At 42.9% G+C, this 101,060-nt stretch overlaps 1 protein-coding gene across 2 annotated transcripts; it reads right to left on the bottom strand.

The window, feature by feature from the left end:
- Positions 1–13,726: 13,726 nt before the first annotated feature.
- On the bottom strand, positions 13,727–100,775 carry ccdc12 (coiled-coil domain containing 12). 2 transcript variants are annotated; one of them, XM_048529942.2, is made up of 8 exons: positions 100,660–100,766; positions 40,664–40,786; positions 39,815–39,894; positions 26,666–26,745; positions 19,101–19,162; positions 15,880–15,914; positions 15,679–15,755; positions 13,727–14,035 (listed from the first exon to the last, which is right to left on the bottom strand). In XM_048529942.2, the coding sequence occupies exons 1-8, from the start codon at positions 100,741–100,743 to the stop codon at positions 13,956–13,958; spliced, it is 621 nt and encodes a 206-aa protein (XP_048385899.1). In that variant the 5' UTR covers positions 100,744–100,766; the 3' UTR covers positions 13,727–13,955. The 2 variants fall into 2 exon arrangements, with proteins under 2 accessions (XP_048385899.1, XP_048385900.1); XM_048529943.2 differs by lacking the exon at positions 40,664–40,786 and having other exon boundaries at positions 100,660–100,775.
- Between the last annotated feature and the right edge of the window lie 285 nt (positions 100,776–101,060).

Here is a 101,060-nt window from a genome sequence, read left to right as displayed (position 1 = left end):
TGTTAGTTTGAGAGAGAGAGAGAGAGAGAGAGAGAGAGAGAGAGAGAGAGAGAGAGAGAGAGAGAGAGAGACAGGGAGGATGTGTTAGTTTGAGAGAGAGAGAGAGAGAGAGAGAGAGAGAGAGAGAGAGAGAGAGAGACAGGGAGGATGGGTGTGTGTGTTGGGGTTAGACAGTGGAGAAGAAGCGGGGTTAGGGCCTGTGTCTGAGGGGGTTGACGTAAGAGGATGGAGGAAGGTGAGGTGAGGACAAGGAGGCAGAAGGGTCTAGTTCTTGAACCGTGACAAGTGGGGCCCAGACGCAGGCAGAGCCGAGGTATCACTGTTCCGGCCCTCTGCAACGACACTGTTTCAAGGTCGCGGAGGTCCAGCTCTCTCTGTCTCGCTCACTCACCCTCATCCCCGACACCGGCATGGCCGCCGACATCCTTCCTCCAGAGCTGCTGATGACGTAGAGGGGTCATCACCTGGGTAACGACATCAGATTGACCAATCGGGGTTCGTCCATTCCACGTCATAGACACGTGACCAGAATGTGTGTCGAGGCGAACGTCACAGCCAGGCTGTACCTGTGGCTGTCCGAAAGCCTTTAACTTCAAGATAATAAAATGTGAGGCTGGATGAACACAGCAGGCCAAGCAGCATCTCAGGAGCACAAAAGCTGACGTTTCGGGTCTAGACCCTTCATCAGAGAGGGGGATGGGGGGAGGGAACTGGAATAAATAGGGAGAGAGGGGGAGGCGGACCGAAGATGGAGAGTAAAGAAGATAGGTGGAGAGGGTGTAGGTGGGGAGGTAGGGAGGGGAGAGGTCAGTCCAGGGAAGATGGACAGGTCAAGGAGGTGGGATGAGGTTAGTAGGTAGCTGGGGGTGCGGCTTGGGGTGGGAGGAAGGGATGGGTGAGAGGAAGAACCGGTTAGGGAGGCAGAGACAGGTTGGACTGGTTTTGGGATGCAGTGGGTCGGGGGGGAAGAGCTGGGCTGGTTGTGTGGTGCAGTGGGGGGAGGGGATGAACTGGGCTGGTTTAGGGATGCAGTAGGGGAAGGGGAGATTTTGAAACTGGTGAAGTCCACATTGATACCATTGGGCTGCAGGGTTCCCAAGCGGAATATGAGTTGCTGTTCCTGCAACCTTCGGGTGGCATCATTGTGGCACTGCAGGAGGCCCATGATGGACATGTCATCTAGAGAATGGGAGGGGGAGTGGAAATGGTTTGCGACTGGGAGGTGCAGTTGTTTGTTGCGAGCTGAGCGGAGGTGTTCTGCAAAGCGGTCCCCAAGCCTCCGCTTGGTTTCCCCAATGTAGAGGAAGCCTTCAACTTCAAAGAGCCTTACCTGTTCCATCTGCACTAACACAACAGTTTTAATCCAAATAAACTGTCCCGTGGAAATAAGCAATAGGTTCAACAATACACTACGTTCACGAGGGACGGTGGAACGTGTATCCATTGTAGTTTGGAAGAATGCAATGTGATTTTGTTGAAATGATGAGAGCCTGTGTGAACGTGACAAGGTGGATACTGAGAACAAATCTACCCTTGAGGGGGGATTCGAGATCTCTGGGCAACGTCGTTTCAAATTAAAAATAAAGATGTTTGCCGTTTCAAACAGATGGGAATATGCTTTTCCTCAGCCAATAATTACATTTTAGAGTTCTTCACGTTTTGTCAGCAACAAGAGTGGCAAACTTGAGAGCATAGATCAGTACTTGGGACTACGATGTTATGGCCATTCCGGAAACTTGGATAACACAGGGGCATGAATGGTTGTTGGATGTTCCCGGGTATAGATGTTTCAAAATGTGAGATTTATCAAAACACCCGTGCTCACACTCACAGAACTACTGGAGACAAAGTCATGGAAACAAGTTCTTTTATTGCGAGTCTGCAGAGTCGGGTGCCCCCGGAGAACCGGAGAGACCCTGATACAGAGTTCACGTCGGGGACATACGTACAACATTCATTCCCTATCAGAGCGCAGGTCCCCCCTTTCTCAGCGAGTATAAAATCCAAGGCCATTCAGTTTTGGAGGGCCACTAATCTGAGGGCTATCATTTCGGTAGTGAGGGCCCGCACCTGGGTCTGCGTCTCGCTTAGAGCTATGGCCGTGCCATTGGCCAATTCTCCCAAGGAAGCAGCCAACTGTTGAATTTCTACCCCTGCCCGAGCCGTCCCATAAGGAGGTAAGAGGGTCCTGAACAAGCGGTCAGTCTCCGTCACCTTTCTGGGTTTGCGCCTCTTCTTCCCCCGTTCCTTTCTAGGCCATGGGACTTGTTTCGGGATGTGTACATGAGGGATTAGGTAGTCTAGGGAACAACAACCACGCCACTCCTTCTGTTCAGGTGGCAAGGTCCGCTCTGTGCCGGATCCCTGGTCTCCCTGATGTTCATGTTGTTCCCCTGGCAGGAATGGATATGCTCTGGTGTCACATCCCAATATGTCCCGTTTAATGGTATGGGCAGGCTATATTCGTGGGCCACTTGGTGCAGTTTACAGGTTGAGTTCCCCACTGGGAACGGGGCGCTCACATTCCAGTTACAGAAACACGTTGAATTAACCTGTCCCCGAGGTGGCCTAACTCTGAGACCGTCAATTGCCCCTTGGGTCCGTGGGGCCGATCGGGGAAACCATCCCTTGAAACTGTAATTCCCCTTGCTCCCTTTCCACCTACCCCAACACGGCCACCAATTCCCGTAACTAGAATTCCATTTACCCCTGCCCGACTCCCACGTATCGCTTACAGAGGTGTTGAACTGCAGCACCTCGCCTACTTCCTCCCTAATCATAGGCAGAATGGTAAGAGGGATTCCGGACTCCCCATGATGTGGGATGGCCGCACATACCCAACAATTGGTCTGTCCCTTCTGTCTAGCATAGTTCGCACAGAATGTAGTAAAATAATTAAACCCGCTTCCGCAAACCGCAAGGTACAGTATAGTAAACAGACTGTGATATACAATTTTGAACGGGTTACTGTCCTTCATCGTCCTTTTTGCTTAATCCATAATGTCAACGGATTGTCCCCCACTCGGACTTCCCACTCTTCCTCGATTGATGGGTCCACTGGTCCCTTTACTCGCGCCACGTGCATCCACCCTTTTTCTTTTGTTCGCATCGCTGTTTCCGTTGTCAGCAACACTAGATATGGGCCAGACCACTGCGGCCGTAACTTCTCTTTCCACGATTGACAAGGACCCAATCTTCTGCCTTTATTGGGTGGATGGGGAAATCCAAAGGAGGGCTCTGTGCCAGCAAGCCTTTGGTTTTAAGCTCTGTAAGTGAACGAGAGACTGCCAGTAAATAGTTCCTTAGAAACACATCATTACTTTCAAAGGTGAGGACCCCTTCCTCCCCTCCTAGATAGGGGAGTCCAAACAACATTTCATACGGCGACACCCCTATATCCTTCCGGGGAGCAGTGCGTATTCTGAGCAGAGCTAGCGGTAAACACTGAGTCCAGGGGAGTTTTGTTTCCTCTACCAGCTTCCTTATTTGTGCCTTTAAGGTGGCGTTCATTCGCTCTACCGTTCCTGAACGTTGTGGGTGCCAGGGGGTGTGCAACTTCCAGGTAATCCCCAATGTACCACAAATCAATTTATGCACCTTTGCCGCAAAGTGTGTTCCCCTATCTGAATCAATGGATTCTACTATTCCGTACCAAGGGATTATCTGTTCTAAGAGAATCTTAGCCACCACCTGGGCGGTCGCAGTAGTGACAGGGAAGGCCTCTACCTATCGGGTATAGTGGTCTACTATCACCAGTATATAGCCCCACCTCTGGGCTCTAGGGAGTTCAGTGAAGTCCATCTGTATTCGTTGAAATGGTCGTACTGCTAATGGCTGTCCCCCTTTTGGTGGTGCCCTCATCACCTTTTTATTCACTTTCTGGCAGACTAGACATCCCCACACCGCTTGTTTCGCCAAGGTATATATGCCGGAACATGCGTAAGTTTGTAAAAGGGTGTCACATAACGCCTGGGTTTCCCAATGGGACTGGGAGTACAATTCGTGCAGCAGTCGCCTGGTTACCTCCTGGTTTAGTATTTGTCTACCAGCCGGAAGCCACCACTTCCCGTCCGCTGTTTGTCTGGCTCCCAGCTCCTTTTTCATCCGCTCCTTATCAGAGTCTGAGAATAGCAGTACCTTCTTTACCCCTTCCCCCAACGGGATCAGGGACATCATTCACACTGTCGCGGATTGGGCAGCCTTTCGGGCGTTCTCGTCGGCCATTCGGTTCACTCTGGCCTCCAGTGAATTTCCCTTTTGATGTCCTGGAACATGTACTACCGCTATTCTTTCAGGTTTCTTGAGCGCGTCCAAGGTCTTTTTAATCAATTGTTCATGGGCCAGCTCCCTCCCCCTTGTCGTTATCATCCCCCGCTCTTTCCAGATTTTGCCAAATGTATGCACTACTCCAAATGCATACTTTGAATCAGTGTAGATCATGCCTTCCCGGTTGTCCAACAACTCCAATGCTCTCATCAGGGCGTACAATTCACAGGACTGTGCCGACCAGTTCCCGGGTAGGCACCCCGATTCTACTGCAGTTCCCGCAATCCCATCGATTATCGCGTATCCGCTGTACCTCTTTCCTTCCATGCAGTATGATGATCCGTCTATGAACCATTTACACCCTCCCGTGAGGGGTTCATCCTCCAGATCGTTTCGGCTCGTAGTTTGTAAGTCAATGATGTCGCAACAGTTATGTTCCCAGTCTCCCGACTCTTTGTCTGCCGCTGGCGGGTATAAAAATTGTGAGGGGTTCGCGTTTTTATCCGTGACTACGGTCAAGTCGTCCTTTTCCATCAAGATTGTTTCGTATTTTAATATTCTCGAATCTGTCAGCCACCTATGGGATTTCTGGGTCAGGATTGTCCTGACTGTGTGGGGAGTACATACTAATAGATTTCCACCGAAGGTGAGCTTCCGACTTTCCTCAACCAAGATGGCCGTGGCTGCTATCGCCTGGACACACACGGGCCAGCCTCGGGACATTGGATCTAGTACTTTCGAGAGGAAGGCCATCGGTTGTTTCTGCCCCCCTCGTGTTGGAGTCAACACCCCCAAGGCCACTCCATCATCAACATTCACAAATAAGTAAAAAGGCTTGTTAACTGAGGGCAGAGCCAGTACTGGAGCACTCACCAAGCTGTCCTTTAAGTGGCCGAATTTTTGCTGTTCCTCAGTACTCCAGGCTAACTCCGGCTCTTCGCTAGCTAGTTTGTCATAGAGGAACTTGACCCGCCAGGCATATTCATTTATCCAGAGCCGACAATATCCAACAAGTCCCAGGAACTTCCTTATTTCCCTCCGGTTGCTAGGCAGGGATAAGCCGACAATTCCTGCGATCCTCTCTGGGCTTATTCTCTTTTTCCCGTGGCTAATCAGGTGTCCCAGGTATTTCACTTCTTGGGCGACAAATTGGAGCTTACTTTTGGACACCCGCAGACCCTTTGTCCCGTGGAACTTTAGTAAATGTACAGTGGATTCCTGGACGCTGTCCTGTTCTTCCCCGGAGAGTAAGAGATTGTCTACATACTCTATCAGTTGGGTTCCCAGGGCCCCAGAGTATGTTTCCAGTACTTGTTCCAGTACCTGCCCAAACAGGTTAGGTGATTCCGTAAATCCTTGTGGAAGAACACCCCACCGATATTGCTGCTTCCTTCCAGTGCGGGGATCCTCCCACTCAAAGGCGAACAGATCCCAGCTTTCTTCAGCCGGGGGCAGCTCCAAAAGGCATCTTTTAAGTCGACTACACTGAACCAGGCATTCTCTGGGGGTATCCGGTTCAGAATAGTAAAGGGGTTCGGGACTACTTGATGTTGGGTCTGAACTATCTTAGTTAGTTCCCGCAGGTCCTGAACAAGACGGAACGTCCCATCCGGCTTCCGCACAGGTAACACTGGGGTGTTGAAGGGGGACATACATCCTTCCAGCATTCCATCCCGCAGAAGACCCTCAATAACCAGCTGGAGCCCCTTTCACCCTTCAAGAGAGATGGGGTACTGGGCCATATCCTTCCTTCAGGGTTATTCGGAGGGGAGGTATCTGTAAACCCCCTCTGTTGCCCTCTCCAGACCAGACCTGGTCCCCGATCTCTCGTTCGTCTTCCTCCCTCAGGGTACATAACTGAGCCACAATATGTCCTCCAACAGGAACAGTCCCAACCCCCAGGTGTATTTGTAAATCTCTCCCCATAAGGTCTACCCCTGCCTGTGGGACTAGGATCAGGTCCTAAGTGACTTCCTGGTCTTGGTATGTCACTTGCACGTTCTCAATTATGACTGTTTCAATTATTTTCCCGCCTACTCCACATACTTTCACTTTATTTTCTCCCAACGATGTTCCGCGTGAAGTATGGATCACGCTCGACCTTTCAGCTCCAGAGACCACCATAAATACCATCTCCTCTCCTTGGGGTCCTATCTTTAAATTTACCAGGGGCTCCCCTCTACCGCCCACGGACCCCGTAGTGGGCGGGGACCCCCGACCCCCCCAATCGTCCTCCTCCGTCAACGCCTAAGACCGGGTCCCTTTCCGCAGTTTGGGCATTATCTTTTAAAGTGTCCCTTTTTGTTACAATAGTAACACCTAGAGGGTCCTGTCCTCCAGCCTTGCTCTCTCTCTCTTCTATCACTCCGTCCTCTCCCTCCTTCCCTCCGTTCACCCTCCACCTTGCCACACTCTTCTTGTCTCAGGGCCTCCCGCCCTCTCTATCTTTCCCATTTCTTCCCGACGGCATGCTCTACTGCCTGCATCATCATCTTAGCCTTTCCCTTTTGCTTCTCGTCCTCCCGCCTCTCATAAACCTTCTGGGCCTCCTTGAGTAATTGATCAAGCGAATTTTCGTTCCAGTCTTCCAATTTTTCCAACTTCCATTTAATATCCGGCCAGGATTTGGTAACGAAATTTGCCCGCAGCAGTTGTTGTCCCGGCTCAGAGTTTGGGTCTACGCCCGAGTATTGTTGTATATTTTTCCGTAGTCTCTGTAAGAAGACAGCCAGAGCTTCCTCTTTCATCTGTCTACGCTCGAAGGCTCGCTCGAAGTTCTGACCCTTCGGTACCGCATCTTTTATCCCTTTTACTATGAGCTCTCGAAGATCCTGCATATTTCGCCTCCCCTCTTCCTGTTGCTTATCCCAATTGGGTCGCGCCACGGGGAACTTCGCCTCGGGTAATACCCAAGGTGCCCCTGCTGGGGCGGGTGGTCCCTTTCCCATATCCTCATTCCAGCTTGCCAGATCATCTGCCTTTCCTCCAAGGTGAACAGGGTCCCCATTATAGCTTGCATCTCGTCCCAGGTGTAAATATTAGGCCCCAGAAACTGACCAAATTGTTCAGCCAACCCTAAGGAGTCCTCTAAAAGATTCTTCATCTCCTTCTTAAAATTCCTGACTTCTATGCTAGTGAGGGGAACGTTTACGAATCCCAAGTCGCCGTTTCCCACCGGGACCTCTCGGAGTGGATTCATTGCGATTGTGATAGGGTTCTGGGTGCCTTCCATTAACAGTTCCACTTCAGTTCTCCTTATCCTCTTCCGTCCCCTGCCTTCTTTCCGAAGCCTCTCATCAGGAAGGTCTTCCGAGACGTTCCCTTTTGACTGATGATCCCCATCCTCCCTTAAGTCGTATTCCCCCTCATTGCTAGGTACGTTCGGGTCTACGTCCCCCGCCGCTTCCACACCCGCAGCCCCCGGACCGTGATGCCTGGTAAGGTAGAGGCAGGTGATCAAGGGCGTTCCACGTGGGAGCGCGCGAGTTCTCCTCTTTGTTTTCATTCATTTTAAATAACTTTGCTGTCGGTATCCAACACCTTGCATAGTCCTGCTCCTCCGGATTCGGAGGACTCCTTTGACTCACAAAGACATTCAAGTTCTGACACACCCAATCCTCGTCAGACCCCAAAGCATGGCCACCATACTGAGGGTCCGCGGATCGGGGTTTTCGGCCATTCAAAATAACAGTATTTTATCATAACTTCCTTACTTTTTCCCTTCGTCCGCCTCGTGTCCCAATTCCTTAGCTGCCGCCCTAACGGACTATCAGGCGGGATCACGGGGCGCTCTCCCTTAAAGTCCTTCTCTTCCTTCCCCCCTCGGGGCTTCGTGCACGCGTTTCCCATGTCTATTTCCTCCCTGGTACCAGTACCCTGAAGTCTTCGCCGACTTCCCACAGCCCTCAACCCACGGACTATCGGGTGAGCAGCCCCAGACGCACCTTGTCCTTCCCGCGCCTGTTTCCCCTGGGTCTTGTTACCCAGACCCTGCCGACCGCTCTTTGGCAGACATTCCCCCGATCGCCTGAGTACTACTTAATAGTCTTTTTTTCTTACCCCGGTCCTGTGCACAAGAATTGCTCGATCGCAGCGCGCTACCGATGTCCTACCACCACTTGTTTCCACAGTCTCCTGTCCTGATATCACTCGCTCAGACTGCCCAACATCAGGCCAAGACTTCAGGGACCACTGAACTCAGCCGGGTGCACATTCCCCTCTTCCTAGACCCGCCGTCGGACGTCTCGGAGTGGCGATCCCGGACGAGCCCCCAAATTTGTGAGATTTATCAAAACACCCGTGCTCACAATCACAGAACTACTGGAGACAAAGTCATGGAAACAAGTTCTTTTATTGCGAGTCTGCAGAGTCGGGTGCCCCCGGAGAACCGGAGAGACCCTGATACAGAGTTTGCAGTCTTCTTTTATACATCCCATTCATTACGTATTCAGGCGCCAATGTTTGTATTCCCTCGGGCCTCCCGAAGTGGGCGTCGCCATCTGTAGTTCAGCTCTGGCTTTTACTATTCTCTACTACGCATGTTCCATAGCTGCCTGTGGCCACATACTCATCACCTTTTCACCTACTTAGCCCCAAGTGTTTCCTGGATCCAGTTTTAGCTGGTTCTTAATCGCTCCTTAGTGTTATCTTCTGCTCACTCAAGCTGATCCCCTATACTGTGCACTGCCACCTCACCACTTCTCCTTGTTGCTATCACATCTGTGACTAAATTCCTGTCCAAGTGTTAACTGTTGTGCCTAAGTTCATGTACTAGTGTTAACTGTAGTTTAACCACTGTCCTGTAGCACTCCATTTCTCTCAATTAGAAACAGGGAGGGAGGTAAAAGAGGCGGGGGAGTAGCATTGCTCACCAGGTATGGTATCACAGCTGCAGAAAGGGAGTTCGTGTCGGAGGGTATCTCCACTGAGTCAGTGTGGATGGAAGTCATAAACAGTAAACGAGCAGTCACTTTACTGTGAGTTTTCTATAGAGCTCCCGAGGAACAGGTGGAAGATAGACTTTGGAAAGGTATAGAAGCAATAGGGTTGTCATCATGTGGGACTTCAACTTACCTAAGTATAGACCGGAACCTCCTACGTGCAAAGAGTTTGGATGGACCAGATTTTGATAGGTGTGTCCAGGAAGGATTTCTGACTCAAGATGTGGATAGGCTGATTAGAGGGGAGGCCATATTGAGTTTGGTGTTTGGAAATGAACCAGGTCAGGTGTCAGATCTCTCAGTGGGAGAGAATTTCAGTGATAGTGATTACAACTTCCTGACTTTTTACTATAGTCATGGAGAGGGAAATGAGTGGCCGGTACAGGAAAGTATTTAATTGGGGGAGGCGTAATTACAATACTTTTAGGCAAGAACTTAAGAGTACCAATTGGAATCGGATGTTCTCAGGGAAATGCATGATAGAAATGTGGAGGTTGTTTAGGGAGCAGTTGCTACAGGACTGAACATGTTTGTCCCACTGAGGCAAGGACAGGATGGTAGTGTTAAGAAATTGGTAAGGGGGGGCACGGTAGCTGTGGTTCGCATGACTGCCTCACAGCACCCGGGACCCAGATTCAGTTCTACCCTTAGGTGACTGGCTGTGTGGAGTTTGCACATTCTGCCTGTGAGTTTCCTCCCACAGTCCAAAGATGCGCAGTTTAAGTGGACTGGACATGCTAAATTGCCCAAGGTGTTCAGGGATGTGTAGAATAGGTGGGTCACAGGCAGACGGATCTGTGTGGACTTGTCAGGCCCAAGGGCCTGATTCCACACTGTAGGGATTGTACAATCTATGCGAGAATTAAAGGATATGGAGGTAGCAAGGAAAGTGGAACACAATCAAAATCAATTAAAGCTGCTCAAACAAGGAACTTAATAGCCTACTTTCTTCCCTAATTTTTCTGTTCTTGTAATTTTCATATCTGCATAATATGTTACATCATTTTCATTATTTTAAGTTTCTCAAGGTGTAGAATCAGAGCTAGCAGAACAGGGGCAAATCACCTCGTTCCAGTCCCTCATCTTCTCCATATCACCACGTACATGTTTCCTTTTCAGATAATAACACAATTCCCTCTTGAATGTCTTAACTGAACCCACTTCCAGCACAGTGGCAGATAAGGCATTTGGTCACCATTACTTCCACTTCCTTCTTTGCAACATGCCATTTAGGAAGGCCAATGGAATTTAGCCATTACCGCAAACAGATTTCAGTACAGGAGGAATCAAGTGTTGCTTCAAATCCACAGGAACCTGATTAGATTGCACCTACAGTATTTGGTGCAGTTTTCATCTCAGGTAAGATCTTATTGCCGTAGAGGAATGCAATGAAAGTTTACCAGATTTGTTCCTGAGATGGCAGCAATCTCCATTGAAGAGAAATGGGCAAAATAGGCCATTATCCTTTACAGTTTTAAAGAATGAAAGGTGATCTCATGGAAACGTCTAAAATAGTTAAAGGAATGGACAAGCCGATACAGACAAGTTGCTTTCGCTGGTTGGGGAATCCTGAACCAAGGGTACATTTTTTTTCAGAAATGAATTTAGTACCAAGACAGGGAGAATTCCCAGAGGGTGGCAAATCTTTGGTGTTCTCTACGCCAAAACCTGAGAAATGTTCAGTCTTTGAGTACATTTAGAGGTTAATACGTATTTCATTAACCATGGTGTACGAGTTATGGGAGTAGCGTGGGTAAAAGGTGTTCGGTGTTTGGTCAGCCACGATTGGATTAAATGGCAGAGCAGGCTCAATTGCGTTCTCTGGCTCTCATTCCTTCCACCGGTAGGAAATGTAGAAATTTTTCTTCCTGCATATAGTGACCTGACCCTTCCATGGTTTTGATTACCTCTATCAAATCTCATTTGACCCTTTTTAATCCAAGGAAAACAATCCCATCTGTGTTTCAGTTATGAAGACAGATTGGCAAAAACAAAAGCTCAGCAGGTCTGGCAGCATCTGTGGAGAGAAATCAGAGTTAATGTTTCAGGTCGAGTGACCCTTCCTCAGAACTTCACCTATTCCTGATTTCCAGCATCCACAATTCTTCTGGTCTTCGTAACTGAAAAACAAGTTCGTGAAACTTTTCTGCACTCTGATACTTTCATATTCCTCCTAAAGTGTAATGCTCAGAGATGGACACATTGCTGTTTGAGGCTGAACCAGCATTTTATTCAGGTTTAACTTCCTCGCTTTTGTACTCCGGCACCTATTTAGAAAAAAGCAGCCCATGACATCACAGGCTTTTTTTAAAGCCACTTACCTATCAATAATCAGCCTAATAGCCATTGCTCTGCCTTTTGCACAACTTTGATTCCTACTACCAACTCACTTAAAATGAGTTGGGACTTTCCTCAGAAAAACTAGGGGCCATAAATATAAAATAGTTTAATGAATAAACCCAACAGTTCAATAAGACGTTTCTTGGTGTAGTTTGAAATTTGAAACTCAGCTACAAGAATAGGCAGCATGGTATTTCAGTCATTAGCACTACGACCTGATAGTGCCAGAAACCCATTGTTCAGCCATTCTCACATTCCAATCACTTAATCTGCACTATCAGCACCCTTTTGACCCCAGCATTCCATGCTCTATTGCATAAATGCTGCCCCCTTCACAATTTACGTCAGCTCTGATCAGGTCATCTAGCTTGTTTTCTCTCCCCAGACACTGCCTGACCTGCTGTTATTTCCAGCATTTTTTGTTTTTAATAGAGTTCCAGCATCTGCAGTATTTTGCTTGTACTCATTTAGTATATTTGTCAATCCTTTATCATCTATGAGATTTAATTTTTACCTCTGAAGAGTGCTAGCCTAACATTCCAATAGAATCTCGTTGACCCCAGGTGTATAGGTCGTTATCAGTATTAGTGGACTGCCAGGGGCCTCTGCAAATCAGGTTGTTTGGGTCATCTTGATTTCACCAGTCAGATGAGTCCGGTGGTCATAGCTATTAATTGGAGCCTGACAAATCAGGCTTGAATCAGATAATGCACTTTCAGTAGTACTAGTTGAGATTATCTGACCAGTTACTCCAAATGGCAATGTGATTTATTTCACTGTAACTCAGTAGTTTTGTTTTGTAGATAATAAAATGTGAGGCTGGATGAACACAGCAGGCCAAGCAGCATCTCAGGAGCACAAAAGCTTTGGTGCTCCAGAGATGATGCTTGGCCGAGCTTTTGTGCTCCTGAGATGCTGCTTGGCCTGCTGTGTTCATCCAGCCTCACATTTTATCTTGGAATTCTCCAGCATCTGCAGTTCCCATTATCTCTGATAGTTTTGTTTTGTAGTTTGTTTTATTATAAATTGGTACATTTCATATAAAATATACAGAAAAGGCTGTCCAAAACAATGCAGAGCAGAAAGAATAACCAGTTAACAAGGGGGTTGTAAAAATCTGTTGCATGAAATCTCAACTCGAAGTGGTGACATCAGTCAGTGACAGAGACGGACATGCCCCACTCAAACAGATGGAGATATGGATACATCCCTTATACAAAGGTAGGAAGGCAGACACTTACAAGCCAACATGGAAGAACACAAACACCTACACATGAAAAAGATCTACAATCTTCATCGATATCCAGAAAGGGATACACTATACTGACACATGCCGGACTGAAACTCCAGAAGAAATTCTTTTTAAAACAAAAGCTGCAGATATGAACTCTATCAGAAATATTCAGAGACAGTAGGAACTGCTGATGCTGGAAATATTCACTTTCCTTTCCTCATTTAGATATTGCACAGCATCTCTATAACATTCAGCAAATTATGTATTTTTTTGTTTGTTTGCAGATTGAGAATTTTTCGAAGCTACAAAGTTTGTTCGTGAGCTCAAGTCGTGAGTCTGTAGCTACGTACGTAAATTCCATTCTATAATTTCAATGGGTTTTAATGTTACACGCTTCAACTCTCAGATCCTGAAGGTTCTCTAAAACCTCACGGCTCCCTTCTCCTAAACTCTCCAATTAACATCAATTTGATTAGATTTCCTGCAGGATCAACTGAGCTCATAAGTGTCCATGATCATAAGGAGATATGTAAATTATACTGCAAGTGTAGGAAAGCTTTTCCTCTTAAACCAACATTAATAATGGAAAAACTGGAGCAAACACAGGAAAAGAACTCAGGACTCCAAAGTGAACAGTTGTTTGTGGATAAGTACATAGTGTTCGAGACAGATTGCACTGGCTGCTGTTTCCAGCTGTGGTTAGCAAAACACGAAGAATCATCCAAACTCCGAAATAGGTCTAGAGGAGAGGCTAAAGGGTTGACTTCTCCTGTCAGATGGACTGATCAGCAAGAAAAACAACTCACTCTTTGACCTAGAAAGTAAGAAACTGAGTGATGCAGGGAATGGGAGATATTAGTAAATGGTACACAAAAAGTAAATCTTGGGCCATATCAAAATAAACTGTAACAATAGGAGAAGTAAATTTAGACCTGATTTCAGTAAGTTCTTCATGCAGCAACAAGTTTAATTGAGTTTCAGGTCAGCTGGTTGAGCGTGGACAATCATTGTAGGAACAATTGCAGAATCTTCTTGGGGGGAAAAAAAAAGGCTGAACAATCTCTTTCCTCTTCAGTGTGATCACTCTGAGTACAGTGACAGTGTTCTCATTCCATGAAGTCAGCTGCTGTGCGTTTGGTCTCCCCCACACCTCCACTGTCATATGAAAATCTGAATCACTCAGAGTCATAATCCTCCTGCTTCAGAGCTCCAACTGCAGATGCCAGATCATCTTCATTACCTTTTAACTTCTCACCTGTAGGATGGAAAACAACTAACATCATTTCAACATTGATAATGGGAACTGCAGATGCTGGAGAATCCAAGATAATAAAGTGTGAAGCTGGATGAACACAGCAGGCTAAGCAGCATCTCAGGAGCACAAAAGCTGACGTTTCAGGCCTAGACCCTTCATCAGAGATGAAGAAGGGTCTAGGCCCGAAACGTCAGCTTTTGTGCTCCTGAGATGCTGCCGGGCCTGCTGTGTTCATCTAGCTTCACACTTTATTATCATTTCAACATGGTTATTTCCAAACTTTCAAATAGGCTTTCTTCCTTTGCCCTTACTAAACTATCATCTGCTAGTTGGTGTTTGTGCTCAGGACTTGATGCTCACTGCTTCTATAAGCACACCTGAAAAAAATCATGTAATATAAATAAAAGCCGATACATATACTCGATTAGTCATACATGTAAGCGACAATGTGATGGAGAAGACAGCAAGTGTGGGAGTACAAGAACAAGAAAAACAGGCAAGAGAGATGAGACATTGAGAGAAAAGTGAAGTAAGAGACAGAGCGTAAGACAGAGATTGGGTGCCAAAGAGATGCATTTTGTGATAGTAGGTTAGGCATTGACAGGATCTTGTGTGGTTGTGTCACCTCCTATCAACAGTGGGACAAGACCACTGCTTGCCAAGTATGGCAGCGCACCGCTTAATTTAGATTAGATTAGATTAGATTCCCTACAGTGTGGAAACAGGGCTTTCAGCCCAACAAGTCCACACCACCCTTTGGAGCATCCCACCCAAATCCCATCCCCCTATAACCCACACACCCCTGAACACTACAGGCAATTTAGCATGGCCAATCCACTTAGCCTGCACATCTTTGGACTGTGGGAGGAAACTGGAGCACCCGGAGGAAACCCACGCAGACACGGGGAGAAGGTGCAGACTCCACACAGACAGTTGCCCGAGGCTGGAATCGAACCCAGGTCCCTGGTGCAGTGAGGTTGCAGTGCTAACCACTGAGCCACCGTGCCGCCCACTTGATCAACATTTGGTTTATTTTCTGATCTTTTTCTTCCTCTTCTGATAATGATGCTTGTTGAGCATGTAGGATGTTGGCCTGCAGGTTAATCAGTAGACTAACTTTATGGCCACAGCAGACATTGCTCCTGATCTCAGTCACTGATCAGCAACAATCTTTTCAAATGGCAGAGCAGGTTCAAGGGGTTAAATGGCCTACAGCTGATCCTAATTCATGTTTGTATTTGAACCTTTCTTACACCTGTGCATGCAAGTAGGCACAAGGCAGAATGGTGGAAATTGCAATGAAAAATGATACTATTTAGCCCATCACAGCAAAGCTGGGGACACATTCTACCATTATTTTGTTCTGTGCTAATACACTTATCCTTTCACACATACTTTTAATTAACATGCAAATTCACCATAACCTCTACCATAGTAACCATTTTTAAAAAAGCATTCAAGACAGTAAGAACGGTCAGTTAAGGAATTAGTTTTCAATTGTCAACTTTGGCCTAGTAGTAGTATTCCTTCCACTTGACCTAAACCAAATTCAATGAATTGCCTCAAAAATTCTGGTAACTGTTTTGTGACCGCCAATGCTTCCAATGAGCGCAATGAAACTTGATAATTCATTAATTACTCACGGATTAGTTCTGCTATTGCTCTCTGTGTCCTCTTCTCCAATTTTTCCAGTTTCTTAGCTACATCCCTCTTCAGATCCCTGCATAAGAAAACCCATCAAATTGCAAAACGTATCATAAACTAAAACAGATTAACTTGTACACAAATTAGACACATTTGTTTCAAAAATAACATTTTGAGAGATACAAAAATCAGACACATACCAGTCTGGCTTCCTGGGAGCAAGGTTCACCAAGTCCTATAAAATTGAAATTTAAAAAATTGGCATTTTAACAACAGTTTGAGAATGGGAATTCAATTCCTGCAGTTTTTCCAAAATCATATCAAAAGTCAGGACAGGCTGTCACTGCCTTTCCAACTTCAGGAGATGGGTTCAATTCCAGTCCAGAACTGCATAATGCCTACTGGCTGTACGAACAGTGAAATAAGAACCAGCAGTCTCACTCAGAGAGGCAGGAAAATGGTTGAAATTGGTCAAGAAATGTCACATGTTTGCAATTTGGAAACACTATTGCTTATTTAAGAATCACATTGAAATTCTCCATCTCATTCCAGATTTTGGCTGAGGAATGCAAAACAACAAAGTAGTGTGGAGCTTTCAGGTCTATGAGTGGAAGTCACATATCTACCAAGAAGTTGATACCCAACATCTTGATAAAATTATCCACTGTTGCTGCAATCCAAGTTAATCCAAGGGTCACTTTATCAGTTGATTCCTTGAAAGGTGTAGCAGAACAGAGGTGAAAATGGATTGAAGCGACTTGAAATTGGGACACATTACAGGAATCTCTAAGGGTCAGACAGAGATACTGATTCACATAACCTACCAAAGCATACCCTAGGAATTTAAAGGATGGTATTTGAGAGAAGAGACAACAAATACAGTAACAACATTTCCAAGGGACTTTCCTGAGCAGATATTCTATAAAATCGCCAGATCCATAATATTCTCAAGTACCAAAAAGATGGTGAGGAATCAACGAGGTACCAGGTTATTTAGATTGAGCAGTGAATAAGGTGGCACAATTCCCCTCTTGGGAATGGCAATCATAATATGGGTGAATATCTCATGCTGAATTTTAAGTGATGTGGTGTAATGTGAAATTCAGTTCTTAACTTTCACAAAGCCAGGTATGGAAGTAGGATCAGCTGAGCTGGATTAAGAAATGAGATTAATTTGATAAGCAATAGAAATAATTCATACTCTCCTGATACCTTTAAGAATAAAACCTCTACCAAAAAAGTCGTATAAATGTAGCTAGACATGTTGAAAATAAGATGAAAAGAAGCAGCTTACAATGTTACCATAAACAGTGGTTATGTTGAAGATTGGGAAGCCTTCATGAATTTATTTCTGACTGACTGTTTGCTGATTTTAGAGAGATGTTAGAACATGAGTAAACTAACAAGAAATACAAAAACAGATTTAACAGATTTGCAAACAGTTGGAAGTAAATCAGGCAGGAGAAATAATAACAGGGAATAAGGAAATATCACAAATTCCTGTTAATCTTCACAGTAGAAGACGCAAAGAACAAACTTGAAATTAGAAACCTTATAACTTAAGGAAATTAAATAATATTAGTGAAATAGAACTACTGGAGAAATTAACCTCACTAAAAGCTGATAAATCCTCTGGATCTTGATGCCTACATCATAGGATTGTAAAGAATATGGCTGTAAAGATGATCAACTCATCAGTTTTGATGTTCTACAGTTCTGTACATTCTCTAACAGATTTATGGTTTCAAGAATAACAGACGTAATCCCACTGTTCAAGAAAGGAGGCAGAGAGAAGGGAACTATTAACTACTTATTCTGACATCAGTAAAGGTGGAAAGTGATGGAATCTATTACTAGCTTTGAAATAATAGGGCATTTAAAACATAAAATCAGTTAGTCAGAGCCAAGATTAGAACATAAAACAGTACAACACAGCACAGCACAGTACAGGCCCTTCGGCCTGCGATGTTGTGCCAAACTTTGACCCTAATCCTAAGGTCTATCTAATCTCCACCCCCAACTTATACTATCATCTGTATGCCTGTTTAATAGCCACTTAAATGTCCCAATAAGGCAGATTCCACTACCCTCTCCCGCAATGCATTCCACACCTTGACCACTGAGTGAAGAACCTACCTCTGACATCTCCCCAATATCTATCTCTTTTCACTTTAAAGCTTTACCCCCTCGTAAAAGCTACCACCACCCTAGGAAAAAGTCTCTGGTTGCCCATTCTATCGACACCTCTGATCATTTTGTACACCCCTATCAAGTCACCTCTCATCCTTTCTTGTTTCAAAGAGAAAAGCTCTAGGTCTCTCAACCTTTCCTCCTAAGACCTTCGCTCCATTCCAGGCAACATGCTAGTAAATCTCCTCTGCACCTTTTCCAACACTTCCACCAAACTGTGATATAGATGGAAATAAAACATGGGGAAAGATCACAGGAAGCAAGATCTGGGGCATTAAAAAGGCATATGGTCAATTTAACATGACTTCTAAGTGACCACGGAAAGAAAGAAAAATGGAGCATTCATCATGTTAAGAGTCAGCCTCAGTACCTGGGGCCATTGGGGCAGAGGATTCATTCTCAAATGATAAGGCAAAATAGGGAAAAGCACACAATAGGCGAGTGGCTTGGAGGCAGGGACATATCAGCTGGACGAGGTTACAATGATTAAGGTTAGAAAATCTAAAGAGACTATCTTTATTAAACTGTTTTCACTTGATTTTTTTCACAAAAAATCTTTTCTTGGCAAGACTACTTATTTTCCATCTCAAGTTTTACCTGTGAAGAGAACTTCTATTTGAATGACTGTAATCCATTTCAGAAGGCACTCGCACAAAGTTACGTCATTCCAGAATTATGTTCAAGCAACAAAACAGAATTATGATAGATGTGCATGTGTGGTATGTGAAAGGAAATTTAAGTTGCTGGTGATTTATCCAACTGTTGGCCTTGATGGGGTTGCATATTTGGAAAACACTGCTGAAGCTCTCGTGGCCCAAGTTGAAAACATTGACTCATGAACCAGTGCAGTTCTAATATTACCTCTTCTTTGCAAAGTCAAACTTTTCGCAATGTAAGATTGCAGTGTGCGCGCCACACAGGGCATCACAGGAAGCCCAATTCTATTCTCACCTGACCACAGATACACACTGTGGAAACAAATGCATACTCATTGATGCTGCAGCAAATGCTGATAACAAGAACACTGAGAATAACTGGAGCATTCTACTTTACCAACTGAGATGAGCAGAGATTTGAATGCATCTGGGGGCCTTCGTTATGCAAATGGGTTATTCACCACACAACTATCAAATATTGTCTCCCCTGTTGTAAACTTTGCTAAGCTAGACTGTTCAATATCAGTTTGTAATTACAGTGGAAAAAAAAGCAGAGAACAAAAGGCATCACATACCACTTCTTCAATGATTGGCTCAGGCTTCCCTGCTTCGAGTTGATCCTTCACTTTATCCTCCACTGTTGGCACAAACATAGAATGAACACCCATGAACAGATAAGTCAGCTCATATGACACTGGGAAATAACACTGGGAAAGTCATACATTCATCTGCTTCAAGTTTCAACAAGACTCTTCCAAGATGTCAATTTTTTTTTCTTTATTCATTCACGGGATGAAGACATCACTGGCTAGGCAGCATTAATTCCTCCTCCCTAATTGCGCAGAGGGCAGTTAAGAGTCAACCACATTGCTATGGGTCTGGAGTCACATGTAGGCCAGACCAGGTCAGGATGGCAATTCCTTCCCTAAAGGGCATTCTGTGAACGTGACGGGTTTTTTCAAGCAATCAGCAATAGATGCATGGTCATCATTAGATTCTTAATTCCACATATTTATTGAATTCAAATTCCATGATCAGCCATGGCGGGATTCAAACCCGGGTCCCCAGAACATTTCCTGGATCTGTAGATTAACAGTCCGGTTATAATACCACTGGGCCATTGACATATTTTTAAACATGTCAATTCATCATTCCAAAGTCTTCAGCATCTTTTCTTATTAATTGAACACAGGATAGCACTGAAAGACTGTACTCATCAAGAAGGACCACGGTATTAAGCTTAGCCGCCCTTATGGGCCAGTGATCACCAAGATAAATGCTGTTTGGCTCCTCTACCCGTAGCTCAGGTACAAGATCAACTAACTCTACAGCATCAGGCAATGGACAAACCAGCGTTGCACAGCGCAGCAATGTATCAATCAGTGCGTTTACTCAAATGAACAAAGCCAGGTCGAGCCAGTCAAACTTAAATGTCATTCTTTAACAAAAAACAAGAAAGTGGCACAAGCTTGATTCTTTGCAGATAACACTCTCCTCCATGGCCAGGAGTCAGCCAAGAACGGTAGTGAAAACCTGACTATTTTTCACACCTCTTTTGGAAGAAGTCAGCCACTTGGCTGTTATTTTGCTCCAGGAATGCAGGAATCACTGGCAAAAGTGGAATTTATTGTCATCTCTGGTAGCCCTGGAAAATTGGTTAAGCTTTCTCCTCAACCATTTTAGATCTTTTGGCAATGAAGGCGGTTACAAGGTCCCCAGAAGTCTTATTGCAGCACACCTGGGTGTCTAGCACTCCATGTTTTGGGCATATCTTCCTCAGCTCCTTTCCCCCATTTTATCCAATCACCATTCTTCCTCACAATAACTGAACAGCCTGCTACAACACTGCCGAAACTAAGCTTGAAAAACCCACAGTAGTAGCCAACTCGATTTTAGTACTCCTCGTGGTCTTGGATTCATGCCTTCCAACTTGGCTCTGCTTAACGCTTTAGTCTATTTGTGGTAGCCAAACCATGGAAGCAGCATCAGACTACACATCTACAGAGGTTACATGACACATCTGCTTCAGAGGGATTAATCTTATTTGTAATGTGCTTCTTAAATCAGTCATGTTATTAAACATTGAAGTCAGGTGTCACTGCCTTATTACACACAGAATGGTTGGTTGAGAATTTAAGAATACTACGATTGAGATTAATCTCTTAAGACTTTAAGAATCTAATCAGACTGACCCTAGCCTCTGGGCCAGAAAGATTGGGTGCCAGGTGAATAGTTTGACCTGTTCCAGATGTGTTCAAACAGACTGACAAAAAGTCATTTTGCTCTTAATCAGAACAGTTCTATTTAACTCACTCCATCTACATAACAATCCACACAATTATGCATGGACTGTCTGGGATGGCAGCAGTGTAGGAGGGCTGCATGCGAGCTCTTGTCTGAAGCTCATCCTCTCCCATCTGCTTTCTTTCTTTCAATTTGGTGGCTTAGTCGGCTGCATTGAGGGCGGGTCATGTGTGGAGTGGTGGCAGCCTCCCCAGATGTAGCACCGACCAGCGACTGGAGGCAGCAGCAATGGCATCAAGGACGTCCTCCCAAATCTCGGAGCTAGTGGCGGCAGCAGCAGCAAAGCTCCCCCAGTGATCTGAGGCAATGATGGTGGCAGCAGAGATCACAACGGCAGTGCTAGCAAGATGGCATCTTGGAGGAAGGCAACCAGAGCAGGACTTTTGCTGCTGCTGCTGCTCCAGCCTGACCTGGCAGCGGTGTCAGGGACTCCCCCGGGTGTGGTCACAGTAGGCCCAGATCGGGAACTCCTACTATTGGCAAGGTGGCAGCGGCAGGGCCAGGAATTCCTGGCTGCAGGCAAGTGCAGGTAGAGTTGGAAAAGAGGGCCCAGCAGTGAAGAGATTGCATCTGAAGAGGGGCAACTCCTACAATGGTGGATCCAGCATAGACAGTAGATGGGCGGTGTAGGAGGGGTGGAGGCACACAGGTTTCATGTTGCCAGTGAGCCTACTCAGGACTCATGGTGGAACGAAGATAGACTCACTCTCTTATTACTCTTTTTATTCTTAAACTATTCAAAATGACTATATTGTGGCAACAGATGAAGGTTTTCACTGTATTTTATTGTATTATTCACTGTAACGTGCAAGTGACAACATATCAAATTTAAATTCAAACTTGTTGGGTTTTGAAACAGAACTGAATATTTTCAATTAAATTGACTCAGCTTTCATAATAATGCTAGTATTCCCTTTAATAAGCTATCTTTCAATTGAGCCAATGAATACACTTATTTTGGAATCATTTCATTCTTTCTCCACTCAACTGATATTTCAGAGGGGAAATTTTCAAGTATGTATCTGCCTCCATTTCTGGATCACTTTAACCATTTAAAAGAATGATATATAGTAAGAAGTTTTCCACTGCAGAGGAAAATATCCCCTGTCATGAAAATGATCATAATCCTGAAATACTTAGATATTAATGAACTTTTTCTTTAAAATACAGACAGAAGTCGTCAAAAGATGGCGAATAATATAAACACCGTGGCTATTCAAAATTCATGTGTTGAATACAGAGTATAAGAGGAGCCATGGAATATTGTCTGAATAATGTCAAAACAGCAACATCTCAAAGGAAGAGATATCATTCAAAAACTGAACTGTGATCTCCTGGCAGCTATATTCCAGACTGTTGACATGATATGTTGAATGAAAGGGGCAGCTCTGCATGAAAAACAAGTTTGTGTTTTACCCTTCAGGAATGCATAAGAAACAGAGTTAAAAACTAATTACAACCCTCGGCCAGTGGGCCAAGCTCGTCCTCACCCTGAACGATTTTTCTTTTAACACTTGTCATTTTCTTCAGCACATCAGCGTTGCCACGGATACAAGTATGGGCCCAATTTGCCTGTTTCTCTGTGTAGTACGTGGAATATTCCTTGTCCCAGTCCGATTCTGGGGCCCTACCCATAACACTTTCCCCAGTATGTTGGTGATATCATCAGTGCTGCCTCCCTCTCTCATCCAGAATTGGAAAGGTTATCAATTTCGCTTCGAATTTCCACCATACTCTCATCTTCACCTGGTCCATTAGACTCCTCCCTTCTCTACCTCGACAATCCTACAGACAGACTGGCCACGAGTATCCATTATAAACCCACCAATTCTCAGTTACCTGGACTATACACCCACACACCTTGCTTCCTGTAAAGACTCTATTCCATTCTCCCAGTTCCATCCCCATCACAAACGTTCCTATGATGCCAATTTCAACAAGGGAGCCTCTAAAGTGTCCACCTTCTTCTTCAACTGAGGATTCTCCAGCATTGTTGTCAACAAGACCCTCAACCAGGTATGACCCATCTCCCACACTTCTGCCCTCACCCCTTCCCTCCCGCAACAGCGATAGTCATTTCCCCACCTCCAGCAAGATGTCACCAGCAGACATATTCCCCTCACCCGTACACCTTCCACAGGGACTGCTCCCTCACAATACCCTGGCCCACTGCTCTTTCACTCTCAACACCCCCAGACAGCCTCAAAGCACCTTCTGTTGCAATTGCAGAAGGAGTAACACCGTCAGTTTACTTCCTCCCCCCTCAGTATCCAAGGGCCCAAACACATCTTCCAGGAGAAGCAGCGCTTTACCTGCATGTCACACAATCTAATATATTGTGTTCGCTGCTCACAAATGTAGCCTCCTCACAACACGGAAAGAAAGCATAGACTGGAGGACCACTTCAGAGAAAACTTGCATTCTGTTTGCAAAGAGGACCCTGAGCTTCCAGTTGCGTGTCACTTCAACACACCACCCTGTTCCCATGCCAACATCTCTATCAGGTTTGGTGCAGGACTCCAACGAAGCTCAGTGCAAGCTATAAGAACAGCACGTTATTTTCCACTTAGAGACCCCTGTGGCCTTCCTGACTCAGTATCAAGTTCCAAAACTTTAGGGCTCGAACTTTCCCATGTTTCTACCCCAACATCCACACACCAGGCCTTGTTATCATACAGTTTGCCATTAAACACAACCCATTGTTTGCCAATAACAGTCCCCATTGATAGTATTCACAGTTAGCCGATTGTTATCCACTCCTTTCTCCAACTGTCTTTGGGCTCTATTCATACCTATTGTTTATTTCCTACCTCTTACCCCCAGAAACTCAGAAGATCTGGCAGCTTATGGAGAAAAACAACAAAATTAACATTGGGGGTGTGTGTGCGCACGAGCACACATGTGTACATATATGTGCATGCGTATCTGTGCGTGTGTCTAATTTTATCATCTTTCCCTTTTTCGTAGCTAATAAACCTATTCACGAACCAAAAAGAACCTGGTTAAATTGGCTCCTTTTAAAACAAAGATATTTTGGCTGGGAAAAGGTATGCATGAGGAAGGGGTTCTTTTTAAATTAGTCTTGTTGCAACGAACCAAGGCAGGCTTTGTATTAAAAGAAATTAACGTCAGTTCATCCCTTCTCACCTAGGACCATAACACTTTGGGGGGGGGGGCTAACTAATTCAGAATCATAATGAATTAAGGACCATCATAATTCCTTGACAACATTATCAAACTATTACATTTCTCTGAAACATATCAATTAATAATGTATGGCACATCCTTCATCAGAATTTCTTATTACTTCATCCAAAATAAGTGACAACTGGACAGTCAACCCTGCCCAAAAACACTTTAATGTTACATATTGGTGCAAAAGGTGGGCTACGGGTATAGTTTTTCAACTATGTGGTGTAAGGAAAAGAATTTTGGTCAGCAGTATTTATTTCAGCTGGGGTGGTAGGGGTTTGGAAAACACTGCCTGAGAAATCAGTCAAGGCAGAAGCATCCACTGAATTTAGAAAAAGTATCTGGATTTACATTTAAACTGCTGTAATCCACAAGCCAAGAACTAGAAAGTGAAACTCAATTGGAGCACTCTTTTCTGGCTGGTACAAACACAATGAGCCAAACTGCTCCCTTCTGCACCATTCATGACCTCATCACCTCAGGGGACCTCCCACCCACAGCCTCCAACCTCATTGTTCCCCAACCCCGCACGGCCCGTTTCTATCTCCTTCCCAAAATCCACAAACCTGCCTGCCCTGGTCGACCCATCGTCTCAGCCTGCTCCTGCCCCACCGAACTCATCTCCACCTATCTGGACTCCATTTTCTCCCCTTTGGTCCAGGAACTCCCCACCTATGTCCGTGACACCACCCACGCCCTCCACCTCCTCCAGGACTTCCAATTCCCTGGCCCCCAACATCTCATATTCACCATGGACGTCCAGTCCCTGTACACCTGCATTCCGCATGGAGATGGCCTCAAGGCCCTCCGCTTCTTCCTGTCCCGCAGGCCCGCTCCACCGACACTCTCATCCGCCTAGCTGAACTCGTCCTCACACTCAACAACTTCTCTTTTGACTCCTCCCACTTCCTACAGACTAAGGGGGTGGCCATGGGCACCCGCATGGGCCCCAGCTATGCCTGCCTCTTTGTAGGTTACGTGGAACAGTCCCTCTTCCGCACCTACACAGGCCCCAAACCCCACCTCTTCCTCCGGTACATTGATGACTGTATCGGCGCTGCCTCTTGCTCCCCAGAGGAGCTCGAACAGTTCATCCACTTCACCAACACCTTCCACCCCTACCTTCAGTTCACCTGGGCCGTCTCCAGCACATCCCTCACCTTCCTGGACCTCTCAGTCTCCATCTCAGGCAACCAGCTTGTAACTGATGTCCATTTCAAGCCCACCAACTCCCACAGCTACCTAGAATACACCTCCTCCCACCCACCCTCCTGCAAAAATTCCATCCCCTATTCCCAATTCCTCCGCCTCCGCCGCATCTGCTCCCACGATAAGACATTCCACTCCCGCACATCCCAGATGTCCAAGTTCTTTCAGGACCGCAACTTTCCCCCCACGGTGATTGAGAACGCCCTTGACCGCGTCTCCCGCATTTCCCGCGACACATCCCTCACACCCCGCCCCCGCCACAACCGCCCCAAGAGGATCCCCCTCGTTCTCACACACCACCCTACCAACCTCCGGATACAACGCATTATCCTCCAACACTTCCGCCATTTACAATCCGACCCCACCACCCAAGACATTTTTCCATCCCCTCCCCTGTCTGCTTTCCGGAGAGACCACTCTCTCCGTGACTCCCTTGTTCGCTCCACACTGCCCTCCAACCCCACCACACCCGGCACCTTCCCCTGCAACCGCAGGAAATGCTACACTTGTCCCCACACCTCCTCCCTCACCTCCATCCCAGGCCCCAAGATGACATTCCACATTAAGCAGAGGTTCACCTGCACATCTGCCAATGTGGTATACTGCATCCACTGTACCCGGTGCGGCTTCCTCTACATTGGGGAAACCAAGCGGAGGCTTGGGGACCGCTTTGCAGAACACCTCCGCTCAGTTCGCAACAAACAACTGCACCTCCCAGTCGCAAACCATTTCAACTCCCCCTCCCATTCTCTTGATGACATGTCCATCATGGGCCTCCTGCACTGCCACAATGATGCCACCCGAAGGTTGCAGGAACAGCAACTCATATTCCGCTTGGGAACCCTGCAGCCATATGGTATCAATGTGGACTTCACCAGTTTCAAAATCTCCCCTTCCCCTACTGCATCCCTAAACCAGCCCAGTGCATCCCCTCCCCCCACTGCACCACACAACCAGCCCAGCTCTTCCCCCCCAACCCACTGCATCCCAAAACCAGTCCAACCTGTCTCTGCCTCCCTAACCGGTTCTTCCTCTCACCCATCCCTTCCTCCCACCCCAAGCCGCACCCCCAGCTACCTACTAACCTCATCCCACCTCCTTGACCTGTCCGTCTTCCCTGGACTGACCTATCCCCTCCCTACCTCCCCACCTACACCCTCTCCACCTATCTTCTTTACTCTCCATCTTCGGTCCGCCTCCCCCTCTCTCCCTATTTATTCCAGTTCCCTCCCCCCATCCCCCTCTCTGATGAAGGGTCTAGGCCCGAAACGTCAGCTTTTGTGCTCCTGAGATGCTGCTTGGCCTGCTGTGTTCATCCAGCCTCACATTTTATTATCTTGGAATCTCCAGCATCTGCAGTTCCCATTATCTCTGCTCCCTTCTGCAGCTTTCATCTTTCCATGAGAGGTGCTTCAACAGCCACACATTTACTAACCTGAAGCTGGTTTGGCATTGGGCACCTGTCGTTGTTTCAGCTCCTTATCTTCTGGGACATAGTTGCGGAGTTTTAATTCTCTGGAGGAGAAAAAAATATTCAAAACAAAGATTTTTACAACTATTTTTCAAAAAAAATTAGCAGTCATAATTTTTTTTATTTCAGCTACCTGAATCAACGAAGGACAGTAAACACAAAGAAAGCTGGAGAAACTCCGGTCTGGCAGCATTTGTGGAAAAAGAAACAGACTAGAATGACTCTTCGTCAGAACTCTTCTTCCATCACCCAAGTTTTGGCCAGGACCTTTTCTGACTAAGTTCACTGACAAAGATAGGAATTCATTCAAAAGGAGGTGGGGCAGTACTCATGCTTTCCTGGTAGGAAATGTGGAGAGAAAAAAACTAAATGAGAAGGTAAAAGTAGCACAGAACAGTGACAGATGGAATAAACTTGCAAAACGGGGAAAACATATGGCCAAGTCAGGAAGAAATCAATTCTGAAGAATGAAACAGGATATATTTTGGGAAGGATGTAGCAATAGGCTGCATAGGGACTCCAATTCCATTCTCAAGTTTCCCTCTCAAGTTCTGACAATGCCACCTTCTTTACCAGTAATTCTCATGTGCTTCTCTTCAGAGCTCTTAATTATGTCCATTCAATTTCCTACAATTCTGTGCTCAACAATATTTCCCTTCTTACCCAGAACCATGGTTGGGGTTTAGTTGAACTCATTTCGCACCCTGACCAACTCCACATTCAACAGACCATGTTCCCCATTTCCACCTCCACTGGTACGATATCATTAAACACATCTTCTCCTCTCCTTCCTATATTCCAAGAGAACCATTGCCTCCATAATACCATGGTCCATTCCCCCATCACGTCCACTTTCCCAGAGAGATCCATCTCATGCAAGTGCAGACAATGCAACACTACATTTTCATCTCTGTAAGGCACATGTTTGAGTATGACTACATCAGGCTGTTGCTTGGCCACTCTGTGGGACAGTTCTCTCAATTCTGGCACAAGGCCTTAAATCTTGGAAAGGAGGAATTTTCAGGATTGGTCGGGCTGCATTTGCTGGTGATGACGACAGGTGGTCAATACAGTTTCATTCATTTCTTCAAACTTTGTTGCAATTTGATATGACACAATGGCTTGCAAGACCATTTGAGAGTCAACCACATTGCTGTGGCTCTGGAGTCACATGTCAGCCAGACAATGCAAGGATTGCAGACTTTCCTCCCAATTGAGAATAGGTATGTGGTTTTATATTTCTTCCTTGCATGACCAATTTTTTCCATCTTTAGCTTTTAGTTATCCATTACTGATTCCTTAGAAATTCCCAATTCTCTAGCCTATCATCAATTTTTACTACTTTGTATGCATTAGTTTCTGATTAGCTACTTTCCTTGTCCACTTTTGTCAATCCTGGGTGGTTCATCCTTCTCATAAAGTCCTCCTTTCTGACTAGGATAAATTTAGTCAAGCATTATGAAGCATCGGCTCAAATGTCTTTCACTGCTCATCTCCTGACCTTGCTCTTGGTCTATTTTCCTGGCCTATTTTAGTCAACACTTTTCTCAGACTACAATTATTGTCCCTAATTAAGTTGAGACCGCTGGTTTGAGTCCCAATTTGCTCTTCCTCAAAGTGAATTTGAAAGTCTACCATGTTGTGATAGTTACCTCTCTCAGGATCCTTAACTAGAAGGTATTTTGTTAATTCCACCTAATTACAATTACTAAATCTAAAATGGCCTGCTCCTGGATAAGAAGCACAACATACTGATCCAAGAAGCAATCCCTGATACACTCTATAAATTAGTCTTTTATGTTACCCTTGCCCAACTGATTTGTCTAGTCAATACACAGATTAAATTTACCTCTGGCAATTGTAGTGCCCTCCATTATTACCTGATTTATACTTGGGCCTGCAGTGAAACAACTGCTTGGAGGCCTGTACCCCATGGCTTCTTTCCCTTGCCATTCTTCACTTCCACGCACCCACCAACCCTTCCCCCCCCCCCACCCCCAACACACACACAGCCACATGCACACGTGTGCGCTGAGCTTTTCCAGCAACTTCTGTTTTTGTTTGATTTATAGCCTCCCAGTTCTTTTGCTTTTTATTTCCACCCAAACGGATTCAACATCATGGTCTGCTGCAGCTATATCACTACTCAAAATGGCACTAATACCTTCCTTTATGAACAAAGCTATCTCACTTCCTTTTCCTCTTTTCCTGGAACATTGAATACTCTTATATACCGAGTCCTCAGTTTTAATCACACCATAACAACATCTCTGTAATAGCTATCAAGTCATCTATATTTATTTCTATGCGTACCATAAACTCATCTATCTTGTTAGAAATTCCACATGCATTTAGATAAAACGTTTTAAGCTTTGACATTTTACTATTATTTCCTTCTGGTTCTAATTTCCAATGCACTCTTCTGCATGTATATCTAACAACTTCCTTGCATGCTCTGATCGCCATTTGTCTCTTCACTGCCCTGCATCATTGGTCGCTTGGTTTTTTCAAAAAAATGTATATATCCCTTCAATTGGACCCCTCCCATAGGAAACAAGTACGAATATAAACAGTTAGAATAGCAACCAGAAGTATGTCCTATGGGGGCGAGTAAACAATAAAATGTTGCAAAGAGCCAACAACATATGAGTGCATAAGGGGGAAGGAAGCGGAAAGGTGAGGGAAGAGAAACCCCATCATCCATACTGCAGTGGGATCCTGTACCAGTGTGGTCAGCTGAATGGGGATCTTTCATGAGTACTGTCACATGAGACACTGAGGCCTTTGGCTTTCATGCATGTCAGGAGGCCATCATCTTGGCCAGTTTCTATCATGTCAAACCAGTAAAATTAACCCAGAGTCTAAATGGGCTGTGTGAAAATGGCATACATGTGTAAAGGGACTCTCTTGTGGCAGTGATAATGTCCCTACTCCTGGGCCAGGAGGCAAACTAACAGCACTAAAGTATTTCTGTCACGCAAACACTTGAACATCACAGTAATAACAGGAACTGCAGATGCTGGAGAATCCAAGATAATAAAGTGTGAAGCTGGATGAACACAGCAGGCCAAGCAGCATCTCAGGAGCACCTCTGAAGGAGGGTCTAGGCCCGAAACGTCAGCTTTTGTGCTCCAGAGATGCTGCTTGGCCTGCTGTGTTCATCCAGCTTCACACTTTATTATCTTGAACATCACAGTGCACAGGTTCTGTCTCTCTCCTGCAGAATATTTACCACTTGAGGGCAGCAGATATGACATCAATGACTCCAAATGGCATTCTAGAAAATCTCTGAAATACGTGCAAGCAACTGAAAGTACAGGTTAGTATTCTAAATTTCTAGCACTGCAACTATGGTGATGCAGCCGATTTGCTAAAGTAATAAATGACACAATGGGATGGATTATGGGTATTACCAAAGATTTCTATCTGCTGTCAGAGGAGAAGCAGCTGCAAACAACATTCACACTGAGCAGTAACTGTAAAGGACAAATGGATACATAATAAATAACTGTCTAAAATTCACAAGCAAAGAAGAGGTTAAGAGGTGCTGATGCACACAAATGCTCAAGTTTCAAGAGGACAAATGACAGGCTGCAGTCAACAGATACAGTACAAAAGCATGCAAAGCTAAGGCCCCTGAGACAGGGGTAATGTCAGTTGCACTTTTTTTTGAGATGTTGGTGCAAGAGACTTTATTCACAAGGATGTGTCATAAAGATGAAAGCTAAATAGAAGAAAACATAGGTTGCTGAGAGATTTGCTCATAGGTAGTGACCTATCATACTCAAGGAATATCAAACAAATTAATGTTTTCTGGGGGAAATTTTGGCCAACAAAAATTAGCTGTGACAGGCACTGTGTAACGCAACAAACTTTCTTTTTAATAAATACAAAGCTAATTACAGACAGGTCAGTTCAAGGTAAGACAGATTGCAGAATGAAAAGACAGGTAGGCTAAATTGTTGGATAAATAGGTTGATCCATTAATCTCTGGATAATTACGTAGGTACATAAATACAGGTAAACAGTATAGCCCCAGTCTCTCTAGTAAGTCAGGCAGTGTAGGATAACAGATAATTTTTCAAGGTTAATGGCATTTTATCATATGTATGGATGAAAGATTTTTGACCTGTAACAGTCGCTTAGTTTTTCTCTCCACACTTGATGCCTGGTCTGTTCAGTTATCTCCAGCACTGTATCTTATCAGACTTCAGCTTGCATACTACTTGGCTTTTGTCTCACTAAGTATCTGGTTAGCAATGAAACCTGATCAGAAGGGAACCTTTTATTTTTAGATTAGGATTTATACTCGAGGCTAATATGGTTCATTGGATTTCTGTTACCCCAACTTTTAACAACTACAGTTTCATAATGCACCTTTCCAGAGCAACTATAAATCAGTTCTAAGCTCCAAGCTGTTCTGTAGGGGCCAGTCTTCCCAACTCTACAAAATGTCACAGCCTCAGTTGGGACACGTTCCAGGAAGAAGGGACTGCTGTTGCGATCACACCAGACATAAAAGATATACAGCACCATTTTGAACAACAGCATTTTTCTTGGCGTCCTGGTCAATCTATATCCATCAACTAACGCAAACTAAACTCATTTTCACAAAGATGATGATAGAAACTTATTATACACAAAAGAGTTCACAACAATACTTATTTTGACCTCAAGAGGCAAACACGGCCTTACTTTAACAGTTAGTTAAAGAAAAAATACAGTGGCTGATGGAAATCTGAAACAAATGCAGAGAATGCTGGAGAAATTCAGCAAATCTGGCTACCTCTGTGGAGAGAGAAGCAGTTAACTTTTGAGTCTAGTATGAATCTTCTTCAGAATCACATTGTGAGGAACAAATACAATGTACATATAAACCCCCACTTCACCTTAGAGGTGTGGAGTCTGTGGTCAGAGAGGAAGCCCCCTGCACTGATATGAAAAGGTGTCAAGGAAAGGGATGGACTATCTAGGTTGATAAAGGAACAGAGCAGGGTTTTGCGGAGGGATCAATCTCTTCAGGAGGATGAAAGATGATGAAGTGTACGCTGGAATATCAAGTTAAGTTTAAAATCAGTTTAGCCATGATCTTATTGAATGGAAGAGAAGACTCAAACAGCTGGGTGGCCCTGTTCATATATTCTTTGCATGCTGATGGAGCAATGTCTTTAAAGCAGTTAGCACTTGAGAAAGTTAACTAACATTACAAAATAAGCTCTGCCCAACAGGACATGACAGGCTGTTGTTCGTGTGAGGAACGAAGCATTGAATACCCATGTTCAAACTACTAGGTGTTATGCAGATAAACAGTACTGTGTAATTATTCTCAAGCCGACCTTAAAGACTCAAGATGCACCCATGTAACACTGATGTAATGCAACTAGCTAAATACCATGTAATAAACATACTCTGTTCAATAAGACTCTCTTTCTGAGAAAGACTTGATGTGGGCATCCTTCCCTAATGGCGTCAGCTATGTGGACTAATTACCAGTAAAAATGGCTGTAGCAATCTCCACAAACATCTCAAATGGCACCAGTGGACATTTTTGTTTATTAATTTGGGCTGTGGGGGCATTGCTGGCTGGCCATCATTTATTGCCTGTCTCTAGTTTCCCCCGAGAAGTTTGTGGTGAGCTGCGTTCTTGATTCGCTACAGTCCATACGTTGTACGGCGACTCAATGCCCGTAGGGAGGGAATTCTGAGATGTGATGAAACAACAGTGAAAAAACAGCAATACATTTTCAAGTTAAGATGGTGAGTGGCTTGGAGGAGAACTTGCAGACAGTGGTGTTCCAATGTATCTGCTGTCCTTGCACTTCTGTATGGAAGTAGTCATATGATTTTGTTGAATTTCTGCACTGCATGTTATAGATTGTACATACGGCTGCTATTGAGCTGTGGAGAAAGGAATGGATGCTTATGAATGCAGTACCAATCAGGCAGGCTGTGTCGTCCTCGATTGTGGAAAGCTTCAAGTGCCATCTTGGCAAGTATTCTATCACACTCCTGACTTGGGCCTTGTAGATGGAGGACAGGCTCTGGGGAGTCAGGAGGTGAATTAGACATGTAAGTATTCCTAGCCTCTGCTGTTGCAGCCACTGTATTTATATGGTCAGTCCAGCTGAGTTTCCAGTCAACAGGACTGTCAGGACGTTAAAAGTTAGGGATTCAGTGATGGTAACATCACTGAGTGGTGGTTAGATTATCTTTTATTGGAGATAGTCATTGCCTGGCATTTTTGTGGTACAAATGAAACTTGTCACTTGTCAGCCCAAGCCTGAATATTGTCCAGATCTTGTTGCACTTGAACACAGACTGCATCAGTATCTGAGGAGTGGCAAATGGTGCTGAACATGGTGAAATAATCTACAAACATCCCCAACCCTGACCTTATGATGAAGGGAAGGTCATTGATGAAACAGCTGAAAATGGTGGACCTCGGATACTTGGAACTCCAGTGGAGATGTCCTGCAGCTAAGGTGACTGACTGCCAACAACCGCAACCACCTTCCTACATGCCACGTACGACTCTAACCAGTGGAGAGTTTGTCCAATTCCCATTGATTCTAGTTTTGCGAGGGATCCTTGATCCCACACTTGGTTGAAAGTGGCCTCGATGTCAAGGGCTATCACTTTCACCACACCTCACCTATGGAATTCAGTGCTTTTTGCCCATGTTTGAACCAAGGCTCAAATGAAGTTAGGAACTAAGTGGACATGATCACAACATATACAATAGTGAACAGTGGCGCAGACAGTGCTAGTATAAACAAATCTTCACTTCTACAAAAGCCACAGCCATCCAAAAGGAAAAAAAAAATACAAATTCTAGAAAGAAAAGTGTTTCTTTAAATATTCAGCAGCTTGAAAGCAGAGTCCGTGATTTCCGTAAAAACAAGAGTCAGCAGTTAAAAATATAGAAGCATTAGTAGTATTAAGTCTGCCTGCAGCAGCTAACAGATAGATATGGTGAGAATACTGAAGCAACTGTGAAGACCATACAGGGTCTCACCAAAGGTTCAAGGGGACATATCCAGATCATAAAACTGGATAAAGTGGTTGATATTGTACATCTTAAGTAAGTGAAGTTCCTTAGAGAAAGGACAGAAATTCTTGCTTTGAAGAGAAAATTCCAAGCTGAGAGGCTGAAAGAGACTTAACAGTCTCATGTCAATAAATTAGCATTGTTAAAACTGTCTGGAAAGATTGGCAAAAAAGAAATTGGAGCAAGGTTACTCATTGAGGGAATCATTCAACTGGAAGTATAATTAGACTGATTAGAGTAAAAAATGTCCAAGCAACAAGAGTTTATTTTAAAAAATCATTTTGAATTAAGAATGAATTTTCGTTCTATGGCAATAAATTCTTAAATATGTTAAGCAGCACATTGTGTTCTTTCTCAATCAAAAACTGTGAGGCTTTCAGAAAAGCAGAAAGGACATGCATCTTAAAAAAGGGATGCTCTTTGGAGGATTGGTGGACTTCATGGGCCAAATGGCCCCTATCTGCACTGTACAGATTCTATGATTTGCTAAAGACCTCTTAATAATAAAGCTTTAATTAGAAAAAAACTATTTAAGAACTAAAAACCTAAAACCTCAATACGTAGTACAATTTAAATCACTAAACAACAAAAGCAGTTGCATTTATACATGATTAAAAACATTCCTCATGTTGTATTTCATGATCAGTACACCTTAAGAGAAATGCTCAGGATATAACCATCATAGCATTTGACCCAAGACTATAAGCACAGAACAGAATAGGCCTCATACACCATCTTGCTTCGATTTACTTGAAGCAGAACATTCTAATGGGCTCTGCTGCAGTTTAAGTTGAATTCAAAATTGGTATAAATTAGTGAGCTGTAATAAATATCTGTTGGATTTTTCAATACTAGATTACGCAGTTACATTATTATCCTGCAAGAAATCACCTGCTGCATTAGATAAAATAGCCCATAGATACAAATCAACATCACAGCTAGCAGCAGTGGCCATGTATTAAAATAAACATCATATCTCAGTGGCAGTTACTTAAAAAACCAATGACAGAGAATTAAACAACTCAGACAACCAGAGGCATCGGTTTCTGAGAGTATAGTCAGCTACTCAGAACGTTGGATAAAGTACTGCCCACCCAGAAGAAAAAGCCAGTTTCTTTTTAATTGAAATCTCTTTCAAGGTGTAAGAAATATCTAAGAGTCAAATTTACTTGAAAGGAAACACCTGAAGTTACAAATATAAGCCAAACTCAAGGGTACAAATACATACTAACAATGAATATTTTGTTCCTCTGTCATATTCAAAATAAAATCCAATAGCCTGCTGCTCCACTTTTTTTCCAAAAGCACTTAATTATCCAGTGCTCCAATAGGAAATATCGCTTCAAAATACCAGGAAACCATCTTCTACACTAACCTCTTTTATTCATATTGGTGCCAAAATTTTTTTTTTGAAAAGTCAAATGTGACATCATTCCATATTTAGCATGACTGCAGCATGCAATCAAAAAAGCTTCAACAGCAATCTTAAACTAAAATTCTACAATTCTCAAACATTTTAAAGGGACCAAGACAAATAAAGGAGCAGCAGCAATGAAAAACAAAGGGAAACAGAAACAAAAGAATGGAATGATAACACAGAAGCAATAAACAAATATTGCATTGCACTTTATTCTTTAAAAAAAATACATCCTGCAAAGAGAAATTGAAGATAAACAATTATGAATTGAGGAACCAGGGGCACATTTGCTGAATCATAATTATTCAAACAGTATATGCAGTTCTATTTTACCAAACAGGGGCAGATATATTTCTCAGCCTATACTCCTGTCTTCCCTCCACTACCTTTGGTCCCACCTCTGCCTTCGGTACAATTGGCCTCCACAACCTTCTGTGGCAAGGAGGTCCACAGATTGCAGAGTCATAGCACAGGTTCAACTTGTCCGTGCCGACCAGACAGCCCAATCTGAACTAATCTCATTTGCGAGCATTGGGGCCATATCCCTCTAAACCCTTCCTATTCATATACCCATCGAGATGCCTTTTAAATGTTATAATTGTACCAGCCTCCAACATAACTCTTTCACGCAGAGCGTGGTGCGTCTATGGAATGAGGTGTCTGAGGTTATTTCTCAGGTCCTTTTTAATTCTTTCCCCATGACCTTAAAACCTATGACCTCTACTTTTCGACACCCCATCCTACAAAAAAGACCTTGGCTATTTACCCTATCCATGCCCCTCATGATTTTATCAACCTCTATAAGGCCCTCTGATGCTCCAGGGAAAACAAAATCTCCGTCTGGTCACCCTCTCCCAATAACTCAAGACTTCCAGGCCCAGCAACATTCTTGTAAATCTTTTCTGCAACCTTTCAAGTTTAACAACATCCTACCTAGACTGATCAAAACTGTAGCAGTATTCCACAAAGTGCTGTACAGCCGTACCAAGTCATCTCAACTCCTATACAAATGAAGGCAAGCGTGCCAAACGCCTCCTTCGACCTGCGACTCCAGTTTCAAGGAACTATGCATCTGCATGGCTATATCTCTTTGTTCAGCAACTGCCCTCTCGCTGAAGAAATCCTTCCTCACCTCAGTTCTTCACTGAGGCGGTGTCCCCGGATCCAAGTGGTAATATGCCATCTGAGATCACCAGTTGACTAATGGGAATAAAACTGTAACCTGCTTGCATTTTGGTGCAGTGGTAGTGTCCAGACCTCCAGGCCAGAACACTCCAAATGGGTGTTTTCAGGTGAATTAAAATCTTCTGGGCTCTAGTGGCAAAGCAGCAGCGTCCTACCTTTGAGCCAGTAGGCCTACATTCAAAGTCCTACCTGCCACCAGAGGTTTGTGATAACATCTCTGAACAGGTTGCACAGAAAATATCTCGAGACAGCACAGCATGGCATAGGCAGAATATCACTCAAAGACTGCTGACAGGTACTAACAATCTGGCCTTACCTATGACTGATGACTTGACTGGATTAGAACTCTGCTGCATGAGGATGAAATATTTGGGTTCAATTTTTCATTATACATGAACTTCAGGGAATGTTTGATTTCTCGAATGACCATTACAAAGGATGTGTTCTGGCAGTGACGTTACTCTTCACTGATTGCCTCCCTTAGGGAATCTTTAATTTTGTCAAATCGTGAAAGAGAAAACATTTGCATTTCTGAAAGAAGCAATTTTCTCCTTGTAACATTATAATAAGGTAAACTCACTTGTGACCCTTACTTTCACACACATTCTTCATGAATAACACTATCTTTTGATCAGGTTCAATCATAGGTGGTCTGTGCTGTTTTGGTACTGCCTGTAACAAATGAATTGACTATTAAAAGGGTCTACTACTAATTCAAGGTGGCGGTGATGTCGAGGATGTCCAGTCATCAGATTTTGAAGATTCACTTGCTATTGAAAAACAACTGAATGATTTTCTGCACCCATGAAAGCAACAGTATCTTCTAGTCTCTCAGTCGTGAGGCACAGTCATAGATCAAAGTAATTCATGTCAAGCAGGAAAAGTTTATTCTTGGGTTTAGGAAACATTCTTCTGAGACCTACAAAGTTGTTGAATTGTTCTAAGTGTGATGATCGCTGGTATTTGACTTCTAAACTGGTTGTGGCTCATGGACATACTATACAGAAGGTGGAGCAATCATTGCCGGGCTTTGAGATAATCCAGAATACCAAGCGCGCATAACGTGATCACGACAGTTTTAAAAATTAGAGTTACCTGCTTAGTTCAGTTAATAACAATTGTAATGCAGGTGTCAAAAAGTTATGATTTGAAATCCATTCCAGGGCTTGAGCCTATGTCAGTTGACCCTCCACATTTCTGGAGAGGATTTTCTTCAAACAAGACATGAAGCCAAGATCCATTTGTCTGCTCTGTTTAATGTTAAAACAGCACTTTTCATAGATTAGAAGGTATTCTTGTATCCTAGTCAACGCTGTACACGCAAACAACATGATCAAAAACAGATGCACTGGTCAGCTATCTCCATTAATTTTTTGGTCCTGAATGTCTTGCATTACTGAGAAAATGTTCAAAGTACGTTGAACAGTTCTAACAAGATATGATTAAGCACATCTTAGTTTTTTGCTTCCAAACATTTTGGGATGCCCTGGGGTGGTGAATGGTGCAATAATAGGTGCAAGTTCTTCATGGTTTTATGTATGAATGAAAGTCAGCCAAAACCTACAGGGAAAAATTCAGGCGGCAAGAAACAATATCTTTTTTCAAAAGGTCCTTCTCCTGACTGAGGAACAGCACTTAAAAAAATCTTAGAACAGACAGTCTATTCACAAAAATCAAAGGCATTTAACAAAATTGCTTTAATAAAAAGCGTAATAGAGTTTTGATGAGAGACGTGGCTTTTAGAAACCAAAACACAGTCAGAAATCTCAAAACAGTGAAATATTAGAAGCAGCTGCAAGTCTCCAGGTATTGTTTACCTGGAACAAGTCAGCGCTTCAAATTCTACACATTTCTCAACAGTGATGATCCAACATGCCATTTCTGCCCTCCCAAAATAGATTTGAGGAAAAAGACAGCTCATTGTTTTAGGTGGAGACTCAGTAACTAACACCTTCACTAGTGTTTTATCCATCCATGCACGTAGGCAAGCTCTGAGTCATCAGGTTACAGTTTCAAGCCCCACCCAGCGAGCACAGATTCTATTCAGCACAGTGCTATGGGACAGCCACATCAGTGATACAGATTCTTCCAATGAGACTTTAAACTGAGGTCCTATTCGCCTGTTCAGATTTGGCATCATAGATCCCATGACACTATACCAAAGAGAGGGGAATACTCCCAGTGCGATGGACAATATTTGATGCATTTTTCTGAAGAAGGGTCCAAGGCCCGAAACGTCAGCCTTCCTACTCCTCTGATGTTGCTTGGCCTGCTGTGTTCATCCAGATCTTCACCGTGTTATCTCTAATATTCGACGTTCATTGCTCTTAGGAGACTCTGGTCATCCCAAAAAGGATTGTCGCATTTATACAACTATCACAGTGATTCAAAAATAGCTAACAATTCTCGGCAAGTGCAAACTTTTGAGAAGGTTCAGGGACGTTCATGAGGATGCGACATAATTTTTGCTTCCACAGATCCCATTGTATTAATATTTCAGATATACAAGCAGCCAGCTGGTAGGACAGAACTTGAGTATTGTTGAAAAAAGACATTTTGGCCAAGTTTTTCAGCTTGCACTGAATATGTAATTCACAAGAATACCAATTTAGGGAAAGAAACATTTCTGTTGGTTATGCTCATGTCCTGCATGTTGCTGATATTCTGTTTTAATTTCAGAGTTCTAATATTTTGAGTCTCACCTTAATTCCTTTCTTTGTACTTTTCCTCAAATTGTAATCCCTTTCAAAAAGTACTTAGAGTTAGGGTATAATTTTAAAATATCTTTTAATCTGTTTGAAACAAACCAAGAGTTTTAACTGCATTTAACTCACTTCAAACAGAATTTCAATTCCTTGACTCAGCAGAAATCCACGTTTAAGTGGCAGTTCCTACTCAGTGGCAACTCTTCGCTTATCCAAATGGCTCAGTTAACCCAACATGTCATTGAACCACACAGTGAAAGAAGGTTACAATCTTGCCCCAACATAGCTTTACTTTAATTCGTGGGAATGTTGGCTGTGCATTTATTATGCATCTGTACCTGCTCTTGGAGGTGGTGATGGTGGGTTGGCTTCTTGAACCGCTGTGGCCATTTGGCCATCTTTAAACTAGTAAACAGGTTAATTTTTAAACTGTTAAATTGTTGATAGTTATCCATTCCCTTAGTCTCCCCATCACTCCCAAAGGCTGTGACTCTTGTTCCATTGTGGCTGTGCAACCCAAAGCAGTTCTCTCACACAGTGGACATGAATGAAAAACAACAATAAGCAGCGCCATGTGACGAATAATTAAATACAAACAACAGTCTAATCTTTATGATGTGAAGATTCTCCACCTTCATGAGTCTAATAGTTCATACAAAGCCAACTGGCATCTGGAGAACTGCAACATCATACAAGTCAGTGTGAAAAGCAAAGTTGGGGTGAAAATAATGTTAAGAGAGTCAATACAATCTGCTCACCGATGCTTCACTTCCTCATCCGTATCCTCGTCTTCTTTGAGCTGTTTATTCTCTGGCTCTCCTTCATCTTGGTTTCGGTTCTATAGATCCAAATGTAAAAAGTAAACAGATTCACCTTGCCTGCATTCACTACTGTTCAAACATACAGTTATATCGCACAAAAACAGACCCTTTGGTTCAGTTCATCCATATCAACCAAGTTTCTCAAACTTAACTATTCGATTGTAGTTCATTCAATTCCCTGAATAGAACTTGCACTTAATATTAGGAGAAAAATGCAATATTTTGTACCAGGATTAATTTACGATTTCTAAATTACATGTTTGTTATCAGATAAGCATTTTAATCTATCTGAAATCTGTTCAGGCCAGTCTTTAAAATATAAATCATTGTCATTAGTGTCAGAGTTCAAACATGGCAAATGTGGTCTCACATGAAGAACAATGACGTGAATAACATGCCACAGGACACATTGTTGATGGTCCATACCATGGCAAAGATCAGCTGCTGCACAAGCAGAGAAGACAAAACTAGAAGGGTAAGAAAGGTGAATGACTAGCAATGTGTAGTTAAAACCAAGACTACGCATTAGTGTGCAACAAACTGCACTCAACTACTCCTGTCTAACTCTATTAGATGTCTGGCACTACTGTCGCCCTTACTTCACTCTGGCCTGTGTCTGGTCTCACACTGGTCTCTCTTTGATCTAAGCTCACCAAGCTCCTCTTCTCTAGTTTTCACTTTTTCCTGAAGAAGAGTCTAGGCCCAAAACGTCTGCCTTCTTGCTCCTCATCCTGCTTGGCCTGCTGTGTTCATCCAGCTCTACACCTTGTTATCTCTAGTACATACCTCTTTTTTGCTCTTCCACTTCTCCTCAAAATTGTTTGATCTTCCACTCCCTTCTTTCCATGCCATTTTTCTATCCGAGGTCAAGTGTCCCTCATTCTCCAGCTTCTGGTTACTTGCACCGTTCTTTACAGAATACATTATATATTACATGCAGTAAATTCTGCTGCTTGATCATGGGTTTCAATATTGTGTGCAAAGCCAGTACACATTAAGCAAAAGACTTATTTCTATCTAGTAGCTAACAATATTGGAAACATTCAACATTACATGATCTTAGATCCAAAAAATATGCATGACATCAGTGAAATAAATATATGGGGTGAAAGACTTTGGCTTTAAATGAAAGGCAGGGAGCAAAAGAAAATAGCATTTTCAAATCCTGGGAAAAGTATGTGGTGTCAATGTTAATGCAGAGACATGTACAGACTCTGGCGTGACACACTGAATATTATAATTCCTTTCCCTGAATGTATCACATAAACATTCAAAGGCATAATCCATTTATGCACAATGAATATTCTGGAGGTGCAGGAGCTGCCCGATTGGTTCTGACAGAACTGTGAACTCTGCCTTCATCTCCCTGACTAGCCCACGGGCATTCAAACGCAACTCAAATCTTCCAGATGCATACATATGTCCTAGCTTGTCTCCCATACCTGCCAAAACAAGTTCTACCTAAATGCATTGACAAAGTAAATTAGCTCCCACACACATTTTGAAAGACGTTTGAGCAAAGAGCCAAACTCTTGCACCTCAGCAGGTGTCAACCACTACCCACCCTGTTTCCATGTCAGGTACATTAATAGCAAAAATGACACAGTCATTTGCTACCCTCTCCAAATTTTGCATACAATCTGGGAAGTAATGTGAAACCCAAAGTTAACATATCAGAATCACAGAAGTGTACGGCGTAGAGGACAGCCATTCAGCAGGTCATGCCTGCAGAGGTTCATTAAACGAGCGTTATTACTTATACAAATCTCCTTTTTCCTCATAATCGTACACATCATTCTCATTCAGCTAATTATCCAATGCCCTCTTGAATGCCTCAATTGAACTACATAACAAACAGAAAACGAACTTAATATAACAGTCAACTCGAGACCAGCAATGGCAATGTGAAACTTTCAACTTTTATCCTCAACTTTGAAGAATACTAAGAAGACAATTGTACTGTCCTTCCAAATCAGGTTGAGTCTGCAGATATCAAGGTGGAGAGCTGGATGAACACAGCAGGCCAACCAGCATCAGAGGAGCAGGAAAGCTGATGTTTCGGGCCTAGACTCTTTTTCAGAGATGGGGGAGGGGAAGGGAATTCTGAAATAAACAGGGAGAGAGGTGGAAGCGGATAGAAGATGGATAGAGGAGACGGACAGGTCAAAGAGGTGGGGATGGAGCCGGTAAAGGTGAGTGCAGTTGGGGAGTTAGAGAGGACAGACAGTTCAAGGGGGCGGGATGAGGTTAGTAGGAAGGAGATGGGAGTGGGGCTTGAGGGGGGGGGGGGGAGGAGGGGATAGGCGGGAGGAAGAGTAGGTTAGGGAGGTGGGGGCGAGCTGGGCTGGTTTTGGGATGCGGTAGGGGGAGGGGAGATTTTGAAACTTGTGAAGTCCACATTGATACCATTGGGCTGCAGGGTTCCCAAGCAGAATGAGGTGCTGTTCCTGCAACCTTCGGGTGGCATTGCTATGGCATGGCAGGAGGCCCAGGAGTCTGCAGGCAGGTTTGTGAGCCATTCCAGTGTGAAGGTCAGTTGTCACTGATGTCAGGAGGCAGAGAATTGGAACAGCTAAATAAGAGTAATCCAAATGGTAAAACACACTGAAATCTCTGCAAAGTTCACAAGTCTGCAGCAAGGCTAGGGATTTAAAAAATCCTTTTACTCACACTGAATTTCAAACGTGAAATGGGCTTTCAGGGAGAGTCACTCAATGATCAGGTGAAAAATTCAACAAGAAACTTGTAAAAAACACGGACAGAATGGGAACTGAGGGTTCAAAGGATAGTTTGATTTTTTAGAAAAGGGGTGTTGAGGAAGGAAATAAGTGGGAAGTTAAATGGAGGTGTAAAAGAAATGTTCACTACAAATGTTCACAGCTGCACAGTGGTTAGCACTGCTGCCTCACAACACCAGGGACCTAAGTTTGATTCCACCTTCCGGCACCTGTGTGTGGAGTTTGCACGGTCTCCCCATGTCTGCATGGGCTTCCAGTTTCCTCCCACAGTTCAGAGATATGCAAGTTAAGTCGATTGACCATGGTAAATTGTCCACAGCACTCAAGGATGTGTAGATGGGTTACAAGGAAAGGATAATGGGTCCAGGTGGTGCTCTGCAAGTCGGTGTGGACCTGTTGGGCCCAAGGACCTGTTTCACTAGGGATTCTATGATCTAAGATCAAACACCCACAGGCAAAGGGTACAGTAACATAATGGTTATGGTATTAGATGATTAAATTCCATTATCAAAATTTGGTGCATGGAATGCTAATTAAGCAACCTTAGTCCTGAAAATGGTAGCAAATATCTTGAGTGCTGATGGAGCTGCACTCATCTAGGCAAATGAACCTATATTCCAGCATGAGCCACAGCTTTGAATGAAAGAATACTTCTATGGACTGACTATGCTAAATTGCCCATGGTGTCTAGCATGGGAGCTGCAAATGCTGGAGAATCTGAAATAACAAAGCATAGAGCTGGATGAACAAGGCAGGCCAAGCAGCATCAGAGGAGCAGAAAAGTTGATTTTCGGGCCTAGACCCTTCTGAAGGAGGTTCTAGGCCTGAAACATCAGCTTTTCTACACACCTGCTAAATTCATCCAGATCTACACTTTGTTATCTTGGTTAAGGGTAGGTCTGGGTGGGATGCTCTTCAGAAGACTGGTGTGGACCCAATGAGCTGAATGGCATGCTTCCACACTAAGGATTCTAGAGAATACTTGCTTCAGAAACCTTACATTATGCTCAACATAAAATGAATTATGAACCATGAAATGTTCAGTACAGAAATCCAAAATGACACAGACAAGTTGGTGGTTCAATGCAGCTCAGTGTGCATTTTTATAGGAACATAACTACATGAGAAAACACTATAAAACATGAGTTACAATTGTTGAGAGGGTGCAGGACCTGGGCATATACATGTACCTGCTTTCAAGGTGGAAGGATAGGTGGAAAGATATAATATTCTGGACATTGCGTATAAGAGCAAAGGGGTTATGCTGAACTTATATAAGATACTTGTTCAACCTTAGAGTCTTTTGTGTTGTTCTGGGCATTGCACTCTAGGAAGAACTTCAAAGCATGTAGAAAATGGCAAAGTGGCTCACAAGACTGTTTCCAGAGATGTTTCCTTCAAACATTAGGACAGATTGGAGGGGTTGGGACTGTTGTTCTTGGACAGAAGGCAAACAGGAGTTAGGAATAAAGTTTTCAAAACAACAAGAAATCTGAACACAACAGATAGAGACAAACTGTTTGAACTCATAAAAAGATCAAGAATAACAGGCACAAACGCAAAGTGCTTTGCCAAAGTAGCACATGTTATGCAAAATAAAACTTTTTCATGCAATGAATATTCAGGTCTCAAATGTACTGCCTAGAATTGGAGTGGAGGTTGGTTCAATTAAGGCATTCAAGACAGTATTAGATAATTATTTGGATAGAACAATAGATTAGAGCACAATGAAAAGGCAGAAGAACGGCAGTAAGTCATAATGCTCATTTAGAAAGCTGATGCAGAAACAATGGGCCGAATAGTCTTATTTGGAATTGTAACATTTCTATGATTCTGTGAATGCATTTTAAAGTCCAATAAATATTATATTTACTCAATGCTGAGATGGACAAATTTCTAACCAGAAGGCAAGTCAAGCGTTATGAGGAAAAGGAAAAGTGCAGATGAGAATAATCAGTTCAGACATGATTTCACTCAATGGCAGAGCAGACTTGATGGCCCAAAAGGCCTACTTCTCCCTCTACATCAAATGGTAGCTATTTTGCTCATGATAAGTGCTCACATTAGCTAACTTTTTTTGGCTGTCAGTTTAGGGAATAAATATTGGCCAAATTCCAGACAAACAGGGGTTTCTGCACTATTTCCAAACGTCAAGCAGAATGATTAATTCTGCTCTTCACTTGTATTACACTATAAAATAAACTTCAGTGCTACAAGACAGTCCATATACATCGAGAAAGACTCTCTAGAAACACAATTTTTATTTCCTTGAAATAGTGCCATATAGACCACTGGAAAAGATAATAACATAACATCTCCATCCTCAATACTGCAGTGACAATACCATCCAAGAGGCTGCACACTAGCGCTGGAGTGCAACTTAGACCAAATGAACGCGTTTCAAATCAAGTAATCTGAAAAACTTTCTCGGGAGGGACCAGTTAAAATAAACAGTGTAGATCGAAGACAATGATAGGAAATGGCTACATTCCTGGCAACATGTGAAATATAAATTGCACATTTACGAGGTAAATAGTGGAACAGTTCAATCTACTGAACATTACAGGAAACAATTTTTAAGACCGACTTTTCAGAACAAAATTAAATTGTACTAAAGGGACTTAATCGCTTTCATTACAGTGCAAGAGTAAACTGCACAAACTAAATACACACCCTGCTTGGTTGCAAAGTCCTCTTCATTACATCTGGATAACCTCTGCCAATATTGGGTGGTACATATTGCAGACTAGTCAAAATGAAAATTAATTCTCCAAATCACATCTTACAGGCAACATAGCAGAATCCTCCATCACCATCCTTATGTACATCTGCCCCACAGAAGGACAGTCTCAGGAGACTGGGAGCTCTCAGCATTAACTCTGAATTCCACAAGGTTTTATGGCATCTGGACAAATCTGGGCAAGGAAACCTCCAACTGATGAATCAGTACTTCTCCATATTGAACACCACTTATAAATACTGAGCACAATAATCACACAAAATACATTCTGGATCAGGGACATCAATACCCGTTATGAAGAGTGGATCAACAGTACTCATACTAAAAGAGATGAAGATCCAACTTGATATTGATATTTTCCTACATCCTCTTGTGTGGCATTACCACCTTTCTAAATACAAGAGGCTCAGAACAATCCAGCAGCTCACCCCTACTTTCGAAAAGACAAGGATGAATATCAAATGCTACTTTGCTAATAACGCTCTCAGCCAATGAATGAATTAAAAAATTAGTTGAAATTTTATTATCAGTATACAATGTTTGAGAGAATTTATTTTCTCTTTTTCTTTCATTCAAGGGGATATGGGCATGACAGAAGAGGCCAGCATCCATTGCTCATTCCTAACTATCTTGGAAAAGTTAGTAGAGTTGCCTTCTTGAGCTGCTGCACCAGTCAGTACCTCAAGGAGAAACTAATGTAACTCAGCATTGAAAAATTAATAACTAACAGATGCAAAGTTTGATTTATAGTTACGTAGGGGTGAGTAATCTCACACTTATAATAAAGGGAACTATAACTGTTCTCAATGATCCAAAATGGAGGAGGAGAAACAGACAGAATTCTCCTGCTTCTATTATTCAGCAAACTCCGCTGGCAATGACACATTTATGTTCACCAGCTAAGGGTTGGAATCAGTTTACTTTTGGTGGCGGTTGAACATTCATTGTCTCGACTCTTATTAAGAAGAATCACTAGTTGAGTGAGAGAGCTGCTACCACTTGCAGACAAATACAACAGCATTGGCTATCTCCAGTGAAAATGAAAGGGAAGATTAAATAACGTAAACATAACAAAAGAACCTACATGCCATCATGGCTTCTCCTTAAAACTTCAACTTGGCCAACATCCTAGAGAAGTTTCAGAATTGGGAACATATGTTCCAAAATAATGTCAACTGCAAATACTCCAACACTAACCTGTTCCCATGCTCGACTATATAAGTGTGGGATTGTCCCTTCACTGAAATGAGACTATTCTTGTGCTGTTGACAGCAATGCTTATTAAAAATGGAGTGTTTTTTTTAAAAACATGTACTGATATGATAATATTACTGGACAGAGCCTGATGCTTTCTAGACCACGTATTAATAGTTCCAGTATCAATGACTTTAGGAAAATACTGAGCCATCAATTATCTCCCACATGAACAATGAAGGGAATTTCCCAGCACCAGATGTAGTTGGTTCATGTTAGTATTTCATACCATGTCAACAGGCCTTGCACACAGTAATCAAACCATATTTCTCATGCGTGAAATTAATCAGGTAAACTAGCAATGAGTAATGTCCCATTCCACATTTGACATACCTGGCGGCGGTGTCAATTTAAAATGATCAGAGGTTGGAAGTAATTTAGCCATGTACTTTCCCACCCCTCTTTAGGGGGGCATAGATGTCACTGCCAATACTTGCATTCTAGCCCTTATGACAGATGTTACAAATCACCTTCTTGGCTTACTGCAGTTTGAGAGGGAGGGATTTGTGTTAGAAACAATTATGCTAAGCTTACATAGGGGTTATTACAAAATAACAAGGGTAGAATGGCTTGGAGTTGACTGGGAAAGGAGTTTAGTAGCAAAGGCATTTGAGAAACATTGGCAGACTATGTAAGAAAATAGTTCATGGCTCACAGCAAAAGATATTTCCCCAGTCCCCAACGCCTCACCTTTACCATCGACGTCCAGTCCCTAAACACCTGCAATTCCCACAGGCCCAACCAGTCCCCCTCCACCGACACCCTCATCCGTCTAGCCGAACTCATCCTCACCCTCAAGTTCTCTTTCAATTCCTCCCACTTCCTACAGACAAAGGGGATGGCCATGGGTACCCATTGGGCCCAAGCTATGCCTGCCTCTTACATTTTACATCGAACAATCCCTCTTCCGTACCTACACTGGCCCTAAACCCCACCTCTTCCTCCGTTACATTGATGACTGTATTGGCGCCGCCTTGTGCTCCCGCAAGGAGCTCGAACAGTTCATCCAATTCACCAACACCTTCCACCCCAACCTCAAGTTCACCTGGACCATCTCTACTACATCTCTCCTTCCTGGACCTCTGTCTCCATCTCCGGCAACCACCTAAAAATCAATATCCACTTCAAGCCCACCAACTCCCACAGCTATCTCACATACACCTCCTCCCACCCACCTTCCTGCAAAAAGTGCCATCCCCTATTCCCAATTCCTTCACCTCTGCCACATCTGCTCCCATACATCTCAGATGTCCTTGTTTTTCAAGGACTGGAACATCACGCACCACCCCTCCCCCCAGGTAGTCGAGAATGCCCCCGACTGTATCTCCAACAACTTATCTCTCACACCCTGTCCCCGAATAATAAAATAAACCGAAATCCCCCTCGTCCTCACGTACTAAACTCCGGATCCAACACATCATCCTCCGACACTTTCGCCATCTGCAATCGACACCACCACCGAAGACATTTTTCCCTCCCCACCCTAGTCTGCTTTCCGGAGGGACCAGTCTCTCTGTGACTCCCTTGTCCACTCTACACTCCCCTCCAACCCCACCACACCCAGCACTTTCCCCTGCAACCACAGGAAGTGCTACACCTGTCCCTACAATTCCCCCCCCTCACCCCCATTCCAGGCCCTCAGAAGACTTTGCACATCAAGCAGATGTTCACCTGCACACCTGCCAATGTGGTATACTGCATCCGCTGTTCCCGTTGTGGTCTCCTCTACATCGGGGAAACCAAGCAGAGGGTTGGGGGCTGCTTTGCAGAACACCTACGCTTGGTTTGCACTAAACAACTGCACCTCCCAGTCACAAACCATTTCAACTCCCCTTCCCATTCCGCAGACTACATGTCCATCCTGGGCATCCTGCAGTCCCACAACGATGCTGCCTGAAGGTTGCAGGAACAGGAACTCATATTCCGCTTGGGAACCCTGCAGCCTAATTGCATCAATGTAGACTTCACAAGCTTCAAAATCTCCCCTCCCTCTACTGCATCTCAAAACCAGCTCAGCCCGTCCCTGCCCCTCTAACCAGTCTTTCCACCTATCCCCTCGTCCCACCTCAAGCCCCACCCCCATCTCCTACTTACCAACATCATCCTGCCCCCTTGACCCTTCCATCCTCCCCACCTACACTCACCTTTACTGGCTCCATGCCTGCCTCTTTGACCAGTCTGTCTCCTCTCCACCTCCCCCCCCCCCCCGCTCCCTATTTATTTCAGAACCTCTTCCCCATCCCCCATTTCCGAAGTACGGTCTAGGCCCGAAATGTCAGCTTTCCTGTTCCTATGATGCTGCTTGGCCCAGTCAGTTCATCCAGCTCTACACCTTGTTATCTCATGTACCTGTCGAAATGTTTCTTAAATGACTAAACTGTTTTTTGCTTCCACTGCTACCTTTGGCAACCTGTTCCAGACACACACCACTCTAAAAAAATTGCTCCTCTGAACCCTTTTGTGTCTCTTCCCTCACCACAGGCTAAGATTCAACAGAGAGGAAGGGAGTGGGTGACAACCAGACAGACCAAAAGGACTAGACAGGCAATCCAAGCGTCTTCTCTGGCCATTCCTCTGTAAAATAGTTGTATCATTTTGGATACTGTTAAGCTGACGGCCTCTCAGGCAAAAGCAACAACACCCAAATTCATTCCACCATGTGGACTCAGCTGTACCGGCTAGGAGCAAAACATGTGGGAAAGTAATCGTTTTAGGGGATTCAATTTCAAGGGGAAATAGGCATTTCTGTGGCTGCAAATTGACTCCAGGATGATGCGTAGCCTTCTGTTACTGGAGTGAAGGATGTCTCAGAGAGGGTACAGGGCATTGTGGAAGGAAAGGATAAACGGCCAGTGTTCGCCATACACATTTGTACCAATGACATAGGTAACAAAATGAATGAGGTCCTAAAAGCAGGTTGTAGGAAGTAAGCTGAAAATTAGGATGTCAAAATTAGTAATAATCGGAACTGCAGATGCTGGAGAATCCAAGATAATAAAGTGAGAAGCTAGATGAACACAGCAGGCCAAGCAGCATCTCAGGAGTGCTCCTGAGATGCTGCTTGGCCTGCTGTGTTCATCCAGCTTCACACTTTATTACATCAAAATTAGTGATGTCAGCATTACAGGGATGTGCTAGTCAGAGTAGAAATAGCTGGAATCCAAAAAAAAACTGCCAAAGCTAGGAATCAGAAACAAAAACACAAATTACTGGAAAAACACAGCAGGCCCAGCAGCACTGCTGAAAGAGAAAACAGAGCCAACGGTCCCAGGCTCTGAAGGGTCACTGGTCCCAAAATGTCGATTCTGTCCTCCCTCCACAGATGCCGATGGACCAGCTGCAACAAACCACATACCGCCCCACCCCCAAGCAATCCCTGTAGACATAGCAAGATATATCACATGAATACATGGCTGAGATGGTGCAAGGGGGAACAGTTTGAGATTACTGTGGCAACAGGGCCAAGCCTGGGCTGGTGAAACTAGTACTGCTGGACAGGGTTTACCTGGCAGGACTGGCGCTGACACTCTGGTTGGGAAATCTTCAAATTAAGCTGACAAGGAGATGGGAATCCATGCAAGGAGTCACAGAAAAGGGAATCAGGGACAAGGACAAAAGAGGGCAAGAGGAATAAGAAAAGTGACAAGACAAGACAAAACAAAAGTCAATCACCAAGATCAGAAAGAGCCACAGTGAAACATATTTGGATAAGACAAGTAATGTTACAAATATAAACCTTGAAGCTTTGTGCCTTAATTCACAGAGCATTCATAATAAAATGGATAAGTTAATCTCACAAATCATGAAAACGGGTATGATAGAGTGGGATTATGGATAAAGAGAGTTGGGAAGAGAATTCATTATTTAGGAAGGAAGAGGGAAAAATTTTCCAAATTGACTTGCCGGGCAACTTATTCACACAGGGGGTGGTTAATATATGGAGCAAGCTACCAAAGAAAGTGGTAAAGGCAAGTACAATTACAACATTTAAAAGACATTTGGACCAGTACACGGATAGGAAAGGTTTAGAGGGACATTGGCCAAACGCAGGCAAACAGGACTAGTTCAATTTTGGAAACCTGATCAGCATGGATGAGTTGAACCGAAGGCTCTCCTTCAGTGTTGTATTACTATGACCGAAAAGGGAGAAAACAAACTGAGGTTCAACTTGCAAGTAATATACATTAAGAAAGTCTACAGGAATTTACAGAAAAGGGAATCCTTGAGCATGAATCATAAAAATGTACATACTAGTTCAGCAGGTAGTAAGGAAGCAAATGGAATGCTGGCCTTTATTTCAAAAAGAATGAAGCATAAATGTAGAAACGTTTGGCTAAAGCAAGGTAAGGCACTACACGTACAAGCAGAGAGATGTACAGCAAAGAAACAGGCCCTCTGGTCCAGCTTGTCCACGGCAATCAGATATCGTCAATAAATCTAGTCTCATTAGCCAGCATTTGGCCCATATCGCTAAACCCTTCCTCGTCATATAGCCATCCAGATGCCTTTTAAATGTTGTTACTGTACCAATCTCCACCACTTCCTTTGATAGCTCATTTCATACATGCACCACCCCCCAGCATGAAAAATTGCCCATTAGGATCCTTTTAAGCCCTTCCCCTCTCAGATTAAACCTATGTCCTCTCCTCTTTGACTCTCCCACCTCACGCAAAAGATCTTGTCTATTTACCCTATCCATGCCCCTCATGATTTTATAAACCTCTGAGGTTCACTCCTCAGCCTTCAATACTCTCAGAGAAAATAGCCGCAGCCTATTCAGCCTCTCCCTATAGCTCCCTTTTACCCTGGCAACATCCTTGTCAATTTTTCTGAACTCTTTCACATTTCACAACATCCTTCCTGCAGTAGGGTGACCAGAGTTGCACACAGTATCCCAAAAGTGACCAAACCAATGTCCTGTACAAAGGCAAGACAACCTCCCAACTCCTCTACTCAATGCACTGTCCAAAAAGGCCAGAATACCAAATGCTTTCTTCATTATTCTATCTACCTGTCAGACCACAGCTGGAATATGCTAAACAGTTTTGATTCCATTATGTAATGAAATATATAATTGTCTTGGAGGCAGTCTTAGAAGGTTATCTGAGCTAATAGCAGGATTGGAAAGACTGTTCTAGAGAAGAGATTATATCCAAGAGGGCCTGTACTAATTGGAATCTAGAAGATTAAGAAGCAAATTTATTGAAACAGATGAGATTGTTGGTGGATTTGACAGCAGAAAGATTGCTTCCCCTTGTGACATAGCCTAAGGCCAGAGGGCTGAATCTCAGAATTAAGGGTTGCACATTTGAGAAAGAGATGAGGAGGATTTTCTTCTCTCGGAGGGTTGTGAGTCTGTGAAATTCTTTGCTTCAAGAGGGTTGCCAAGACTGGACTGTTAAGTATATCCAAAGCTGAAATACAGGGACTTGTAATCAGCACATGAATCAAGGGTTATTGAGAAAACAGAAGAGTAGTTTTAAGGAATATCAGATGAGCCATGATCTCATTGAATGGTAGAATAGATTTGATGGGCTGAACTGCCTGAACACAAGACTTCTGCTCCTACGTCTTATGGGCTTATGCAGGCCATGAAACTGAGTCAGTGTTCCGGGATTTTGACACAGCGACGAGGATAAAAACCAACAGATCCAAGTCAGGGGGATCTATGACTTGGGAGGGAATTTGAAGGTATTGGTGTTCACAAGCACCTGTCAGTTTTTTTTTGAGCCAGAGATTACAGTTTTAGAGCAGTTATTGAAGGAGAATTGCCAAGTTTGTGGCAGTGCATTTTGCACATGGTATGCAGAGCTGCCACTGTGCAAAGTGACAGAGTGAATGTTTAATAGGATTGATGACTGCCAATCAAATTGCTTTCAGCTAAGTGAGAGAGCCAATGTAATGGACAACCACTGCTTCTCAGATTGCTTTTGATCAACTGATTGTGTTCAAGGATGAATTGTGTGAATTTGAAGATTAAATTGGTTAAATTTTTGCTCTTTGATCAGAATAACACCGCCCTCTCAATCCTCCCCAAAACAAATTTCACATTTTACAACTGATCCGTCACTGTCTCACTCTGGCAGGTGGTGATGTCCTTCAGATCCATACACTAGACCGAGGCCCAGTGTACCTCTTCAAATAGATTCAAAGACCACACAAGACTACGTGAAGAGAAATTTGGAGTCAACCCAATGATCTGGTCAACATTTCTCCCTCAGAAATAAACAAATAAACTGTTCATTGATCTCACTGCAGGATGTTGCTATGGCAAAATGGCTATTGCATTTTGTGATACGAAGGAACAAAGTTTGTGTGTTAAATATGAATTCGTAACAAATTATTCTAAGGTGTTGAGACGGGATTATAGGTTTACACAAACAGTTAAGTCTATTGCCATTATGAACGAGCTGTTAACACCAAAATGTCAAAACCTAGGGAAGATCTACCAACTTGTCCACCTAAAGGAAGTTTGCTTGGTTTTGCAATTGTCCAGATATTTGCTCTGCAGGTCAGTGAACGAGAACTAACTTCAACAAGTATACGTATAAATATACCATCCCCAGTGTCATTAAACCTTTTTGACCTCATTGTCACAATGTCTTAGACACCACCAACACCATCCCTGGGTATGCCCTGTCTCTCCCGCAGGATGGACTCGGCACAAGTGAAGACCAAGTGGTATACAGTCTGGAAGGAATTGCCCTGATGGTGCTCAACATTAACTCTGGAGCCCGTGAAATCTCATGGCTTCAGGTTAAACAAGGGCAAGGAAGCCTCCTGATTACCACATACCATCCTCCATTGTCTGATGAATTACTATTCCTCAGTACAAATGAAGTGCTCACAGTGGCAGGGGCATTAAATGTACTCTGGGTGCGAGAGGACTGAGCTGGTTGGGTCCTAATGAACACAGCTGATGGACTATTCAACCTCATTCTTACTCATCTACAGGCTTCAGATGCATCTGTCCAATAATCTCCATCATGTTGTGTGGCAATAACACCATGCCAAATGGGACAGACTGTAAACAGATCTAACAACTCAAGGTTGGGCATCCATTAGGCACTGTGGACCATTAACAGCAGCAGAATTGTACTCCAGCACAATCTGCAGCCTCTTGGCGAGGAGTATTCCCTCGTCAACGTTACCATCAAGCCAGGGGATCAACGGAAAGTGGAGGTGAGCATGCCAGGATCAGCACCAGGTATACTTGAAAATGAGGTATCAACCTGGTGATAAACAGGATTACTTTCTTGCCATACAGCATAAGCAGCATGTAAAGAAACTGCAAAGCAATCCCACAACCAGTCAGGTCTAAACTCTGCAGTCCTGCCACATCCTGTGGTGAATGATGGTGCACAATTAAAGGACTCATTGGAGGAGGAGGGAGGAGAATCCACAAATATTCGCAAATATAAGGCTGAAGCATGAGCAGCAATCCTCAGCCAAGTGGATGATCCATCTCAACCCTCTTCCAGCAGTGCCCAGCATTAGATACAAGTCTTCAGCAATTATGATTCACTCCATATAATATCAAGAGCTGGAGGCAGTGGATACTTTCAAATCTTATGGATTCTAACAAAATTCCGGCAATAGTACTGAAGACTTATGCTTGAGAACCTGCCGTCCCATAGTCTCCCAGGACAACCATGTGTTAATCCTGTACGCTAAAAGCAGGAGGATTCCAACCTGGCTCATCAACGCCCCATCAGTCAACTGTTGATCATCAGTAAAGTGATGGATGGTGTCATGAATAGTGCTATCAAGCAGCATCTGCTCAGCAATGTGCAGTTTTGAGTTCCTTCAGGGCTACTCGGCTCCTGACCTCATTACAGCCTTGGTTCAAATAGTAAAGGAGGAAGTTTTGGATATTTGAAAATTGCATTAAGATGGATAAGGCCAAATGGGATCTATCCCTTGGGAGAGGCTTAGGAAGAAATAGTTGGGACATGGGCAGATATCTTCACATCCTCCTGGATACAGGCAAGGATTCCAGACAACTGGATATTAGCTAATGTTGTTCTTTTCTTTAAGGAATGAGGTAGGGATAATCCAGGAAATTATCGGATAGCTAGTCTGACATCTGTGGTGGGGAAGCTCTTGGAGATGATAGAGGGACAGGATATACACACATTTGGAAGAAAATGGACATTTAGAGACAGGCAGCATGGTTTCATATGGGGTAGACCATGTCTCACCAACCTGATTGAATTTTTTGAAGAGGTGACAAAGATAATTGATGATGGAAGAACTGTGGATGTCGTTTATATGGACTTAAATAATGCATTTGATAAGGTCCCACGTGACACATTGGTACATAAACTAAAATCACATGGGATTTGAGGTAGGTTGGCAAGATTGATACAAACTGGCTTGGACATAGAAGACAGAGGGTAGCAGTGATAGGGTGGTTTTCAGAATGGAGACTGGTAACTAATCCACAGGGATCTGTCTTAGGTCCCTCTGTTGGTTGTAGTACATGTCAATGATCCGGAGGAAAACGTGGGTGCTCTGATTACTAAGTTTGCAGATGACATGAAGATTTGTGGCATTGCTGATAGTGCTGACAATTGTGAAAAGATACAACAGGATATAGATAGATCGGTGACTTGGGCACAGAAATGGTAGATGGGGTTTAATCCAGGCAAATGTGAGATGATGCCTTTTGGAAGATCACATTTAGGTGTGAATTATACTGTTAATGGCATAACCCTTAGGACTATTAACATTCAGATGGATCTCAGTGTGAAGGTCCACAGTTCCCCAGAAGTGGCCAAGGTGATTAAGGCGGCATATGGCACGCTTGCCTCCATTGGCCAGTGCACGGAGAACAAGAGTTATCAGGCTACATTTGGAGTCGTGTGTGCAGTCTTGGTCGCCACATTACCAGAAGGACGTGGAAACTTTGGAGAGTGCAGAGAAGGTTCACCAGGATGTTGCCTGGTCTGGAGGGCATTCACTATGAGGAAAGATTAAAAAGACTGGGACTGCTTTCACTGGAAAGACGGTGGCTGAGAGGAGACCAGATAGAGGTCAACAAAATTATGAGATGCATAGATAAGGTGGATAGTCAGAGGCTTTCTCCCCAAGGTTGAAGTTTCAAGGGGACACAGATTCAAGGCGAGAGCGCTAAAGTTTAAGGAGCTGTGCAAGGAAAGTTTTTCACGCAGAGAGGAGGAGGAGGAGCTGGGAATGCATTGCCAGACGTGGTGGTAGTGGAAGCAGGCACATTTAAGAGACATTTGGATGGTTACATGAACAGGGAGGAAATAGAGGGATACGGTCTGAATAAAGGCGGATGGTTTGCATTTTTTACTTTAGTCAGAGAATGATGATTGGCATGGGCTTGGAGGGCTAAAGGGCCCATTCCTGTGCTGTACTTCTCCACTATTCTTCTATTCTTTATGGGCAAAAGAGCTCACTTTCAGAAGTTAAGTGAGAGTGATTGCCCTTCACATTAAGACTGCATTCAATTGAGTACGGCATCAAGGAGCCCTAGAAAAACTGAAATCAATGCGAATCAGGGGTCAAACTCTCCCTTGGTTAGAGTCATACAGGGCACATAAGAGGAGAGTCATACAGGGCACATAAGAGGAGAGTCATACAGGGCACATAAGAGGAGAGTCATAGTTGTTGATCAGTCATATCAGGTCTAGGATATTTCTGCAGAAGATACTCAGGGTGGTGTCCTAGGCCCAAGTATCTTCAGCTGCTTTTTCAATGGCCTTCCCACCTAAGGTGATTTCCTAAGGTCAGAAATGAGGATCTTCACTGATGATTGCACAATGTTCAGCGCTATTTGCAACACTTCAGATATTGAGGAAACCCATGTTCAAATGCAACAAGGTCGGGAGAATATCCAAGCTTGGGCTGTCAAAACGCAAGTAACATGTGCGCTACACAAGTGCCAGGCAATGACCATCTTCACTAAGAAACATCTAATCATCACCCCTTGATATTCAGTGTTGTTACCATCAATAAACTCCCTCCATCAACATTCTGCGAGCAAAAGCTCAACTGGAATCACTAGATAAGCAACGTATGGGGACACAGTGGCTCAGTGGTTGGCACTGCTGCTTCACAGCGCCAGAGACCCGGGTTCAATTCCAGCCTCGGATGACTGTCAGCATGGGGTTTGCACATGCTCCCCATGTCTGCATAGGTTCTCCCCCCCCCCCCCCCCCGACAGTCCAAAGATGTACAGGTTAGGTGGATTGGCCATACTAAATTGCCATGGGTAAAGCAGGGTTTCAGGGCCTGGGATCCTATTTGGAGGGTTGGTGTAGACTTGATGGACCAAGTGGCCTGCTTTCACACTGTGGACATTCAATGATTCTATGTTATAAACACAGTGGCCACAAAAGCAAATCAGAGGCTAGGAATACTACAAGTTACTCAACTCCTGACTCCCCAAAGCTGTCCACCATCTGCATGGCACAAATCAGCAGTATGACAGAATATTCCCCGCTTTCCCGGACGGGTGCAAGTCCAGCAACACTCATGAAGCTCGACACCATCCAGTACAAAGCAGCCAGCCTAACTGGTACCACGCTCAAGCATCCGTCCACCTCTGATGCCAAGTAGCAGCAGTTTGTTCTATTCACAAGATGCAATGTGGAAATTCACCAAAGATCTGCAGGTAGCCCATTCCAAATCTATGACCACTTCGAAACAACTTGCCAAGGGGAACAGATAAATGGAATACCATCTCTTGCAAGCTCCCCTTCAAGCCACCCACCATCCTTACTTCAAAATACATTGCTGTTCCTTCAGTGTCACTAGGTCAAAGTTTTGGAATTCCCTCCAAAGGGTACTGTGCATTAGCCTATAGCACGTGCACTGCACCGGTTCAAGAAGGCAGCTTCATCATCACCTTCTCAAGGGCAACTAAGGACAGCTACTAAATGCTGGCCAGCCAGTGATACCCATGTCCCACAAGTTGAAAAAAACATGAGCCCAGAGTGCATTACTACCGGCTTGATAATTTTCTCTTCCCAAATACAAGGGTTTCAACAACTGATCTAACTCAAATCTACAGAATGGATGATAGAGAAGAAAAGGAGGTGAAAGAGAAACAAAATTAAAGATCGGAGGACAGTGGAGAAAAAAGGCAACCAAAAACAAAGGGAGACGTGGTAGTTACAGAAGGGAAAAGAAAATAAAGACAGAACACAAGCAATAAAAAGAGAAATCCACCTCCTCTGATTATTGAAGTGGTTTTCTATTCCAGTGTATTCTCAAGACTGTCTATTGCCCATGAGATGCTGGCAATTATTGTATCATGTATTATTCAGCAATCCCTGCTCAAGTGTAATTCAAACTGATGTTCGGAAAACTTCAACCAATTATAAAGCAAGTCTGCAAATGACCACATTCAATTGCATGCAGCAAGGGGGATTAGAAATTGGGAGTGGGAAAGGGGAAAAGGTATGGAATCTCACCTTGGATGAGGATACAAAGTTAAGATCATGAAACAAGCTGGGGAAGGTAGCAACATGTATTTGATAATTATAAACAGAAAGGTCCAAGGGGAAGGGGTGAGAAGTGGTTGTTGGGGGATAACTAACATTATTTAAAAATAAATAACACAGGTTCCGAAATAGAAACCTTAAATACTTAATGACTAATTATTAAGCCATTTATAGATTTTCTTCCAAGAGTAAACACTGCCAAGTACTTCGTCCTTCTTTTCGAAATGGTCATGATCAGCTCCTGTAATTCAGCAATGCATGGTAACCTGGTGTATGCTGATAGAGAGCCAATAAAGATCAAGCCAAGAAAAATAGAAGGGCAAAGATAAAGGTTAAGATTAGACAGGTAGGGTGCTCGGGAGTTGGTGGGATTGGGGGTGAGGGATGGTAGTGAACAGGAAGAGTCAATGACACAGACAATGCGTTTATGAACAGCTACAAAGATAAGGAGGGGCCTGTGTCAGTCTGTGTGTCCATTTACAAACAGGGATTAAGCTCATGGACTGTAGAAGCAAATAAACATGTCTGACATCAGTTAATAGTCCAATAATTTCACCATCAAAATTGATTTTGAACTCCTAAATTCGCAGATTGGACTTTGATATGGTTGATCAGAAACGGCCATATTCATTCAGGAGCACAACTTAAATGGTCATAGAATTAGTAACATTTATCTACAAATCTGGCAGTTACCAACAATTGTGTTTCCTTTTTTTAAAGTTTCTATTTCCTAAGTCAGAACAGTATTTGCCAACAATGGATGTAATCACAGCTGCCTCACCATCTGGAAATTGCCGTTGATGTATCATGTTTTTTCCTTCATTGTTCTGGCTCACATGATTTCAATCTTATCTGTCTTATGAAAAAATAATGCTGCAAATAATATAGCACACAGGATGAATGGCCACATAGGTAAGCTGTCAAAACAATCCGGGATTCTGCAGAATCACATTGCAGTAAGTGCATGCGTGTTCAAGGGGCAGGAGTGTGTTCTGGAGATTGCACTGAAGTAAATAAAAATTGAGAATTAGCAATGTGCACCCTGATGAAATTGCATTTATCCAATGCCTATAACAGGAGTTCAGGACATCCCAATCCCATTCCCATACTGTCACCCTCTCAGAGGCCACTGACTTTTGCTCACACTAAGTCAAGTACTTTCTGAAGCGTCTTAAGCAACACTAAATAAGCACCCTCACACAGAAATTCAATATATAACGAATAAATTTATTTTAGATGCCAATTTAGATTTACTTGAGGAATGTATATTGTACATGCAATTTGACTTCCGTCCTACACAAAATGCTGAGTTCTTAATGCCTCCCTAACACAGATACAGGTAATAAACATCCAGGGGATCGGTTAGCTCAGTTGGCTGAACGGCTGGTTTTCAATGCAGAATGCAGCCAATAGCTTGAGTTCAATTCCTGCACTGGCCACAGTTATCAGGAAGGTTACTCTTTCTCAATCTCTCTCATCTCAGGTGCAGTGGCCCTCAGGTTAAACCACCACTTCTAATGAGAGACCAGCCCTGTGGACTCTGACAACCTTACCTCTATCCCATGAACACATGAGAAAACGAATCACATGTAGCAGTTGGATGTGTGGAACAGTGTGCCAGGAGAGAACTGAGGTGAATATTACTGACTAATTCACATTCATGCCAGGATTGAGGACATAACCAAGAATGACAGTCTAGTTCATCCAGAGTCACAGCAACATTGTGATGGAAAAGTCTAGTTTCCTCACCTGGGAAGCAGATACTATCAACACACATAAACCTAGGGAGTGCATCTCCTTTCGAAGTTATGTTAAGATGTGATGAATTTCTACAGCAAGGTTACGCACAGTTGCTTATTTATTTTATGAGAAAAGAGATACACATATATACAAAAAAAATTGTGCACATACATGTCTTCAACAAAATGTTTTCCATTCTTACCACATATCCCACCTCTCAACTCTCTGCCTATGAGGCATTTTCACTTCTAGGTCTCTACTCTGTAGCTGGAGTGTTTGTCGAAGGGGAGACCTGTTGCACAATGACTATAACATTGCAGTAGACCTGACTGTCACCGTTGGTTGAGATAAGGGACCACAGGAAAACTTAGAAATTCAGTTAACTCGGCTATATACTGATTTGACAAAAGTTAGCATCAGAAAATCATGCGAAGTTATTCAAAGATTCTTTCTGCAACATCAAATGATTTGTGCTGACCTTACTGTGACATTACTGGATCCATTTATGACTAACCTACTTTTTACTTGCAACAATTTGAACAGTTCCTCCACAAGCAGTGAAAAGTCACCGTATTCTAAGGGCAGTTAAAAATGCCTTCTCAGCCAATCAACAGTTTAAAAATATACATTTGTAAAAGGTCAGCCAAATAACAACATTTTGTAAAAGAGGATCAAGTATTGCTGAAAAAGATATTCCGTTGCCGTTTTCATCTTTCACTTATCAGGTCATTGGGAAGACAAAGCTTTAACAACATGTGCCACTTTTTAAACTATATTCAAATTCTGTTCTACCAAATGACTAAGACAAATATCAAAGAGTCAGTCCAACATTATTCAGAGATGCACCATGCCACTCATTTACACTATAAACACCCGAGTCTTGACAAATGATTCAGGGTAATTCAAAAGCCTGCATCAATGTTCCAGATAAATTTCAACTCTCACATGGCAGTTGGAAAATTTGAAATTATTTTCCAAGTCTGCAACAGAATGCTACTTGGCACTAATTGGTGCCAGATTTGTTCATCCTTGCAGACCTACCTAATCCCATACACTACCCAGCTCTCAATGTCACCTGCCCAGGACTGGCTTTAACCACCCAAGGCCCAAAGCAACCAACCAGAAACCCAAAATTCTACAAGTCTGCAGCCCACAGACTGTCAGTTTTGGGACAACATATGTGTACTATTTTAATGTGACACACGAATCTAACAATCAATTTGTTGCTTAACAAAATAAGGAAATGAGTAGTCGTTTGGCCAACTGAGTAAATGCAATACGTTCTTGCGAAAGAAAATTATTTTTCTGTTTTCAATGTGTGGCAAATTAGCTCAACCAACCCATATGTGCCGTGACAACTCACTGGGGTTGTGATTTTCCCTGGAAATCAAGTACCACTATTCCATGAATCAGCACAAATATGGGAAGATTTAGTCAAACTATTCAAAACTTTCAATTCACCTGACTGATAAACTCAGGTTAAAAGAGAACACTCACCACATTTTAAGCTGAACATAGAAGTATTATCAGCAAACTGTCTTTAACCAATGACAATTAAAAGAGACAAGATGGAGATATTAAAGATGGAAAATGAAAATGAAATAAATCACAGTAACAGTTTAATAGCCAGAGATAATGGGAACTGCAGATGCTGGAGAATCCAAGATAACAAAATGTGGAGCTGGATGAAGACAGCAGGCCAAGCAGCATCTCGGGAGCACAAAAGCTGACATTTCGGGCCTAGACCCTTCATCAGGTTTGAAGGAGGATCTAGGCCCGAAACCTCAGCTTTTGTGCTCCCGAGATGCTGCTTGGCCCGCTGTGTTCATCCAGCTCCACATTTTGTTAACCATTTAATAGCCGTCTGGACCATAGGAGCTCATCAGGTGTTTCTTTAGCTTTATTCTAATTTTTTTCAGTGTGCTGCTGTTGTTTGTTTATGCACTGCTACCCTTGTTTACTGGTTGGGAATTCATCCTTTCCTTGTCTTTTAAGACATGACTTCTCCTTCAGCAGAGGACTTGCAGGGACTTTTTGGTATTTTCAAATGTGTGTGAGACACATAGACAGAGACAGCAACACAAAGATTTTCTGATACTCTCACTTAGCAGGCTGCATTGGTCCCACACAAGCTAGTCACCAGATCAAGACATTGTTGTCAAGCTATTCGCCCCTCAGTTAAACTCATCAGCTCTGTGAAGCCTACTTGCACTCTCATTGTTCCAGAGGAAAGCAACACTGTACAAATCACACTGTGCTCCATTATACATGACTTTTTAAAAAAATTGTAGCCTTTTTTTTTACACAAAAAAGTATCTTCCATTTTTAGTCCACAGTGCAAAACTGAAGGAAATAAAAATATATGGTTTTTACGATGTAAATTTGCTACATAAATAACCTTGGAACCCATTAAGCTGGAAAGAAAAATGGAAAAACTATCACAAGACAAGAGACATGCAGGAGAGAAAAGTGCAAGTGCATTTTTCAGATGGATCAGCAAGGTCAGTGCAGTCTGACATTATTCCAAATATGAAACCTTTCCAATAAAAGTGACTCATTTTTAATAAACAATAAGACAGTTTCACTTTATCACCATATAAAACTGACACTGGTCAAGTACACTGTCAGGAAAACAATGTAATCTTTTGACTTTCAGATCCAGGGATGGTGGGAAGCAAGCCATTTCAGTTTGTTTGGAAATACAGAGAGGGACTCCTGCCAGTGTCCTGCTAAAAGCACAGAAACGTAAACTGCTGACCGACACCCGAGAGAAGATCTGCAGTTCTCTTCATTTTACATAAATCCAAATGAGACCAGCTGATAGCAATGGGTGGAATTCTCATTAGTTTTCAACCTCGAGTTAGATTTTCCCTCTTCATTGAGTGAGCTACCTGCACAGAAATCTACAGGTGTTACAGTCAGCTAACTGACCATTCAGCCCAACCTGTACATGTCAGCATTCATTTCATCCTCATCATACTTGCCCACTCTACTCCCATATCCTTTCATCTATTTTTCCATTTGTCTTCAAATCCAAACCAACTTCAAAGCATTCACAGCTTCTGCTTCAACCACAAAACCTGGAAGTGAATTCCATACAGACTATAGCATGTGTAAAGTTGCATCAAAATCCTGGAATTCCTTTCCATACAGCTTTGTGTATCCACATACAGCACATGGAATCCAACGGTTCAAGAAGACAGCTCACCACCATCACTACCACCACCTTTTGAAGGGCAATGAACTGGCAGTAAATGCTAGTCCATTTAAACCAACATCCCTCAAGTGAATTAAAAAAGTGTCTCCTGCTCTTTTGAAATGTTTTGGATGCAACCTTGCATTACAGTACCACTAAAATGTTCTACTTCTTTCAAAACCTATCCCATATGTTCATAATTTTATACACTAAATTGCACCTTTTAATATGGATTGTTGTAATAAAAAAAGTTCCAAACCTATCTTCATATCTCTATTCGCATCCTCGTTAGTCTTCCGAGTACACTCTTTAAAGCCAGTCCAATACCGGAAACAATATATTAACTAAATGTTTGTATTGGCTTGCATTATCTTTTAAATTTGACATTTTATAATTCAGGATAAAAATCAAAATTAGCTTCTTTTTCTGGTCTTCTCAATCAAATGTGCAGTTTTTAATGTCCTCGGATGTTGTACTCCGAAGTCCTCCTGCTCTTCCAAAGTACCAAGCTTTTTTCAATTCAGATTACAACTGTTTCATTTTTAAATCTAAAATAACTTCACGTCAGACCTACTGACATGGAATTACATGAGCTTCTTTGAGACTTTCAAAATATTCTGCATCGCTCATTTAATTCTATAACCAAGTGATCAGAGGGAAAAGGATTGATTCCTGTCAAACACCTAAATACTGCAAACCACTCTGGAAAATTGATACTAGTCTGTTTTCTTCTTTTTAACAACGTTCAATTCACTGTTATTTATGCCTTGCTCATATCCTCTCAATTCTCTCGACTAATCTCCGACCTGAAAGCTGATTAAAGACTTGCTTAAGATTCGTATAAACCACATCTACTGCATTTCCCTAAAATGAATATTACCTCCTTGAACAAGTCTATTAAGTTTCTTGAGCGCAATTGCCCATTTGAAAAAAGCATGGTGGTTTCACTTCCTAAACAGCATTGTAGGCGTGGATGCAATTGCTCAAAAATGCACCTCCCCACCACCTTCTCAACAGCAATTAGAAATAGGCAACAACTGTTGGCACTACTCAGCAATCCCCACATCCGGTGAAAGAATATTTTAAAAAATTAAACCACCAGTTTTTCTAGATATATTTTATTTCATTTTTAGACACACTAAAATTTCCATGACCACAAATGGCAAACTGATCTCCAGTGACTTGGACTTCCTTTCTACAAATAGATATGACAATGACAACTCAGCAGTCAAGTACACATCCACTCAGTACAAGCACAAAACATAATGCCAGGGCCTCTATTGTTTCCTTCTTCAGTGTCCTGGTATGTATCTCATCAGATAAGGTCTCCCTTCAGACCATCTAATTTTCATAAAATATCCTTTATCAATCATAACATACGCTCACCTCACTCTCAATCTTCTTCAGAATTCACCTGCTCTTGCAACATCTATTATTAACAGATCAACAGATGCCTCCTTTGAATTATTTCCCCTCATTAAATCTTTTACCTTGCTAAGTCAAAAGTTGTAAATCCAAGTCTCACTTCAGAATGCAAACACATAACACAGACTGATCTTTTCAGTGCAACACCACTAAGCAACATATGTGGCACAGCTGAAGCGTTAAAACTGTATTTCTTAACATGTAAATGTTGAAGATCTGATATCACTAATCTCCCAGGGTTCTGGTATACTCTTCTCTCTGGGCTGGACTAGAGAAAATGTTTCAAACATTACTGAAGAGGGCAAGATGCAAAAACCCTGCGTCGTGCACTGAAATGTACAATTGTCAAATTTCAAGTGATCACACCAACTTACATTACAGAAGCCAAGAGTGAAAAGTGAATATTGAGTGGCAAGGTGCTGCTACTGAGAAAGCAATTGTGAACGAACTACAATAAAACATTTTATTAACCGGCACCTATGAGACCACGAGCGTGCCATTGGGTCAAATTTGCCACAGAATCAATGCAAAAACACATACACTAAGTAAAAGAAACACAATGCAGACAGTATATATATCACTCGATGTGAGTTTGCTCGCTGAGCTGGAAGGTTAGTTTTCAGACGTTTCGTCACCATTCTAGATAACATCATCACTGAGCCTCCGATGAAGCGCTGGTGTTATGTCCCGCTTTCTATTTATCTGGTTAGGTTTCCTTGGGTTGGTGATGTCATTTCCTGTTCTTTTTCTCAGAGGGTGGTAGATGGGTTTCAAATGCATGTGTTTGTTGATGGAGTTCCGGTTGGAATGCCATGCTTCTAGGAATTCTCGTGCGTGTCTCTGTTTGGCTTGTCCTAGGATGGATGTGTTGTCCCAAAGTGGTGCCCTTCCTCATCTGTATCTAAGGATACTAGTGATAGTGGGTCATGTCGTTTTGTGGCTAGTTGATGTTCATGTGTCCTGGTGGCTAGCTTTCTGCCTGTTTGTCCAATGTAGTGTTTGTCACAGTTCTTGCAAGGTACTTTGTAGATGACGTTCATTTTGCTTGTTGTCTGTATAGGGTCTTTTAAGTTCATTAGCTGTTGTTTTAGAGTGTTGGTGGGTTTGTGGGCTACCCTGATGCCAAGAGGTCCGAGTAGTCTGGCAGTCATTTTGGAAATGTCTTTGATGTAGGGGAGAGAGTGATTATGGTTTCTGGGCCCGTTTTGTCTGTTTGCTTGGGTTTGCTGCTGAGAAATCGGCGGACTGTGTTCATTGGGTACCCGATTGGGTACACAAACCCACCAACACGCTAAAACAGCAGCTAATGAACTTAAAAGACCCTATACAGACAACAAGCAAAACGAGCGTCATTTACAAAATACCTTACATACAGATGAGGAAGGACACCACTTTGATTGGGACAACACATCCATCCTAGGACAAGCCAAACAGAGACACGCATGAGAAGTCCTGGAAGCATGGCATTCCAACCGGAACTCCATCAACAAACACATTGATTTGGAGCCAATCTACCATCTACCAAAAAGAACAGGAAATGACATCACCAACCCAAGGAAACCATAAACAGATAAATAGTAAGCGGGACATAAGACCAGTGCTTCATCGGAGGCTCACTGATGTTACCTAGAATGATGACGAAACGTCTGAAAACTAAGCTTCCAGCTCAGCGAGCAAACTCACATCCAGAAACTCAACCTGAGCTACAATTCTTCTCAAAACTCGATATACATCACTGTTATGCTTTATCTGCTAGTCAGTGTAGAAATGAAAGAATAGGCACGATAAATGACTGGCTTGAATAATGGCACAGGAGGGAGGGGCTCAGGTTTTTGGGACATTGGGGCTGGTTCTGGGGGAGACGGGACTATTACAAATTGGACGGTCTATACTTGGGCAGGACTGGAACCAATGCTTTTGCTAACGCTGTTGGGGAGAGTTTAAACTAATGTGGCAGGGGGATGGGAGCCAAATGAGGTGGTTACTGGACAGTAAGGAGGTAGTAGCTGAAGCCTGTAATGAACTAGACAATGAAATCAGTGTGACTAAGGGGAAAGACAGATGTTGAACACAAAGGGATAGGTGGTCTGAGATGCATTTGTTTCAATGCGAGAAGAGGTGTAGTGGGTAAGGCAGATGAACTTATGGCTTGGATTAGTACCTGGGAGTATGATGTTATTGCTATTACTGAGACTTGGTTGAGGGAAGGGCAAGATCGGCAACTCAGTATCCCAGGATATAGATGCTTCAGGCGGGATAGAGAGAGGGAGGTAAAAGGGGTAGAGGAGTTGTATTACTGGTCAAAGAGGATATCACCGCTGTGCTGAAGGAGGGCACTCAAGCAGTGAGGCAATATGGGCAGAGCTCAGAAATACGAAGGGTGCAGTAACAAGGTTGGGGCTTACTACAAGCCTCCCAATAGCGACTAGGAGACAGAGGTACAAATATGTCGACAGATTATGAAAAAATGTAGGAGCAACAGGGTGATAGCAACAGGAGCTCTTAGTTTTTCCAACATTGATTGGGATTCACCGTGTTAGGGGCTCAGATGGAGCAGTATTTGTAAGGAGCATTCAGGGGGGTTTCATGGAGCAGTCTGTAAATAGTCCAAATCAGGAAGGGGCCACACTGGACCTGGTGTTGGGGAATAAGCTCGGCCAGGTGGTTGAAGTTTCAGTTGGGGATTACTTTGGGAATAGTGATCACAATTCCCTCAGTTTTACAATACTCATGGGCAAAGACGACAGTGATCCAAAAGGAAGAGTGCTAAATTGGGGGGAAGGCCAACAATAACAAGCTTCGACAGGAGTTGGGGAATGTGGATTGGGAGCAGCTGGTTGAGGGAAAACCTACATTTGATATGTGGGCAGCTTTTAAAGAAAGGTTGATTAGAGTGCAGGACAGACACGTCCCTATAAAAATGAAGGATAGAAAGGGCAAGATTAGGGAAGCATGGATGACAGATGAAATTCTGAGACTATCAAAGAGGAAAAAGGAAGCATTCATAACGTCTAGGCGACTGAAAACAGACGAAGCTTTGGAAGAATATCGGCAAAGTAGGACCAATCTGAAACGAGGAATTAAGAGGGCTAAAAGGGGTCATGAAATATCTTCAGCAAACAGGATTAAGCTAAATGTCAATGCCTTTTATTCATACATAAGGAACAAGAGGTTAACTAGAGAAAGGGTTGGCCCACTCAAGGACAAAGGATGGAAGTTATGCAAGGAGTCAGAGAAAATGAGTGAGATTGTTGCATCAGTACTCACTGAGGAGAGGGACATGACAAATGCTGAGGTTAGGGATAGATGTTTGACTACTCCAGGTCAAGTTGGCATAAGGAGGTGGTGTGGGGGCAAGTGTTGGGTATTCTAAAAGGCATTAGGGTGGACAAGTTCCCACGTCTGGATGGGATTTATCCCAGGTTACTGAGGGAAATGAGAGGGGAAATAGCTGGGGCTTTAACAGATGCAGCATCCTTGAGCACAGGTGAGGTCCTGGAGGACTGGAGAATTGCTAATATTGTCCCCTTGTTTAAGGAGGGTAGCAAGGACAATCCAGGTAATTGTAGCCTGACATCAGTGGTGGAGAAGCTTCTGGAGGAGAAACTGAGGGATAGTATCTATTTACATTTTGAAGAAAATGGGCTCATTAGTGATAGGCAGCATGGTTTTGTGCAGGGAAGGTCATGTCCTACCAACTTGATAGAATCCTTTGAGGAAATGACAAAGTTAATAGATGAGGGAAAGGCTGTAGATGTCATACACATGGACTTCAGGAAGGCATTTGATAAAGTTCCCCATGGTAGGCTGATGGAGAAAGTGATGTCACATGTGGTCCATGGTGTACGAGCTAGATGGAGAGCGATCAGGCTGGGCAACAGGAAACAGAGTTGTAGTGGAAGGGAGTTTCTCAAAATGGAGAACAGTGATGAGTGGTGTTCCACAGGGATCTGTGTTGGGACCACTGTTGTTTGTGATGTACATAAATGATCTGGAAGAAGGTACAGATGGTCTGATTAGCAAGTGTGCAGAAGGACACTAAGATTGGTGGTGTAGCAGATATTGCAGGGGACTATCGGAGAATGCAACAGAATAAAGATAGATTGGAGAGTTGGGCAGAGAAATGGCAGATGGAGATCAATCTAGGCAAATGTAGAGAATGCATTTTGGAAGATCCAGTTCAAGAGCGAACTATGTGGTAAATGGAAAAGCAGTGGGGAAAATTGATGCATAGAGAGATCTGGGTGTTCAGGTCCATTGTACACTGAAGGTGGCAACCCAAGTCAAGAGAGTGGTCAGGAAGGCATAAAGCATGCTTCCATTCATCGGACAGGGTACCGAGTACAAGAGTTGGCAGGTCATGTTACAGTTGGAGAGGACTTTGGTTCGACCACATTTGGCGTACTGTGTACAGTTCTGGTTGCCACATTACCAAAAGGATGTGGATGCTTAGGACAGGGTGCAGAGGAGGTTCACCAGGATGTTGCCTGGTATAGAGGGCGCTAGCTATGAAGAAAGGTTGAGTAGATTAGGATTATTTACATTAGAAAGACAGAGGTTGAGAGGGGACCTGATTGAGGTCTATAAAATCATGAGAGGTATAGACGGGGTGGATGGTAAGAAGCTTTTTCCCAGATTGAGGGACTCAATTACTAGGGGTCACGATTTCAAGGTGAGAGGGGAAAAGTTTAAGGGAGATATGCATGGAAAGTTCTTTACGTAGAGGGTGGTGGGTACCTTGAACACGTTGCCAGCGGAGGTGGTAGAGGTGGGCACGTTAGTGTCATTTAAGATGTATCAAGACAGATACATGAATGGGCAGGGAGCAGAGGGATACAGATCCTTGGAAAATAGGTGACAGGTTTAGATAGAGGATCCAAATCGGCACAGGCTTGAGGTCCAAAGGGCCTGTTCCTGTGCTGTAATTTTCTTTGTTCTTCCTTCTTTATTTACAACATAAATCATTTAAATAATAATATAACTTTGCCTTTAAGAGAAGTTACTGCTGAGAACCTTCTCACTTGCATTCTCAACTGACTACTCCGACATAGATCATGGTATTTGAGAAGAAATTGACTCGATATTGAATCAACCGTTGATACTTTGAGTGGCCATTTTGAACAAGTATTCTTACATTCAGGTAAATATATCAAACTATAATAATTGGACAGAATAATACAGTAAACTTTGTTTTAACTGGCATACTGAATAAAGTGACAAAAAGTATACACCACAAAGTGTATCTCCCAAGCTCCAGTGTAACTCAAGAACAAAACCCGATAGCTTACAAAGAATTAAGTCCTTGAAAGTCCATCACTCCTAACAATTGTACTGGAGACACAATATAGTTGATGGGTTACCTTAAATTGGTTGTTCATGTACCAGGCATAGCATTCAGATTGTTCAGAGAGTACTGCCCAGATGTAGCAGAAGATTTGAATGGAGCTGTTTTTGTAAGGTGTGTTCAGGAGGGTTTCCTAACGCAGTACGTTGACAGGCCGACGAGGGGAGAGGCCATTCTAGACTTGGTGCTCGGAAACGAGCCGGGGCAGGTATCAGATCTTGTGGTGGGAGAGCATTTTGGTGATAGTGACCATAACACACTCTCATTCTACATAGCTATGGAGAAGGAGAGGATTAGGCAGAATGGGAGGATATTTAATTGGGGAAGAGGAAACTATGATGCGATTAGACACGAGTTAGGAAGCATGGACTGGGAGCAGTTGTTCCATGGTAAGGGAACTATAGACATGTGGAGATGGTTTAAGGAACAGTTGTTGGGAGTGATGAGTAAATATGTCCCTCTGAGACAGGCAAGAAGGGGTAAGATAAAGGAACCTTGGATGACGAGAGCGGTGGAGCTTCTAGTGAAAAGGAAGAAGGTAGCTTACATAAGGTGGAGGAAGCTAGGGTCAAGTTCAGCTAGAGAGGATTACATGCAGGCAAGGAAGGAGCTCAAAAATGGTCTGAGGAGAGCCAGGAGGGGGCACGAGAAAGGCTTGGCAGAAGGAATCCGGGAAAACACAAAGGCATTTTACACTTACGTGAGGAATAAGAGAATGGTCAAAGAAAGAGTAGGGCCGATCAGGGATAGCATAGGGAACTTGTGTGTGGAGCCTGAGGAGGTAGGGGAAGCCCTAAATGAGTTTTTTGCTTCTGTCTTTACAAAAGAATCGAACTGTGTAGTGAATGAAACCTTTGAAGAGCAGGTGTGCATGCTGGAATGGATAGAGATAGAGGAAGCTGATGTACTGAAAATTTTGTCAAACATTAAGATTGACAAGTCGCCAGGCCCGGATCAGATTTGTCCTCGGCTGCTTTGGGAAGCGAGAAATGCAATTGCTTCGCCACTTGCGAAGATCTTTGCATCCTCGCTCTCCACTGGAGTCGTACCTGAGGACTGGAGAGAGGCAAATGTAATTCCTCTCTTCAAGAAAGGAAATAGGGAAATCCCCGGCAATTATAGACCGGTAAGTCTCACGTCTGTCGTCTGCAAGGTGTTAGAAAGGATTCTGAGGGATAAGATTTATGACCATCTGGAAGAGCATGGCTTGATCAAATACAGTCAACACGGCTTTGTGAGGGGTAGGTCATGCCTTACAAACCTTATCGAGTTTTTTGAGGATGTGACTAGTAAGGTTGATGAGGGTCGAGCTGTGGATGTGGTGTATATGGACTTCAGTAAGGCATTTGATAAGGTTCCCCATGGAAGGCTCATTCAGAAGGTCAGGAGGAATGGGATACAGGGGAACTTAGCTGCTTGGATACAGAATTGGCTGGCCAACAGAAGACAGCGTGTGGTAGTAGAAGGAAAATATTCTGCCTGGAAGTCAGTGGTGAGTGGGGTTCCACAGGGCTCTGTCCTTGGGCCTCTACTGTTTGTAATTTTTATTAATGACTTGGACGAGGGAATTGAAGGATGGGTCAGCAAGTTTGCAGACGACACAAAGGTCGGAGGTGTCGTTGACAGTGTAGAGGGCTGTTGTAGGCTGCAGCGGGACATTGACAGGATGCAGAGATGGGCTGAGAGGTGGCAGATGGAGTTCAACCTGGATAAATGCGAGGTGATGCATTTTGGAAGGTCGAATTTGAAAGCTGAGTACAGGATTAAGGATAGGATTCTTGGCAGCGTGGAGGAACAGAGGGATCTTGGTGTGCAGATACATAGATCCCTTAAAATGGACACCCAAGTGGACAGGGTTGTTAAGAAAGCATATGGTGTTTTGGCTTTCATTAACAGGGGGATTGAGTTTAAGAGTCGTGAGATCTTGTTGCAGCTCTATAAAACTTTGGTTAGACCGCACTTGGAATACTGCGTCCAGTTCTGGGCGCCCTATTATAGGAAAGATGTGGATGCTTTGGAGAGGGTTCAGAGGAGGTTTACCAGGATGCTGCCTGGACTGGAGGGCTTATCTTATGAAGAGAGGTTGACTGAGCTCGGTCTCTTTTCATTGGAGAAAAGGAGGAGGAGAGGGGACCTAATTGAGGTATACAAGATAATGAGAGGCATAGATAGAGTCGATAGCCAGAGACTATTTCCCAGGGCAGAAATGGCTAGCACGAGGGGTCATAGTTTTAAGCTGGTTGGTGGAAAGTATAGAGGGGATGTCAGAGGCAGGTTCTTTACGCAGAGAGTTGTGAGAGCATGGAATGCGTTGCCAGCAGCAGTTGTGGAAGCAAGGTCATTGGGGTCATTTAAGAGACTGCTGGACATGCATATGGTCACAGAAATTTGAGGGTGCATCCATGAGGATCAATGGTCGGCACAACATTGTGGGCTGAAGGGCCTGTTCTGTGCTGTACTGTTCTATGTTCTATGTTCTATGTTCTATGTTCAATCATTTCCAACTGCAGACATTTGGCTTTGGGCTTTCTAAGTACTAGCTCATAGAGCACAGTCTTTTCCCTAAGGATTACAAGCAACTAAAAAGGACATGCTATTTGATTTGATCCCTATCACTGCCAATCACCGGATTGCATAGTTAAGTACCTGACATTATGTCATTACTGAAATTTATGCACAATGTTGCTCAACGATGCAATGTCTTTTTGTACTTAGAGCAGCATTCTGTTAGTGGAAAATAACACTTGTGTAAGCACTACATAACAGCAGTGTGAAGAGGCTTGCTCATTTTGATTTGTTTTTCAAAATTTGATATACTTTTAGTTAATTATTTCCTGCAGTAAGGGAAATTCAGACTATAAATGCCTATTCTTAAAAAATAGCTCAGCCATTTTCCAAACAAATTGATGTGGAAATCAGTAACTCTCCTCTCAAAAAAGCTATTTATGCAGGATCATCTGTAATTTTATTTGGTAAGGAATCAAGGGATATGCTTCAAAGATGGTCAAGTGGAATCGATGTCAAGATCAGTCCTGATATAACTCAGGGAGAACAGGTTTGAAGGGCTAAAGGTTTTACCCTTGTTTTTAATTCACAGCATATATCAAGTTTAAAACTGATGTTATTCTTTATCTCATTTTTGCTTGTCCAATATTAATGACTTGGAATTTGTGTTGCATTTGCCAATTATACATTTCAAAAGAACTTCATTGCAGGAGGCACTGAAAAGATTTTCATGTGTAGAGCCATAATGGCCATTCCATCCATCAAGTTCATGCCATCTCTCTATATTGCAATCCAGTCAGTCCCACTCACCTACTTTATGACTGCACCCGTGATATTTCCCTGCAATCTTCTTTTGAAATCATTGATTGTCTCCACTTTCATCACCACCCATGCAGGCAAGGAAACATTCCGGGTTTTTAACATTCACTGCATTAAAACTATTTCCCACTATATCTTTTGCCCAAAACTTTAAATATGACTCCGTTAGAACAAAGAACTTTGGACCAAGAACTAGCTTACCTAAACCTGATAATTTTGTACACCTCCATCTAAATCTTGCTTTAATTTTGTTCGTTCTAGAACATTTGCAGCTTTTCCACATTCTAAAATATTTAGCACTTCAAGTGGTCCCTTGATAACACACAATACAATGAAATACACTAGACAAAAGGCTGAAACAATACTGAGATGGGACACGTTGTGATGTAAAACCAAGTTCTTTGTTTTCTTTTCCAACATATGTTGAGCTGTACTAAGAACACTTGACACAACACGTAACTGTTCAGAAGCATTCTGATCGATCCAAAAAAGTTAGCAGGCACTAATGTATTCATTAATCTATCGGCAAACCTCTTAACATGAACTAAATATTAATCAACAGTCCAGTTCAAACTTGATGATCCCACAGATATTCTCTGCTCCATGCTTCAAGTCATTTAACTGGCTGAACAGCACCGAAGGTAAACCTTCATCCCCTTGTTTTGGTGGACACTACCCATGTAAGATTTGACTGTCATTTTTCTGAATCTCAACTATGCATCTAGTCCTCGTTTAACATTCACCTAAGGTAATGGAGTTGAGGGAGCACATTCAGCTCATGTTAGCTTTTTCATCTTGAAAAAAACTTTCATCCCTCTTGGGTCATAAGAGTCAAGTATCTTATATAATTTCAGGGTAGCAATTCCCAGTATAAAATTTAGGAATCCAACAGGTGTCTTGATCTGATGGAAGTTTGCCTTTTACTGATGTGAACCCATTTCCTTTGTGCAAATTTTCCTCATCCAGTTTCTTAGCCTTTAAAGATTTAACAAGTGAGTTTCTTTAATCTCTCTTCTTAAACCATGCTACCTTGTGTGTCCTGCTCCCCTTGCACCTTGGCAGCCAAGCATTGATCAATGCTCAAAATAGGGGCTTGTGTGGTTTTTGCATAACTTCCAACAGCAACTGGTGTTTATAATGCAACTTAATAAAATAAAATGTCCCCAAGTGCTCACAGAAGTATTATCAAACAACATTACACACTAAGCTACAAAGATTATGTTCAAGCAAATAACCGAAAGCTTGGCTAATGAGTTAGATTTCAAAGAAAGTCTTATGGAAGGAAAAAGACGACAGTGGAGACGTTTAACAAACAACATGGCAACTAAAAGCACAATGGAATTGTCTAGACTAAACAGGATAGGCCATTGAAATATGAAAGCAAGTTGAGGAATTGCTTAAGTGGGAGTATCAGCCAATGAGTGCAGAGATTCTGGACATGTGCACTTTAAGGTAAAGTAAACAGAATTTGGATGACATGTTTACATTGGATTGCACCTAGCAGACTGATCGAGACAGTACACTGAAACAGACCCATCTAGAAATAATAAAGGCATGGCTAGGAGTTTCAGGTGCACTGAGGCAGGAACAAAGAAGGGGTGTTGTGGAGGTGGAAACAGGCAGTCTGTGATCATATGGATGCGTAGTCAGAAGGTTATCTCCAGATCAAGTAAGACACCAACATTGAGAACAGACTGCTTCAGTGTCAGACAACTGTCAGTGAAAGGGGCAGAGTCAACAGCTAGGAAAAAGAGCTTGTGATGGATCTGAAGACAATCACTTCAGTCTTGAATTCTCCTGGCATTTAGTTGGAGGAAATTTCTACTCATCCATGACTGAATGTTGGACAAGCATTTAGAGATAATGACGGAAAGGTGGCAGTCAAGTGCCATCACCTGAACTGGCAAAAGTGCCCATTCTTTGGATGAGGTAAATTCACACCATGTTACCCAAACCAGGAGATAAGATGGATATTTAATGTTGGAGGGCGCGGCGCAACCTAACTGGAGGAGTTCTGGTCATTGTCCTTCCTTCACCATGTGGTTTGCAAACCACAGTTTCTGCTTATCCAAAACAGGAGACAAAGTCTTTAACCCATTATGTATAAATTCTATGGTCCAGGGTTCCGACTTAAGGGCCAGTTTTAAGTTGAAGCGGGTAAGTATCCTCATCTTAAAGGCCACTCACTTGTGAAACCATGTATAATAGAGGAAATGGATTGCACTGGAATGCAAGCATACAGGCACTCCCCAACTCCAATTCCCTCCAAAGATAGCAAGAACTGCAGATGCTGGAATCAGAGTCAACACATTATGGAGCTGCAGGAACACAGCAGGCCAAGCTGCATCTGGGGAGCAGGGTTGGAACCTGAAATGTCAACTTTCCTGCTTGTCTGATGCTGCCTGGCCTGCTGTGTTGTCTCCAACTTCCTCCCACTGAGCTTGCAAGGTGAGAAATCCTGTATCCGACTGCAAGTTCATAATAATACATTTTTATGGGTCTGTATAAAGTCGGTTCTACATCACAATGAAGTTGGCAAAAGGGAAACTTATACACGATGCTTTCATAGGAAAACATACCATGTTTAAATAGAAAGTTCAAAATTCATCATCAACATTTTTGCCGAGTGCTAAACAACTACTCACCAAAAATATTTTGACTTAAGATAACCGCAAGTTTCCTTTTCATACTCTATATAGCAGCAACTTCTCACGTCAATGTGAATTTACAACACTGACAAACTTCTGTTGGGAAACTCTGGGTTCAGTTTTTTAAAAAAAGTAGCTAGCTTTCTTCAGTAAAAAAGGAAATATTTATACTTTGCCTGACACATCTGTTAGATACATCCTGACAGGTTTCAATTTAGTGACTTCTAAGTGCAGTGACTGTTCTAGTGTTGAAATAAGCTGCCAATATGCACTTAGCACCAACAAAAATGAGATGAATATCTCATTAGCATGATGTTGGCTCATGGATGAATGCTGGCCAAGGAAAAAGAACTCGCAAATGGTCCCAGGATATGTTCAGCATCTGCTTGGACCGTACTTCTGGATCTCATCTGAAAGCAGCATTCTCCATCAAGTTGTTCTCTGACAATATCTAGCCAATGTCAGCCTGAATCATATGATCAATCTTAGCTCAACTGACAGTCTTCTGAATTGGAGACAAGTATATTTCCGAACTAAAACCATGTCAACTAAACACATTCCCATTATAAACCAGAGTCTTCTGCTACATTCAGAGATTGAAATTACAACCTTTGATGTTCCTGCTGCACTGAAATCTTGCAAACCTTCCAAGCTAACAGTGGAATTACCAGCCTCTTACTTGGATTCATAAAGCACAAGTCAAAATAGATAGATTATCAGTTCACTTTTGCAGTTTGTGACCGCAGTGGTTATTTAGTAAATGTGCTCACAAGGCAAGTTAATGAGTTCAGAAGGACCTGACAGAAACAAAATAAAGTTTCAACCAATTTCCCAGAATTATCCTTGACAGGTACTCTATCCAAGTGAAATGTTAACCTGACGTTAACTCCTTAATTTCCTGCTTTACTGGCAGTTTGATGTCGAAGTTCAGAGAGACTTCACTACAGTTCTGATGGCCTAGCCCCTTTTTCAGTGTGTCAGCTGTCTGTTTGGAGTCTTCAAAAACTAAAACCCTTCTGTTACGGTAAGGTTGCTCATCTGAAGTGAAATCAGATTCAGAATTCAAAATGCTAATAGGCCTTGGACTATTCCTCTGTCTGCTATAAAAGTTCAACTTTGTAAACACTTCATCAAATAAGATCACATGTAATCTGCTAAATATTTAAGTGAAATGATATAGCTTACTAGAAACTGTGTTTTCACTTCAATATTACAAATTAATTTCTGACGTCAAAAAAATTACCTTCACAGAACTGAAACCACATAGCTCTTACTTCCACTTGAAAATCCAAATTCCCAATAGCGATAGCACACTATTCACCTTTATCACCACCTCTAATTGGTAGAAAAGATATAAGGAGCTTTATCATTAAACAGGTATCTATTTGCCGCATGTACACTCAAACTACTTTTGAGAGGAGAGCTTCAGGAACTTGAATGAGCAAAGCAATCACATATAGTCCCAAGTGAGAACAATGTCTGGTATGGAGAGAAACTTGCTGGTGGTGGAGTTCCAATGTACCTATCTTCGAAGGTGTTTTCATAGGAGCCTTAAATGAGTTTATGGATTGTCAACTGAAAGGCCACATTGTCCTGGACCCAAGAGGCTCTTGTGGTGCAGTGACTGTGTTCCTGCCTCTGAGCCAGGAGCCTGGGTTCACGCCCCATTTGCTCCACAGCTATGCAGTAACATTTCCGAACAGGTTGACCAGAAAATACCTACATTGTCTGGGATGGCTGTTGGAAGTGCATTCACCTTGGAAAATGGAATGCAATCCATCTGACTTTGCCTGACTAATGGCATACAGGCTTTTAGGTGTCAGGTGGTGAGTTACCCACCTCAGAGTTCTCAGCTTCTGATCTGTCACTGTAGCCTATTACCATCATTGCTCCTGTTCTATTCCTTGTCAATGGTAATCCCAATATTTTAATACTGGGAGGATTCAGTGGTGGTAACAACAGTCCATGTCAAGTGATTATTACTATATCACCTCACATTGGAGATGGTCATTGCCTAGTACTTAGGTGATAAATAACAAGTCCAATCCTGCATGCTCGAGCTGCAGGTGGTACTCAGCATGAGCTTTCTTTGACCAAGTTTGACTTGATACCCAAAGACTCCAGGGTCAACGCTGAGGATTTAAAAGGCAACTCCCTCCCAACTGTATATCACTTTCAGTGGATTGGTCCTGGCATTGAGGATGGGATTGCCTGGATCATTGTATATAAAGGGACTGAAGAATGAGGCTGAATATGTCTGACTGTTGCTACACTACTTTGTGAGGCAGTACTGTCAATACTGGCACAAGTCCTCAGACATGACTAAGGAGGGCTTTGCAGGGTCAACAGGTCTTCGTGCATGATTGTCATTTCTGGTACCTCGGTCAATGCCAGATGGTCCACCTGGTTTTTTTTTGGCTTTGCAGCAGTTTGATACAACTAAGTGGCTTCCAAGGCCTTTTCAGAGGATAGTTAATAGGCAGTCAATCACACTACAGTGGGTGTGATGTACGAGTCAACCAAATGGGATTTGTCATATAGTTACCATTACCTAGACAAGCTTTGTCCTTCTAACTCCATATTTTTAAAAATTAATTTAAATTGCACAAGCTGCTTTGGGGAGATTCGAGTCAATGTTCCCCGAGCATTATCAGCTGAGTTGGGGACCCAATTACTAGGGGTCATGTTTTCAAAGTGAGAGGAGGAAAGTTTAAGGGAGATATGCATGGGAAGTTCTTTACACAGAGGGTGGTGGGTGCCTGGAACGCGTTGCCAGTGGAGGTGGTAGGCACAGACAGATTAGTGTCTTTTAAGATGTATCTGGACAGGTACACGGATGGGCAGGGAGCAAAGCGATACAGACCTTCAGAACATGGATGACAAGCTTAGACAGATGATCTCGATTGGGGCAGGCTTGAAGGGCCTGTTCCTGAGCTGTAATTTTCTTTGTTCTTTATGACGCTACCTCCTTTGGTAATCTAATTAATGTGGTTAAAGTGATTAACCGATTTGATAGCACCTACTTCCTCCAGTTGGGGATAAAGGGTAAGATACTACAGCCATTAAATTTGAGCTGGGCTATGCAGCAGTGACTCCACAAAAGACGAAGTCACGCAGTAGCATAAATCGGAACTCCATTCCGTAGACAGCCGAGGTGAGACCAATTGAACATGTCAAAATTGAAAATAATATTGCTTTGTCAGCTGACACAATTAATAAATCCAATAAAATTAAGCAAATAGAATTCAAATACAGATCAGCAACAACTTAAATGAAAAGCACAGCAGGCTCGAGGAACTAAATGATCTACTCCTACACATCATAACACAGACATCTGCTGTGGAGACGAGAGGGCAAAAGAACAGGCTGCACACTAATGAACACAAGGAATATGCCACTGAAATAATATGATGGTTGCTTGGAAAAGACATGTTTCAATCTGATCTTAAATTAAAAATGCATCAAGTTACACTCTAAATTTGACAGAAAAGGGAGGGAGTGGCTGCTTGAAATGTTCATTGCATGTTGAAAGGTGCAAACAATAATTGTGTTTGCAACTTTGTGCATCAATGTCAATACTGCAAGGTACAGTTTCCATTAAACAAAATGGGATAAATAGACCACTTCTCAAGCCCAAACTTGTAAAGATTGCAGTTGCATAATCCTACTTCATTTTAGACCCCTTGTCATGACTTTAACCACCTACAACCCAGTGTCTTCAAATCTGCCTTTTCTGACTCATTTGCCAACCCTTCACTCAGAATGCTCTTCTGAAGAAAAGGTCATTGGAACCAAGACACAACCTCTGATTTTTCTTCACAAATGCTGCCAGACCTGTTGAGCTTTTCCAGCAACTTTTGTTTTTGTTCATAGATTTAGATGAGTTTCGTTAATGCAAACTCAATTGGCCAAAAAGCTTCTTTTGTACTGCATGATTCTATGAAAATATCAGAAATAAAGAAATTAGAAACAGAGAATTTTGGAGACACTGAACAGGTCTGCCGTCTGCGGAAAGAGAAACAGCGTTAACATTTTTCGTTTGTTATGACTCTTTTTCGGAACTGTCAGAATTGCAGAATTCCTCCAGCATTCTGTGCCTGTTTCAAACTTCCAGTATCCACAGTATTTTGCCTTCATATAGACTCTAATAGCCCTAAAAAGTAACATATCTCCTGCATCCAATCATTTCCAACTCGGAGTAAAAAAGAGACAACATTGCAGATGTCCTAAGATTAATCTTCTAACATTACAGAATCAGTGAGGGCTGAGTTGTACAGCATGGAAACAGGCCTTTAGGTCCAACTCGTCCATACTGACGAAATATCTTAACTTAATCTAGTTCCATTTGCGAGCATTTGGCCCATATCTCACTAAACACTTCCTATTCATACGTCCATCCTGATGCCTTTTAAATATGGTAACTGTACCAGCCTCCACCACTTGCTCTGCCAACTCGTTCCATGCATGCACCACCATCGCATTAAAAAAAAAGTAGACCCTCAGGTCCCTTTTAAATCTTTCCCCTGTCACATTAAACCTATGCGGTCTAGTTTTGTACTCCCCCAACTTGGGGAAAAAAATCTTGGCTATTCACCCTATACATGCCTCTCATTTTGTAAAAATCTACAAGGTCATCCCTCAGACTCTGATGCTCTAGGGAAAATAGGCCCAGTCTATTCATCCTCTTCCTACTGCTCAAACCCTGTCAACATCCTTGCAAATCTTTTCTGAACCCTTTCAGTTTCACAATATCCTTCCTATAGCAGGGAGACCAAAATTGAAGGCAGTATTCCAAAAGTGACCTAACCAATGCCCTGAACAGCCACTGCGTGACATCCCAACTTCTATATTCCTATTACTTCCATGCAGTAATACTTTCTTTGAAATGGAAAATTGTGCATGCTCTAAGCTATCTCAGAAATGTGACAGAAAAACCAGGGAATTTGAGCTAACAGAAACTGAAATTGCCGGAAAAGTTCAGCAAGTCTAGCAGCATTCGTGGCGAGAAATCAGAATTAATCTTTTGGGTCCAGTGACTCTTCTTCAGAACTGATGGCAGCGAATAAAAATTTGATTTTTATGCAGAAGACAGGTGAGAGGAGTGGGTAAGGAGGAAACGATACGAGCAATTGGAGGACACAGTACAGAGGTTCATCCCAAAGAAAAGAAAGATTATCTGGGGTGGGATTAGACAGCCATGGCTGACAAAGGAAGTCAGGAAATATATCAAAGAAAAAGAGACAGCCTATAAAGTGGCCAAGAGCACTGGGAAATCAGAAGATTAGGAAGGCTACCAAAACAGACAGAGGATAACAAAGAGAACAATAAGGAAGGAGAAGATCAAATATGAAGGTAGGCTAGCTAGTAATATTAGAAATGATAGTAAAAGCTTCTTTCAATACATTAGAAACAAACGAGAGGAAAAAGTAGATATTGGGCCACTCCAAACTGATGCTGGAAGGCTAGTGATGGGAGATAAGGAAATAGCTGAAGAACTTAAGTACTTTGCGTCAGTCTTCACAGTGGAAGACATGAGTCGTATGCCTACAATTAGGAAGAGCCAGGGGGCAGAGTTGAGTACGGTAGGCATTAGAAAAGAGAAAGTGCTAGAAAAGCCAAAGGGTCTAAAAATTGATAAATCTCCTGGCCCCGATGGGCTATATCCTCGAGTTCTGAGGGAGGTGGCTGAGGAAATAGCGGAGGCTTTGGTCATGATCTTTCAAAAGTCACTGGAGTCAGGCAAAGTCCCAGATGATTGGAAAATTGCTGTTGTAACTCCCTTGTTTAAGAAAGGATCAAGGCAACAGATGGAAAATTATAGGCCGATTAGCCTAACCTCGGTTGTTGGTAAAATTCTAGAATCCATTGTCAAGGATGAGATTTCTAAATTCCTGCAAGTGCAGGGTCAGATTAAAACAAGTCAGCACGGTTTTAGAAAGGGGATGTCATGCCTGACAAACCTGTTAGAATTCTTTGAAGAGGTAACAAAAATGTTAGACCAGGGAAACCCAGTAGATGTTGTCTATCTAGACTTCCAAAAGGCCTTTGATACAGTGCCTCATGGGAGGCTGCTGAGCAAGGTGAGGGCCCATGGTGTTCGAGGTGAGCTACTGGCTTGGATTGAGGATTGGCTGTCTGACAGAAAGCAGATAGTTGGGATAAAAGGCTCTTTTTCAGAATGGCAACTGGTGACAAGTGGTGTCCCGCAGGGTTCAGTATTGGGGCCACAGCTGTTCACCTTATATATTAATGATCTGGATGCAGGGACTGGGGGCATTCTGGCGAAATTTGCCGATGATACGAGGATAGGTGGACAGGCAAGTAGTACTGAGGAGGTGGGGAAGATGCAGAAAGATTTAGACAGTTTAGGAGAGTGGTCCAGGAAATGGCTGATGAAATTCAATGTGAGTAAATGTGAGGTTTTGCACTTTGGAAAAAAAGAATACAGGCATGGACTAGTTTCTAAACGGTGAGAAAATTCACAAATCAGAAGTGCAAAGGGATCTGGGAGTGTTGGTCCAGGATGGTCTAAAGGTTTACTTGCAGGTAGAGTCCGTAATTAAGAAAGCAAATATAATGTTGTCATTTATCTCAAGAGGGTTGGAATCTAAAAGCAGCGATGTGCTTCTGAGGCTTTATAAGGCTCTAGTTAGGCCCCATTTAGAATACTGTGTCCAATTTTTGGGCCCCACACCTCAGGAAGGACATACAAGCCCCGGAGCGTGTCCAGCGGAGATTCACACAGATGATCCCTGGAATGGTAGATTTAACGTATGATGAACGGCTAAAGATCCTGGGATTGTACTCATTAGAGTTTAGAAGGTTGAAGGGAGATTTAATAGAAACTTACAAGATAATGTATGGTTTAGAAGGGGTGGATGCTAGGAAGTTGTTTCCGTTAGGCGGGGAGAGTAGGACCCGTGGGCACAGCCTTAAAATTAGAGGGGGTAAATTTAAAACTGAAATGACACGACATTTCTTCAGCCAGAGTGTGGTGGGCTTGTAGAATTCATTGCCGCAGAGTGCAGTGGAGGCCGGGACATTGGATGCCTTCAAGACAGAGATCGACAAATTCTTGATCTCAAAAGGAATCAAGGGCTATGGGGAGATTGCAGGGAGGTGGTGTTGAAATGCCCATCAGCCATGATTTAAATGGCAGAGTGGCCTTGATGGGCCGAATGGCCTTACTGCCACTCCTGCGTCTTATGGTCTTCTGGACATAGAGCCCAAAGACAGAACAGTTGGACAGACAAAGGAGTGGATAACAGTCAGCCAAGAAGAATGAATAGCTAATAATGGTGACTCTTGGTGGCTAACAATGAGTTGTGTATGATAGCAGACCATGTGATAATAAAGCTGGGTGTGAGGGGTTGGGGTAAGGATACAGGAGAAAATTCCTCAAGTCCTAAAACCGTTGAACTCGATACAGTCCAGAAGGCTGCACAGATCCCGTGCAAAAAATGACGTTCGACTCAGAACAAGCTGGAAGAACATCGCCAAGCACTGCAATCCTGAAACAGACATGAGCCAGGATAGCTACTAACAGGGACTATTACTAGCTAACAATGGACTGTGTGTTATAGTCGACGTGTGATAACAAGGTCAAGGGTTGGGCTAAGGACATGGTTAAAGATACCACAAGCCCTAAAATTGCTGAACTCAATACTGAATTCAGGAGGCTGTTGAGTTCTCAACGAAAAATGAGGGGCTGTTCTTCAGATTCCTATTCATTCTCCTCAGCTGACCGTTATCCACTCCTCTGTGTTCTTCTCATTCTTTGGACTCTATCTGCACCTGTCATTTACTCTTTATCCCCTCCCCAGTTCGGTCTTCTGCAAAAATCTAACTTTTTCCAAGCTACCATCAGTTCTGAAGATGGGTCACTGGACCAGAAACGTTAACTCTGATGTCTCTCGACAGATGCTTCCAAACCTGCTGAGCTTTTCCAGCAATTTCTGTTTGATTTCCAACATCCCGAGTTCTTTTTGTTTCTGTTTGTTTTTAGTTATAAAACTAGTCTAACATCTGCCAGGGGATACTGCAGTTTATGAAAAAAGGTCACTGCTTTTCTTGAAAATTTTTGGCTCTCAAAAGAACCAACATGGAACTGTAAAGAGTAGACCATGTCCGACATATATCTCTTCACAGAGATTCTGAAGTAGCAAGTAGGAAAACGTCTTTGAGTGTTCTTTGCTAAAGCTGATGCTCACAGAATCAAAACCAAGTAACTGACCTGGTTCCGAAATTGATTGAATAGAAGGAGGCAGAGAAAAGAATAATGGGCAGATACTCTAACTGGTACAATGAGACTAGTAGTGACTCAGAAGCATCTGTGTGGGGTTCTAACTAAGTTGCTAATACAGAAAATAAATGAAGGGTTAGATTGTAAGGAGGTACGCTGAGCAGGAGCGAACACGGGACTGCTGAATTTGTGTGGTTGCGTTACCCAAAACACTACTCAGGTAGTGTCTCCCACCCATCCTCCTCCTCTAACCAAAACAAAAAGGTTCTGTGCGCCTGATTGGTAAGGTAACAAGTTTATTTTTTATCCTTTATTTTTTTAGGAGTCTCTTTGGGAATTTAGAATAATGGGAAAGGAGGTCAGGGCAGTTGAATGTTCCTCCTGCAGAACATGGGAGCTAAGGGTCACCACTAGTGTCCCTGCTAACTCCATCTGCGGGAAGTGCACCCAACTCCAGCTCCTTGAAAACCGCATTAGGGAACTGGAACTGGAGCTGGAGCTGGAGGAACTTCGGATCATTCGGGAGGCAGAGGGGTTATTGAGAGGAGTTACAGGGAGGTAGTCACTCCTCAGGTACAAGAAAAAGGCAGATGGGTTACGGTCAGGGGACGGAAAGGGAACCGGCAGGCAGTGCAGGGATCCCCTGTGGCCATTCCCCTCAACAATAAATATACCGTTTTGGATACTGTTGCGGGGGGGGGAACGACTTACCAGGGGAAAGCAGTGGGGCACAGGTGTCTGTACAGAGTCTGTCCCTGCTGCTCAGAAGGGAAGGGGGAAGAGGAGCAGAGCAGTAGACATTGGGGACTCCATAGTTAGGGGGACAGATAGGAGGCTCTGTGGGGACGAGAGACTCATGGTTGGTGTGTTGCCTCCCAGGTGCCAGGGTGCGTGATGTCTCTGATCGTGTTTTTGGAATCCTTAAGGGGGAGGGGGAGCAGCCCCAAGTCATGGTCCACATTAGCACCAACGACATGGGTCGGAAGAGAGATGAGGATTTAAGGCAGAAACTGAGGGAGCAAGGATGGAAGCTTAGAGCTAGGACGAATAGAGTTGTTGTCTCTGGTTTGTTGCCCGTGCCATGTGCTAGTGAGGCGAGGAATAGGGAGAGAGAGGAGTTAAACACGTGGCTACAGGGATGGTGCAGGAGGGAGGGTTTTGGATTCTTGGATAATTGGGGCTCTTTCTGGGGTAGGTGGGACCTCTACAAGCAAGATGGTCTTCACCTGAACTAGAGGGGTACCGATATCCTGGGGGGGAAATTTGCTAAGGCTATTCGGGTGGGTTTAAACTAATTCAGCAGGGGGATGGGAACCAAAATTGTAGTTCGAGTCTAGAAAAGGTTGAGAGTAGTGAGGTCCAAAATAAAGTTTCAGGGACGCAAGATGGCACCAGCAAGCAAGAAGTTGGTTTGAAGTGTGTCTACTTCAACGCCAGGAGCGTCCGAAATAAGGTGGGTGAACTTGTAGCATGGGTTAGTACCTGGGACTTCGATGTTGTGGCCATTTCGGAGACATGGATAGAGCAGGGACAGGAATGATTGTTGCAGGTTCTGGGATTTAGCTGTTTCAGTAAGAACAGAGAAGATGGTAAAGGGGAGGGGGAAAGAGGTGTGTCATTGTTGGTCAAGGACAGTATTACAGTTGCAGAAAAGATGTTTGGGGACTCGTCAACTGAGGTAGTATGGGCTGAGGTTAGAAACAGGAAAGGAGAGGTCACCCTGTTGGGACTTTTCTATAGGCCTCCGAATAGGTCCAGAGATGTAGAGGAAAGGATAGCAAAGATGATTCGCGATAGGAGTGACAGAGACAGGGTAGTTGTCATGGGGGACTTCAACTTTCCAAATATTGACTGGGAACATGATAGTTCAAGTACTATAGATAGGTCAGTTTTTGTCCAGTGTGTGCAGGAGGGCTTCCTGACGCAGTACGTAGACAGGCCAACAAGGGGCGAAGCCACATTAGATTTGGTACTGGGTAATGGGCCCAGCCAGGTGTTAGATTTGGAAGCAGGTGAGCACTTTGGTGATAGCGATCACAATTCTGTTATGTTTACTTTAGTGATGGAAGGGGATGGGTGTATACCACTGGGCAAGAGTTATAGCTGGGGGAAAGGCAATTACGATGAGATTAGGCAAGATTTAGGGAGCATAGGATGGGAAAGAAAACTGCAGGGGATGGGCACATTAGAAATATGGAGCCTAATCAAGGAAAAGCTCCTGTGTGTCCTAGATAAGTATGTACCTGTCAGGCAGGGAGGAAGCTGTAGAGTGCGGGAACCGTGGTTTACGAAGGAAGTGGAATCTCTGGTCAAGAGGAGGAAGGCAGCGGCTTACGTTAGGATGAGATGTGAAGGCTCAGTTAGGGCGCTGGAGGGCTACAAGGTAGCCAGGAAAGACCTAAAGAGAGAGCTCAGAAGAGCCAGGAGGAGACATGAGAAGTTGTTGGCAGATAGGATCAGGGTAAACCCTAAGGCTTTCTGTCGGTATTTAAGGAATAAGGAATAAAAGAATGACAGAACTAAGATTAGTCCCAATCAAGGATAGTAGTGGGAAGTTGTGTGTGGAGTCAGAGGAGATAGGGGAAGCACTAAATGAATATTTTTCGACAGTATTCACTCTAGAAAACGACAATGTTCTTGAGGAGAATACGGAGACACAGGCAACTAGACTAGATGGGATTGAGGTTCACAAGGAAGAGGTATTAGAAATCCTACAGAGTGTGAAGATAGGTAAGTCCCCTGGGCCAGATGAGGTTTATCCTAGGATCCTCTGGGAAGCCAGGGAGGAGATTGCCGAGCCTTTGGCATTGATCTTTAACTCGTCATTGTCTGCAGGAATAGTGCCAGATGACTGGAGAATAGCAAATGTGGTTCCCCTGTTCAAGAAGGGGAGTAGAGACAACCCTGGTAATTATAGATCAGTGAGCCTTACCTCAGTTGTTGGTAAAGTATTGGAAAAGGTTATAAGAAATAGGATTTATACTCATCTAGTAAAGAATAAATTGATTAGGGATAGTCAGCACTGTTTTGTGAAGGGTAGGTCGACCTCACAAACCTTATTGAATTCTTTGAGAAAGTGACCAAACAGGTAGATAAGAGTAAACCGGTTGATGTGGTGTATATGGATTTCAGCAAGGCGTTCGATAAGGTTCCCCACAGTAGGCTATTGTACAAAATGCAGAGGAATGGGATTGTGGGAGATATAGCAGTTTGTTATAAATGACCTGGATGAGGGCGTAGAAGGATGGGTTCGTAAATTTGCAGACGACACCCAAGGTCAGTGGAATTGTGGATAGTGACGAAGGATGCTGTAGGTTGCAGAGAGACATAGATAAGCTGCAGAGCTGGGCTGAGAGGTGGCAAATGGAGTTTAATGCGGACAAGTGTGAGGTGATGCACTCTGGTAGGAGTAACCGGAAGGGCTAATGGTAAGATTCTTGGTAGTCTGGATGAGCAGAGAGATCTCGGTGTCCATGTACACAGATCTTTGAAAGTTGCCACCCAGGTTGACAGGGCTGTTAAGAAGGCATACAGTGTTTTAGCTTTTATTAATAGAGGGATCAAGTTCCGGAACCAAGAGGTTATGCTGCAGCTGTACAAAACTCTGGTGCGGCCGCGCTTGGAGTATGACGTACAGTTCTGGTCACCGCATTATAAGAATGCTGTGGAAGCTTTGGAAAGGGTGCAGAGGAGATTTACTAGGATGTTGCCTGGTATGGAGGGAAAGTCTTACGAGCAAAGGCTGAGGGACTTGAGGCTGTTTTCATGAGAGAAGAAGGTTGAGAGGTGACTTAATTGAAACATATAAAATAATCAGAGGGTTAGATAGGGTGGATAAGGAGATCCTTTTTCCTAGGATGGTGACGGCGAGCACGAGGGGGCTTAGCTTTAAATTGAGGGGTGAAAGATATAGGACAGATGTCAGAGGTAGTTTCTTTACTCAGAGAGTAGTAAGGGAATGGAACGCTTTGCCTGCAACGGTAGTAGTTTCGCCAACTTTAGGTACATTTAAGTCATCATTGGACAAGCATACGGACGTACATAGAAAAGTGTAGGTTAGATGTGCTTCAAATCAGTATGACAAGTCGGCACAACATCGAGGGCTGAAGGGCCTGTACTGTGCTGTAATGGTCTATGTTTTATGATAGCCTGCCATTTATCAACACTTGCCAAATACATTAGCGTAGGTGACATTGTTAATGAATGTAAAACTACAAATTATGAAGAAATGGCGAGGGATTACATGAATGGATAAAGTATAGATTTGAATGTATAAATATAAATTCAACTATTTTGAACTGAAAAAGTTGTTCATTCTAAATGGTGAAAACAAAAGACGACTGGGATACAGGCATGTTTAGAATCATAGAATATTAAAATTCCATGTCCAGAAAATCATCAAAAAGGCAAATGTAATGTCACATTTCCTTTCCAGAGGACTAGAATCAAAGGGGTGGAAAATTATGCTTCAACTGTACAACACCTTGATCACACCACACCTGGATTACTGCGGGCAATTCTTGACATGAGTCATTGCAAATCTTTCTACTGTGACCCTATTTCAAGACTTGCAAACTGTTAGGACACCTCAGTGAACACGTATGGGGGTTTAAAGGGCTAGACTGACCTGTGAAACAGGGTGGAAATTTGGGTGAGAGAGATACGGATGTGAGACCTGGTAAGAAAGGGATAAGGCCACCAAGTAAAGGTGCTCGTTTGAGCAGAAGCACAGCCATACGACTCGGTCCAAGTGTCATGATCGGCGTTCACTATTCCAAAATGTCAGCTGTGACCCGACTTGGGCCCCCAAACCCCATTGTCGTGAAGTGTATATCTTGACTTGGTGGGAAGCAAAGCCCAAATTCTGAGGATTACATTAAAAGGAGAGAATACACCATCTCCTATTGGATTCTTCGCAATTTAGAAGTTTACAGGGAGAGTAAAACTTGATGAACTCTTCTTTAATGTGGAACAGACTATATTGTCTTGGAGAGTCTATTTCACTTAGGTGAGGAATCTAGGACTAAGGCCATAGTGAAAAAAAGTCAGACCTCTGAGGCCCAAACTGAGTAAACAATTCTTCAAAGGGTGTTAAAAACTTAGATTTCACTTTCACAAACATCAATTGATGCCAAATCCATAGTTAATTTTGAAACTAAGATTTTTGTTAGCTAATAGAGTCAAAGCATATCAGGCAAAGGTGAAAATTAGTTTGATTTGCCATGATTTATCAGTACAATTGTACAGAGATTTAGTGAGACTACGCCTGAAATAGATTGTACAGTTTTGGTCTCGATGGCATTCCCTCTATGTCAAGTATACAATAAAAAAGCGTACCAAAGAGATTACTGGAATGGCTAGATTGTGCCAGACGGAGAAATTCTTGAGACTGGATCTGTATTCACTCAAGTTTAGAAGAGAAAAAGGTGATCTCATTGAAACATATGGAATTTTATCTGAGCTCCATTGGGTAAACGAACAAAAGCTGTTTCCCATGGTTAGGAATTAAGAACCACAGCACAGAATCCCAAAATAAAGGGTCAGTATTATAGGACTGAGATGAGGAGGAATTCTTTCACTCAGAAGGCAGTAAATTTTTGGAATTTTTGACCCAGTGGCTGTAGAAACTCAATCATTGAGCATTTTCAAGGTAAGAATTTCTAGAAATTCAAACCAGAAAGGAATAGGAGGACATTGTAGGAAAGTGGCATTGGGTAAGGAGCAGGTCATAAGAGCCAAATGGCCGATTCCAGTTCCAATTTCCTCTGCTCCCAACAGACATAGAAACATCAAAACAGGAGCAGGTCGTTTAGCCATTCAAGTTTGCCCACCATGCATTATGCTCATGGCTGATCAACCAATCAATAGCCTGTTCCCACTTTCCCTCTATCCTTTGGTCCCTTTCGCCCCAAGTGCTATATTCAACTCTTTCTTGCTATGTTTTGACCAACTGCTTTCTATGGTTCACCACTCTGGGTGAAGACATTTCTCCTTATCTCGGTCCAAAATGGCTTATCCTATAATCTTAAATTGCAACCCTTGGTACTGAACTCCCCTTCCATTGGCAACATCCATCCTGCATCAAACTTGTCAGTCCTTTCCAAACTTTATAAATTTCTGAGATCTCCTCTCATTCTGCCTAATTCTCGTCAATTCAAATCTTTCCTCATATCAGACAGCAGCCTGGTGTACCTTTGCTGCATTCCCTCTGCAGCAACAGCGTCCTTCCTCAGATGAGGAGATGAAAACTGCATATAAAATATTCAACATGTGGTCCCACCAAAGACCTGTATAATTGCAGTAAAGCAACCCTGCTGCTACACCCAAGCCCTCTCACTGTGAAGACCAACATATTATTGGCATTCCACACCCGTACATCTCAGATGTCCTCGTTTTTCAAGGACCGCAACCTCCCCACCCGCAGCGGTCAAGAATGCCCTCGACCCTGTCTCCAGCATTTCCCGCAACTCATCCCTCACACCCCATCCAAGCAATTACAACCAAAAAAAATCCCCCTCATCCTCACATACCACCCCACCAACCTCTGGATACAACGCATCATCCTCCGACACTTCGACCATCTGCAATCGGACCCCACCACCAAAGACATTTTACCCTCCCTACCCTTGTCTGCTTTCCAGAGGGATCACTCTCTCCATGACTCCCTTGTCCACTCCACACTTCCCTCCATCCCTACCACACACAGCACTTTTCCCTTGAACCGCAGGAAGTGCTACACCTGCCCCCACACATCCTCCCTCACCCCCATCCCAGGCCCCAAGACGACTTTCCACATTAAGCAGATGTTCACCTGCACATCTGCCAATGTGGTACACAGCATCCACTGTACCCCTTGTGGCCTCCTCCACATCGGGGAATCCAAATAGAGGCTCGCGGACCGCTTTGCAGAACACGTATGCAGGGTTTGCAATCAACAACTGCACCTCCCAGTCGCGAACCATTTCAACTCCCCCTCCCATTCCTCAGATGACATGTTCATCCTGGGCCTCCTGCAGTGCCACAACGATGCCACCTGAAGGTCACAAGAACAGCAACTCATATTCCGCTTGGGAACCCTGCAGCCTAATGATATCAATGTAGATTTCACAAACTTCAAAATATCCCCTTCCCCACCGCATCCCAAAACCAGCCCAGCTCATTCCCGCCTCCCTAACCTGTTTTTCCTCTCACCTATCCCCTCCTCCCACCTCAAGCCACAACCCCATTTCCTACCTACTAACCTCATCCTGCCCCCCCGTGACCTGTCCGTCCTCCCTGGACTAACCTTTCTTCTCCCAACCTCCCCACCTACACTCACCTCTACTGGCTCCATCCCCACCTCTTTGACCTGTCTATCTCCTCTCCACCTATCTTCTCCTCTATCTTCCTCCCCCTCTCTCCCTGTTTATTTCAGAACCCTCTTCCCCTCCCCCATTTCTGTTGAAGGGTCTAGGCCTGAAACGTCAGCTTTCCTGCTCCGAAGATGCTGTTTAGCCGGCTGCGTTCATCCAGCTCTACGCCTTGTTATCTCGGTTTCTCCAGCATCTGCAGTTCCTATTATCTCTGATCCTGTTGGCCTTATTTTACTGCCTGCTGCACTAGCATGCTTCCCTTCAGCAACTGGTATAAAAGGACACCAAGACCTCACTGTACACACTCCTCTCTCAATTTATAGCAATGCTAATAATAAGCTGCCTTCCTCTTGTTACGAAAGTGGATAACATCACATTTTTCCACATAACACTGCTTCTTACATATAGTTGCCCAATCAGTTTCTCCAAATCCCACTAAACATCTTTGTATCCTCCTCAGAGTTCACCCTCACACCCAGCTTTTTGTCTTCTTCAAATATGGAGAGATTACATTTATTTCCCTCATCAAAATTATTAATACGTGTTGTGAACAGTTGGGGTCCTAACACTGATCCCTGCAGCACCCAACTACACTTTGTTAGCCATTCAGAAAATGATGCATTTATTCCCAGTCTTTGTTGGCTGTCTGTCAAACAGTTTTCTATCCATCTCAAAACACTACCCCCAATTCCATGCACTTTAATGTACTAATACCTTATGTTGGCTTTATCAAAAGCCTTCTGAAGGTCCAAACAAACCAAATCCACTAGCTCCACATTAAACCTAGCAGTAAAATCCTCAAGAATTCCAGTGGTTTATCAAGCTCGATCTAATTTTCTTCAGCCCATGCCAAATCTGTCCAATCCTGCTATTGGTTTCCAAGTGCTGTGCTCTTAATTTTTTTTATACTGACTGGCATCTTCCCCCACTACCAACAAAGACTGACTGGTTTATAATTCCAGGCTTTCTCTCTTCCTCCCCTTTTAAATCAAGGGGTTACCTTAAGAACTGTTCCAGAGTCTACTGAATCTTGGAAGATGAGCACAATGCATCCACTATGTCTCAGGCCACTGCCCTTAAAGATTCTGGGATGTAGATCATCAGGCCCTGGACGCTTAACTGACTTCAGTCCTATCAATTTCCCCAGCACCATTTCCCTTAATAATGAATTCCTTTAGTTCCTCCCTCTCACTAAACCTTGTGTTCCTTGGCAGTTATTTGTGTCCTCCATTGTGAACACAGAACCAGTATGTATTTAGTTGGTCAGCCACTCTTTATTCCCCGTTTAACGCTTCTCTGCTTCAGATTAGAGAGGTACCTACATTTATGTTCACTCATCTTTTTCTCTTCACAAACCTATAAAAACCTTCAAGATAACAAAGTGTGGAGCTGGATGAACACAGCAGGCCAAGCAGCATCTTAGCAGCACAAAAGCTGCTTGGCCTGCTGTGTTCATCCAGCTCCACACTTCGTTACCTCGGATTTTCCAGCATGTGCAGTTTCCATTAGCTCTTATAAAAACTTTTAGTTAGTTTTTATATTCACTGCAAGCTTACTCTTGTAATCTATTTTCCCTTTCTTAAATCAATCTGTTTGCCCTCTCTTGCTGAATTCTAAACTGTTTCCAATCCTCAGGAGTGCTGTTTGTTCTGGTAAATTTGTATGCTTCTTCTTTGGATCTAGTATTATCTCCAATTTCCCTAGTAAGCTATTGTTTTTCCCATTCTACTTTTGCATTAGACAAGAATAAACAATTATTGCAGTTCACCCCTGCACTCTGGATGTTTGCCATTGCGTTTCCACCTTCTCTTTCAGAAATGTTCCTTAACCTATCACAGCCAGCTTGCACCTCATACTGCTGCAGTTTGTGCATTTAGATTCAGGACCATAGTTTCAGCATCAAATACATCACTCTCCAGCTTGATGAGGAATTTTATTCTATTATGGTCACTCATTCCCAAAGGGGCTCTCACAACCAGACTGACAACTATTTCATTCTCATGACACAATAACCAGTTTAGGATGGCTTGTTCCCTCGCTGGTCCATCCCATATAGTCTCCAGAATTTCTCCTCAACAATACTGTTACTAATTTGATTTGCCTATTCTATTAGCAGATTAGAATCACTCATAATTGCAAACATTCCTTAATTGCATGTGTCCCTAATTTGCTGTTTAATGCAATTCCAAACATCAAACTAGAGTTTTGGGATCAAAATATGATCTCAACTAATGTTTTTTGCTCCTTGGTGTTTCTCAGCTCTACCCACACAGATTCTACATCAATGGAGCTAATATCATTCCTCACAATTGTGTTAACTTGCTCTTTAACCAGCAATGCAACTCCATCGCATTTTCCCTTCTCTCTTCCCTTTCTGAATACTGAATATCCCCGAACATTCAGCTCCTCGCTCTGGTCACCCAACAGCCATGTCCCCGTAATCTTATCTATATTGTACCTGTTTTCATCTATTTGCACAATTAATTCATCCATTTTATTTCAAATGCACCATTATTGGGAACTAAGCATTAAGGCTTTTTTTAAAAACATTATTTGTCCTGTTTCCATGACAGGCTAAATGGTCTGCTACTTTTTCCAATAAACTCTTAAATACAACTTCACCTGAAGATGTCACTCTTTATCCCTACCTTTTTTCACCATTTTGTCCATTTTTCAACTCAGTGAAAGCACTGCTGTCTAGTTCAGCCTTAGTTACACTCATAGATCACTAAATATCAATGCTTAGGTGTCCAAATTCCCACCCAGTTGATGACAGACCCTTCTGTGCATGTTTAGGCTGTTCCATTTACATACATGGCTTAATACAGTTAAACAGTTGGGTGCAATAATAGGACAGGACTAAAAGCCAACTGAAATAACCAAAGAATTGTGGATACTGAAGGCCTGAAACAAACAAAGTCAGACATTGCTGGAAAAACTTAGCAGGTCTGGCAGCATTTGTGCAGGGAAAACCGAGTGACCCTTCTTCGGAACTTACAGTCTAAGTTTATGACTTGAAATCCGATTATTGCAAAACATGCAACAGATTTCGATAAAACTACTGACCTTTTGGCTAACACTGCATGATCTATGCAATTGACTTAATTGCCTTGTTGTAAACAATTACGAGAAACTAGCAACTTAAAATTGTTCCTATTTCAGCACTAAACAGGAATTACGGAATTACTGTTGTGAAGGATGTGAGAATACTCTAGTAGAAAGGTAACCTAAAGTTGAGGCCAAGACAGGTTGTAAAAACAGTTTTTAGCTATACTGGACAGTGCATGCTTCACTCTTGAGGATCAACATTTGCCAAGCATTAAAAAAATTCACAGGCAAGAAAGTAAGATAATCAAAACACGACAGCTGTGGTCATTGACTCATGTCCTTTGCCAATACAAATCACTGTGTATATATCTCCAGCTTCCTTGCTTTGTCTACTCAGCAAGGGCTGTAACCTATCTCAACAGATGTTTTAGTACACTTTGTAACTTTTTGAGCTACCTTTTGCTTTTAACGTTATTTTTACAAAGTGGCATCCATTTGCAAGAAAACAAAATTCCAAATACGTTCCCTTGGGCTAAATATTTCTTGATCGTTCCAAGCTCTCCAATGTCAGATGAAAGTACTGTTGTATTTACATGATTTGAATCTACTGCAACAATGCAGGAACACAGACTTCCTCTTTCAACCACAGTCCAAACTAGACCTTATCACAAACAGCAGCAGCACAGTAACTACTTCCTTTTCACGTTCACCCACGTTCCAGGGAGAAGCCATTTGCTGAACCAATGAACTGTCAACTTGGCTAACTGTGGTAGTCTAAGTCAGATAGCTCTAGTGCACACAGCCACACAACAGAGGTTTGAATTTACAATCCAGGCTGCTGCGAGATGCAGCATTGAGGGAGCAGTGTGTGGTCACAGTTGGCATCTTTCAAATACTTGGAGCAACATAAGCACAAGCAATCTCATGCAATATTGCACAATACTCAATAAAAAGAGAACCTTCCTGAGCTTCTGGTTAAAACCCTCCCCTCAAAAATATAATTATAAGTAAATTAGCCTTCAAACTCACTGCCCCATTGAGAGGAATTGCTGATCAAAAACAACTAGCACCTACGTAAAAATAGTCATTACACTTCAGTGAAACAGATGGAGAGATTTTGCTCTGATCAGTCCCTGCATAAATGCAAAGACAGTCTCTTCGGATCATAATCCAGAGAATATATTCAAATTCAACTACTGAATTTTATTTTTTTGAACTCTCATATAAAGTGAAAGAAACCACAAAACTGTCTGGTTCTAAGAATTCAGTAAGCTCACGAATGGCTTTTGGAGAAGTGAACATGGCATACTTATTCTGCCTGGCAATGTGTGACCTCAGAAACTCTTAAGATGACTGACTCTTAACTGCTCTCAATTGTGTCAACTAACTTCTCAGATCAAGTAAACATTGATAATAAATGTCATTCTCATCAGTGACAGCTATAACCCAAACTTCTAAATAATAGTTTAAAAAGATGTATGACATAAAAGTACAAACATCTTTGTGAAATTGTGAATATTACAAAAAGATCACTAAATAAAATTATTACTGATCCCTGCTGAAACTTAAGAGTCTATGAGCTGACACAAACATAAAATTACTATTGAACCCAGACTGAGAATTTCCATGCACTGTTCGTTATCCCCATCTATTTAGCTGAATTGACCTTCCACTAAAAGACTATGCTCTCTCTTGTTGAATCCCATCTCACTATATAAATGTCATTTGTATAGGGGCTCTTCTGAGAAAGTGGTAGTATTTCTTCCTCTCAGTCAGATGGCCCAAGTCAAGTCCCACCATCTCCCACAGGTGTTTCATGAATAGCTTGATTGAAAATACCTATTAATGTCAATTATTGTTTAATGACGGAAAATATCTAAAGGAGCTCAACAAAAAAACACAAAAGGAAATATTAGGACACTGAAGAAATAGGTTTCAAAGAAATTCTTAAGGAGGTCAGAGAGTGTTACAAAGGAAATATCAGGCCTTCAGTGCCCTGCTGCCTGTTAACGAGTTAAAATTGCCCTGAATTGATAGATACAGAATTGGAAGGTTGTAAACTTTGAGGGCATTGCAGAGTTAAGGAGCAGGTAGCAATGGAGAATGCGAAAACCATGAGAATATTAAAACTGAGGTAATTTCATACCAAGAACTGTCACAGGATAAAGCCAAAGGAGTAACAGGATCAAATAAGAGATCTGAGTCAAATCTTCCTCCCCAGAATTCCCTTGCCAATAGTTACAACCCCACTCCCAATAATCAAGTGCCTATCAAAACCTCATGTCAAGCAACTCACCACCTTGAACATTGTGTTCTAATGGTATGGAAGAAAAAGGCAGCCGCATGTACTATCTACAGAGTGCACAGCAGCAACCCAAAGTTCTCCTTCAACAGCATCTTCCCAACCCACAAATACCTAGTATTAGGGCATCAGACATACAGGAACACCACTTTTATGTTCCCCTCTGACCCACACATCATCCTAACTTGAACTTGTATCTTTGAATCTTCACTGTCATCAGATCAAAGAAATGGAATTCTCATCCCAACAGCACTGTGGGTGAATCTACACCACACAGATTGCAGAAAATCAAGAAGTTCATTACCACCTTCTCATGGGTACTTAGGAACAGGCAATGAGTAGTACCCTCACTGGTGGCACTCACATCCAATTACCAAAATTAAAAAAACCCAAATGATAGCATACACCAAATGTTCCCAAATGATCAAACCTATTTCTTACTATCAACCAAGTATCCATACTGTCAGAAACAAATCTTCTTTGTTGAATATACCTTCCATTGTTCAGATCATCTTCAATTACACTAGATTTTTCATCCCCACATCTCCTTCCATTGCATCACTGTTTGTTGGCCAAAATATTTAGTCTGCCCCAGCTGTGAACTCCAGGCATCTCTGGCCCTGGCTCAGCTTTCTCTCCCCCTCATTTACTGTTTCCTCATATAAGAACACGAACCTAGGAGGAGGAGGAAAGCAATTCAACCCCTTAAGCCTGATGTACCATTTAATTAACATTCAATTCTATGGGCCAGGTGCGTGAAAGTGGAACTCGTGTGGATTTAGAGTAGTTTTTGTCAGTGCAGACTCAATGGGCTGTAGTGTATGACTCTATAATTCTATCATTAGACTCTTAATTCGAGTTTTTTTTGGCCTCATTATATGTCAGAGCTAGTGGTCAAATGAAGGAGAAGAGAACCCACCGTATATACACAATGTGCAAACAGAAACGGATGCTCAGCCAATTGGGCTATGCTTTTCGAGTCTCCTTCCATCTTGTCTCATCAAATCTGTTTTATCATCTTCTATTCTCTTCTCTCTCATACACTTGACCAGTTAAACACAGCCTTAGTATTTACTTTGATCGCTCCATCTGACAGCAATTTCCACAATTTCATGAGTTTTCCACCATCAAGTTTCCTCTTAAGTTTCACCTAAATTTCTTGGTGACTCTCATATTGTCTCTTCCCACAAGAGGAAACATGTTCTCGGTAATCACTTGCTTAAAACCTTTCCAAAGATGTCCATTAATTCACCCCCTAGCCATCTTAAGAAAGAAAAGGACCAAGCCCTACAATCCTTTCTCAATACCTATGGGATTTCTGGTACCATCTTTCTAAATATTTTCAGTACCCTCAGCATTGCTTCAATATCTTTTTTTATAACATGGGAAGCCGAACCAAAGGTGGTATAAATGTGATGCAGTCAAAATCTAAATCATAGCTTCACTATTTTCCAAATCCATCCCTCTAAAAACTGGGCATTTTTAGTGGTTTTGCTGACCCTCTGCAGATTGAGTAATTGATGTATTCGTACTTTGATATTCCTTTGTTCTTGCATCTTAACAAAACTCAAATTCCAAGTAATTGTTGCTTTCCTATTTCTCCAACCAAAATGTATTTCTTAACATTTATATGCAGTAATTTCATTCATCAATTACGTGTTCATTCTGCAAGTTGATTTGGAGATCATTTATGTGACTCATCTGCAATATGATTTGTCTGACCCTGAGCACCCAACACATTGCTTGCATTTCTGCCCTCACTTTTCCCCTCAATCCCAAGACTACAACAGGATTCCCTTTGTCCTCCCTTTCCACCAACCACCAACCCCCCCAAAAGTTTCCACATTCAAAAGGATCATTCTCCACCTTTACTGCCACTTCTAGCTGGATGCCTCCACCAATTATTCCCTTCCCATCTCATTTCAACACTCCAAAGAGCACGTTCCTTCCACAACACCTTAGTCCACCTCTATCATCCCAACATCTCATTCTCTCCCCTCCCCCAATAACACCTTCTTATATAATCACAGAATGTGTGACTCTTGTCCCTTTAACTCTTCCCTTGTCCAAGGCCTACATACTCAATCCAAGTGAAACAATGATTTACTTAGACCTCTTTCAATGTAGTCTTCTTGCATCCACTGATGATGTAGTTGTCTCAACACTGGGGACCACAAGTGCAGAATGGGTCACCACTTTTGCAAAATACCTCTGCTAAGTCTACATGAATAAACCCTGACTTTCCAATTGCTTGCCATTTCATTACACCACTACAGACTATTGCTCAAATTTGTGTTTTTGGCCTGTTGTGTTCGAGTGGAGTCAAACACTAGCTGGGAGGAACAGCGGTACCTCATTTTATGTTGAGGCCCTTTAAAGCTTTTGGACACAACATTGAGTAGAAGAACTTCAGACCAGGCAACTATATTTTAACATGTTAATATTATTTCCTCATTCCAATGTCCCCATTCTTCTGCTATCCGTCAATATCTGCATTGTTTTTATTTATTGTTTTACATTCGGTCAGCTTTGCTTTTATTTGAATTCAAACTTTGTTTCCATCCCTTATTTGGTATGTATCTTAATCAATTGCCTTGTTTTCTCCACAACCATTAGCACTCCCTTTGTCTTTTGTTCATTTGTGATCCACTGGAGATCCATGGATCTCCAATCTCCCCAAAACTTTCCCCGATCTTAACTAGAACCTTTATTCCACTTGTCCCTCTCTACTTTTCAGTCGCAAAAAACACAGATCTCTTCCACTTCTCTTCAGCTCTGAAGAAGTCATTTAACTTGAAACATCAACTCTGCTTCCCTCTCCAAAGATGCCGCCAGACTGAGTTAAATTTCAGATTGTCAGCTTCCATGATATTTTGCTTTTATATTACTGTAAATTTATATATTGCATTTCTACTTTGTTGCAGAGCTCCTCAGCATTGAATATTAACCACATTAATTTACAATCACCCAGAAGACTAGACATTGCATTTTTGTTTCCAAAGTCTAAACTATTGATCTATGTTGTGAACATCAGTGATTGTTGTAGAGAATCAATTCCCACATACTGCCCAATTGGAAAAACTACCCATAACTCTCGCACTCTGCTTTCCATTTTGAAGCATGCTGGCCATCCATCTGCCACTTGTCCTTGACTCCACATTCACTGATCTTAATCACTGTCCTATTATGAGCATCATATCAAAGGCCTTCAGAAAATCCAAGTAAGTTACATCTACTACACCGGCACTGCAAATCCTCTGTTACCTTTTCAAAAAAATTCAATAAAGGTTTGTCAGGTACAACTGTCCCTTTTTGCTTGTTCCTTATTGTATTTCTCATTTCCAGGTGTTCTGATTCCTTCCTTCAATAAGTTTTTTTTATATGAACTATCACAAATATAATATTGACTGATTTATAAATTACTGGATATGTTCTGCCTCTATTCTTAAATATAGGAATTACAACCAACAATCCAGCAGCAAAATCTTTTCTCAAAAATAACAGGAGTAGTAGTAATGTCCTTGCTGGGTCTTCGATACATACTTTTAGATGTACAACGTCTGGATCTGGAGTTTTATCTCCCTTAAGTTTACCATTTTAATTTTAGTGTGAACTTCTTTCGTTTTGAACCATCATCCAGAAGATAGGAAGAACTAGCTGTAGTATTTCATATTTTATGTCACTGAGAATAAGTAAGTTCGTTTTTTTTCCTCGCATATTGTGAATCAATGGAACTATTAACTGGTGGGTGCACTTTGACCCATCAGTATTATCTTCTCCTTTACAAGCAGCAGTGGTATCTTACAAGTAAGGGAGGCTGTAAACTTAATGTTGGATTGCTATGCTATTCCCCTATTTTATCAAGTTGTAAACTGTGACCTAGAGTTAGAAGCCTGGGAGTAACGATGAGAGCTGGTGAATGAAGGCACAATCCATTTGCCCCTGCCTCGTTTACCTGTAGCTGCCGTTCCCTCAAAGCCCTCAGCCGCTCCTTCCGCCTGAGCGCCTCCTCCTGCAGCTTCCCAGCTCCATCCGCCATCTTCCGGCTGCCCAGCGCCTACAATTCCCAGCAGCCCTCACACAAGGCGTAACCAGCCAATCAAAAGACGACCGGCCAGAACCGACATGAGAGCACGGACTGGACCATCGAGTGTATCGATTCGCCCCATGCTGGACTCTTTACCAGCGTTCTCAAACATCTTATCGTTAAAATAAGTGAGGAACACAAGATAATGGCTAAACGTAGGTTATCCATGAAATAATTCACTCATATACTTATCTAGCAAGAAACTTCACATTCTAATGTGGTTGTAAGCTTTACAGGAAATCAACACTAAAACTTACTCATAGGTACCA

The sequence above is a fragment of the Stegostoma tigrinum genome, chromosome 5, assembly GCF_030684315.1.
Source record: "Stegostoma tigrinum isolate sSteTig4 chromosome 5, sSteTig4.hap1, whole genome shotgun sequence".
In the NCBI taxonomy this organism is placed as follows: domain Eukaryota; kingdom Metazoa; phylum Chordata; class Chondrichthyes; order Orectolobiformes; family Stegostomatidae; genus Stegostoma; species Stegostoma tigrinum.
Note: the sequence above shows the minus strand (reverse complement) of the source record. Positions and strands in the feature narration are given on the sequence as shown.

What these genes read in the sequence shown, in the direction of transcription:
- ccdc12 (XM_048529942.2), bottom strand. Translation starts at nt 100,743, where the DNA reads ATGGCGGATGGAGCTGGGAAGCTGCAGGAGGAGGCGCTCAGGCGGAAG. An exon ending in TGAGGGAACGGCAGCTACAG is followed by an intron (nt 40,787 to 100,659) that starts GTAAACGAGGCA and finishes TATTCTGTAAAG; the next exon opens with AACGGTGCAAGTAACCAGAA. An exon ending in AGTGGAAGAGCAAAAAAGAG is followed by an intron (nt 39,895 to 40,663) that starts GTATGTACTAGA and finishes TTGGATCTATAG; the next exon opens with AACCGAAACCAAGATGAAGG.